The following is a 144,179-nucleotide window of genomic DNA, read 5'->3' on the forward strand; positions in this document are numbered from 1 at the left end:
TGTCCCACACAAGGGGAGCCTTCCTCCATCACACTCATTGCAATGTCCTGAGCATTTTCAATGCTGCCTGCTGGGGTTCTCTTTCAGTTGCCCATCTGAGCTCTGAAGAAGAGCCATACGGACTCGAAACATTAACTCTTTCTCTCCACAGATGCTGTCAGACCTGCTGAGCTTTTCCAGCATTTTTTGTTTTTGTTTCAGATTTCCAGCATCAGCTGTATTTTGCCATTGTCCACCTGAGCTGACCTGCACCTCTGCTCACCCACTGATCAAACTTCCCTGCAGCACCTGTGCCCACCCAACACGAGGCTCCTTTCACTTTCGACTTTAGAAGCATGGTGGTTGTTAATTATGGGCGTTGGCGTTGGGCGACATGCGGGCATAAGTAGACAATATGACAGGAGGGCCACAAATCAGTTTGACACCATCATGAGACCAGTTTGCGATTGTCCGCTCTGCCCGGCCATGGCAGGCTGTGTTTTTCACCGCTGCACGCCTGGAACGTCATGATAATACATCTGTAAATAATTATAAGCCCTGCTCGCCGGGTCATCAGCATGTAATCACACTGACGTGTTTCACAAATGTATATAAGGGATGTGTACCTCGTGAGCTGCACTTTGCTCAAGGCTTCGAGGTTTTTTGCCTACCTTGCTTTGGGCAGCACTCCAGGTCATTAGCACCAGGCTTTGTAGGCAGTACCACATCACTCTTAGGGGGGCTCATGGGCAGGTCTCTACCTACCAGACCAGCTGTAAGGCTACAGGACCTGACAACATTAAGGAATAGTACTGAAGACATGTGCTCCGAACTAACCGTGCCTTTAGCCAAGCTGTTCCAGTACAACTACAACACAGGCATCCACCCAACAATGTGGAAAATTGTTTTAGGTATGTCCTATCCACAAAATTACCATCCCATCAGTCTATTCTTGATCATCAGCAAAGTGATGGAAGGTGTCATCGACAGTGCTATCAAGTGGCACTTATTCAGCAATAACCTGCTCACTGTTGCTTAGTTTGAGTTCTGCCAGGGCCACTCAGCTCCTGACCTCATTATAGCCTTGGTCTAAACATGAATAAAAGATTTGATCTCAAGAGGTGAGGTGACAATGGCTGCTCTTGACATCAAGGCAACATTTGACCAAGTGTGGCAGCAAGGAACCTTAGCAAAACTGATGTCAGTGGGACTCAGAGGGAAAGCACTCCAATGGTTTGAGTCTTACCTAGCGCAAAGGAAGATGGTTGTGTTAGTTGATGGTCAATCATCTCAGTCCCGGGACATTGCTGCAAGAGTTCCTCATGGCAGTGTCCTGGGGCCAACCATCTTCAGCTGCTTTATCAATGAACCTTCCTCCATCATAAGGTCAGAAGTGGGGGTGTTCGCTGATGATTGTACAATGCTCATCACCATTCACAACTCCTCAGATACTGAAGCAGGCCTTGCCAATATGCAACAAGACCTGGGCAACATTCAAGCTTGGGATGATGAGTGGCAAGTAACATTTGTGCCACACAGTGCTAGGCAATAACCATCTCCAACGAAACAGAAACTAAACATCTCCCCTTGACATTTGAAGGCATAACCATCGCTGAATCCTCTACTATCAACAAACTGGGAGGTTGGGAGTGAGGGCTGTTTACTATTGATCTGAAACTGAACCGGATCATCCATATAAATACTGTGGCTACAAGAATAGATCAGAGGTTGGGAATTGTGCTTGAGTAACTCACCTTCTGACTCCCCAAAGCCTGCCCATCATCTACAAAGCACAAGTCAGGAGTGCGATGGAATACTCTCCACTTGCCTGGCTGAGTGCAGCTCCAACAACATTCAAGAAGCACAACACCCAGGACAAAGCAGCCCCCTTGATCGGCACCCTATCCACTACCTTAAACTTTCACCTCCACCACCAATGCACAGTGGCAGCAGAGTGTCCTATATAGATGATAAACTGCAGTAACTTTCCAATGCTCCTTCAGTAGCACCTTCCAAACTCGCAACTTCTACCATCTGGAAGGACAAGAGCAGCAGGCACATGGGAACACTACTGCCTGCAAGTTTTCCTCTAAGCAACACACCATCCTGGCTTGGAAATATATCACCATTCCTTCACTGTCATGGAACCAAAATCCTGGAACTTCCTTCCCTGCAGCACTGTAGGTGTACCCACACCAGATAGATGGAATGCACTGGTTCAAGAAGGCAGCTTACCACCACTTTCTCAAGGACAGTATTTTTTCATTCATTTATGGGATGTGGCCAGCATTTATTGCCCATCCCTAATTGCCCTGGAGAAGGTGGTGGCGAGCTGCCTTCTTGAACCACTCCAGGGCGGGCAACAAACACTGGCCTAGACACGACACTCAGCCCATGAAAAAGTGAAAAAGAGGCACATGGAGGAGGAGGTCCTGTTGTTGCACTTTAAAGTTCCCTGAATTGTGACAACTTTGGGACATTACATGTAGATGGAAAAGTTAAGATCCTACTCTCTGTTTTGTTTGGTTGAGCACCCATGCTTATACCTTTTCAACAATGTACTTTATTTTTTTTAATTGTATGGCTGAAAATATTTTGGTAAATGCCTCCTCTCTCTAACTTTTAATATTATCAAAGCTTGACGATATCATTTCACCTAGTTAATAGGTGACGATAGATATTTGCATATTTCACTAAAGATACTGGAGTGTAAATAGAGCTCAAGCCTTTGTGATTTTGTGACGAAAGTTATTGTGATACAGAGATAGTTATGAGAATGTAGAGGTTTGAAACAGACGAGCTTCAGGCTTGTGACTCTACATAAAGATAACCCTAATGCGTTTGACCCCATTTTAGCTAAGATTAAGTTTCAGTGGGTTTGTAATTGCACATTCTGTAGCTGCAGGACATTAACTGACTCCTGTCTGTTTTCACAGAGGCCAGGAAGCTGCACAGCTCCTGAAACAGCGAACGCCAGTTTGAAAATCAGTTTGAACAAAAGTAGCAAGAATAAATCATCTTGGGAAGAGAAGGAAAGCACAGTTTGCATTTTGACTGGTTCTCAATCACTGCGTGAGGATTGAAGAAAGAAAAAAGACCAAGGCATTCATAGCACACTGCCAGAAACTCTGCCTCTTAACTGCAAAGCTCTAGTCATTTGGTTGTGAAAAACTGCACTCCGAAATGTCTGTAACCAGATCTGATAGCATGTGACTTGTCCTGGAGCTATTATGATTTGTCAGCTGGAGGCACTGGGCTCCACCTACTTGAGATGATTGGCATTCACGACCGATGCTAATGCTGCACAGTGATTTGACAGCAGAGCTGGCACAGTGCCTGCTTTACATCTCTGGATTCGGCAGCTAACGCAACAAGGACATAAGCGGCTTATTGAGAAACAAGCACACTGCTGTGGAGGAAGTTGAATTTGAAAAAGAGCATTTAACTGCCTTGAGGAAACCAGTGTACGCTGTGGTTAGCTGGGGACTGATCGTGCTGCTAGGGTAACTACAGGGCAGAAGTGTTTTCCAGTCTGTAGTACTATTATGAGTAGGTGCAGACAAATGTGACTGCTGAGTCTCAACGCACCGTGTGAGAGAAGCTATTAACTGCAGCAAAGGGAGAAGCGTGAATGATCTTTTCAGACTTTTGGTGCTCATGTATGAATAACGATGGGAGGGAACCTAGGCTGCCACCGTTCAATCCCCAAAGATCCTTTGGAGATTGGCCAGAATCGCAAGTTCAGTGCGGCATGCAACTTCAGCAACATTCTGGTGAATCAGGAACGACTCAACATCAATACAGCCACCGAAGAGGAGCTGATGACCCTTCCAGGAGTCAACCGAATGGTGGCCCAGAACATTGTGGAGTACCGGGAGTGTATCGGTGGCTTTAAAAAAGTAGAGGACTTGGCACTGGTGAGTGGTATCGGTGCCGCTAGGCTGGAGCAGGTCAAACTAGAGATTTGTGTGACGAACAGTAAAAGCGTTGGCTCGGCCCAGCATTCACCCAGCTCCGTGCGGAAGGGTCCCTATTCTGAAACGCTCTCCCCCGCCAGTAGGATCAATGTTAACACCGCCACAGTGGCCCAGTTGATGAGCCTGCAGGGGATAAATGACAAGATTGCACGAGGTATTGTAAGTTACCGGCAAGAGTGTGGACCGTTCCAAACCATTGACGACCTGGTCAAAGTAACATCCATCAGCTCATCGCTCCTGGATAAGGTCCGGCCTCGCGTTGTCACAGAGTGCTCGCGGCCTACGTCCACCCACACCACCAATGGTGGAATCGATTTCACAGCCAAGCCTCGGCCCAGCCCCACTTCCCTCAGCTTGCAGAGTGAGGACCTGGACCTTCCTCCAGGCGGCCCGACTCAGATCATCTCAACGCGGCCGAATGTGGAGGTTTTCAGTGGGCTGAGGGATGGTGAGCGTGTCCTGAGGCTGGCCAGTTGGAACCTACAAGATTGCTCGATCGAAAAGGCCAGTAATCCTGGAGTGAGAGAAGTGGTCTGCATGAGCCTTCTGGAGAACAGGTGAGCCTTGTTTTCATGGTCTGTTTCTTTTGGTTTAAAAAGGCACTCAATGGATGGTTCTGTTGTCCAATATTTTGAATTGCTTGTGTTTTTTCTTGAACTCTAAAAGCTGTTTGGCTTGTCATATGCGTGTGCTTTTAATGAGCCCACTTTCCATTGGCAGTCTTCCAGTATCTGTCTTTCAGTATATTCCACTCATTGTGTTTCTTTAACGATGCAGTTTAACATTGAATTGCTGACTGAACCATTTGTCTATGAAGTGCAGTTAGGCTGGGCTATAGGTCACACTTCCTTGGCCATTGGCTTTCGAACAAAAAGAAAACTGAAAACTGGCATTGCACACTTGTATGTATTTGCTTTTAGTTGAATATGAATATATAAACATGGTTCAGCATTAGGGACAATGTGTTAGAAGGCTGGGTTCACCATGCTTGTGCTTGATCAGCATTTCATCACTGAGATTTAATTTTTGATAACTTTAATTTGCAGTCATAAAGCCTGCCTCACTTGTCCCCAGCCAAATAAAAGGGGTGATGATCCATATTTTAGAATGCCATTTTGCATTTCTTTTGGGGGAAATATTCCTTCAAAGCAAATGCTACTACTTTTTTGGGAAGGGAGTGTTGTGCGATGTTCTATTCCAGAACTCGATTGGCTTCTCAGTCCTGCAGATTTCAGATTTGTTGCAACTACAGGCTTTTTCCAGGTGCATTGTGTAGTCAGAAATAGACATCGTTCGTATATGTCCCCGATCTGGACCAGAAGTTCAAAACAGTGGAACGGGAGTAAGCCATTTATGTGAGCCTATTCGGCCTTTCATTAGATCGCACTCACCTGTATCTTAATTTCATCTACCCAGTTTAGTTCTGTATCCCTTAATATCCTTCCCTAATCCTCCCCTTATCAATTTTAGTTTTGAAATTGTCGATTGAGCCAGCTTCAACAGCGGGATAGTTTTGGAGTTCCAGGTTTCCATTACCCTTTGCGTGAACATATGCTTCCAAACATCACCTTGGGGCAGCATAACTCTCATCTTTTTAATACTTTCATGGGATATTAGTGCTGCTGGCTAGACCAACGTTTAGTGCCCATCCTTAATTACCCTAGAGAAGGTGATGGTGAGCAGCCTTCTTGAACTGCTGCAGTCCATGTGGGCTAGGTATGTACTAACATTGCTGCTAGGAAGGGAGTTCCAGGATTTTGACCCAGTAACAGTGAAGGAACGGTGATATAGGTCCAAGCCAGATGGTGTGTGGCTTAGAGTGGAACTTGCAGGCGGTGGTGTTCCTATGCATCTGTTGCCCTTTTTTTTAAATGGCAAAGGTCATTGAATTGGAAGGTGCTGTCAAAGGAAACATAATGAATTGTGCAGTGCATCTTGTATGTGGTGCAGACTACTGCCACTGTGTGTCGATGATGGAGGGAAGTCATGTTAAAGATGGTAGATGGGTGCCAATCAAGCAGGCTGCTTTGTCCTGGATGGTGTTGAGCTTCTTGAGTGTTGTTGGAGCTGCACTTATTCAGGCAAGTGGAGAGCATTCCATCACACTCCTGACTTGTGCCTTGTAGTTGGTGGACAGCCTTTGGGGAGTCAGGAGGTGAGTTACTCGCTGCAGTATTCCTAGCCTCTGACCTGATCTGGTAGACACAGTATTTACCTGCCTGGTCCAGTTTCTGGTCAATGGTAATCCCCAGAATGTTGATAGTGGGGGATTCAGTGATGTTAATGCCATTGAATGGCAATGGGAGATGGTTAGGTTCTTGCTTTTTGAGGATGGTCATCGCCTGACACTAGTTATTTGTCACTTATCAATCCAAGCTTGAATGTTGTCCAGGTCTTGTGGCTTGTGGACATGGACAGCTTCAGTATCTGAGGATTCGTGAATGGTGCTGAGCATTTTGCAGTCACCAGCAAACATCCTTATTCCTGACCTTATGATGGGGAGAACGTCATTGATGAAGCAGCTGAAGATGGTTGGGCCTAGGAGACTACCCTGAGGAACCCCTGCAACAATGTCCTGGGACTGAGATGATTGACCTCCAACACCACAACCATCTTCCTTTGTGCTAGGTATGACTCCAACTAGTGGAGAGTTTTGCCCCCTGATTCCCATTGACTTGATGCCACATTTAGTCAAATGTTGCCTTGATGTCAAGGCCAGTCATTCTCACTTCACCTCTGGAATTCAGCTCTTTTGTCTATGTTTGGACCAAGGTAAAGAGCTCAGAGGCCTAGAAAACCCAAACAGCATCAGTGAGCATGTTATTGCCATGTAAATGCCACTTGATAGCACCGTTAATGATACCTTCCATTACTTTGAGGATGGAGAGTAGGCTGATAGGGCAGTAACTGGCCAGGTTGGATTTTTCCTGATTTTGTGGACAGAACATACCTGGGCAATTTTCCATATTGCTAGGTAGATGCCTGTGTTGTAGCTGTATTGGAACAACTTAGCTAGAGACATACTTAGTTCTGGAGCACAAGTCTTCAGTAAGGCTGCTGGAATGTTGTCAGGCCCCATAGCCTTTGCCGTATCCAATGCCTTCCGACATTTCCTGATCTCATGCGGACTGAACTGAATTGGCTGAAAACTGGTGCCTGTGATCGTGCAGACCTCAGAGGAAGTGGAGATGAATCATCCACTCAGTACTTTTGGCTGAAGATAGTTGCAAATGTTTTAGCCTTGTCTTTTGCACTGATGTGCTGGCTCCCCCATCGTTGAGAAGGGGGATATTTGTGGAGCCTCCTACCCTTCCTGTTAGTTGTTTAATTGCCCACCACCATGCATGACTGGATGTGACAAGACTGCAGAGCTTGGATCTGATCTGTTGGTTGTGGAATAGCTCTGCTTGTAGCATGCTGCTTTCCCTGTTTGGCATGCATGTATTCCTGCCTTGAAGCTTCACCAGGTTGGCACCTCATTTTTAGGTATGTCTGGTGCTGCTCTTGGAATGCTGTCCTACACTCTTCATTGAACCAGGATTGATCCCCAGGTTTGATGGTTGTGGTAGAGTGAGGGATATGCTGGCCCATTCGGTTATGGTTTGTTGTTGAACTCAATGTTCCCTTTAAGCTGCGCAGGTGCATGGCCGCGCTGCAATCTGGAACTTATCCTGCAGAGAATAAATGGGCCACACACAACCAATGTTCCATTTAAGATGTATGCATGTGCAACTGCGCAGCAATCATAAAGGGACCATGTAGTGCAACTAATATGCTGTGTACACCAAGGAAAAATTAAAGGGAACATTGGTCATCGATCCCCTGGGATTAACCTGGAGTGTTCAGGATTTGAACATTAAACTCCAGGGCAATGCTACAAGCAGCTCAGGTGGGAAATCATATGGACATTAAAAATACTGGAGTTTAAAAAGCTGTTTGACTGGTAATCCAGAATTATTCAATGGGAGAATGAAAGGGCTTTTCACTTTCCAAATGGCATGAGGAAATACTGCACCGTGTAAGATGTGGTGGACAATCAATGGCAGGAGTGAGAGTTAATGAAACTCTTTGGACAAGTGTTTTTGCTGTGAGAGTCAATAATTGGAATGATAACATCTGAGGAATGCTGCATTACATACTTGAAGGATGGTCTCCTCAAGGTACATAAGAACTAGGAGCTTGAGTAGGCAATTCAGCCCCTCGAGCCTGCCCCACCATTCATTACGATCATGGCTGATCTTCTTTCGGCCTCAACTCCAATGTCCCGCCCTCTCCCCATAACTTTTCAACCCATTACTAATTTAAAATCTGTCTATCTCCTCCTTAAATTTATTCAGCTTTCCGGCATCCACTGCACTCTGCGGTAGTGAATTCCACAGATTCACCACCCTTTGAGAAAAGTAATTTCTCCTCATCTCTGATTTAAATCTACCACCCCTTAGCCTAAAACTATGGCCTCTCATTCTAGAATGTCCCAGAAGGGGAAACATCCGCCCCACGTCTACTTTGTCTATCCCCTTTAGCATCTTATATACCTCAATTAGATCTCCTCTCATCCTTCTAAACTCTAGCGAGTATAGGCCTAAACTGCTCAATCTCTCCTCATAAGGCAAGCCCCGCATCTCTGGAATCAATCTAGTGAACCTCCTCTGAACCGCCTCCAGTGCAACTACATCTTGCCTCAAGTAAGAGGACCAAAACTGTGCACCGTACTCCAAGTGCGGTCTCACCAATGCCTTGTACAGTTGCAACAACACTTCCCTATTTTTATACTCTATTCCTTTAGCAATAAATGCCATAATTCCATTTGCCTTCCTTATTACCTACTATACCTGCATACTAGCTTTCAGCGATTCATGCACGAGGACACCCAGACCCCTCTGCACTGAAGCATTCTGAAGTTTCTCTTCATTTAAATAATAAGTCACCTTTTTATTCTTCTGACCAAAATGGATAACCTCACACTTATCCACGTTAAACTCCATCTGCCAAATTTTGATCCATTCACCTAAGCTGTCCATATCCATTTGTAAATTTCTTACTTCTTCATTGCAACTTACTTTCCCACCTGTTTTGGTGTCTTCTGCAAATTTAGTTATAGTATCTTCTATCCCTGAATCCAAGTCATTAATATAGATCGTAAATAGTTGGGGCCCAAGGACCGAACCCTGTGGCACCCCACTAGTTACAGCTTGCCATCCAGAAAAAGACCCATTTATCCCAACCCTCTGCTTTCTGTTGGTTAGCCAATCCTCTATCCGAGCTAATATATTACCCCTAACTCCATGTGAACTTATCTTGTGTATTAGTCTTTTGTGTGGCACCTTATCAAAGGCCTTCTGGAAGTCCAGAAATACTACATCTGCAGGATCCCCATTATCCACTTTGCTTGTCACATCATCAAAGAACTCTAGCAAATTAGTCAAACACGATTTACTCTTCATAAAACCATGCTGACTCTGATGGATTGCATTTTGACTTTCCAAATGCCCCATTACCACTTCCTTAATAATGGATTCCAACAATTTCCCAACAATAGATGTTAAACTAACTGGTCTATAGTTTCCTACTTTCTGCCTCCTTCCCTTTTTAAATAAGGGCATTATATTACTATTTTTCCAATCCACTGGAACCTTTCCAGAATCCAGGGAAGTGTGTGCATGCACTATGAAGCTGCTATGTTGGGGGATCACGTGGGAAGAGAGAAGAAGGGCTGCATTAACATGACAAATGTGGAGGTATAACTTGCGCTCAGCTCCTGTATGCTTTCATCAATGTGCAAGTCATTTCTAGGTTCAGAGGTTGTTAAAAAATCGTATGGAAGTGTAAACTATTTTATCATTCTCCGTACTTATATTGCATCCCCCACCCACCCCAGCAAAAGCAGTGCCACTTCAGCTACAAAAGTCAGTCTGCTTTTTAAGCAAGAAATGCCTATTAGGTATTCATTTTGAGTCACTTCACAAGGCTGAATGAACCCTGTGGATCTAAACCAGAATCTTGGTGATCCTTAGTGCAATGCCCAACCAATTTGAAAGAGATGTTCAACTAGACTCATGCTTGGGGTTTGATTCCTCAGAAACTAGCTTCCCACTGGAACTTATTCGAAGTGGACACATGGAGAATGGCCACTTTGATGGTACCAGGCTATTTGACTGTGGAGAAGTGGTATGGGAAGCACTGCTGCCAAGTCTGATGCTCGCACTTGCATGCTTTTAACATGGATCAGTGAATAGGAATTGTGCCTCCATCACACCCCTCTCTACCTGATTAGCTTGTCCAGTGCAAACTGTCCTCTTTCGTCTATTCAGCCCCTTCTACATTGCACAATACCTGTTCTCATGTCACTGTCTCCTGATCTGTTTTGTCTCGTGTAACTGGATGAATTACTGAAGTAAGCTTGCCAGCTTCTTTAAGCCGTTTTTAAAAAAAATAGCTTAATTGTTGTTTCTGCACGGCTGCTCCACAGTTGACAGATCTGGAGCTTGACAGCGCTTAACCCAAACAAAAAAGCAACTTAAGCCTTGATACATTGGGTTGGATGGTGCATTAAGCTAGAGGAAGCATGTTTTCCCAATTTGAAGTTAAGGTAGTAAAAGCCAGTAGACTGACACGAAAAGGAATCAAACAATGGCTTTGGCCATTATTTCAAGGGGGCTGGAATACATATGAAGGAACTTCAGCTGTACAGTGTCTTTGCCAGACTCTATCTTAAATATTGTCTTGAAAGAAATGGATAGTGAGATAGTTGATGCATTGGTTTTAATTTTCCAAAATTCACTAGGTTCGGGGAAGGTTTGTTGGATTAGAAAAAGGGAGGGAAACAGAAAGCAGGAAACTACAGGCCACTTAGCTTAACATCTGTCATAGGGAATATGTTAGAAGCTATTATTAAAGCTGTTATAGCAGGGCAGTTAGAAAAATTCAGGGTAATCAGGCAGCGTTAACATGATTTTGTGAAAGGGAAATCGTGTTTAACCAATTTATTGGAGTTCTTGGAAGAAGTGCTATGGATAAAGGGGACCCTATGGAGGTACTGTACTTAGATTTCCAGAAGGCATTTGATAAGGTGCCACACCAAAGGTTATTGTGGAAGACAAAAGCTCATGGTGTAAGGGGTAACATATTGGCGTTGATAGAAGATTGGCTAGCCAGCAGGAAGTAAAGAGTAGGCCTAAATGGGTCATTTTCTGGTTGGTAGGATGTAACGAGTGGTATGTCACAGGGATCAGTCCTGGGGTCTCAACTTTTTACAATTTATAAAAATGACTTGGATGAAGGGACCGAAGGTATGGTTGTCAAATTTGTTGATGACATAAAGATAGGTAGGAAAGTAAGTTGTGAAGATGACATAAGGAGGCTGCAAATGGATATTGGTAGGTTAAGTGAGTGGGCAAAGATCTGGCAAATGGAGTATAATGTTAGAAAATGTGAAATTGTCCATTTTAGCAGGAAGAATAGAAAAGAAGCATGTTATCTAAATGGTGAGAGATTGCAGAGCTCTGAGATGCAGGGGGATCTGGGTGTCCTCCGGCATGAATCGCAGAAGGTTAGTATTCAGGTTCATCAAGTAAATGGGAAAGTTCATAGCATGTTACAGTTTATTGCAAAGGGAATTGAATACAAAATTAGGGAGGGATTGCTTCAGTTGTATGGGCATTGGTGAGACTACATCTCGAGTACTGTGTACAGTATTGGTCTCCTTATTTAAGGAAGGACATAAATGTGTTGGAAACAGTTCAGCGAAAGTTTAATGGACTAATTCCGGGAATGGGCAGGTTGTCTTATGAGGAAAGGGTGGACAGGCTAGGCTTGTATCTGCTGGGATTTAGAAGAGCAAGAGGTGACAGGTCTTGACAGAGTAGATGTGGAAAGAATGTTTCTCTCTTGTAGGAGAATCTAGAACTTTAAGTCTCTGTTTAAAAATAAGGCATTGCCCATTTAAGACAGAGATGAGGAGAACATTTTTCTCTGAGGGTTGTCAGTCTTTGGAACCCTCTTCTTCAAAAGGCGGTGGAAGCAGAGTCTTTGAATATTTCTAAGGCAGAGGTAGATAGATTCTTCATAAGCAAAGGGATCAAAGGATATCAGGAATAGGCGGGGATGTGGTGTTGAGGTTACAATCAGATCAGCCATGATTTTACTGAATGGCAGAGCAGCTCAAGGAACTGAGTGGTCTACTCCTGCTCCTAATTCGTATGTTCAGTTTGGGGCATTACACCTATATTGGCTTTGGAGAGGGTCCTGCGCTGATTCATCAGAATGATAGCAGGGGTTAAATTTGTGGTTAAATTAAGTTGACAAGTTGCATAAACCTAACTTGTACTCCTTTGAGTTTAGAAAATGGGGGGTGATCTGATTAAGGTGTTTAAAATATTAAAAGGATTCAGAAGGGTAGACACTGAGAAACTATTTTCTCTGGTGTGGGAATCTAGGAAAAGTGAATATAACCTATAAAAAATTAGAGCAAGGCCACTCTGAAAAGAAATCAGGAAACACTTTTTTTCCTCACAAAAGTCAATAGAAATCTGGAACATTCTCCCTCGAAAAGCTGTTGAGGATAGGTCAATTGGAGCTTTTGAGCGAGAGCAATGGGATTTTGTTGGGTAAAGGATTCGAGCAATATAGAGGAACAACTCCATTTGGATTTGATGTGCAGATCAGCCACAATCTAATTGAATGCTAGAGCAGGCTCAAGGGCTGAATGGCCTACTCCTGTTCCCGTTTATCACAAAAGGCATTGAGGACACGGAGAAGACATCTCCAACCCCAACACTGCAACCCCCCCAACAACCCTTTCAAGTTTTGCATAAACTTGCAGAGTGATGAACTGCTGATTTAACCAGAAGTGGAAACTGTCTGGAGTTTAATTGTAAGTGTAATTTTGCTTTCAGTAACAGAAAGGTTCTCATTGTTCCAGTATAATGGTGTTGCCAGACGATGATGTTTTTCCCAGCCTGTTTCACAATGTTGGCACTAAATCCGTTTAAAGTGAAGTATTTGCTGAGAGATCTTTGACAACAGGGAATAGTTGGCAGAACCCTATGGTTCATGGCACAGCGCACACATCATATGCCTGGCACTAAATGCTGGACTGGTGTTTGGTGAAAATAGCAGTGTGTTGTGCAGAGTGAAATCTGGAGCTTGGTAAGTGCAACAAATGTGCATTGATCTTGACTCATTTCGCTGTTAACATCCATTTTTGTGAATGTAGAGAAAATTTGTAACGTAGAGATTTATAAACTTGATCCTTCCATTCAGATTATCTGGTCATTGCTGTTTTTGGGACTTTGCTGTGTTAAAATTGGCTGCCATATTTATCCTATCAGAATGCACTTCAAAAACACTTCATTGACTGTAAATCAATTTGGGACATCCTGAGGTTGTGAAAGGGACTATAGAATTGCAGGCTCCATCTTTATGACCTCTGTTCCATTAAAAAGCATCATTATGACAGAATGCAGTGCATTTGGGCAAATAGAAGTTATGTTACTCAGATCCTTTTGACAGATAACTTCAGAAAGAAACTGAATAGGCAAGATCTTAAGATTGATTGCTGAGTGGCAGAGGGTTGCATTAGAGTTTCCATGTTGCATGTTTCTTTTGTTGCATGTATGTTGAGGGGTTGCATTGCTTCAATTCAAATTCACTTTCAGATTGTTGCAGAACCCAATAGGCTTCGCAAAGTTATATGGCGCAGATGCCAATTGATCACTTCATTCATGCCCATGTACCCTAAATTTGCATGTAAATAGAATGAACAAATCAGAAGTGACCAGGTGGCAAGAGTGCAATATATGGCCCACTACATCAGTTGCACTACTGAATTAAAAATTCACCATTGAGTCGCTACTGATCTGTTGACTTGACTCCATTGATAGAATTCTCGCCTCTAAGGCTGGAAGGCTTTAGGGTTCGAGCCCCACTCCAGAACACAAGTACATAATCCACTTCGACACTTCAGTACACTACTGCACTTTTTCTCGTGAGCAATCAACTCATTACTCAGTTCTATTTTTACTCGACATTTCCAAAAAAAACCTCCCAATTTTACAGTGGTCTGTTGGACAGAATAGACCTGTGATGGCCAGTATTTAGGTTCTCAGATGGAATGTAGCTGGATGGGCATTTTACAAATCATTTCCATCAGACCGTTTTTTGTATATATGAGAAGCTTTATGTGGGAAGTATATCTTTTCATGTGGTTGGCCTCTTTATTCAGGAACATTTTTATCCAGAAACCATGTTGATCTAAATACCAGTTGGGGAACGAGTTTGCCTGTTGTATTTTATGCACTCAATGATCTGGGAACCTTATAGCCTGATGCTTCAAATGGGAAACCAAACTGGTTTTGTTATCTACTTTTCCCTTGTTAAACCAACAGTGCTTCAAAGTGGCTATCTTCTGCATCTAAAGCTGAAGCAAGTTGAGATCTGGGTGGGGGTGGGGGGGGGGGGCAGGAATCAAAATTGAAAATAAAATGAAATCTGCCAGTGGCTGATTTGGTATGTCATGGCAAGTGGTAGAAATTGTCACTGGGTATATGTAAATGAGATCTGCCACTGACATCTGTCCAGCCTGGCTCTTTCCAGTGTGTGGCTCAGAATCCCCGTGTGGAGCCACCATTAAATGTTTGAGGCCCAGAAGTTAAAATGTTAAATTTTACCTTGTGTTTTGCTCCTGATTAAGGAGGGCCTAGAAGAGAGAGTTACTTTTCTTCAGCAGCAATTAGCCTGATTTCACAATTTGAGAAGACGTTTCATTGTCAGTTCTTGTTTTCAAGACGAATTGAGAATGGAATAAAACTCCAGGGGCTGAATTTTATGTCCCACGGGCAGGCGCACGCCCTACCCGATCGGGCGTAAAATTGCATGAGAAGATGTCGGGCGATTGTCCCGATGTCATCGCGCACTCACGCAATATTTCGCTCGGTGGTCGCACACGAGTCGGAAGCGCGTTCGCTAGCAATTAGGAGGTCAATTAAGCTCATTAATGGTGCAATTATCTCTGATTTTTCGTGGCCCATCCAACCTTACGTTTGGCGGACGGGCGAATCAGCCAGATGGCCTTTGCGTTTTTCATCAAACCTCGCCTAAGGGCGGGATGAGATTTCTATTAGGAAATAAGATAAAAATAAATTATCTGTGGACAGCATTTTTATCAGCTGTATTTTCAGGTGATTGCGATGCACGGACATTTTTTATTTCAGCTTTTAAAACCTTTATTTGAACATTTTCAGATTGGCACCTACCCGAGGCAGCCGTCTGCCTTCAGGGAGCTTTCTCGCAGCGCTCACCTGCGCTCGTGGAAACATCATCGCCCGCCCTCTTCCCACCCCCACCCCGGCAGTGCTGAGCTTTTAAGCGCGCGTTTCATGCTGGCTGGCCGTCAATTGGCCAACCAGTGTGAAATCGCGGTTGGGGGCCAATTGTGGCTGGGGCCTGTTTCCTAACCGGTCCCGGGCCTGGCGATCGCACATGCCAGCCGAAGTTAAAATTCGGGCCCAGGAGTTAATTTATAATACTATGATGTCAATGGGTAAGCTGGCTTGGAGGAGTTAATGATTGTGTAAGGAAACTTAATATGTTATTGTTTTCCCCTGTTAAAATACACAGAAAATGTTATGCCTGTGTCTCCACTGTAACTAAGGGGACCAAATAAAGGTGGGATTATTCACTTAACTTGAGCTTTCATTGGGTGGGAGGGGAAACTGGCAGAGACACTTGATTAGAAAGAATGAGGGGGAAGACAGACCCTGTCACAAGTTGGAGGGATGGGACTTTCCTGCCTTTGCTGAGACCAGACATTACTGATACGTTTGGATCTTAATGACCATAATTTATAATAAAACAGCCAATATATTGTGAAACAAAAACAGAATTACCTGGAAAAACTCAGCAGCAATATATTGTGATGTGTGTGAGCTCAGTATTATCCAATTTAATTATATTTCCACTCAAATCTACATGTATTCTCTTGTCTAATATAATTTAACCAAAGGCACACCTTAAAATTGCTAATCTTGTGCCCCTACCCCTCTGTCTTGTAATTTTTTATATGTCAAAGTGAATAGGGGAGGCATTGCACGCTGGTGAACTCAGAAGTAAAAAACCTCAGCCAGCATGTCCATTGACTCGACGTATGCAATGATACAAGAGACTTGCTAGCAAATTAAATTGATCTGATGTTTATATAATTTGTGTAATGAAGTAGAAGAAGGTGTTTTTGCTTTTCCACCTTGTCCCGCTCAAACATTAATGCACTTTTTGTGGAGAAATTAATACCTTGAATGATCTCATGTTCAAGAGGTATTCGGCCTCACCCCCTCCCTACCTCTGTAACCTCCTCCTCCAGCCCTACAACCCTTCAAGAACTCTGAAATCTTCCACCTTACATATCACCCCTCCCCCGACTAACAAACCCCCCACCGGCAGCTCCTTCACCCCACCATCAACAGCTGTATCTGAGACTGCTTAGGTCTCATACCCATACTCTGGAATTCCCTCACGAAACCTCTCTACCTGTCACTCCTTTTAAGATTGTCCTTAAAACTTAGCTTTTTGGATAAGCTTTCAGTCACCTGTCCTAATAACTCCTCCTCTGGTTTGTGTCAAATTTTTGTCTGATTATGTTCCTGTGAAGTGCCATGGGCTGTTTTCCTATGTTAAAGGTGCTATATAAGTGCAAGTTGTCTGCTGCATATCAAAATGAAGATTGAAATTTGAAGGCATTCAAGAAGCAGTTAGGTCCTCGAACAATTGTGGAGTTTTGATTGAAGAATGGGTTAAGTGGTCTTCCTTATCTATAAGGAAAATGTTAATTTTGAAATACAGTGAGGTAAAGTTGGTTTTCCATGGGCCCGCTCACCAACATGTGAAATGATGCAGAATGACATCGGGCGGAACTCTCGATGTCACCCCATGTCACTTCAATTTTCAGGTCGGTGGGGGCGCAGCCGAATCAGCTGTGTGTCCGCCGACCTGTCAATGGCCAATAGAGGCCATTTAAAAGCTAATTGAAGTAGTTAAAGGACCTGCCTGTCCAACCTTAAGGTTAGCGGGCAGGCCGGGAGCCCTGGCGGGTTTCAGAAAAAGCATAAAACCTCATCCACGGCCGGGATGAGGTTTCATGTACGTTTTAAAAAATTTAATAAAAGTTGAATTAAAAGTGATGGACATGTCCCAATTCATGTGACAGTGTCACATGAGAAGACATGTCAGGGAAATTTTATTTGTCTATATTTCACATTTTTGAATCTGACGCCAATCTCCCTGAGGCAGCACACGCTCAGGGAGTCCTCCCCCGCCCGCCCAGGGAGCACATAGAGCTTCCTGGCAGACATCGTGCTGGGCGGGCCTTAATTGGCCCACCCACTTAAAATGGCGGTGTGCCCCTGATTGGGGGTGCCAATCGGAGGCGCGCCTGCCCAGGCCTGCTCCTGAACCCCCTCCCCAATGTGGGGAAAATCCTTCCCCATATGTTCTCAAACTCCGAAAGCACTAACCTGTTCTTTAGGCAGTGTCATTCAAGAACCAAGATCGGTGAAGTTGCCAGCTTTCTTTATAGCTTTACCAAGTGGCAGCAGGTCCCTGATACCTAGATCAGATCCCATTTGTTCATTTTCTCTCTTTGTTGTTAATGAAACCTTCAAGTTGATACCTTGTAATGCGGTGAGGTAGATTGCTAGAAAACATCAATACTGACAAAGGTAAGGTCATACAAAATATTTAATGAGATAATGATCCCTCTCTAACAAATAAAAACACTGGAGAAGATGAGTCTGCCCTCTAGAGTTCCTCAGTTGGGCCTGGACAAGGGAGGGAGAATAGGTGCAATGTGTAGTGTAGAAGAATATTATTTAAATCCTCTTGGCCTTGTATTAGATTTAATTGCAAAATATTTGACCAGCACACGTGCATAACATAAAACACATTGAATGAATGGTTGTGGATTGTTGGGCTGGAATTCACTCAAGGAACTCCATACTTATATGGTGCCTTTAGCATGGTAAAATGTCCCAAGCACAGGTACATTGTCAAACAAAATTTGACATTGGGCCTTGCATACAGATGTTGAAACCAGTGACCAAATGCTTGGTGGAAGAGGCAGTTTCAAGGAGCGACTTAAAGAACTGAAGCAAAGTGACTCATGATTTATTGGTCCTTTGAAGCTTGAGTTTGAACACCTTCCTTGGACTTTGTCACATGAATTAAAGTTTTGCTTTAATTTTAGTAGTGCCACTAGAACTCGTACTTTTATGCCATAGAATGTCCCCTCTTTCCCCAGACCCTGGTAAACACATAGGCAGGATTTTCCTGCCCCGATACCAGCAGGCATCATTGTGGGCAGGATGAGAAAATTTGGAGAGCCGTCAAAAGTCAGTGACTCTCCAAATTTTCCTGTCCTACATGCGACAATTCCCGCTGATGTCGGGGCTGGAAAATACTGGTCTTAGATTTACTTGGAGGATGCAAGTTTCCATGTGTCATATGTATCTGAAACTAAATCTTGTAGAGTTCGCACTGGGTTATTTTTTTTTACAATAAGCAGATACATACAATAACTGAATTATGTTGATCATATTCTTCAATCAATTGCGTAGAAGTGAATACAAAATTCAAGCACTTATTAAAAAAAATTTCTGCATCCTCTCTGGTGCTTACTTATAGTGGGGGTACCATTTTATGGCAACCAACCACCCTCTGGGGCTGTGATCAAGTGCCCATTCATTGTGGGAGCCTGGACAATATCTGTCAATGGACAATTTGCCCATGTAGGAAATCACAGCGTTGTAAGTATGTGTGTGTCCTCTCTCCACAATTGTGCCACAACTGTTTGTTCAGGTAGGAAGGAACAGATGATTTTAATATTAGTTGCTCTCTGTTGCTGGCTTTTGCATTTGACCTCTATTCTAGATGGCCTGCTGTTGGTGCAGAAGCAAATAGTTGCTGTTGCTGTTTTGTGAAGATGCCACAAATGCACATGGGAACAGATTATATAAAAGTGGCACTTGTTTATCACAACAGGTTAAAGCATGGTTTATAGAATGCAAATTAAAATGTAAATAAATGATGAATGAACAGTTCACGGGCTGCTGTTCCACCATGTAAGTATTGTAGCAGTTCAGAATTCATCAACAGCAGGTAGCACACACCACTTCCAAAGTCACAACCCCTACAAGATAAGAGACCAAAGGCAGCATTGCATGGAGAACCTCATCACTTCACTGCTTCTCTCCAAACTCACGTACAATTCCAACTTGGACATGTGTTTCTATTCCTTCAGGGTCACTGGTTAAAATTTCTACCCAATAGCACTCTGGGAGCACGTTCAATCCATAGACTGTAGCAGTTCAGAAACAACGCTGGCCTCAATCTTTTTGAGGACAACTAGGGGAATGCTGACCTCTACCTTTTCGAGGGCAACTAGGGGTGGGGCAATAAATATTGGTCTTGCCAATGATGCCCAGATCTTGAGAATGAATAAAGAATAAAATAAGTTATTGGAAAACACAAAGTCAAATGCCTTGTACGGATATGAGGCAAGGTGGAAACAGCTGATTAAAATTGTTTGAAGACCTGATTTTGTCTGAAATTAGCCAAGTCTTTTAAATGGGTAAGAATGAGTAAGTTCTGATGGAACTCCGCAGAATGATCAGCAAACTTAGTAAGTTATAAACATTGCTTTTGTATTTGATGCCTATGGTAACGGAAAATGGTTAGTGCCATTTGCTCAATAAAGGTAAATGCCTGTGCTGAACATGGATAGTGTAAGTGGTGGGGATTATTTGGGTGGTGTCAAATCATTGTCAATGGACTTATATTCGTTTCTGTCAAATTAGCATAGCAGCTGCTTCAGCTGGTGAAGGCATTTCCATAGAAACAGAGGGTGGTTAGTTGCCGTAAAATGGCACCCTACCATATGTCAGCACTAGTGAGGATGGAGGAATTAAAAAAAAAATGAATTTTGTATTCACTTCTGTGCAACTGTAATTCAGTTATTGTATGTATCTGCTCATTGTGTAAAAAAATACAACCCAGTGTAAACTCTACAAGATTTACTTTCAGAAACTTAATATATAAAGAATATGAGACATGGAAACTTACATCCTCCAAGTAAATCTAAGTGTTATTTCAGTGAACTGAACTTTCCTTCCCTTTCATGCAGGTATTTGAGGCCCGTTGCTTGGGCTTGTGCCCTTGGGATTCTGTCCACACCCTGCAGCTCCACTCTAGACATCAGGGATCGAGGTTCATGGCTGATGTATCAGATTTTGGAATTGGCTCCTTGTGTTATCTGATTTTGTTTTATTCTCTGTAGTTGATCAGTTCTTTATTTTAATGTTAGGTGGGTGGCTGTGCTTTTAATATTTTTAGATTTTTTGGGGGAGGAAAAGAGAGGAAAATACAAGAATAAAATACAGTAGGTAGCCACACGCTGGGACAGAGTGAACAAGTGAACCTGACATGACCTAGAAATAATAAAAAGGGAGAGTTGCATTTATATAGCACCTTTAACAATCACATATCATCCTAAAGTGCTTTATAAGCAATGAAGTACTTTTGTACTGCAGTTACTTCTAATGTAGGACACATTGCAGTCCATTTGCATACAGAAAGGTTCTACAAAATTGTAAAGGAATCAACAGAGTGAATGCAGAGAATCTTCCTCGATTTGCGGGTCTAGGAATGGAAATTGAGAAAAATTACAAGCTGAGGCCAAATATGAGGAAGAGCTGAATTACATATTGTGGCCTGAATTTTTAACTCGGCGAGCGGGCACAATCGGTGGACCCTGGATTGGCTGGGAAAGGGACTGACGACCGTGATTGGCCCCCGACTGTGATTTCACGCTGGCTGGCCAACTAATGTGCTGAAAAGCTCAGCGCTGCCGGGGCGAAGGCAGGAGGAGGGTGGGCGATGACATCAACGCGGGAGCGGGTGAGCGCTGAGAGAAAGCTCCCTGAAGGCAGAGAACTGCCTTGTGGAGCTTCAGACCTTAGAATGTTCCAATAAAGTTTTAAAAAGCAGAAAAAAAATGCCTGAGCATCACAACCAGGCACCTGAAAATAAAGATGATAAAAACGCTGCCCACAGATTTTTATTTTTATTTTATTTCACAACGGAAACCTCATCCCACCTTTGGATGCGGTTTCATGAAAAATGTAAAGGCCGCCTGCCCCGATTCACTCACCCGCTAACCGTAAGGTTGGACGGATGATGAAAAATAGCAGACAATTGTGCCGTTAATGAGCTTAATTGCCCTCTTAATTATCGGCGAGCGCCCTTCTGACTTTTGTGCGTGCCCAACGAGCAAAATATCGCGCAAGTGCACGATGATGTCGGGACACTCGCCTAATTGGGTTGGGCACTACGCCCGCCTGATCAATGTAAAATTCAGCCCTGCGTTTCCATTTAGCTTGCAGCAACCAACAACATTGTTGCACAATTCTTGAACATTATCTCAAAATTAATTCTGCAGCGATGAGAGATTTTTGAATTAATCATGTACTCTGTTAATAGTAGAACAAAGAACTCAGTATGGACAGTAACTGAGACCAGGAGCCTAATGCGTGCAGCATCGATTTTCTGAATGGATGACTCCGAGTTCAAATCTCAGGTCTAGCTGTTCCTCAGTTTTCGGGGAAAGTTTAAACACATACAGCACGTTCTGCAGATCTGCTCAGGGGCACAAGTTAGATTTGCTGATCTTGAACTGTGCCAGTGACTTCACTGGTTAGATTTCACATAATTGTCACCTCGCCCTTTTCTGTCAGTTTCGCATTTGGTTTTCCTCCCCACTCTCGCTTCACTTAATGCCTTATTTCAAATGTGGCGGGTAATTTTCTGGCCTGGCACAATTAAAATGATGGAGAGTTGCCACCAGATTGGCAGATGGAGCACTGCATGATGATTGAGATTTCAATCTTGCAGGGATCTTATGAAGACATCCTTGACTCAGAACAATCTGTCTGCCAAAACTGATTGTATAAAGCTGAGCGGCTTTAAGGAGGAATAAAGGAAGATGCAAATTATATTTTAGACCTTAAAAGGAATGGAGCCAATAAATAAATTTGTCAGCATTAGCCCATGATTTGGAGTGTAAGTGGGAGGGCAGAGCAGGTTGTGTCAGTGGTGGTAGCTAGGGTCTACCAGCAGTCAGACATGAGGTCTAAGGCCTGGGAGCGTTAGGGAGTGGTCTAATATCTCGGAAGGATGCCTCACTTTTTGAAGAAAGCTTATTTTTGCATTGAATAATGTGCAATTCCCCTGTGTGCAGGCAATTACAGAAATGCCTCAGGAGAGATGGCATGTGTGTGTCCCCACAAGCACAGCAGCTCATCTGACAGCTGTACATTGTACTGTGGTTATTTTGCATTGTGGAACTAATCCCATGAGAAAAATAAATCCGTGTAATAGCTCTAGAAAGCAGATCTATCACGTAATGCATTAGCTTTTCTAATGTGAAGTCTTAATAGAAACGGTTTTCAGTAATGGAAAATATTGCTGAAGAAAACTGGAGATATATTTACATTTAGCATGTCTCTAACATAGAAGCTACTAGCTGAAGTGATCACAGTCCATTTAGTTTGCCTTCTGCCATTTACCTGCTTGCATTTATAACAGTTAAGTTGTCGAATAATCATAGCAATTGGTCTTTATCAATTAGCCCCCAACAGATTGTGTCATCTGTGGCTCAGTTGATGGCACTCTTGGCTCTAAGTCAAAAGGTTGTGGGTTTAAGTTCCACTCCAGAATCATAGGCTAACATTTTCCCCCATAGGGGGGGTGAAGTGCAGGAGCAGGCCCGGGCAGGCGGCCCTCCAACCGGCGCCCCCAGTTGGGGGTGCGCTGCCATTTTATGTGGGCAGTCCAATTAAGGCCCCCCTAGCAGCACATCTGCCAGGAAGCACTATGCACTCCCTGTGCAGGCAGGAGGGGGAGAAAGAGCACACAGGTCTCCTTGAGGCAAAGTGCTGTCTCAGGGAGATCGGGTCCAATGTAAAAGTTGAATTTCAGTTAGTAAAAAAAATTCCCTGCCATGTCCCCTTATGTGACACTGTCACATGAGTTGGGACATGTCCTATACTTTTATTGAAACATTTTTAAAAATTTTAAAAACCTTCATGAAACCTCATCCCGCCCTTGGATGAGGTGTTGTGCTTTCTCCGAGGCCCGCCAGGGTTCCTGGCCTGCCTGCTGACCTTAAGGTTGGACGGGCAGGTCCATCAATCAAGTTAATTAGTTTTTCAATGGGCCTTAATAGGCCATTGACAGTTCGGCGGGCACACAGCTGATTCGGCTGCACACCCACCGAACTGAGAATCTGAATGACGCGGGGTGACATCAGGACACACGCCCGACATATCCCTGCATCATTTTACATGTCGGCAAGTGGGTCCCGCCTCCGCTCGCCGACTGGAAGATACTGTTCATGAGCACAAAAGGTCCAGACTGACATTCCAGTGCAGTATTGAGGGACTGAATGCTTCACTGGCGGAGGTTCCATCTTACAGAGGAGACATTAAACCAAGACCCTGTCTACCCTCAGGTGGATATAAAAGCTCCCATGTCACTAATTTGAAGAAGTACATTATCCCTGGTGTCTAGGCCAATATTTATCCCTCAATTAGTATCAAAATTTCAGATTATTTGGTCATCCTCACATGCCTGTTTGGGGGGGGAGTTTGCTGTGCTCACATTAACTGCTGTAGTTCCTATATTACAGCAGTGACTATGGAAGTATTTCATTGGCTTTGAGACCCTCTGAGGTCATGAGTGCACTATATAAATGCAAGTGCTTTTAAAGAGAGACAGACATGAGGGGAGAAAAGCCCAGTTGTTGAGAGCTTTGGGAACCTTAGATCCAAAGTCCGTTGTTCTTCCCGTCTCAAATTACTCATGCGGTATCCCAAAAAGAAATTTTCTGAAAACCTGTTCAGTTTGAATGAAACAGTATTAATTGCTTCTGCTGTCTCCCTTGGGAGTCTGCACTATGGATTGACCACTCGGTCAGTGAAATAATGTCTCCACAGATTTTGTTTTGAATGCAGCCCCCCTTCCCCAGCCCCACAACCCCATCTGCAGGCTGTGTGCTCTGGTCCAAAGTGAGACATCTTGTCACGGTCCGCATATCTAGTCACTTTTAAGAATTCTAAGAACAGCAATTGCATCGACCTCTCAATCTTCTCTTTTTCAGTGAGAATTTGCCAATGTTTATATAATTGTCCCTTATAATCCTATCCCACTTACCCCGCATCTCCTCAATCATTCTGCTTGCTGCAGATATTTCTTAATTCGCATGGAATTTATTGTTCAATTCTTGGTGAGTAAATAGCGCTGTCCTCAATTTTTTTTTACCATTATGTCAGTGAAATTCCATAAGGACTTCCAATTACCATAGATTGCAACATATAAGTCAATCTTTGAAGCTTCCAAAAATGGGGTTCGACTTTCTGCTGAATGTAAATGTGAACGGCCAGTGTAGGTGGCCGCCATTTTGAAATGTGAAAAAAATACACCAATAATTCTTATTAAATGAATGTGGCACGGGGTTTATTGAACGAATGAATTATACAAAAATACCTTTAACCACAATCAAAGTGTTTTAAAACTCGTCAAATTCAATGGCGCAGAATTTCCGATCTCCAGATGGTTCCGGAGACATCCCCCATCCCCCACCCCCTCAGGGGACTCCTTGGAAGCCTGAACACACCGACTACGTGGAAATTGCATGGGAAGTTCGGACTTTTGATAGGCAATTTTCCTGCATCTGGAACCCTTCGAAACACTGAGTTAAAGTCGGAGACTTCAGATAGTTCTAACTTACTCACCAAAATAATTAGCAGCAAAAGTTAGAAGGATTAAAACCAGTTCCAACTCCTGGAGCTGAATTTTCCCCCCGTCAGGGAGGTTGTGTGGGGACGGGCTTGAACGAGCGCGAACCCGATTGGCGCCCCCAGTCGGGCGCGCGCTGCCATTTTACGTGGGCGGGCCAATTAGGGCCCGCCTGGCGTGACGCTCGCCCAGAAGCACAGAGTGCTGCCTGTGCAGGCGGTGGGGGGGATTCCGTGAGTCGGGGCCTGCGCTCTTTTACGCATGCATGTGAAAGAGTGCCGAAATCTCCCTAAGGCACAGAGGTTCCTCAGGGAGATTTGTTTAAGTATTAAACGTCAAAATAAAGAAATTAAAAACTTTTAAAACATGTCCCCTCATGTGACAGTGTCACATGAGCTGGGACAGGTCAGTGAATTTTTTTGAAAATTTTTATTGAATTTTTAAACACTTCATGAAACCTCATCCCGCCCGTGGATGGCCACCTTGGGCTCGTTGCCTGCCCACCAACCTTAAGGTTGAACAGGCAGCTCATTTATCTATTTTAATTAGTTTTTAACAGGTCTTAATAGACCTTTGACAGTTCGGCGGGCGCACAGCTGACTGGCTGCATGCCCACTGAACTGAAAATCTAAATGACGCGTGGTGACGTCGGGACACCTGCCCGATGTCACCGTGTATCATTCTGCACGTCGGTGAGCGGGCCCCGCCCTGCTTACCGACAGGAAAATTCTCTCTCTGGGCAACTATGCTACTCACCCCACAACTCCTCACTGGACCTTCCGATTATAACCCCCCTGACCCAACTACTCCTACTGGACACCCTGATTACTCTCCCAACCACCCGACTACACCGCTGACCACCTGACTCCCACCAATCCCCCCCAACCCACCCGACCCCCTCACCCACCCACCTGGCATCCTACTCCCTTACCCAGTTACCTGCCAGCCCACCCCCTCACCCACCAACCTGCTACCAACTCCCCCTCACCCAATCACCAGGCACCCTTACCCCTCACTCACCCACCTACCACCCTACCTCCTCATCCACTTACCTTACATTCCTTCTCTCTGTAGCTTCTCAAGGTGGCTTTGGGACCTTTAAACTGTCTACTTAGTGGAATACGGCAGCTAGTGCCGTAAAAAGTTGGGGTGGCTTGGCTTCCCCTGCTGATCCTGCACCATGAAGAAGGACTCTGAGAACAGGCACATTGCACATTTCTGAAGAGGCCCAGTTTGGAAGCCTGGGCAAGGAATGCAGAACACCATCTTAGTGCAAAAAAAGTAGGAGCAGAGTGGCATCCAGAAGTGATTTCTATTCCTTGGGAGGTTTGGAGATCGTCTTCGGCATCCGGCGCAAAGATTTAATAAAATTCATTCTGAATCACTTTGGTTAAGGCATCATCGTAAGGATCCCACTCTGGAACAGATTTGATGCTCTTGGTTTCATAATCATCCCTCCACAACAAATCATCTTCACCTCCATCCGTTGAGTTGGATATTCTGCATTTTTTGAACGACCTGATGACACTTTGTGCACAAACAGCATGGCATGATTTGATAATGAAACCACACAAAACTTCAAGCCTCTTTGTGAAGAATTTTTCTCCGTCAACCGCTATCTATTCCATTTGGTGAGAAAATGTTCCTTGAATGGCTTGTTGAGATACACGTCCAAAGGTTGAACTACAGACATTATGTCCCCTGGTTTAACTGGAATTCAGATGTTATTTCTGTGCAGGCACCTCTTTATCTCATTGGTTATTTGGGATCTGAACATGTATCACACTAATAAGCGTAGGCCACCAGACGCCTATTTCATGCATTATCATCTGCAACTTCACTCTATCCTCATCCATCCAACGGTTGTCATGAACATGCTCAAAAACTCCTGCAGGGAGTGTAATTTTTGGCATGGTTCATTTGAAAATTACCATAGGCTTTCATTTTGTCCCCCAGGCCATGCTATTACTACTGTGAATCATGTCTTCTTATGTCCTGGTGGTTTTCACTAGAACTGCTTTTAAGCCTTTCCACTCCGCAGTTCAGTTGCAGGCATATCGAAATTCATGGGCGTTTCATCTGCATTGCCAATTGGACATAATGGGCACTCGTGTTTTTGCCACTGCCTGATAATGAATCGCTGGAAACTGGTCATTTTGGCATCGAGGTCTTTTAGTAGTCTCCAAGCGATCTTGGTCTTTTGCTGCAACACTACACATTTTCATTCCACAAATCAGCTATACCAACTAGCTAAAAACAAAAAAACTGCGGATGCTGGAAATCCAAAACAAAAACAGAATTACCTGGAAAAACTCAGCAGGTCTGGCAGCATCGGCGGAGAAGAAAAGAGTTGACGTTTCGAGTCCTCATGACCCTTCTGTCGAAGGGTCATGAGGACTCGAAATACCAACTAGCTGTTGCTCTGAAATCGTTGCTGGACTCGGGATTTGATTTGGCCCACTGAAGAGTGTGTGTCCGCCTTACATTTCTGGTGACGATATAACAATTCTGATGATTTTCGAGGCCCATTCTGATACTTGCTTCTCAACATCAGGCCAGTGGCTGGTCCCTATTCTCATGGTGCATTTGGTCATGGGCATCTTCTCCAGGGCGGATTCCTCCTCCTTCCATTGTCGCACCAGTTTTTCACTAACACTGAATTCCCTTGCTGTAGAACGATTATCAAAGACTTAGCAAATGTTATGACTTTTAGCTTAGAACCAGCTTCGTGCATCATTTGTTTTGTTGAAAATATCATTTCACTTCGTTCGTTCGTCATGCGTGGTCTACTCTGTGCGGGCGTGCCTTAAACTCTCGCGCATCTTCGCAACACAGCCCATGTCGCCTGCTTAATCTCTTGTGCCCTATTATAAGGTACTAGTAAATATAATATGTATTTGTGGGGTGAAAAATTGAGCCTGACTACGAATTCGAGTATAGAATATTGTGGCTGAATATGGGGGATTGACATATGGCAAGTATATGCAGAATCATGATTTTTTGAGGCTGGAAAAATGGGGTTGTCTTATACGCCGTGATCCACAGTGCATGCATTTTAATCAAATGAAAGGCTATCCAACAAAATCAATTTACAGCAAGTAGATTCAACAAGTACACTGCCAACAAATTTGTTGAACTCTTTTATACCATACAACTGCAGGAACTGTTTTGTTTTAAGCAATCAGAGAGGATTTTTAAAAACGCCAGCACCAGTCTTTTTAGTGTGCAGAATGCTGGCTAATCCTGAAAAATGCATTTAATGAATGGGTCACTTCGATTTAATAAAAATAGAAAAAGCTGGGTAAGTATCAAGATAGTGGCTAAAAGTTGCAAGGATGATTGAACGTCAAGGATGGTTGGATGTCATATAGCTATAGTTGTGAGCTTCAAAGTATTGAAAAATTTGCCTGCAGTTGAATAGAGTGGATTTGATGAGTTTGAGTGCCCTTCTCAATTTTTCCATGCTTGTTTACTATCTGTGTCTTTGGAAGCTAATCTGCTTTAATTATATGCAGTCTTGATATTTTTCAACTAAATATTACCAAGTTTACAAGCAATATTGACTGACAAAAGTTGAGCAGTTTTGAAATGTATCTTGGTATTAGCTTTAATTATTTAGATGTTTAAAAGCCAACCTCATGCACAAATCATATCTCAGTTTAACTTAATACCTTGTCGTAACAATCAAATGATTTGTCTGAAAACCAGTCCGTGGCCAATCCATTCAATTGAAATTCAAACATTCATTGTGATATGGCTGAAAAGTGCTGCCACAGCAAATTAAATTCCACTTGGTCCAAGTCACAATTTCGAAGCTATTTAGAGCCCCCACCACGTACACTGCCCCTGCTTATCCCTGACAGCTGCCTACATAAGGCAAATACCGCTGGCCATTTGCCAACACCATAGGTGTCACTTGCAAAGGCACGGCTTAAACTGTATTAAGCACGGTGACAAGCTTGGACAGTTGAAGCAACTGTTTGCATCTTGTTAAAGTGGAATGACCTGTGATTAAGACCTCCCCCTGTCTTCAGTCAACTCCCTCTTCCCCACCACTAGACCTCCTGCAATGGCTGCTTAGAAACCAGTGACAAAGAGGAGAATGTGATCTTGGCCCGTTTAACTCTACCTCTTATGGACACTGTTGGATTGTCCCAATTATAGTCCATTGTGAGGATTAAATAAGCTTAACTACTGTAAAAATATGCATTCTGCTCCTGCTGTTCTTGTAGTTGAATTAATTTGTTGAGTAGTTAAAGCCCAAGTTCACATTGGTATGAAGGCAAAGAGCACAAGGTCCCATATGGAGGCTTGTATGGCCGGCAGATGGAATGGTCTCAGAAATGGGCCGTGTTCGCTACCTGCGCTTGCTATGAATTTTACCTAGATATCAGGGTAGTTGAAAACACTCGCTTGGAAGTTGTGGCTCACCTCCAAGAGTAATTTGAAACACTGAAAGCAAAAATATCTGGACTAAAGAGTGCAAAAGAATCCCGAAACGTAATGGCTGAATTTGCCTAAGTAACATCTTGCAGTGTTATCACTTTAGCTCAGTAATTTCACAGTTTTCTTGCTTAATATTTTAATAACACTGACTTCTATTAACTTGGGTATAGGCATGGTACTGTGTGAATTTTAGGAAATTAGGTATACATACTAAGAGTAAACCAATAACAGGAGCAAGCAAGTAAAGGTATCCACCACTGAATTTAATATATAAGAATATGAAATATTTCTTCATGTTGCTTTCTAACTTTATTATAAGCTATAAACTCAGTGGAGCTATGTGGGTTAAAGTGCTGTATTTGGAGTGATTCCCGTGGGATCCATGCATAAGACAATGCAAACTCTGCTTCATTTCAATGATCAATGTTGGGAGATGTGGTTAGGAATGTTGACTTTAGAACCACTGATAGCATTACAGCTTGTCTTTGATGCAGAATTATTTATTTGCGAATTCATAGAAGCATTTTTTCTGTGAACTTAAAAAACCAGTGTCATTAGGCAACACATATGAGTAAAGGACTCAACAGTTTCAGGCACAGCTAATGAAATTCAAAGTATTGCATTGTGTGTTGTTAGTCAGTGTAAGGATGATATTAAATTAAAACAAAAGTGGTGGAAATACTCAGCAGGTCTGGCAGCATGAGTGGAGAGAGAAATAGAGTTAACATTTCAGGTTGATGGCCATTCGTCAGAATATGTGAAAGATTCCTGCTGAATCTTTCTTGCATTGTATATTATAAAAGAAGTTATAGCCCATTGTGAGGACTAAATAAGCTCAACTAGTGTAAAAATATGCGTTCTGCTTCTGCTGTTCTTGTAGTTGAATTAATGTGTTGAGTAGTTAAAGCCCAAGTTCACATCTGGTATGAAGGCAAAGAGCACAAGGTCCCATAGAGGCTTGCACGACCGACAGATGGAATGGTCTCAGAACCATTTGCATTTCCGTAGTGCATTTCATGACCTCGGGACCCCCTAGAGCATTTTACAGCCAATGAAGCACTTTTTGAAGTGTAGTCACTGTGCAATATAGGAAAAGCAGAAACCAGTTTGTGCATGGCAAGGTCCCATAAGCAGCAATGAGATAATTGACAGATAATTGGTTTACTATATTCCATACATGCACACAAACAACACCTAACCAGCTGACAGCCTAACAAGACACAAAAAAACAGAAGTCTTTTCCATTTGTTAAGCTTTTGAGGACCATCGGCTGAGTCAATGGCATGTGACTGCCTGTGAGCTAATGGCATATTGCTGTTATTGCAGTGTTTTTTTTCTGTCAGCAGTTGTGCAGACTTTCACAGAACTGGAACTACAGCGGTTATCCCAAGCAAACTGAACCATGCATGTGGTTTATGATCTCAATATCAGCACAGATGTAGGAAACAGGAAGGAGCACTCAAACCTTCAGAAGTTTAGGGAATGTACTGGCACACATATCAATGTTCTAATGGTTTGCAAATCATCACTGAATATTTCTAAAAGTGTTTGCTCGATACCTAATACTGACCAAAAGATCTCCTGTGGCATTGCTGTTAACCAGATAAGGGGGTAGATAGGTAGGTTTTTATATGTGTATTCTATCATGGGATGTGTGCATCACTGACGAGGCCAGCCTTTGTTGCCCATATTGCCCTTGAACTGAGTGACTTGCAGGGCCATTTCAGAGGGCAGTTGAGAGTCAATCACATAGACGTGGGTCTGGAGTCACATATAGGCCAGACCAGATAAGGATGGCAGATTTCCTTCCCTAAAGGACACTAGTGAACTGGTTGGGGTTTTATGACAATCGATGATAGCTTCCTGGTCACCGTAACTGAGACTAGCTTTTAGTTCATGACTTTATGATATTAATAAATTATATTAATTGAATTTAAATCCCACCAGCTCTGTGGTGGGATTTGAACCTGTGGCCCCAGACAGTAAGCCTGGGCATCTGGATTACTATAAGATAAAAACAAAAAACTGCAGATGCTGGAAATCCAAAACAAAAACAGAATTACCTGGAAAAACTCAGCAGGTCTGGCAGCATCGGCAGAGAAGAAAAGAGTTGACGTTTCGAGTCCTCATGACCCTTCAACAGATCTGTTGAAGGGTCATGAAGACTCAAAACGTCAACTCTTTTCTTCTCTGCCGATGCTGCCAGACCTGCTGAGGTTTTCCAGGTAATTCTGTTTTTGATCTGGATTACTAGTCCAGTAACGTGAGCACTTTGCCACCATCTCCCCCAAGGTCTTACACAGGGAGCAAGCACTGTGACTCAGTGTTGAAGCAAATTGTTTGGCCTTTGTTGTTCTGTACATGGAATATATCTCTATGATACATAGTCCAAGTTTGTGCATCATACACACCTCTTTTTGACTTTTTATTCACATTTTTAAAATTTATTTTCAGTATGTGGGTATCACAGGCAAGGCCAACATTTATTGTTTATCCCTAATTGCCCTCGAGAAGGTGGTGGTGGATCATCTTCTTGAACTGCTGAAGTTCGTGAGGCGAGGGGACACTGACAATGCTTTTAAGCAGGGAATTTCAGGATTTTGGCCCAGCAATGATGAAGGAACATGGATACTTAGCCATGTCAGGATATATATCCAAGTTTGGAACTTGATGATGCTATTCCCAGGCATCTGCTGTCCTTGTCCTTTTAGGTGGTAATTGTTGTGGGTTTGCAAGAATGCTGCCAAAGAAGAGATTCTGCACCATATCCTGTAGATACTAGCCACGCCACAACCAAAGGTGGAGGGTAGTAGACATCCATCCTTGGGAACCTGAGGTGTATATCACTTCTAGATTGAACATCGTCTGTTGTGGCTGTAGAGGCTGAATCATGAGTGGTAGTCCCCTCCACACCTGGCACAGATAAATAGCGTTGGCCCAAGGTAGACAGATGCTTTTATCTTCCACCCTGTTCTTTTCTGCTTTTTTCACCCTCTTCCCTACTGCTTGTCTCCAGGCACTCCGGTCAGCAGCAAGGACTTCCCATGCATCGACTCTGATCCCGGTCAACTTGAGGGCTTGCATGCAGTTATCCTTGTATCACAGATGTGGGCGACCTGTTGGTGTTATGCCGATAGCAAGCTCACCATAGAGCATGTGTTTGGGAATGTGGCTGTCATCTATTCGGTTCACATGACCCAGCCAATGGAGCTGCCACTGACTCAATAGACAAACATGTTGGGGATCCCTGCACGCTGGTATACTTTTGTATTTGGCACTCTGTCCTGCCAGGAGATGCCCAATATTCATCTTAGACAGTGGAGATTGAAGCTGTCCAGCTGCTTTTCTTGGCTTGCATAAGTTGTTCATGCGTCACTACTGTAAAGGAGGGTACTGAGTACACCAGTCTGGTACATGCAGAGTTTTGTATTTTTGGTCAGTTTGCTGTTGGTCCACATTTACCTTCTCAACTTTGACAGGCTGCAGCCTTGGCAATCCTGGTACTGCTCTCTGCATCAAGGGACAGGTTGCTGGTGATTGTTACTTCAAGGTCCGTGGAGCTGTTGATGACCTCCAGAGCCAGGTTTGTTGATGTTGATGCAAGATGGAGTCAGTAGGTAGCGCATACTGGGCACATTGGTTGTAATGGTGGAGAGAGTGCATGGTTAAGCCACCAGAGAAATAGTGAGAGCATTACAGTCTTGAACCACTGCTTGAGTTCTTCATTGTGGTGTTCGGCACATCTGAAGCTGTGATAATTATGGTCTGAGCATTAATTTTGACCTGATACCACTTCACAACAGTAGGATATAACTCCCGCTGCTGAATCTTTCATTGATGCCTCTTTTTCAAAAGCGATATGAAGAACTTCATGAACACCCTTTTTCTCTTCTATGCCTTCTGCCTCTGTCTCCTACGACCACCCGCACCTCACCCTCCTACTCTTGGTGTCGTCAGCTTTTGGGAGCTTTTTGTTTCATTTAGTTTTGATGGTTGCCATAGCATTACTTTCAGTTGTGTCATCAAGCCTTAGTTTAATCGTCCAAACACTGGTACAGGTGGAAGTGAAAATAATTTTGCCTTTGGCTAAAGCAGTTTTTTTTTAAACTCAACATTATTGGCCAGCAGCCCTAATCCATGAGGTTTTTACCCCTAGATACAGATGTGGTTTGTTTCAGATAGACTGTGGGGGTAGGGTGGGGTGGCTCAGGGAAAGAGACAGAAGTGAAAAGTATAATATTGAGTGGGTTCCTGCAGGTACAAGGAAACTGCTTCCTTATTTAATCTGATTAATTGACTGTTGATGCCACTCTGTCAACAATCCAAGTTCTGGAACATTCTGGTGTTAGTAATTTAATTAGAACAGTTTTTTTTTAAAGGAATGGGATTCCTCTTCCAAAGGCGAGGAGAGCAATATTTTATCTGAGTATGAGCAAGGAACTACTGTTTTAAAAAAAAGAGGAAGCTCAGACTCACTTAGTGGGTAATCTAACCTTCTCAACTCAAGTGCTTCCTATAATTCTGGCTGAACTTCGCAATTTAGAAATTATTTCCCCCCCATTAGTGGACAATTTGTTCAATATCTTTTAAGTTCTTTGAAGCTCGCCTGATAAAAGACAACAGACAAAATTTATCATGTACTTTATCTAAAGGCATTTGTTTAAATAAATCACCTTCAGATTTACTAGTTTTTTCACAAGTCTATGTTGCTAAGGAGTTGTAGGCTTTTAAAAAATTTTATGTGGTTGTCAGTTCGTTGTCAGGCCAACCATATATCTCCAAAGTATTATCCCTTCGCTTGATAGCCTTAGTATCTTGTACGTGAAGCATACAAGCTGGGAACATTTTAATAGCCAAATCTGAGCATACATTAGTTTATACTTTCACCAAATTAGTGTAAATATTTAAGACTTCCTCAGATTGCTGGACTGAACTATCTGCAAAAAGAACCAGTAATGAGTTGAACTCTTGCCAACTGGCACTGTCAGGCAAACTAAATGTGATTATCTTCTGGGACAAAGGGAAATCTGTCATTGTGTTGATTTCTGGAGAGCTTCAGTCTTAAGGCCAGTAAATCATAAGCAGGACATAGTCTGCGTCCATTGAGGCAGAACTTTGGAACAAGGCTGTCGTGTTTGTTAGAGGCAATAGAAATAAAGCCAGCCTTGTCAAGTTCCTTGGTTCAGTACACAGTCTGTCCTGAGGTACTTGGGTTGCAAAATTCAGCTCCATGGCCCCAGTTCTTCAGCACTACGAATGCTGTTTTGTCTCCAAAATGGTGTCTAAGGTGGCAAGCACATTTCTGGTGCCAGCTGTGCCAGATGCTATTTTGTTGAGGGCACAGGGACCATCCACTGGGAGTAGGCAGATCATGATGTCAGTGTGTAATGTCAGTCCTGCCATTTTGGAACTCAATGCTCCAGCTCCCTTAATATTACATAGCTGAGCATATATTTAGCAGCTGGAAGGATTACTCATTGTTTTATTAAATGAGTCATCTACTATTTTCAAGTTAGTGGCTGTTGCTGTGATTGTGACAGTGTTCGGTGGTTTCCAAAGTTGTTTAAAGTTGTTAAAGCTACAGGAAGTCGTATAGCACATACTGTAGGACTTGGTTCAGACTTCAAGGATTCAAACCACTTGCTCCTAGACATGGGTGTAGTAGTATGCTAGTAGTAGTAGTAGTAGTATTGGACTGTAGTGTCTTGGAGAAAATGAGCAGAGATGACACAGAGCAAGACAAGAGACTGGAACAGGGAGGAAGAGGAGAAGAGCTCACAGCAGTAGGTCATTGTCTACTAGATGCATATCCATTTACTGAATCAGGCAGCAGAAGATATTCTGTGAATCACAACTGTTTTATCATTAAACTATAGTTCAGCACAAATACCAGTTTCCATTTTTCCCCTCTGGATCCTCTCCCTGTCCAGAAACAAACCTGCCCCCCCACTGGGGAAAAACCCAGCTCTTAAGTATAGACTTCAAAGAACATCACCTGCTCTCAATTCACTCTGAAGCTAGTCCTGGTTTACTCTTAAAGAGACCTACATTTCTAACATTGTCAGCCATATCCACCCAGGATGTTCAGAGCACAATTCACTGAACTCTGTTAGAAAATGTCAAACATCTTCACTTCACTAAGGATATCCGCAGCCAGAACTGCAGCCTCAGGGCAAAATGAGGATGGCATTGCTAGTGGTTGCGGCTATGGCCATCTGCTTCCAAGCTAGAGCAAACAATATTTGCAACATCTCCCCTTTCGCCATCCATTGTTGCATAAGGTAGAGGCCACTGCAGCTCTGCGTTCAAGAAAGCTGAACATATTTCATTCCATCTTGTCAGAGAGAGGAAGGCAGAGTGAGCTTGTGGCTTCTTGAGGATTGTAGGCTTCTCCATGGTGCGGAATGACATTGCACAGATGTTGTTTTGCAGGCACCAAATGTCAACTCTGAGATGCACTGCAAACAAAAGGGATTCCACTCCCTCAATATCCAGCTGGTGCGTGATTATATGCAATGTATCATGAAGGTCATCGTCTGCTACCCTGACAGCAGTCATAATGCATTCATTCTGCATCAGTTTGCTGTGCATTTGACACAACACAACAAACCACAAAGTGGCTATTGGGCAACAAGGATTGTCATTTGACAACATGTATCAAGACTCCAATGTGCAGCCCATGCTCACATGGGCAGCCTGCATATAGTGAATGTAATGCTGCCACATGCAATGAAATCAAGTAGACCATTGGAGTGTTTAAGTAATGCTTCCACTGCCTGGACCATTCTGAAGGAGCCCTTCAGTACTCAGCGGAGCGGGTATCAAGATTTGTAATGGTCTGCTGTATGCTGCACGACTCACCATTCACAGCCTTGCCACCAGTAATATAGCAACAAGCTGAGGAACAGGTTAAAGGGATAAGAAAGCCAACACAACCCCTCACTAGCTAGGCTGCCTGCGATTGACTTGTCTAACTGTGATACCTGCAATTGCAACCCCGATTCCCTATTCACCGACAGTCCCACAGCTTACCTTTCCTCTGGCACTGACCATTACCGTGTCTGCTTCGCCACAACGCAAAACAAAAGGCCAACTAAAAACACACCTTCCAAACCAAATTTATAAATCAAACCATGCCATCATGCAGAGAAAAGTTAACTAATTACCTTTTGCATTCCCTTAGTGCCTGTCGTTGTCTGAGATAGTACTCTTATGCAGTGTTGCACCCATTCCCTGCAGCATGGTCTGTGGAAAAGTGCTGACTTTGAGTGGAGGAGACCGCAGATGGCCTTTGAAGATGACCCCCAAGCAGCTCTGGGTCTAGAAGGGTCCAGCATTGGACTGCATCACCTCTGCATGAGTGGCAGCAGTCTGGCTGGCTGACTGATGGGCAACAGCAAGGGCACTGGTGGAGTGGCAATGGTGGGAGGACGAATGCTGCAATCCTGAGAGAGGACAGCAAGTTTGTGCTCCATGGAATCCCTGCTACTCCCTAAAGGAGATTGATGGACTTCAGTGACACGCTGCAAGCTCCTTTGAACACGAATATGACAGCCACGATGACAGCAGTCAGAGCTTGTCTGAACGCAGTCTGAACTTACACAGTAACTCCCAGACATTGAGTAGCTTCAGCTTGTGTTGCAATAAAAGTGGAGACATCAACCATGACACGCTACATCATGGTTGCATCTGCAAGTGTCCTAATGGAGTAGGCCACCAGCTACACGCTGGAAATGATGGACTCCAAGTTCTGTAAAAAAAAAAAAACCCTAGGTAAGTTGGTGCTGTATTCCACCATGCTCCTTGCCATTGACCCCAGGCTTTCAGGCAGGACTGCCGATGTACCAAGCATTTCATTGTATATATCCATTGACCTCCTTCTGTAGCTTACTTCACTGATGTCCTCACCTGTGTCCTCCACAGCAGAATTAATTTGTGGCCTCGCTGTCTGGTGTGCAGGCACCTCTGCAGCCTTTGTTGCCTATCCTATGCTAAGTTTGCCTGCCCAGTGTCTCACCACGTGTAGATCTGCCTCTAAGCTATCCTCTAAAGTATACACAGTCTCAGTATCAGAGCTGGTGGCTGTGAGTGTGAGAGCGAGTGACAATGTTTCTTTGTCATCACTGTCTTCCTGCTCTTTCACCTTTTGCTCTTCCACCACTGCCTGACCAGGCTATAAATGGATATCTGAAAGGCACAAAGGTAGGATTGTGGTGAAGGGAAAGGGGAGAGTAAGAGTTGAAGACTTATAAATCAGAAGATATTATGGAATGACAGGGCTGTGGGATGTGACGGGGAGAAATATGTAGGTGGATATTGTTATCTTCAATTATTTCAGCCCCTCCACAGACCATGGCCTCACTTCTATGAGGTGACTAATGTCTCCTGCACTGGGGCTAGAGCCTGCACTGTGCCAGTTAAGCACCACCTCATCCTCCAAGAGGGAAAAGGAATGTCATTGAGTGTCATGCAATATGTTCAGTGATGAGGCTGTCATGGTTGAATAGCTGGCTGTGTGCAAGCTCAGATATGGGTGCGTGGCTTGCAGCAGTGCTAAGTTTGCAAGCATGAGGTGGAGCAATGACTGTTAGCTAGGACTCCTGCCAATTGGTTGGTAGGTGAGTGGTGGGAGTGTGATGCAAAGGGAAGGGGTGGGGAGCTAGTGGATATGGCATTTGAAGATGCATTTACCTATCTTGACCACTTGTGAGGTTATTGAACTTCTTGCAACACTGCCTAGAGATCCTAGGGCCTAGACAAATGGCATGGACCTCCACGGCTGTCTGGTCTCACTGTCTTTGCAAAATTTGTCTCAAGGGTCTCCTGGCCTGCTGTTGATGGATGACATCTCTCCACTCTCTGCCATATTGTGCCATTCTTTGCCAGTTGTAGAATGATTTCCAGTACCTGCTGCAGCCATAATGCACATCCTCTTTAAGAGGTATGGACTGGCTTTAAGCAATTTAGGCTAGCTTTCATTCATGCTAGCCTCTCATGATTTTGCATCTCCTGCTCAGGCATGCAGCCATTCAGTAGTGTGCTTAGTGCTGGCTTGACTCTATAATCATTTAAATTAACATGCAACATAAAATTTGCACACTGTCCGTATTGGAAGCAACAAACAATCTTTGTGCTCGTTTTCAGGAGTTATCAAATTTTGCGGCCTTGGTCCCTATGGCAGTTTGTAGCCGAGACCCATGGACAAGATAAGCCTCTGGTTCAGTCTCTCGTCTGTACTTGTCTCGACTGGGGCAAGTGTGTGATCACTGGCCCCAACACCTTGAGTTAGGAGAAAATTAGCTAGGTTTCCCACGTCTGATTCGTTACCCATAAGTCCTTCCTGGAAGTGTGAATGTTAGTTCCTTTGCCATTTTAAATGCTTTTGCACCATGCTGGGATATATTGTGATGTGATCACGGGTTAACATGGGGGAGAATTTTTCCAATGGCAGGTGGGCTGGGCGGGAGCGGGTGGGGGCCGGTGCGGAGCTGATCACCGCATGTGATTGGCTGCACGCCACCATTTTACGCGGGCGGACCAATTAAGGCGTGGCCAGCATAACGGGCGGCCAGCAGCGCTCAGCGCTACCTGTGTGGGCGGGGGGAGGAGGGAGATTTGGGGCCTGTGCTGTTTCGTGCATGCTCATGAAAGAGCGCAGCAATCTCCCTGAGGCAACTCCGTGCCTCAGGGAGATTGAATGGGTGACAAAATGTTTTAATAAATAAAGTAAAAATTTATTTAAACATGTCCCATCATGTGACAGTGTCACATGAGCTGGGACATGTTTGTGAAATTAAGAAAATGTATTTATTTATTTTATTAAAGCTTCAGGAAACCTCATCCTGCCCGCGGATGAGGTTTCCTGAAAAACACAAAGGCTGCATGGGCTCTTCGCCTGCCCCCCACCAACCTTAAGATTGGACGGGCAGCGTTGTTAACAACTTTAATTACTTTTTTAATGGCCTTAATAGGCCATTGACAGATTGGCAGGCGCATTGACGCCTCCGGTGCATGCCCGCCGAATGAAATATTGAAATGATGCGCGATGACGCCAGGACACACGCCCGACGCCATCACACATCATTGTACGTGTCGGGCCCGCCCCCTGCACACCGATGGCAAAATCTGCCCATGACTTCACAATGGACGAACACTTGTGTCATTTTCCTCATTCCATCGAGAATGTAATCTTCAATTTTATAATTGTCTGGGTCTTCCATCATCTTTTGTTTAAAATACACTTTGGATGCAGCTTACAAAAGCAAAATACTCTGAGGATGCTGGGAATCTGAAATCAAAGCTCAAAATGCTGAAAATACCGAGCAGGTCAGGTAGCATCATTGGAGAGGAATAGTTACTGTTTCGGTTTGAAGATCTGTTGTCATACACTTACCACCTCTGACAATTTCATCAAGGGCAAAATAAAGTCGTACTTTAAATGGGGTAAATTTAGTAGCTTTTGGTCTGTTTTTGTTACAATTTTCCCTACAATGGGGTATGTTTGTAGCGTTATCTAAAAGAAATAGTAAGCAAGCAGCCTGGATGGTCCTCTGGGGAATATTTCCACTATCCTCCTCTCCAAGGATTTCATGTCAGGTGGCGTGATGAATCTTGGAATCCCCAAAGATGCCTAAGTAAATATTCAAGTGCTGTCCTGAATGAAAGAACTTAATTTACTGAAGTGTTGTCTTTCCTGTTTTCCAGCATCAAGTTATTGGCTGTGCAAGAAATTATTGACCGAGAAGCCCTAGAAAAGGTAAAGATTTATACAAAAAAAAGCTATTGCCTTCAATCATTGTACAATCTTAAGGAGTGGGTCAATAACTGTGTGTGACAGCTAGTGGATGACTAGACTTGTGTGGAGAACCATTAACTCTTGCCAGTTTAGGTAATGTTACAGATAATGAGTGTAAAGCTGAAGTGGTTTATGTCTACCAGCTGAACCCCTTGGGCATATAACATGGGTATATATTGTCTGAAAGTCCCTGCTAGTTCGTGGCCAGCAGTCAATCAAAGGAGGTTGGGAGGTTCTGCATGTGTTTTACTGATTTCCATTGTGTGATTCCAGTTTTTACAGCTGATAACCAAGTTTTCTTGGGAATAAGGTCCTGTAGCTCAACAAGTTCACCAAAGCCTTCTTGATCCTAGAGGACTGTTTTTGCCTACCTTGTGGGATGGGGGATGGGGGTGATCGTGGGTCTGCATGGGATGGGTTGTGGCAGCAGGAACGGGGCAGCTTGCTCCTATGAATTCAGGTTGGGGTAGATGCATGATGATTAACTCTACTCATTTTGGAGATGATGCAGTGGAAGCCACCGTGATAACTATAGCCTCTTCCTCTATGGTGCAGAGCACAAGTTACAGGAAGATAAAAAAAGGAAGACTTGCATTTAAAAACTGCCTTTCACAACCTCAGGACATCCCGAAGTGTTTACAATCAATGGAGTCTGTTCTGTGATTAAGTTGTTCTGTCTTGGACTCTAGACGTGGGACTTGGTTCTTAGGCAGACTGCAGACATACTCTGGTACCTGCTTAACACTTGTTTATAAGTGCTACATCCAAACAGGTTGCAGAGCAGGCATGTAACTCCTAGGCATGATTCCAACCTGTTTGTCTCGAGAGTCAAATACATGACTGACTAGTGTTCGTGGTACATCATCATTTACCCAATCTGTTAACCCTTTATATTACAGAGCCAACACTAAGTCAGCTTTGGCCATGAGAGCAGTAGTAACAGTTACAGAAAGCTTGATCAGGAAGGCCCCGGTTCCCCTAGCCTGTAATGGCTGTTATTGCATGTTCTGTTTAATAAAACTTTATTTTTATGCATTTCATGCTGACAATAATATGCTGATGACCATAAGACTGAAGACTTAAGTACATGATATCATGATATTGCTATATAGGTTCATTGACAATTTTGTAGCTCACTCCTATGGTCAATAAATGACATATATAACAGAGCCATTTTATCTAACTGAGTAGTACCTCAGTGTATTTGTACAACTTGGCACCTGTAAACCTTATGTAGCACAAATGAAATGAAACTTGGTTTTCATATTTAATTGTGAGTAAAATATTGTGGCATACAGAAATTGTGGTGTCCTAGGTGCAGTAGAGTGCTCTAATTTCCCATGGGCTATAGGTTCACTAACTAGAGAAACTGGATTCAGTGCACAAGGATTTAAAAGTTTGCATCTAATGTTCTCAACACATTTGGAGCTCAGATTCTTTATTTGGCCTGGAATTAGGTTTGTCAGTGTAATACATCTTTGCTCTGAATCATGTTTTTGTATGTTCCCAGGCAAGAGGAGGAACTTGTGACTGTTACTGTTTCCACCACCCAGGCTTGGATCCTTTTATTTCTGGGCTAGCTTTTATGTCTCGGAGCTTATGGGTTTTACCACAATGGCAGAAGTACACTTCATATTGCTTTCATTTTAAATTGTTCCTTTAAGTTGAAGTATTTGTTGATTTGAAACTAGTTTAGCTCCCCAGCTGTAGTATTACAGGGATCCTTATCAGCCTCTTTGTAATAAGTGGAGGCAATGGGGGGTGGAGGTGGAGGTGGCATGATGTGGGGTGATTTGTGGGGAGGAAGCCAATTGCCTGAACAAGTCAGCTTGAATGGGTGCTGCTTTGAAGCAGCTCGACATTGAAACAGACACTTGCCTTCAGATAACTGAAGCTGAAAGGATGAAAACTGCTTAAAATGCAAAGGAAACATGTCATTCCCAGCTGCTCTGCAAAAGCAACCCTGATTAAAATATTTGTCCTACACCCAGAAAAAATTCAGTGACCCTATTAAAGCTAATGGACTCCTACATTATTGGTGTTGCATTTTACACTGTTATCAAACATTTACAATTTGGTTCTCTTACAAAGTGTAAGGTTTTGGGCTGTAATGTGGATAAGACTCCATTGTAACCCAGGTACACCCAGGCTCCTCGCACTTTGATGTGACCTTATCCTACAGTATTGATGTGTGGCATCCCCTTCTTATCAGGTAATATTTCATTAACCCACTTGCATACATTTGTCATTCATTATAGGAGCAATTAATGTTCTTGAGCAAACATATTAGGGTCTTGCATCTTTTCTTTATGCAGGAATCCAATGAATGGAGAAGAAGAATCCTCTTTACAGTTAATAATTTAATCTTCTAAATTCACCATCTAACAGGATCAGATTAGCATTTTGATGCTGCTTTTATTGTGTGTATGCTAGGTAGTTGACTGTTTTTCAAGCAAAATATTGAAGGTGTAACTCATTCAATTATACTTATCAGCATACATTTATATACATTTTTTAACTATTCCAGTATTTAACACATTTCTCATTAGAAATAGACAAGTTATCCCGAGGGCCTGTTGGATCAATGCACCATATGGTGAAAACATTAAGTTATACAGTACCAGAAGACCCCTGACCTGATCTCTGCTCTGCACTGATTTAGCAAGTGTTAGCCAGGACCATAGCAGTTGTGGGAATGCTATAATTGGCCTCAACGTCCTTAGGCAAGGGAGGCAAAATCTTTGTCAATGTTCTGACTCCTCATCACTAATGAATTACTCCGTGTGTGTGTGTCTGTGTGTGTGTCTGTGTGTGTGTCTGTGTGTGTGTCTGTGTGTGTGTCTGTGTGTGTGTCTGTGTGTGTGTCTGTGTGTGTGTCTGTCTGTCTAGGGTAGGATCAGGCTTATCTATAACAAAAACAGAATTACCTGGAAAAACTCAGCAGGTCTGGCAGCATTGGCGGAGAAGAAAAGAGATGACGTTTCAAGTCCTCATGACCCTTCATGCTTCCCAACCAACATCCACACTTGAATAGCCTTTTTCAGCTTGCAGCCTAAGCTGGTATTTGAATAAAGTGACACTTGGTTAATGTAAAGGTGGGCTGCTGATCTTTCTGTAACCCCACCACAACCTGACTTGGAGCCCTCAGGAGAAAAAGTTCATAACAGGAGTTGGGGCAAGTGTAATTTTTCTTGATGGTGTCTTTTGGTGATTCAACAACTTGCATTTATGTAGCACTTTCAAAGTGGCAAAACAGACTAAGGTACATCACAGGAGCATAATCAGAAAAAATTCAGAAAGAGCCAAAGACATTGGGAGAGGTGGCTTACAAGATTGGTCAAGGAGATGTTTTAATGAGGGTCTTGAGAGGGGCAGAGAGATTTAAGGAGGGAATTCAGAGTTTAAGCCTAGATGGATGAAGGCACAGCCACCTGTGGGCCAAAGGGGTGCAGGTTGTGCAAAAGGCAGTTTTAAAAGGGTTGTAGGGTTTGAGGTTACAGAGAAAAGGAGAAGGGAGCGAGGCCATGGAAGGATTTGAACATGAGGATGAGAATTTTAAAACTTGAGTCATTATTGGATGAGGTTTCAGATATAGTTAAGAATTTACGCACAAGACAACAGGTTGTCTCTCTGTCAACCCCTTTCCTCCCAATCTTCTGATTTGAGAGACAGCATTTTAGAGACATGAGGAGCTGATAAAAGCAATAGCAATGTTTCATATAGTTCAAGTTAGTGTCAAATGTTTGCTGCAGAATACCAGTTGAAAATAAGGGAACATAGAATTGAAAGGATACTGTACGTGCTTCAACACAAAGTGAGAAGGTCTCTGAGCTCATTAATGCTTCTTGACTGTGTCTCAAAGTTTGCTGAAAAAATAACAGAGTTTAAGGCACACAACATCATTAATGTGTGAAAGATCCAGCAATTTGTGACAAGTAAAAAAAAGTTGCAAATCGCCACAAATTACTGGACAATTTGTGCAGGTCAGCCATCTCCCCACGAGGAGCAAGGAATTGCTGGATTAGTTGTGTCAACACATATTAAACTTGTTGCAGAAAGTTAGGGCTGCTATTTCACAGTGTAATGGATTGATTTATGGTCCTGATATAACTCAAACCTTGGAGGCCAAAAAGAGGACAATTGAAGCTGTGGAGTCTCACTCCTGCAAATAATATATTGTCCCTAGAGGATTTAAAAAAAATCTTCGTTTTCTGTTCTTTTTTCCTTTCTCTCTTAATCCAACCATTCGTTCCCTCTCATTATTTCTCTTTGTGTATCTAATTTGACAAATTCACCCTTTTTTCTCTGTCATTTGCTTTTTCTGTCCTTAAATTTAACTCGTTAAGGAGCTAGACTCAGTCACCGAGGCCCTAGCTGACTCACTGGTCTCATCGTACCATAATCAAATCGCGATTTCACAAATTTATAACACAATAATAGTGGTAGATGAAAATATCCAATTCATGGTACTCGTCGCTAGATGCCCTGCTCAAGCAAATTTTGGGCTATTGTGCCCAGGAACTCTCAAAAGACAGTGTATTTTGTTCTTGTGAGTGACCCAAGGAACTGAAACATCTGAACTGCTAAGTGATGGTGACCATGATGAGCTAATATAAATCTCGCCTAGGGAAACTGTGGACTTGGGTAACTAAACTCTAGTATATACCTTTTTAGATGCACAAACCTCCAAGCATCTTGGTAAACATAGACCAGAGATTACCTCCAGAGGATAGATCTGTTCTGAATAAATGGACATTCTTCATTTATTGGCTTGCAAATACAGAAGTTATTGTTCTTAATTGCAGTAGAGTCATGTAAATTAAAATAGCTGAACATGGAAAAGGGGGTGAAGGGGGAAGGCGATATTTGTAAAGTTCATAAGTATGAAGGAGGTAGCAGCGATTGGCTGAGTGCAAGAAAATCAGATGAGGAAATTCAGAATGTGGAGAGAGAGCTGAAATGGAATACAGTTGAAGATTCTGACACTTGAGATTACTGATGCTGGATGCCTGAAGGGAAAATGTTTTTCATTTTCCCTAGCATTACTGAGTACAGATTAACTTTGTGGTTTTAAGTTGTGACAGGAATTATTGCAAGTTTGGACAGTGAAATGTTTGTGCAGACTCATTTGCATATTGACTCCAAGATTACTCTAGTCATTTCTTTGAACTATCCTGTATTTAGTCATTTACAACTCATTGGCCTTAACTTCTGTCTCTCTCTTTCACTTGCACTAAAATCTAAATGTGTCTTAGAGCCAGGATACTGGGAAGAGAGTCTGTCATTATACCCAGATTGTACCAAGGAAAGGGTGGACTAAGTGCAATGAAGTATTTTTAGAATTAAAGAGCAAAGTCAGAAAGATAAAAGTGTACAGTACTTAAATTATGGGAATACACAAACTGACAAAAGACAAATTTAGGACTGATGTCATGAAGATCTTCACTTGAACGGGGATAACACTTGTATGCTGCGATAGAGAGGATTATAGAATTTTCTTTTCTTGAAACGGAAGAACTAAATGGATTTTAAAATAAGTGATTACATTTCATAAGTGCTTCATTGGCTATAAAGCACTTGGAACATCATTGGGTGTCTGGTATCCCCAACATAGCAAGGAATGCGTCATGAGCAGCGAACACTGTATATTAAATTGAAAGGAGTGCAAGTAAATGAAAGGCGCTCTATAAATATGCAATCAAAACAAAATGTTGGAAGTACTCAGCAAGTTAGGTGACATTTGTTGGCGAGAGAGAAATAGGACCGGATTTTGGCTACTGAGGCGGTAGCTCGAGTTAGGAAGTATCACAACTCATCGGATGCATCTCAAATCACCAGAATTTTGCTTTGGGGTGTGGGCGTGTGATGGTCAGGCCCACTGACCCTGGAAGCAGATGCTAGGAGGACACGAAGCAGGCGAGTGCTGAGTCGAGCTGGTTAGAAGGCTCACCTCAGTTCCCTGGGACTTGGTCCCAGTTGCTTTAGAAGATTTTAGGCCCTCTGGCCCTCATCTTCTCCTCCTCAACCAAATCCCATGGCCCTTCATACTCCCCCATGCCAACTTAATGCCAGCTCACCCAGTATCTACCATGGGCAGATCTCAGGAGCCAATTGCAGAGAGAGCAGGTGGCTCACAGATGGACAGCCAAAGCAAGCCGGGGCCCTCAAGGCCTCGGCTGTCCAGAGGATGCTTACCAATGTCATCAGATACAACAGGGCCAATCGCTGCACAGGCTGTCTCCTCTGCTGCTGTGGATGTCAGGCCAGCACCTGGAAGTGGTAGTGTTGAGAAATTCTGATCACAAGTGGTTGCATGGGTGAACACATTTTATCACTTTATAATCTGAAGGTAAATTCACTTTCACTAAATAATGTGTAATGTTGTCTTTCAGTTTCATTGACAGGCTTCTCCCACTGCATCCCCCACCCTTCCACCACTAGCAGTTCGGCTGCATGCAGCCAGCTCACCAGTGATTCTGGAGGGATAAGTGTTTTACGGCCGACATAGGTGATAAATTTGATATGGGGGATGATTCCACCAGGCTGGGTTTATAATGATATGCAGATGTATTAAAATAAAGTTCCTGATGTGCGGCGGCAGGGGGAAACGCAGCTCGTCATTGATGGGTGGAGTGGACGACTGCAAGCTGGTTTCACGATTGTGCGAAACTGATTTTTGGCCTTCCCGCCATATTATCGGCTCACGCCCACCTTGATGGCTGACGCCAAGGGGCACGGAAAATTCTGTCCAATGGCCAATGGTGTGTGCGACATAACGTCTTGGAAAGATTAAATAAGAGACGGGATGATGGTGCAAGGAGGTGATAATGAGTCAACTAAAGGAACAAAAGATGGGCCTAGAAGTGGTGTAAATGGAATCAGCAGAATTATTATCAACACTTGCTGTCCAAAAAAATGGGAGCAATGGTTATGATCTGAAGTTGTTGAACTCATTGTTGAGCCTCGAAGGCTTAGACGTGCATAATTGAAAGATTATGTTGAAATCATTGGAACAGTGTAGGAGGCCAAGGTCAGAGTGGGAAAGAGGCTTAGAATTAAAATGACAGGCAACTGGAAGCTCAGGGTCAGGGTCATACTTGTGGACTGAATGGAGGTGTTCGCAAAACGATCACCCAATCTGCAATCTACACCCCAACAGTGAACGCATTGTACTAAATTGAAAGATGTACAAGTCAATCATTGGTTTACCTGGAAGGAGTGTTTGAAGCCCTGCACAGTGGGAAGTTTGCATGTGGAGGTGTTGTCGGAACTGGGGTAGGTGCTGCGGATGATTCGGGAGTGGGCCATGGGGTTGCAGAGGGAAGGGTCCCTTAGTATGTTGAACTTAAAGAGCAGGGGAAGATGGGCTCAGTGGTAACATCAGGATGGATGTGGCAGAATTGGTGGAGGATGATCCACTGAATATATGGGCTGGTGTGGTGAAAGATGAGGGGATAAGGGGAACCCTATTATGCTGCTGGAAGGGCCAGGAAGGGGTGAGAACAAAAGCGTGAGAAAAGGAACAGACACAGTTGAGGGCACTGTCAACCACAGTGAGCAGGGTGTTGGGACAGTTTCAGATTTTCAGAGAGCAGGCAGGTTGGGTAGGAGGGAATGGGAAACCCAACTTGCTGCCGATTAATGGCCTATTAAACTCCTTTAGAAGTTTGTTAAGGAGCCTGTATGGTTGTGAATGGAATTTTTCACGTTTTTTCTGGCGGATCTGTGTACTTATTAATACACAGCTGTCATGCTTGCTGCAAGGCCAAAGAAAGTTTATTTGTTTTTGTGATAAAATGAAAATTGATGTGCAAATTAGCGTCAGGTAGAGCTCTGTGCCTCAACTTAGTGTCCATGGCCACTATCTGCTGTGCTTCACCTCCTGACCTAAGGAGCTGTCTAAACCCCTAGGCAGGGCAGCAGCAGGCCCCAACATGGCTGCAGCCTGCCTTTGCTGCAGGTACCAAGCAGGCATTTCCCACTTCCTGGAGGTGCTCAGAGCCACGGATTAGATGGAGGCTTGCCTCCTGCCCAATTAGGACATTTGATTTTAAAGAGTGACGCAACTGAGGCTTGGGGCTGCAGCCCGGAATTCATTCAGGTGTTGGGTTCCCATCCCTGCTTTGAAAATCTGGGCATCTCTCTTCGCAGATACTCTCTGGCTAGCTGAATATTTTCAGTATTTTCTGTTTTCATTTCAGATTTCTGGCAGGCACAGGATTTTACTTGCATCTCGAAATGAAAGTTTGTTTTTTATAGCTTTTCTTGTGTCCTTTTATTTATTCATTCATGCGATGTGGGCATTACTGGCTAGGCCAGCATTTATTGCCCATCCTTAATTGCCCTTGAGACGGTGGTGATGAGCCGCTTTCTTGAACTGCTGCAGTCCATGTTGTGTAGGTACATCCACAGTGATGTTAGGGAAGGAGCTCTGGGATTTTGACCCAGTGACAGGGAAGGAATGGCAATATAGTTCCAAGTTAGGATAGTGGCTTGGAAAGGAACATGCCAGTGGTGGTGCCCTTGTCCTTCTAGATGGTAGCGATTGTGGTTTTGGATGCTGGTATCGAAGGAGCCTTGATGAGTTGTTGCAGTAATCTTGTAGATGTTACACACTGCTGCCACAGTGCATCGGTGGTGGAGGGAGTGAATGTTTGTGTATGGGGCGCCAATCAAGCGGGTTGCTTTGTCCTGGATGGTGCCAAGCTTCTTGAGTGTTGTTGGAACTGCACTCATCCAGGTAAGTGGAGAATACTCCATCACAATCCTGACTTGTGCCTTGTAGATGGTGGACAGGCTTTGGGGAGTCAGGAGGTAAGTTACTCGCCACAGAATTCCCAGCCCCTGATCTGTTCTTGTATCCACAATATTCACATGGCTGATCCAATCAGTTTCTGGTCAATGGTAACCCCCAAATGCTGATAGTGGAGGATTCAGCGATGGTAATGCCATTGACTGTCAGTGGGAGATAGATTCTCTCTTGTTGGAGATGGTCATTGCCTGGCACTTGTGTGGCATGAAGGTTACTTGCCAGTTATCAGCCCAAGCTTGAATGTTGTCCAAGTCTTGCTGCATATGGAAACAGGCAATAATTACAACAGTGTCTGCTTTAGAAGTTCTGAGATCATTAAAGTTGTGACATAAATGCAAGTCTTTCTTTTTAAATGGCAAGATTATTTAGCTGCAAAATTTAGGGGTACCAGTGCATACATGTGAAAGATGGAAAGGCCAGAAGGATGTACTTTGGTTTTTATGCATTGGGTATTGAAAACAAGGCAAGTAAGTGACTTTGAATTTGTACATTGGTTAGGTTACAGCAGCAGTATTACGTGCATTTTTGAGAACCATTAGAGGAAGCATATTTGAGAAATGGAAAGAGTACAGAGCAAGTTCCTTAATGATGATCAGTGATAGTTAATAGTTCAAAAGAAAGGCACACGTATTTCACAGGAATGAAAAAATGCTGTGGGGTGGGAGCAACTTTCAAAATTATGTAAGGTTTTGAAAAGATAAGTGGAAGATTATTTCCATTAATAACAAGAAGCCATAAACTCCAAAATCATTGCTGAAGAATGAAATAGAAAATTCAAAAGATATTTCCTCACAGTTAGTGGAATATCAAATGCTTCAGCACAAGGGCCTGTTGAGGCAGATACCTTATATATTTTTTAAAATACTTATGTGTTTTGTTATAACCAGTAAAGGCATGTCATATTCATAGCTTTAAATATGAACTCTGTGTTTGGAAAGAAGTGTCTGGAATTGTCTTTTATTTAAATGGACACTGATGAACTGCCAAGATGGCTGTCAGGGTCAGGTGACCTTTCTAACTTCAACACAGACTATCCGAAGCTTCTGAAAAGTTCCTAATTGCATCGCCGTGTGTGGGGGCTTTCCCCTGGAATTTTGCATATCAAGATCAGTACTATCTGTGGAATTCACACTTGCTATTGCTTGGGAATTTACCCAAAATACAAGTCCAAGCTCCATGTCTCCAAGTTGGAACCCCAGCAGTTGAGGGCTGGGCAGAAACCAGTTCATCCTGAGTAAATGTGAAGAGCTCATCCATTATCTCCATCATATGGGAATGGCTTTCAGCTAAGCTATTCCAACTGGACAATACCAATGTTGGTCATGTGACAGAAACTGGCTGGAAATAACAGACTTTTATCTAAGGACCCAGAAAGACCTGGGCAATCTGCAGAAATCACCAAAAGAGACACCAGCTGCAGAAAAGTGCGGTGTCACCTTTGCCTTAAGAACCTGGAGCCATACATCTTAAAAGCCTGATTCCAAAACTTCAAGTCCACATGTAAAGAAATTGGACCTCCTGATACAAAAACCACAAGTGACTAGCTTTGTGACCTGCTGAAAATTCATCTCTTCGAGGGAATCTTGTAATAGTCCTGATATCCAACTCCAGCTATTTGAACCCAACTAAACTACAACTCGAGTGTAAAAATCTCCTTTCTTTACCAGGCTTGCAATAATGCCTCTCCTACATCGAGCCAGACATGTGAACTATGAACTATACCTTTGGTTACCGTTTGTAAAAGTACACTATTCTCTTTAAGGTTATCTTTCTTGAGTGTGTGAGAGTGATTGATGTAGCGATTAGACTTTCGGGGTGAATACATGAATAAATAATCATGTTTATTTAAACACACGAAAGTCTTGCTGCTGGTTCTTAAAATTGACCACATGCTAAAGGGGCCTTAGAAACACACAAATTTACTTTTCCAAAAAAACCACACTGGTTGTGGTTGTAAAGGAAGGGATTTGGTGGTTTCAGTTTATCCCTCCTACCCTAACCATTTTAAAAATAAAAAGGAAAAGGAAGTGCAAGAAAATGGGATTAAAGTAGATAGCTGAAGTTCAAGACCTGACATAGGCCTTGCTGTAGTTCTGTGACAGCACAAGTTGGAGCTGCACTGTGTCACCTTAGACATTGAAGCTATTTTAAAAATATTCTGTCAAATTTTTGCATTGTGCCAGAAAATATTGTGTGTCATTTTGGACATTTGAGAAAAATCACGGCCTGGATCATCCACACGAACCTTTTGTTGGCTCGACGTTGCTCTGCATTTCTTCTGGGGCCTTCTGAGCCCGGCTTTCCCAGAAATGCAGAGTGCAGCAGCCCCGGAGAGCTCTGTTACATTGGAGTTGAATTGGGGTAAGACTGGGCACATCCTCTTTTCACGGCACTAGCTGCTGAATGGTGAGTTTTGGATCCATTTTGAACGTTAGTGAATAGATGGATGAATGAGTGAGTGGATGAATGATTGAATGGGTAGGGTGGATAGGTGGTTGAGGTAACTGGGTAGGCTGGGTGAGGTGGCAGGTGGTAAGAGCACAGTAGGGTGCCAGATGGGTGTGGTGGTAGATGGGTGACAGGTGGATGAGATAGTGGGCAGATCAAGGGTGTAGTTGGGGTCAAGGGTGTAGATGAGTCAGGAGTATAGTTGGGTTGGGTGGGTAGTCAGGGGGTTGGGGGAGTAATCAGGGGTCAATGTAAGTGATTGGAGAATCAGTTTTGTAGCTACCCAGGATTAATCTAGGTTTTAATCTGCTGAACATTTCTTGGGTAGCAATCCAGGTAGGTACATCGGAACCCTTCATCTCTAACTCAGAGTTGGAGATATTTGCAGAGGGTCCCGGGGAATAGCCCATCGGAAGCTGAAACACCCCAACCGATTCCCATGTAGGTCAACATGTAAGGACTTCCACAGGGTCCTGACGTACATCTGTTTGTAGTCCAGTCTCCGCGATCTGGGTAAGATTTGGGTGATTTTCTTTTTAATCAACCCAAGAAGAATACTTATTTTTATTCTGTGTTCTTTTTCTTTATTCTTTCATGGGATGTGGGAGTGCAGGCAAAGCCAGCATTTGTTTCCGAACATCCCTCATTGCCCTTGAACTGAGTTACTTGCTGGACCATTTTAGAGTGCAGCTGAGAGCCAATCACATTACTAACAGTCTGGAGTCACATGTAGGCCAGACCGGATAAGGATGTCAAATTTCCTTTCCTAAAGGACATTAGTGAACCAGATGGGTTTTTATAACAATCAATGATAGTTTCATTATCACCATTGCTGAGACTAACTTTATATTCCAGAATTTTATTAACTGAACGCAAATTCCATCACCTGCCATCTTGCTCTGCATCTGATTTCCAGATCAGTCAAGCTTCAAAACAGCTAACATGTGAAAAGTCTGTGTGTTATTTTAAGGGATGTGCAAAGACACAGTTGTAGATGGGAACCCCATGAATATTGACATAGGCCTGGATTTTCACTGAGTCGGAATGACTCAAGGGCCCTTTAAGATGGCAGCTGAGATCCGATTCTGGGTTTAGCGACCACATTCCTGGGTTTTCCGATTTTCAGGAGTGCCTTTTAAGGATAAGGGCTGGTTCGGGTCAAAAGCCTGCCCCAGCGCTTTAGATCAGACCGATTCCATTGTGGGCTCAATTTTCGTGGAGTCAGGCCAGCTTTTCAATGAGTTGTGGTTCAGACTCACCTCAGTGATGTCATGAACCATGCTCTGTTTGAGGGGACCTTTTAAAAGGTAAGTTCAAAATGTCCTCCGCATGCCTCCATGCCAAGGTATGCCCCTCCACCCACTGTCCCATGGCCTCTCATCCCTCCTATGCCAAGTTGTGATGGGTCAATGCCCATTGACCCACTATACATTGTATAGAACTAATGAACTTCATATTGACAATAGGATGTATTAAAAAAAACTTTAAAATTACATTTCATAACTTTCCACTATGCTTTTAAGATAAAAGGTCCTTTTCCTACAGGGCAATAAAAGTGTCAATCATCCAGAGCCAGAGCTGTCAATCAAGCAATGTTTTCACTGGGGTTCAGGTATTTTTACAGTCTAATGGATGTCTGGGCTTTCACCCAGGAATACTATAATGAGTGTTGACAGCTATGGCTCTCTGATCTCTGCTGTCAATTGTACAATGTCTATTTATACAAGGTTAAGAGGTTTCAAGTGATTGCAATTTCAGCTATTGAAACTTTAAAGGGTCTGGATGATTGATACTTTAACTGGGGGTGGGTTGAAGCCCCACAGCGCTGAGGGAGGACCTTTTAAACAACTCGCCTCGGCACCAAGCAGCTCCTGTGGTCAAGCTGGGAACTTCCCCAACTCCTGTTACCCACCCTGAGGATAAAAAACAAGGCCATAGTCCCAAAGCTTCCTCTCCTGCACTGCATGCTTATTGCTGGAAGACTATGTCTGCTACTCAAATGCAGAAGTGTATTTTATTGGGAAACAGCAACCAAAAAAAGTCAGTCAAAAATTATGGAATGCAGGTCTCATGAAACTGTTCATATCTCAGTGCACAGTTTGCCTGGCCCAGAGAGAAATCTAGTGACCTTGGGGACTCCAGGGTCCCATCATGAAGCACAATTTAAAAGAATACTTGTTTATATGTTTTGAACGGGGTGAGACAGCAGTTCAGGAGCAATCTCTAACTAGTCCTTGAGTGATAATACTTTATCTTATTAAAAAGGTGCAGATTATTCATGGAGATCGCTTCCTAAATTATCCTGTAATAGCATAACAGACAACTGATTATTTTTACCGTATGTCCAAAACTTGCTTCCAGTAAGCTTTAACTGCAAATTTAATAACTCTGAGGGTATCACAGGTTGTTTAAAGACAAAGACAAATAAAGTTGATCATTCAATTCAATTCAAAATTGATCATTGTAATAATGGAAATTACCTGACTGAATTGGACTGCACCAATTTATACATTCAGCAATGCACAGTAGCTTAGTCATGATGTACAGCCTTTCATTTTAATCAGTGATTTTGCTTCAGCTAAAGGAATGCCTTTCCCTCCGATTTTTGGATAACTGATGTGATTCAGTTTATTTGCACAAACGTTCATGCAAATGGAAACCAGACAATGCAATTCAGGCCTTAGAACTCTTAATGGATCACATACATATTGAACTTAGGCACCTCTATCAGGCCATAAAATGAGCCAGGAATTCATAAGATCTCCAGTGAAATGACACTCTTAGCTTTCGCCCTAAGGCAATGTAGATGTAGATGTAGCGGTATCAATTTTTGTCTTTTAGCTCCTCCTGTAAATTACTCTTGGTGTGTGTTATGTTCAGGCTGCTAAATAAATGCAAGTTGTTGTTGAAAGTCCACAAATGACATACAGAATGTATCGTCAGCATGGACACCATCATAATCGCAAATCTTTATTTGTTTGCTGTCTATACTCATTGTTGGACCTCTTCTCAGAAATATTTATCCAGCTCTTTGACATAGGTAATTAATTGACACTGCATTAGCTGTTCTTGTTGGGAATCCTTTCTACATGTCAACTGTTGGAGATGTAACAAGTGGAGGGAAGTGGGGAAGGTGAGTGTTTCTCTCAAGCTTCACCATTGTTTGAGAGTCACCATTTTCAAATTGGGAGCTGTAGCTCTATTACCATTTTGTGCTTCACTTAACATCCCTGTTATCTGGCATTTGAAAGATGCAACTGCTTGCATTTCTCCAGCATTCCCTCAAAATACAAGGGTGACATCTCTTCAGCTACATTCGCGGCTTTTTGTGTGCGAGCTGCTTCATAGAAGTTCCCTAAGCAGTTGCACATGATCGAAAAAGCTATCTTTGCTCTGCCACTTTTGGATTGGTCATCAAGCAGATTTAAGGGCTGAATTTTACATCCCGTGGGCAGGGGCGCGCCCGACCCGATTGGGCGTAAAATCGTGCGAGAAGATGTCGAGCGAGCGTCCCGATGTCATCGCGCACCTGCGTGATATTTCCCTCAGCCGGTGCATGCAAAGGTTGGAAGCACACCTGCCGATAATTAAGAGGGCAATTAAATCCATTAACGGCGCAATTGTCCCTCATTTTTTTGTGGCCCATCAAATTTACGGTTGGCGGACTGGCGAATCGGCCAGGCGGACTTTGCATTTTTCATCAAACCTCAACCAGGGGCAGGATGAAATTCCGTTATGAAATAAAATAAAAGTAAATATCTGTGGGCAGCATTTTTATCAGCTATATTTTCAGGTGATTGATTGTGATACATGGACTTTTTTTCAGCTTTTATAACCTTTATTTGATGGTTTTCAGGTCTGCAGCTCCCTGGGGCAGCTGTCTGCCTTCAGGGAGCTTTCTCTCAGCGCTCACCTGCACCCACGGTGACGTCATTGCCCCCCCTCTTCCCGCCCCCGCCCAGACAGCACTGAGGATTTCAGCGCACATTTCACGCTGGCTGACCATTAATTGTCCAGCCAGCGTGAAATCGCGGTTGGGGGCCGATCGCAGTCGACAGTCCGCTTCTCGACTGCGCCTGGGCCTGCCGATTGGGCACGCCAGCCAAAGGTAAAATCAGGCCTGAGATAATTGGCAAACGAACAAGAACGGAGATGAGGCAAAATCTTTTTCTGCAGGGCTCTGCTATGACCTGAAATGCACTTCCTGGAAGAGTGGAGGAAGCAGATTCAATAGTAACTAACAAAGAGGAATTAGATATATATATTTGAAAAATTGTCGAGTCATGGTAGAAGTCCCAGCCCTCTGTTCTCAGCTCTTTCAAACAGCTGGCACAGGCACAATGAACCAAATGGCCCCCTCTTGTGCTGTATAATAAAATTGTAGTGTAACCAAGGTCAAGTAGCCTTACTCCTCAGGAAAATGGCTCGCTGGAGAATTTGTGCGCATGCACTCCAAGTTGCTGGTCGCTTTGGATGACCACTTTCTGCAGGCCAAATTGCTTTGGTTGCAAACAGCAAAACAGAGTGAAGCAGGGGCATTCACGTAAACGATATAATACATTAATTTTGCTCTACTTTCAAATTGTGTTGACTTGCCCATTGTTCTTCCAGCTTTCCTCAAGGAAAAAATATAATTGCCAGAATAAGTTGGGGCATAATACTACTTTTGAAAGAAAGATTACTGCACCAATATGTTACCACATTTGGTTGCCTGATTGGTGCACCAAATCAAGTTCTAAGTGTCGTATGTATATCTATTTTAAATAAAATATGATCACAACTTGACCATTGTGCTCCTGACGACTCATAAGGGTACCTGGTGGAAGAGATTTGGGAGGGTGAGAAAGAGGTCAGACAATTGCTTTGACTTAAGTAGTGAGATGTTTTTCTGAGTTTAGCTTTGCAGCAGAGAGGTGAGGCAGAGTGAAAGGGACCTTGCTCAACAGCTAGCTGATGTTGATGTTGTGTGACAAAACTAAAGCTAGGTGCAGTGTTCCATTGCTGCTGATTGTCACCATGAGCAAAATATTCACCTGGAAAGGGGGGGTGGGGGGAGGAAACTTGTTTGTTGCAAGTCACGAGAGCATAAGCTCATCTGGCACAATGTTGTGCAGCTTCTTGTTTAAGGATGCCCAAGTTATTTTCATCTTCCTTTGGCCTTTCGTGCTGAGCCTGTCCTAATGCATTTCTTCTTAGACATGACAACCAAAGTTTATTTTAAGTGGGCACTGATGCATAATTGTGCTAGCAATTCCTGATTGACAGATCTCCCAGAATCAGCCACAACCCCAACAAAACCCGAGAAGATTTCAGCCTCTAAGAAGACCTGATAACTTAGAAAATTAGGTTTTTAATCCACTGGCTATTATCTGTAGTTACTTGCACTGTATTGAGCTCTTCATCGTTGAGCATATCCTCCGGATTTTGTATGCTTATGAGGAAAAAGCCCTTCTCATTCACTGCAATGGTTCCTGTCATGAGTTTATAATTGAGATCCTGAAACTGCGCTTCTTAAACTGTATCCCAATGCTGAAAGTGCCTATGCTGCCGCCGTACTGTTAGAAGTTAGTTCAATGTGATCTGATGTGATTGGCACTGCTGTGGACGTGCTTTAGACATGCTGTAGTTAATAGTGTCCCTTGTCAAATACCACTGTCACTCACTCATCTGTATCATCACCGCCGACGGCGTTCGGCCCCTGACCACGATTTTACGCTGGCTGGCCAATTAACAGACAGCCAATGTGAAACACGCACTGAGAAGCTCAGCACTGCTGGAGTGGAGGCGGGAAGAGAGCGGGCGCTGATGTCAATGTGGGCAAGTGCTGTCAGAAAGCTCCGTGAATGCAGAAACTGCCTCAAGGAGCTGAAGACCTGAAAAGCATGAAATTGAAGTTTTTTTTAAATCAGGAAAAAAATGTCCAAGCATCAAAATCAGTCACCTGAACACATATAGGATAAAAATGCTGTCCATAGATTTTTCTTTTTCTTTCATTTAATAACGGAAACCTCATCCCGCCCTTGGATGAGGTTTCATAAAAAATGCAAAGCCCACCTGTCTGATTCACCCATTCGCCAACCATAAGGTTGGATGGACTACGAAAAATCAGTGACTGGTGCACCTTTGATAACCTTAATTGGCATCTTAATTGTCGGCAGGCACACTCGCGACTTTTGCGCGTGCCCGCCGACTGAAATATTGCACGAGAGCGGGATGACATCGGGACACTCGCCCAAGGTCATCTCATGCGATTTCACGTTTGATCGGGTCAGGCGTGGACTCACCTGATCAGCGCAAAATTCTGTCCCATGTCATTCCTTCAGTTTCACACCATTGGTAGAATTGCTCTGTGCACATCTGCTTGATCTGATTTATTAAATCCTGAACACTATTTTAGTATGGAACCTCTCTGTGCTCGTGATAATTGAGAGGTCAGTTGTACAGAGCATGGAAGACTGGATCAGCCCTGACTAATTATGTCTTTCCCCATCTCTTGAAAGAGTAGCCAGTTTATAGTTTGATTCTGGCCTGAGTGAGAAGCAGGTAGAATGAGAGAAGCGGAGGGTAAAAAGTGTGTGTAGGATTGAGGAGCATCAACATGATAGAGGGAGTGGTGTCACTAAGTGAAATGGAGGAGTCCCACTGGGCATATATTCCTTGCAGTTTTCTCCCCTTTAACGGCGTACCAGTAGTCCCAAGGTTTTGTTTAAAGCAAAGAAATCACATTTATATAGCACTTTCCACAATCTTAGGATGTCCCAAAGAGCTTTACAGCCAATTAACCACTTTTAAAATCTAGTCACTGCTGTAATGTGGGAAGTGTGGCAGCCTATTTGCACACAGGAAGCTCTCCTGGAATGCAATGAGTAAATGACCAGGTAATCTGTTTTAGTGATGTTGACTGATTGATAAATATTGATCAGGACATTGGGGGGAAGTTACCTACCTGCTGTTGTTCAAAATAATGCTACAGGATCACTTAGGTTAGAGAAGAAGGAGCAGTGGGAAGGAGCAAACAAAGGTGCTGCTGCAGAGAGACTAAATGGAAAAAGGCATGTCTGCCAGAAAGCTTACCCTCCCAGATTGGCCCAACACAATATACCTGTCATTCTTTGAGGAGTGGTTCATAAGAAGGCTATCACTGAGCTGCATCACCTTCTGCAACATGACCTGAATTCCACTGCTAGAGCTGGTGCAGTCAAGGTCACTGCAGTCTCAACTTCTTTCCCTGCAGCTCCTTACAGACTGACATGAGGAAGTCGATAACATCAGCCTGTGTGCAGTTCATGCTGAAAGCAAGCGAGCAATTGATGCTACTAATAGACTTTTTTTTTTGAGTTTATAATTATACAGTTAGATTTCACAAGTAGCTGCAGATAAGCTGTCACTGACATAACATTCTTAAAAAAAAACTAACATTCTAGTGATAGCCCAATCACTCAGTATCAAAAACAAAAAAAAACTTAAATTGTTTGAGTCAGCATAGGAAATAGAATTTAAATGTTGCTTTTTCTTAAATTAAGATATCTAACCTGCAAATTGTTTAATAAAGTTGACAGCATTAAGAAAAAAATATTTTTTATGCATTCAGGGTTGCGCACATTGCTGGCAAGGCCAGCATTTATAACTGATCCCATAAGAAAGTGGTGAGCTGCCTTGAACTGTTGCTGCCCTTTTGGTATCGATACACCCACAGTGCTGTTAGGTAGGAAGTTCCAGGATTTTGGTTAAGCAACAATGGCAATACATCTGGTGACCTTGCAGGTCATGACATTCCCTTTTGCCAGTTCCCTTGTTTTTCTAGGCAGTAGCAGTTGCAATTGGACGGCGCTCTCAAAAAAATCTTGGTGAGTTGCTGCAGTGCATCCTGTAGGTGATATGCATTGTAGCCAGGTGCACTGGTGGTTTAGGGGGTGAACATTTAAGGTACCATATAGGGTGCCAACCAAGCAGGCCGCTTTGTCCTGGATGGTATCAAGCTTCTTGAGTGATGTTGGAGCTGCGCTCATCCAGACAAGTGAGGGATATATTCCATCTTGCCACATAAGTACCAGGCAATGACCATCTCAGAAAAGAGCAAATTTAATTCTCTCCCCTTGTGATTCAACGACCTTCTTATCATACCTGAACCTGAATCTCCTACCATCAGCATCCTGGAGTCACCATTGATCAGAAACATAGCTGGAATAGGAGTGTAATATTCTATTTATCGAATGTAGTCACCAGTGAAAGGAACACGACACATAATATTTACAAAATAATAACAAGCTACATTTATACAACGCCTTTAACATAGAAAAAATGTCCTGAAATAGTCTCCTCTAATTCTGCCCTGTGAATTCTAAATTATAATCACTCTCTTATTGGTGACTGTGCCTTAGTTGCCTGGGCACCAAGGAGTTGCCTTCCTACACCTCTCCACCTTGCTACCTCAATTTCCCTCTTTAAGACACTTTTTATAGCCTAACTACTTACATCTGTCTTAATATCACATTATGTGGCTTTGTATTGTACACTGTTCTATAATGTTCCTTGAAGCACTTTGGGATGTTAAAGGTGCTATGTAAATATAAGTTGTTGTTGTTGAAGAACTTCAGAGACTTAAGGGTTGAAAATGGATGTTCAATCAAATAAGAAATTGCTAGACTGGGTTTTAAGGAGTGTCTTAGAGAGGCAGAAGGACTTAGGGGAAGGAGTAGCAGATTGTGGGGTCCAAGCAGTTGAAGGTGCAGCAATCAGTCACATAGGATATGGGAACATGCACAAGGTCACCTGAGAAAGAGAGAGATTGGAAATGAGGGCTGCAGAAGGTTAGAGATCAGGAGAGGCGACAGCATTTGGGTCTTTAAACACAAAGATGAGACTTTTAAATGAGATCTTGGAGAGCCTGGAGCCAATATAGATAAATGAGAACAAGGAGGATGGAACTTTGTGTACAATAAGTAAGGGGCAGCAGAGTTTTGGAGGAAAGGAAGCTCAAGAGCTCAGGATGGGAGCCTGTCATGACAGCACTGGAATAGTTGGATTTGAGCCTTGATGAGAGTTTCAGAAGGAGATGGGCTGAGGCGGTGGTAGACAATTTTATGGAGATGGGAGTAGATGCTCCTCATGATGGAATTCTAGGATTGAAAAATCAGCCTGTGGTCAAACAGGATGCCAAAGTTGTGAACAGCCTGCTTCAGCCTGAGACAATGGGCAAAGAGAGGGATGCAATTGGTGGCAAGGGTACAGACTTTGTTGATGGGGCAAAAACAATTGCCTTAACCATACCAATAATTAGCTAAAGAAAATTAAACCTATTTTAATTTGGATGCCAGATAAGCACAGAGGCAGTGGTGGGGTCAAGAGAGCTGGTGGAGAAAAAGAGCTGATGCAGTAGCCAATGCCATGGTTGGGATTTTCCGGTGCTGCCTTGGCGGGAATCGTCGTGGCCAGGATGGAAAATTTGATGGACCAGCCAAAGGTCTGTTGACTTCAGGTGGGAATTTCTAGTCTCGTGGCGGGTGGGACTGGAAAATCCTGGCCCATATCTCTGGAAGGTATCCACAATGGGCAACATGTAGATGAGGACAAGAAGTAAGTCCAAGATAGATTCTTGAGGGGACACAAGATTTCTGTGTGGAGAAAGGAAGCATTTTTTGAGATACTCTGAGTATGATTGGATAGTTCAAAGTGAACCAAGTAAAGGCATTTCCACTGTGTTGGACAAGGAAGGGTGAGAAGTTGGAGAAGAGCAATGAAGTCAATGAAGGGTGAGGAAGGGAAATGCATTTCATTTATGGTTTTTGGTAGGACAATTTTGGTGATATGGGAGAGAAGGAAACCGATTGAACAGATTCAGACATGGAATTGCAGGCAAAGTGGATATAGATCTGGGAGATAACTACATGTTCAAGGGTCTTGGATAGGACAGGGAGATTGGGGATGGGTCAGCAGTTTGCAAGGACATGGAGGCCCAAGATGACTATATTGCATGAAAAAAGATTGAGAGCGCCCTTCTCAAATTGAAACCATCTCCATCCAGAATCCATTCTGATAATTCCACCATAGATTTTCCTCTTGAACCCCAGCCCTACTTTAGAAAATAATAATTTTGTTCATCTACATCCCCGGAAAAAAAATCAGGCAGCATCTTGTGAAAATTGATGTGAAGAATCCATTCTGTATGCCTGTCATTATTCTGACCTTGCGTAAAAACTTGATCCAGCTTATCCTTTAATGGAGCTGCTATCCTACAATTCAGAATTAAATTTTGCCCAGGCACAGGATTGTATCTCCCTTTGGAGAATACTTACGCTTGTACAAATGAATGAGTACACCATCAGAATTGTTTTTTTCTCAATGTAGATATCAGCTTTTCAAAATTTTGTTTTTTATGAATCTATAGAGGAATTGCAATTTTGCTGCTTCTTTGCTGCTGTGATGTGACCCACTTGACATCCACATACCATTTCACTTATCCAGCAAACGAACATCCAAGAGATAAAAACAAAAAACTGCGGATGCTGGAAATCCAAAACAAAAACAGAATTACCTGGAAAAACTCAGCAGGTCTGGCAGCATCGGCAGAAAAGATAAGAGTTGACGTTTCAAGTCCTCATGACCCTTCAACAGAACAACAGAGTTCTGTTGAAGGGTCATGAGGACTCGAAACGTCAACTCTTTTCTTCAAAGGCACATCCAAGGTGGAAACATAAAAGTGAGACCCTCCAATCTGAAAAATTCAGGCCAGTGTGTTTTTTTTTTCAGCCTGTACCTGTCAGTCTGCCGAAAAAGCAGAACTTTGAAGTGCACCTTAGCCACCATCCTCAGGTACCTCACCCAAGCATCCTTTATTCATGGGTGAGGTTTGATGGCAAGGATCCATGATATTCCACCTTTGAGGTTGCCAGGCCAGATCTGATGTTCATGCAAGGCTGCTGAGATTGGCTAGATGCCGCAGATCAGATTTGGAAACTGGGACCTTCGTGGCCCCTGTGGTTTAGCTATCCACTGGATAAAACCCAATGAGGCACTGAAAAATCTTAAACTTTTTCCTTGTACGCGTGTGTTTGCTTTAAATTTTAAAAAAGAAAAGTGCTAAAAATTGTAAAATTGGAAAAATAAACTATGTATATTGGCAAAAGCAGTAATGAGAATGTTAACCAGAATGGAACCAGTGTTAAACTCTAAGTTGTCATTTATACAATCGCAAGGAAATGTGAATGACGAACAGGAGATATCTACTGCAGAGGATTTTGAAGACATAAAAAAGGATTTGATCGATGAACTTTGCCAGGAAGAAAGTACAAATGTGTCACATGTGGCTCGTCATCAAAAATGTTCAAGTTCAAAGGATCATATGTGTGTTCATCTTCGTATTAGACCTTTCACTGAAGCTGAAGTCGCACAAAATGAATCTCAGGAGTGTGTGACAATAGAAAACTCGACTAGTGTCAACCTGAAACCACCACGAAATTCCCTGGGTTCCTGATGTAGTGATCGAGGAATTGGCCAAAAAGCTCAATGCTTTTCATTTACTCATGTTTATGGGCCAGAAACCAAACAGAAGTATTTGGAGCAATAAAACCACTTATTAAGGAATGAGCATTATTTGCTCAGGTTGGTACAGTGATAACAAACCTGCTTTTAGAAAAGTAACAAAGTATTTTCACTATAAATTTAGCATCAGAAAGCAAAGTATTTGGTTTTGTTATAAGCATAAAAATCAAACTGACTCTTCAGACAAATGCATTGAGATTTCCTCTGCCTGGGAATCTTACTGCCCACCTCTCTGCTTCTGTTGTTTGGGCTCTGAATCTGGATCCAGTCTGCACTTACACTACAACAGCAGTGTTACCAAGAAAGAAAGCAGTTTTGTGAATATTACAATTGTAGTGTAAATGCATCATTAAATGTTCTTGTCACTCTTCATTAACTTTGCAAACAGTTTCTTACCCTTAATCTGCCCGTGAGTTTCATGAAATTGCTGCATTTGTACATTAATTGCTCATTAAACTTGCCAGAAGTTAAGTCTAGAAATTAACAGTGTAAGCATCCTTTTAACAATATGGTAAATCATTAATGATTATTAATCGACCTCTCTTGCCCAAATAATTAACAATTTGAAGCATGAAGTCTCAATCTTCGGATTGTGAATTATCATTGGCAATTTTTAAAATGTCAAATTTTAAATTTTACACTTTTTTTCTGACTTTTCCTTTGTCTTTTTTCTCTCATAATCCAACCTTTCTCTCTTTCTCTTTCTGTTCCTGATTTGACAGTGAATTCACCCACTCTAAACCACCCTCCTTCTCAGTGCTTTCTCTATTTATTTCTCAATCCTTAAATCTCATTGGTTAAGGAGATGAGCTGTTTGTCCTGTTGTTCAGAAAGATCCCAGATGCCCTTGCCATACCATTATCAGCGCACATGCCCATCAGTTTGCAAGGATAACATTTTTAAAACCTAAATATGCACTAACAAGTCTCACTGACAGGGCATATCATGGGATGCCCTGTTCCAGCAAAACCAGGGCCTATATCTTCTCATTCTGGAGTGGTTTTGAGGGCAGCGTTACTGTTCACAGCCTCTCTTGTGCTGGGGTATTGTAAGGAGACCTATCCAACACTGCTCAATACCTTGATTACCATTTGGTTTGAACACTGCAAGAATCTTGTCTCTTGGTTCCCAGCTACTCTTTTAAGTCCAGGGATTGCACTCATTTTGATATAATTTCAGTTTGGTTTGTTCCAAGGTTAGAAATTTATAGCCACAGTGAGAAGGCTGCCAAAGAGTGAAGTGAGTTGGATTCCAGGAATCTATAGAGGAATTGCAATTTTGCTGCTGCCTTTGCGCTCAGGCTTTCTTAGTAAAAACTCTTCTCCTTCAGGGGCTCTTTTTCTCTCTGTTGCAGCTTTGTTCCTGTTTCCAGCTACAGATTCATTGTTTAGCTTGTTTTCTTCAAGGCCACTGCTCTAGAATATCCTGTAATGTGATGCAGCTGTTTTTTTTATGGGATGCCTCCAAGAATCCAGAGTTTCTGTGATGTAATTCCTAAGCGTTTTTAGGTTCTCTGTCAACCAATCACGTAGAAAGGTTCTTGTCTTTTCAATTATCTGTTCTGCCTTGTTAAAGGAGTTTTTATTGTTCAGTGCTTCCCTGATAGTTTGACCTCAAAAGGGAAAAAACAATTAAGAAAGACTTCCCTACAGATTCCTTGAATCCAACTTGTGTCATCCTAGACTCACTGGTAATACTTCAGTCTCTAAGTCAGAGTTTATGGGTTTAAGCTCCATGCCAGAGACTTAAATGCAAAGTCAGGGCTCAGGCTTCACTACAGTACCGAGAGAATACTGCTATTTCAGGTTATGCATAAAAGATCCCATGGCACTGATCAAGGACAAGCAGGGGAGTTCCCCCCAGTGAACTAGCCAACATTCTTCAACCAGTATAACTAAAAACAGATTATCTGATAATTTTATGCTATTGCTGTTTGTGAGACCTTGCTGTATACAAATTGGTAGCTGTGCTTCCTACACCCCATTAGTGTCTTTATTTAAGTACTTCATTGGCTGTGAAGCACTTTTGGGACGTCCTGATTTCATTAAAGATGCTATATAAATGTGGATTATGTATTGCTAACTGTGGCAATATATGCCAAGTTACAACCATTTGGAAGTTTAAATAAAGAGAAATACTTCACCAGCACATATTTCTGCCTTGGAGATTTGAAAAGAAAAGAGGGTTTTGCACATATACAGCATCTTTCATGATCACAGAACATCCCAAAAATGCTTTACAGCCAATTAAGCACTTTTGGAATGCAGTCACCATTGTAATGTAGGAAACACAGCAGCAAATGTGATGCACAGTAATCTTCCTGTGAAACAGTTATGTGACAATGATCATTTATTTGTAATGCTGATTGAGGGATAAATATTGGTCAAGACACCAGAGATAGCTACTGCATTTCTTTGAAGTAGTGCCATGGGATCTTTTACATCCACTTGAGTGCACAGACAGAGTTTTGATTTAACACCTCACCTGAAAGATGGCACCTCTGACAGTGCACCACACCCTCAGTGTTGCACTGGAGTGCCAGCCTCAGATTTTGTGCTGAAGGCACAGAGTGGGTGGGACTTGAGCCCATAATCTTGGGCCGAGCCGCTCCCATCTGCATCATAACTGACGCAAGCAATTTAGAAAGGAGGGAATTTGCTTCATGTGAAATTGCTGTATGCTTGGTTAGAGAGAAATTACATTTTAAAAATTAAAATATGCAATTTAACCCTTTCTATATATCCAGTTGTTAAATTAATTAAAAATAAACATTCATTGCAAAATTGTTTTTTAATATCTTCCAACTATTTAATTCTATAGCATTATAAATTGTTGTATCAGTTAACAACAAGATCAAGTTTAACAGTGATGTCTTCCATATCTGAATAACAACAGACAGGAGAAGACATTCTGGTCTATCAAACCTGATCCACAAAACTGTCGTGCCTTGTACATCACAATATTTCCACAAAAGCCATTCAATGCCCTGGTTGAGGCAAGATGCCAGATTAGAAACCCCGATCGGTTGAGGTTGTGGTGGGGGTGGGGGGAGGGGGAAGAGCAAAAGAGCTGACAAATTCCTCTCTGACCCCCCCTTAAGTGATTTAAAAACTAGCCTAGGAGATCATTCCGGCCCTGACTCGGTAACTACTTATACAGTATATACAGTTCAGTTCTATGGTATGTACTTTTTGTGTGAGGTGATCTCTCTCCCATTCAGAAACAGTTCCAGCTCTTATTTGAGGGCATTCAGCACTTCATTATTCACTGCACGAGCCAATAGTCTGTTCCAGAGGTCTCAGCCGAGACTTAAATGTAGAAATTGGCTTTCTCAGTGAGATACCCTATACTGGATGGCAGCTGTAGGATAGCACCCTGCATGGGCCAGCAAATGAAAGGGTGTTGGGAAATTGACATTTTGGATTTCAGCAAATGCTTGAATAAATCATTTTTAAATAAATAATTAAGCCTCATTGGCTCTGGTGAAACTGAATGCAAAACTTTGGATTAAGCGACTTTGATTTCATTTTTTTAGTTCTAAATTCCTGCTTTGCTATGTTATTTCCACTGCTTAATTCAAATACATAATTGTATAATTCATATTTCTTAAAACAACAAAATGTCTTTGAATTATTGAGACCAGGCAATAATCGCATTTGAAAGAAGTCTATTCTGCGTTGAGTTTAAATGGAACTTCTATCACAGTCTGCTACATCCAATTAAGGCCCCCATAAACCCTGCCTACCAACTAGTATGATTTGGCAGGAATCCAGCAGGTATTCTTATACCAGATCATGTAATCCAACACTCTGTCTTCTTTCAAGATTAAACAAAAAGCTTTGATGTTAAATGGTCCATGGGGCTTTTTATCAGCATTTACACTAAGATAGATTTTGGATACATTTTGTAACAGGTGTTACTTCACTAAGTACTCTTTTAGCTACAGTCTAAATCAGTTAATGTTCAGCTTGCTGAAAAATTCCAAAAAAACCCATTTGAATCTACAGTACAGCCTTGGGAGCTCACTAGTGGTTAAATGTGAAATGCAGCATGTTGAATATGCAATAACTTTTGTGCAGCTAAGTTGATTTTAATTTGGAAGCACTTATTGCATTGAAGTGATGCCCTTGGGATTCAATTAAGGCTCACTTATACAATGTCAGCTTTGGATTATTCTCTATTATTTTGGTTTATGTGCATGAGACAGTGTTGCTGCTAAACTCAAGAGCATGTAATTACCTTTGATGGGTTTTCTTGGGGAGGTGTGCATGGGTCACAGATGTGCAGACTCTGCATTGACATATTTTATTATGCTTCTGCTACAGAAAGTTTATGTGGTCATTAATTCATCTCGGCGCTGCCTGACACAGGTTCTAAAGCCACTTGTGTTCAAATGGGAAGATAAAGCACGTTATAAATTTAAAACTGCAGAGGTCAAAATATCTGTAGACACATTCGATGGCCTGGATTTTACTGAGAATGGAGAAAGAACAATTTTGTCCTCACCTTGTAAATAGTTACCCAGAGGTTTGTCAGTGGAAATTTGAGATAATTGAGTGTCTGAACCAGTGTGGGACGCTCTATGGGAGGAGCTGTAATAAAAACAAACTGGAAAAACACATTACATCTGGCAACATCTGTGGAGAGAGAAACAGCGTTAACATTTTGAGTCCAATATGACTTCTTAGGAACTGGAGTGAGGTGCTATAACTTGACATACCAGACAGGTTTCTACTTGAAACAGATAACTTTATTACAGAGAGGTTTTCAGAAGCTACATGCTTGAACCATGTCCTTGACTAGAAAGCCAAGGCACCCCCCCACCCACCCACCCCACCAGATTACCTGCGCTTAGGGCTCATTGGTTGGAGTCTCCAAGAACAATCACCTGAACCCTGATAGGCAGTTGGAAAGAATATACCTTCAATTACTATAAGAAATGTGATGGGTTTTATGCTGTTGAATAAAGAGGAAGGGTCAGGTGGAACTAAAGGGACGGTCAGGGATAGGTTAGAGGGCCAGGGAGATTAAATACCAAAGATGTCATGGAGCAAAAGGCAAACAGAGTGGAAATAGTTATATTAAAGAAACAAAAGCATAGGTCCAGCGTAGGTGTTTGTAACAGAATAAAGGTCAGCTTAGTTTGAAAACAAAAACAAGATACAGACCAGATTTTGATAAGAAAATGTCAAAATAGAGGACAGAGTTCATGGTCTGAAATTGTTGAGGAAGTGGACCTGTGTTGTCTCTGAGCAGAGCAAGCAGCAGAGAAGCCCTTCAACCAATTAGATTTGAAGAATCCTTAACGAGACATTGGCCAGAATTTTACATCTCGCGGGCAGGCGGGCGCATGCCCAACCTGAATGGACGTGAAATGGTGCAAGATGACATTGGGTGAGTGTCCCAAAGTCATCCTGCATGCAAGCTATCTTCAGGTCAGCAGGCGTGTGTGGGTGTCGGAGCCACAGCTGCCAACAGTTAAAGGGCCACTTAAGGCCACTAAAAAGGCAATTGATCCCGATTTTACATTGCCCGTTCGATTTCACGCTTGTCGCACAGGCAAAACGGGCAGGCGGACAGTCCATTTTTAATGAAACCTCATCAAGGGCGGGATGAAAATGGTCAGCAGTATTGCCATTGTGAGTAGTGAGGAGTTTAGGAGATAGTTTGCTGCTGGTTACTTATTTGAACTTGACAGCTTCATCTCTGTTCTGAGCTTCAGTCTTAGCATTCCTAGGCTTCATTTCAGTACTCATTGTTGTTGCCAAGGCCCCCGGAGGATTTTGACCATGCAGACCCTTCCAGATATCAGACAGCCTTCTATTACCCTGATAATGGGGATTGTGGTTTCTGCTAGTGGCACCTCCTCTGAGGAGGAAGAGAGGGGCAGAATGCAGAGGAGGCCAGGTGTCCTAATGCAGCTTCCAGGGGAGGGACCTGTGGGAGGAGAGGCGCAAGCACAAGGGGCGCAGGGCCAGCAGCAAGTCCATGGCGGAAGGGGCCGCAGAAGATGCCACTATCATGCTGCCAGGGTTTACAGACAGCAATGCAGCTACCTCAATATGTCCAAGGTGCAATGCAGAAGGAGGCTCCACCTCTCCAGGGAGACAGTGACCTCCATTTGTCAGATGATTGGGCCTGAGATCAGCTCCGGCTGTGTGGGTGGACACCGCAGGCCAGTGGCTCTGAAGGTCACAATGACCCCCAACTTCCGGCTCATTCCAGAGGTTGGCGGGGGGCCTTTGTGGAGTGTCCCAATCAGCTGTCCACAATCGCGTCAAGCTGGTGACAGGTGCTCTCTTCAGACGGGTAATGACGTTTATTCATTTCTGTATGGACGAGGCCAGCCAGGCTGAGTGAGTCAGAAGGTTTGCAGCGATTGCTAGGCTCCTCTGCATCCAGGGTGCAATCGACTACACACATGTAGCCATCAAGGCACCAGCGGATCAGCAGGATGTCTTTGTCAACTGGAAGGAATTCCACTCGATGAACGTCCAGATGGTTTGTGACCACAAGGTGCAGATTCTGCAAGCCTATGCAAGGTACTCTGACAGCTCCCATGACGCTTACATCCTCAGACACTCTCAGGTGCCGAAGCTATTCAGTGTCCCAGCTCGACTGGATGGATGGTTGCTGGATGATAAGGGCTATCTATTGAAAAGGTGGCTTATGATGCCTCTCCGCCACCCAAGAACAGAGGCAGAGCAATGTTAAAATAGGAGTTATGCCTCCACAAGGGCGGTGATAGAGGGGACCATAGGTCTTTTGAAGATGCCCTCCCAGTGCCTGGACTGTTAGGGGGAGCACAATAATAGCCTCCAGAGCAGGTGCCACTGACGATAGTTGCATGCTGCACTCTCCACAATTTGGTTCTGGCAATGGGGGGGGGGGGAGAAAGAAACGGACCCACTGGAGGAAGAGGATCTTGAGGCAGCTCCACAGGCCACAGAGGATGAATCCAGTGGTCAGTCAGAAGAGGAGCAAGGTGAGGATGTGGAGGCAGACCTCTGGATCCTTCAGGGAGGCAGGGCCGCTTTAATCCAACGCTCCTTAATCCAAGGCTACCAAAGATCTGCTTCCACCTCATGCCTCCATCCCGAATGTTTGAAATGACCCTTTCCTTTGAACCCAAAATCCACTCAGTACTTATGCAATAATGTTTAGAGCCATTCAGGTCCAGCATGAGATATTGGTGTGCCCTGCACCTACAAAACAGTAAAGCATACTCAGGCCCTTAAGACAAAAGCAAACTTTATATCTTGTTAGCACTCACATCAAATGAACATATCAATATAAGGTGTTAATGGTCACACCAGTAAACATTAATAAATCATGGAAGAACAGAAAATCACCCATGAACAGCCCCTCTCGTGCTCACGGTGCCTTAAACTTACATTTTGCGAGTGCTGCATCTTGTGTCTCCCCCCTCGCTGGCACCGGAGACAGCCTGCTGTCCTGTTAGCCTTGATGACCTTGGTGGTTGTCCTCTGGCCGTGGAGCCTGTGCTGGCCCCGCCTGGGAGGGAGTGGCCAGTGCCAGGGCAGCCATCTCCCCAGTCATCGCAGCCTCATCAAATGCCATGGTCATTGGCAGAGGAGCGGAGGAGCTGCTGCCGTCATCCAGAGCACTCTGGGAAGAGCCTGCAGAGACAACAGGCAGCTCGTGCGCCAACCTGAGGTCGCTCTGGATCTCTGCTTCCCATTGATGGATGGGCACCTAGCTGGGATACTGGTTGCCTCATCCACCTCCCACACTTGCATTAACCTCCTGAGGCCATTGCCTGTGTGAGGGCTTGCAGGTCCAAGTGCAGCCCTAAGAACTCCTGATTCTGACCCTGGAACTGCCTCTCCGTGAGAGTCACCGCTCTCTCAATGGAGGAGGCAGTGCGCTCGGTAACGAGGGTTAGTGCAGTGCTCATGCTCCGCCAGATCCTCCTGCACGTCCCACTGGAGATCCAGCATCTGCCACTTAACGGATGACTCTAGAGGCTCATCATCTGTCTTCGGAATCAGCATCGTCCCGGTCTCCACCGGTTCTTCTACTGCCGGCGCCCTGAGCTCTCTCTGCCCCCATCTGCTCCTCGAGCAAGTGCAAAGTGCCCTCACTGCTGTGCACCAACATTCTAGCCACTGATCTAATGCCACTAATCTAGAGCCACTGCTCTACAGGGGACAGCCAGCCCTTAACACTTCTCCGCACTGATCCATGCCAACTCGGTACTCACCCTTGCCAAGCGTAGGTTGTTGAACCTTTTGCGGCACTGCACCCATGTGCACCGCATAACACCATGGCCGCTGACCTCGGCTGCCACCAAGGTGCTGCCATCTGCACTGGTGCTTGTTGCAGAGAGGGGGAGTGACCCAGGTGCATCTAAAGCCCAGTGGTCCTCTGGCGTCAAGGGTGGCTCTTCGGGGTCCTGCGTTTGTGGGTAAGCTGGCGATTCTAGCGGAGAACAACAACATGTCATTAGTTTAAATCATCACACTGTCACTGTGTGTGCCAGGTGGCCTGGTGAGACAGTGGAGATCTGTATCATGGTGCCATCATCTTTCAGTGATCAATGGGGACTCCAGGTTTGAGGCTCCCATTAATGATTAGACTACACAAGAATGTTTGCACAATCCAACACTCTCACCTCTGTGCTCTACGGGGGACAGCCAGCCCTTAACACTTCTCCGCACTGATCCATGCCAACTCGGTACTCACCCTTGCCAAGTGCAGGTTGTTGAACCTTTTGCGGCACTGCACCCATGTGCACCGCATAACACCATGGCCGCTGACCTCGGCTGCCACCTCCCCCCAGGCTTTTTTGGTCAGGTGCGGTGGCCTCCTCCTGCCAGCCCTGGGTGCTAGAGTGCCCCGCCTGACACCAATTTTCTCCACAAGGACCGCAAGGCACTCGTCTGAGAAACGGGCGGCTGAGTGCCACTGGCTTGCCCTCCCGCCTGACGTCTCTATCTGCTGGTGAGGCCATTGTCCGAATGAAATGGCTTCCTGAACAGACTGCACAGATTCTCGCCTGGCAGCCTTAAGGGAGCTGCCTCTGCCAGCTTTAAAGTGCCAGCCAAATCGCCATCGGACCCGGCCCCCGACAAGCTCCTGCCCGGCCCTTCCCAACCATTGAGAAGACGAGTTTCATGCTGGATGGATCTTAGTTAGCCGTCCAGCATGAACTTACATTTGCAACACGAGCGCAGCTGGCAGTGGATTCCACATCCACTTCTGCTCCCGCCGACTGGGCACACAGCCCAGCGTGAAGTTCAGGTGGGGATTGCAAGGCTGGAAGTTACAAATGAAAAACAGTAACTATAAATTACATTTTATTTTATTTAGCAAATGCAAATTTGCTGAGTTTAAGTTGATTAGTCCACCACTTAGTCTGTAGAGAGGGCACTCCTCGGTGATGTGCAGCATTGTTTGTGTTTTTCTGCAAGGGCATAAGGAGTTTGTACTGAGACCCCCACCCGTGGAGGCTGGCTGCACAGGGGCCCTGATCTGTCCTGAACCTGTTTAGCAAGGATCACTCTCGCTGTGGTAGTTCAAAGCCTACAATTCAACAGATGCAGTTTGTCACAAGGAACTTGTTAATGATTTCCCATGTTTCCCATTCCTTGATCCAAATGGTGTCTGCTGGTAGATCTTGCTCAGGGAGGTTGCTCCATATGGGGCACAAAGATGGAAGGCGGGCGATAGGTGGGTTGAACGGGTCATAAAGTGATAGGTGAGGTGCAGCACAGATGGTTTCAACCTGCTTGTGGGTTTTTGCCAGTTGGTGGATGTGTGGCGGAGTGATGTTTGCAAGGACAAGAAGCCATGGGAGGGGTATTGAGCAAAGAGTTCCAATGTGCATTGTTGCTTTCAGTTGAGTGTCAACAAGATGTGTGTGTGATGACCTTTGCCAGATAAGTGCACAGTGCACTGTTGTGGGTAATGATAGGGCAAGTGCTGAAGTCCGGCGTGTTGTGGCAGCTGTATTCCGCGTAGATGCAGCAAGTTTGGTTAATAGGTTGTTTCTGGTTTTGACCTTTGGTGCTGTTTTCTTCAAATGTTTCCAAAAGGACAGAGTCGTATCTAGAGTCACTCCCAAGTATGGAATTGAGTTGATATCATGATTTAGTCTCTGGCCTTCCATATAGATATACAACTCATTTTTTGGCACTGGCATTGTGGAGGTGGAATACACTGGATATGGTTTTATCGATACTCAATGTGAGACAGCATGTGTTTGCAATAGTCAACTTTGTTAGACCTTCATGAAGGATCTGGTCCAGAGTGCAGAGGATGGAGCTTGGATTCCATAACAGATGTCAACATCATAGACGAACTTGCGGGATGTGGTTGTTGGCAGGTCATTTGTATATATACTAAACAGGATAGGGGCTGGAACTGAGCCCTGTGATAGTCCGTTGGCCTGTCTACTCTGTGCACTTCTCCCTTGCCTTCGTGTGGTGCGAAGTGTTTCAACAACTGTCCTGACAGTGTGCCACACTGTATCTTAGGCATCTGTGATGTCCAGTAGCAATTTGCCTGTTCTTTTGGAAGCTATTTTGGATGTAGGTGGTGAGAGCCAGAACTTGATCATTTGTGCTATGCCCCTTACGGAAACCAGCTTGGTCAACATTAAGAATGGTTGCTGGATAAGATGCTCAAAGATCTTAAAGAAAGTAGTGAAATCAGTCTCTAACTGGCCATCAATGTGACATCTTTTCAATGTGAGATGAATGTGAGGTTCTGGATTGGAAATGATATCTGCCATACATCACACTTTCAGGAATGTGTTTGAACTGATGATTGTTATGTAGAACTGAATCTGCCAAGCACAAGCACAGGGGCCAAGCTGTTTCAGGAATTCTCCTGCGATGTTGTCATATCCTGCTGCTTTGCCACATTTCAGGCCCCTTAATGCTGTCTCAACTTCTGTGATCTTGCAGGGATCAGGATTATTGTGTTCTCCAGCTGCTGGCGTTGCCTTTTCAGTTTGTTATCAATGATGCATTTTATTTTCATAACTTACATTTAAATCATTGTACCAGAAGACTCAACAGAGGTGGGGACACAGTGGTATACATTCAGGAGGGAGTTGCCCTGGGCATCCTCAACATCGACTCCGGACTACATGTAGTCTCATGGCACCAAGTCAAACATGGGCAAGGAAACCTCCTGGTGGCTGCCACATATCGCCCCCCCCACATCATCTCCTCAGATGATGAATCAGTGCTCCTCCATGTTGAACATCACATAGAGGAAGCACTGAGAGTGGCAAAGGTGCAAAATGTACTCTGGACGGTGGGGGGCTTAAGTGTCCATCACCTAAAGTGGCTCAGTAGCACCACTACAAACCAAGCTGGCCGAGTCCTAAATGACATAGCTGCTAGACTGGGTCTGCAGCAGGTGGTGAGAGAACTAACAAGAGGGAAAAACATAATTGACCTCATCCTCACCAACCTGCCTGCCGCAGATGCATCTGTCCATGACACTATCAGTAGGAGTGACCACTGCTCAGTCCTTGTGGAGATGAAGTTCCATCTTCACATTGAGGATACCTTCCCTTGTGTAGTGTGGCACCACCACCGTGCTAAATAGGATAGATTTCGATTAGATCAAGCAACACAAGACTGGGCAACCAGGAGGCACTGTGGGCCATTAGCAGCAGCCATCAGTACTCAACCACAATCTATAACCTCATGGACTGGCATATCCCCGACTCTACCATTGCCATCAAACCAGGGGATCAACCCTGGTTCAATCAAGAGTGCAGGAGGGCATGCCAGGAGTAGCACCAGGCATACATAAAAATTAAGCATCAACCTGGTGAAATTACAACACAGGACTACTTGCGTACTAAGCAGCATAAACAGCACATGACAGACAGAGCTAAGCGATCCCACAACCAGCGGATCAAATCTAAGCTCTGCTCCTGCCACATCCAGTCGTGAATAGTGGTGGACAGTTAGACAACTCACTGGAGGAAAAGGCTCCGCAAATATCCCCATCCTCAATGGTGGGGGATCCAGCATATCAGTGCAAAAGACATGGCTGAAGCATTTGCAACAATCCTCCAGAGGCCCCCAGCATCACAGATGCCAGTCTGCAACCAATTCGATTCACTCCACATGATATCAAGAAACAGCCAAAGACACTGGATACTGCGAAGGCTATGAACCCTGGCAATATTCTGGCTATAGTACTGAAGACTTGTGCTCCAGAACTTTCCACGCCACTGGTCAAGCTGTTCCAGTACAGCTGCAACACTGGCATCTACATGACAATATGGAAGATTGCCCAGGTATGTCCTGTACACAAAAAGCATGGCAAATCCAACCTGGTCAATTGCCGTCCCATCAGTCTACTCTCAATCATCAGTAAAGTGATGGAAGAGGTCATCAACAGTGCTATCACACAGTACTTGCTTAGAAATAACCTGCTCACTGGTGCTCAGTTTGGGTTCTGCCAGGGCCACTCAGCTCCTGACTTCATTACAACATGGACAAAAGAGCTGAACTCCAGAGGTGAGGTGAGAGTGACTACCCTGGACATCAAGGCAGCTTTTGGCTGAATGTGGCATCAAGGAGCCCTAGCAAAACTGGAATCAATGGGAATCAGGGGAAAACTCTCTGCTGGTTGGAGTCATACCTAGCGCAAAGAAAAGTAATTGTATTTTTGATTGTTGGCGGTCAATCATTTGAGTTCCAGGACATCACTGCAGGAGCTTCTCAGAGTATGTCCTAGGCCCCACCATCTTCAGCTGCTTCATTAATGACCTTCCTTCCATCTGTCATGAAGCTATTAGTGTATATAATATTATTGGAAATTATTTTTTTAAATAGAGGTTTAGTCTGTGGGTGTGTCTGTGTATGTTTTAATTGGATTAAAGCCAGCTCGTCTGAGTGCTTTTATGTATAGTAGTTTTGGGTTGTAAACAGAAGTAGAGGTACATTTGCATTTTGTTGAATATAGCACTCAAGTATGAGTGAAATCTTGCACCTAGCTAGGAGACACCAAGCAAAATGTTTATATTACTAATAAAATTGGTACTATGAAAGGTGTTTTATTGTTAGAAGAGGTGGAGTTCAAAGGGCTTGGCGGTACAATGAGAATTTACATTCAAAGAGAAGTGCTGGATATAACAGAAAGCAGTTTTGTGTGTGCAGAGCAGAGACATGTAAGATCAAAGCCTGTAAGCCTACAACTGTTTGCAAAGGAACCAAATTGAGAGGAACCTCATTTTGAATTTGTACAGTGAAAATGCTTTGCCTGGTGTCTGCTTAAAGTCTATGGGTTGTTGTTGCCTTAGTGGAGATTAATTTGGAAATTTGTTAAAAAGTTATGATAGTAGTAATTTGTAGCCATGTGTATATGTTTAATTTGTTGTAAATTAATAAATGTCTCATGTAGTTTGATATAAAAATTTCTCGAGAACTGGTGGTCTTATTCCTGAATTTAGACTGCATCTCAAACACATCAGTTGAACATATAGGTTATGACAGTTGTTTCAAGTTTCCCTCTGGGATTTTAAATAACTCAGCCTTTACCAAACCACTGTGTCATGACACCATCATAAGGTCAAAAGTGGGGATGTTCACTGACGATTGCACAATGTTCAGCACTGTTCGTGATTCCTCAGATACTGAAGCAATCCATGTCGAAATGCAGCAAGACCTGGACAGTATCTAGACCTGGGCTGACAAATGGCAAATCACATTTGCACCACACAAGTGCCAGGCAATGGCCATCTCCAGCAAGAGAGAATCTAACCATCGTCCCTTGACATTCAACGGCATTACCATCGTTGAATCCCCACTATCAAGATCCTGAGGGTTACCATTGACCAGAAACTGAACTGGACTAGCCATATAAATACAGTGGCCACAAGAGCAGGTCAGAGGCTAGGAATCCTGTGGCGAGTAGCTCACCTCCTGACTCCCCAAAGCCAATCCATTGTCTACAAGGCTCAAGTCAGGAGTGTGACGGAATACTCTCCACATGCCTGGATGAGTGCAGTTCCAACAACACTCAAGAAACTTAGCCAGGACAAGGCAGCCTGCTTGATTGGCACCCAATCTACAAACATTCACTTCCTCCACCACCGATGCACAGTGGGTCAGTGTGTACCATCTACAAGATGCACTGCAAGAACTCACCAAGGCTCTTTAGACTGCACCTTCCAATCCCATGACCGCTGCCACCTTGAAAGACAGGCAGCAGACACATGGGCACGCCACCACCTGGAAGTTCCCCTCCAAGTCACTCACCATCCTGACTTGGAAATATATCACTGTTCCTTTACAGTCGCTGGATCAAAATCCTGGAACTTCCTTCCCCCCCCCCTTACAGCACTGTAGGTATACCTATACTACATGGACTGCAGCGGTTCAAGAAGGCAGTTCACCACCACCTTCTGAAGGACAGTTAGGGATGGGCAATACATGCTGGCCTAGCCAGTGAAGCCCACCTCCCATGAATGAATAAAAAAAACCCCTTGCAGTAAAGGCTAATATATCACTTGCCTTCCTAAAAGATTGGCAGTCTCTATATAACTTTTATAACTATCACTTTTATATCATAGATATATGCTGGTTTAAGACTGACCTGATCAAGATTCAATCTGATTGATAGTTTCAGCTGTTATGTCACAGCTACTTTTTTCAGTATGTGACCTGAAAACATATTTTATATAAATACAGGGAAGTAGCAGAGCTGGTGTCTCTAGTTAAGTCCAAGTGGAGTCCTGTGCTCTCCTTCAGGGAGAGCTAGCTGCTTCATATCCAAACCTCTGGTTCATAGTGATACCAACTGTATCTCAGTTGTTGTGTTCTTGCCTCTGAGTTAGAAGGTTACAGGTTCAACCCATGTACTCCAGTGACTTGAACACAACCTATAGACTGACACTCCAATGCAGTACTGAGAGAGTACTGCACTTGGTCTAAAAGATGTCGTCTTTCGGATGAGAGCTTAAAATCAACATCTTGTTGACCCTGTCAGGTGGACATGAAATATCCCATGCCACTATTTGCAAGGGACTTCGCCGTGATGTCCTGGACATTATTTATTCCTCAATCGCCATTACTAAAGCATTCTCTGGTAATTTTCTCATTGTTGTTTGTAGCAATTTGCTGTGTGCAATTTGACTGCCACATTTTCTACATTGCAACACTTAATGCTATAAAATGCGTTGACATGTCCTGAGATTGTGAAAGTCTTAATAAAAGTATAAGTCTTTTTCCCTTTACATATTCATCCATTTGATTTTGGATAAATAAAGCATTTCTCTGGCAAATCTGTTGAATTATTTGTAGAACAGCAGCTTGTGGCAAAATAAAAGAAACAGGTATTAATTTGATCTCTTTCAGGATAGTACTGCAATTATAGGTCAATACCAATGGCAAATGCAGTTGATTCAACAACAATCTGCACTGTTTTATGTAACATGGAGCAGTATTAACTGTTTTGTGGCATCTTAAATGAGCACACGGAGGACTTCAACATAAAATCACAAAAGCTCTAATATTTGTTGGGTTTTTCCAAAACTGTTAAATTTGCAGCCTCAACAACAAATGTGTCCAGAGACTTTTTAACCCACTCAAAATTTCTGTTTTGCAGTTCTGTGCAGAATTGAATCAGCCAATGCTGCCAAATGTTCGTAAATGGAAAGGTCCCAGAGGATGTTGGAAGTGTACTGTATCTGAGAAACCATCCGTACAGATGCATAAGGTATGTTCTCTGCAAGCAGTGGAAGTGTTGGCTTAACCATAAGCCATTGACTCTTCAAAATGTATAATATTTTACTAAATCATGAGACATCCGGTTTTAAATGGATTGACAAACAGGTGATCTCGTTTGAATATAACATTGTTTTCATTCAATAATGTAGCTATGCCAGCAAATCAGAACTTGGCTAAATCAAGTGTCATTTCTTGTGTGTTTGTGCCAGCTGTTGACTTAAGCTACCACTTTGGTCCTGATATATGTTATACAGTACTTACTTCTGATTGGCAATGTCTGTGCTGCTGTAACAAAGTCTTCCTACTGATGTTCATCTTATTGGCTCATGGTACCAATTTGTAACTGAAGTAAAACTTTGTTTCTAACATTATAGTATGTTTATTTCTGTATAAAAACCTCTCACAAGATGATGTGTGACCATGACCTACTGTGGTGTTTGTTTTTTTCCTCTTTCCCCCACCATCCCCTATTTTCTGTTTAAGGAACATTATTTCAGAACTATTAATGGAAAAATCATTAGTGTTTCCATCCTAGTATGATGAACTTGCCAAATAGTGGCACTTTATTATAAATAAGTTGCGTTTATGTAGCACCATTTATGTCTTCGAGAGATCCCAAAGTGCTTTATTGCCAATTAATCACTTTGAAGTGCAGTCACTGTTCTTTTGTAGGTAAAACTGACAGTTTGCACACACACAAATGGTTGAGGAATAAGTAGTACCATGGGACATTGTGCATTCACCTTAGAGGCAAGCATGGTGTCAGCCTAATATCTCATCTGATACATGGCATCTCCAACACTGCAGCACTCCCTCAGAGCTGTACTGATATAGCAGCCTATGTCATGTGTTCAAGACCTGCAATGGGGCTTGATCCCAGAATTGTTCAAGACTGGCACTTATGCTATAATACACGCTGAGCAGTGAGAGAAGACTTAGAGGTCTGCTGCCAGGCTTTGGGACCTGAGCCCATCATTCTAGTTCCACTTTTGTTCTTGCCTTTTAATTTCTATTCTCTTTACCCCTCTCTTCAACCATCATGCCTTCATTCATTTCTTCATTCTCAAGGACTCAGGCCTCTTTTTCCCTACCCCAACCTTCCAGTATTTCTCGACCTTCCGGCTCTCTTGCTGCTATCCCAGGCTTGACTCCCTCCTAGATATTCCTACAACTTCCCTCTGTGCCTCTCTTGGCATTCTCCAAAGGACTCATCAAAACACTCAGCACTGGCTCATTACAAGCAGCAAACCCCAACTTCCTCATACCACTTTCTCATTAACCTTCCCACCTAATCTGCCTGATGGGGCCTGATCTTGCTAAACTCCTTTCTATTCAACTCAACCCTCCCACCGTTGACCCTGTGGATTCTGCCAGTAGATCAGTTCTCACTGCAGCTCTACACATCTCCTTCCAGAATGTCACTCACTTTTGAACAAGATCCTTGCCACCCATGAACTTATTGTAGATGATTGTATCAACATCATGAACTAAACAGAAACCTGGCTGAGGGTGATGACACCTTGCCTGTTAATGAAGCCTCCCTGCCTGGCTATATCTTCCATCATCTAATCATGGTGACGGTGTGGTGCTTATCATCAGATCACATCTTGGGCTGACTCATTACTCCTCTGGTACTTTCTCCTCTTGAGCATCTCACCTTGTTCCACCTTTCTCACCTCTCATTCAAAATCATTGTTTTCTACAATGATACAATAAAATATTTTCAGATATATCTTTACTCAGCTACTGCGCCGATGACATCTCATCCTCAGTGATCTCAATCTCCATCGTAATTCGTAATGTTCTTTCACTCCTCCTGAATTCATTGCCCTCTTAGCCTAGTTAAACCTCTCCTTCAATGTAAACTCCACAACCAATATTCATGGCCAGCCCTTTGACCTTGCTATTTTCATATGTTTTTGCTAACCTCAGCATATCAATTTCAGGTAAGGCCATTTCTGATCACTTTCTCGAATCAATCACTAACCACATTCCCTTTCCATGCCCCAACCTTACCTCCTTCTATATCAGGTCCTGGATAGACCTATCCTTCAATTCACTTAGAAGTGCACTTTGAAAATTCTAACTGTCTAGCCTTTAGCCCTCTGTTCTCCAGCTTCTGATTTGATCAGCTACACCATCGCCTCCATCTTCAGTGTCCTAGACCCCAGTAAAACCATTACTCTCCTTCACCCTGGCCATTCTGCTGGTAAGTTCCAACTCTCTGATCTTCTAAGTCCAAGGGATGCAGACTATAAAGGATATGGTGGACAACATTTTAACCATTTCTTGCCAAATATTCCTTGTCCACATAAAGCACTATCGGGTCCTGCTCTCAGCTGATAAAATTGTTCATATGGATCATCCTGGAATGCAAAGATAACCTGTTGCTTCTCTCTGCTGCAGCAGGCTGACTCCTTAAGCCCCTCTCCGCTGTCTCCTCCACTTTCAACTCCAACAATAAGCTCATGGGCAACTTCGTCATTAAGTTCAAGGCAATCCAATCAGCTGCCTCCATCACGTCCCTCCCAAGCTTCCTCTAAAGTTTCCTGTTGCCTTAGCTTTTAATGCACCTTTCTCTAGTTTCTCTCCAACTCTACCCATGCCCTCTCCAAGCTCAGCTTGTCCATGAGGCTCACTTCCTGCTCCTTTGATCCTTTGCCCACTAAAATGCTGACCACCCAACTTCTCCTCCTGGTCCCCATGTCAGCTGATATTATTAACAGCTCTCTCTCTCTCTCTCTCTCCTTGTCCCTCTCTCCTTAAAAAATCAACCCTTTACCCCATCAGCTCTGCAAACTGAGAACCGATCTCCGACCTTCCTTTCCTCTCCAAGTTCTTGAATAAGTTGTCGTCTCTCAAATCCATGCCTATCTTTCCCCGAACTCCATATTTGAGTCCTCCCAATCAGGTTTCCACCCTGCCACTGTACTGAAATAGCTCTGATCAAAGTCACAATGACTGTGGACAATGATTTCCTATATGACTACGACAAGGGTAAACTTTCCCTCCTTGTGCTTTTGACCTGTCTGCGGCCTGAGACATGGTTGATCATACCATCCTCCAAAACTTCTCCACTATCGTCCAGCTGGGTAGAACTACTTACACCTGGTTCCATTCTTAACTATCTAATTGTAACCAGAGAATCACTTGCAATGGCTTCTGTTCCTGCTCATGCACTATCATCTGTCATGCCCCAAGGATCTGTCCTTGGCCTTGTCAAATTTCTAATCTACTAGCTTCCTCTCAGCAACATCATCATCGAAAGCAGAGATAGTTTTCACATGTACACTGACAACACTCAGCTCTACCTCGTCACCACATCTCTCAACTCCATCACTGTTGCTGAATTATCAGACTGTTCACAGAATCACACAGTGCAGAAGAGGCCCTTCGGCCCATCGAGTCTGCACTGACATGTGAGAAACACTGATCTACCTACCTAATCCCATTTACCAGCACTTGGTCCATAGCCTTGAATGTTATGACGTGCCAAGTGCTCATCCAGGTACTTTTTAAAGGATGTGAGGCAACCCGCCTCCACCACCCTCCCAGGCAGCGCATTTTAGACCCTCATCACCCTCTGGGTAAAAAGTTTTTCCTCACATCCCCCCTAAACCTCTTGCCCCTCACCTTGAACTTATGTCCCCTCATGACTGACCCTTCGACTAAGGGGAACAGCTGCTCCCTATCCACCCTGTCCGTGCCCTTGATAATCTTGTACACTGCTCAGACTCCGACATCTGGTAGTGGACGAGCAGAAATTTCCTGCAATTAAATATTGGGAAGACTGAAGGCATTGTTTTTGTTCCTCAAGCACTGTTCCCTAGCTACTGACTCCATCCCTCTCCCTGGCAATAATATGAGACAAAACCAGTCTGTTTGCAACCTTGGGATCACATCTGACCCTGAGACGAGGTTCAGACCTCATATTGGTGCCATCACTAAGACAACCTATTTCCACCTTTCTACTTCACCCCATCTCAGCTCATCTGCTGCTGAAACACTCATTCATACCTTTATTACTTTGACTTTGCCAACAAACTCATACGAACGTATGAATTAGGAGCAGGAGCAGGCCACTCGGCCCCTCAAGCCTGCTCCACCATTCAATAAGATCCTGGCTGATCTGATTGTAACATCAACCCCACGTTTCTGCCTATCCCTGATAACCTTTCACCCCCTTGTTAATCAAGAATCTATTTAGCTCTGCCTTAAAATATTCAAAAACTCTGCTTCCACTGCCTTTTGAGGAAGAGAGTTCCAAAGACCCACTACCCTCTGAGAGAAAACATTTCTCCTCATCTCTGTCTTAAGTGAACAACCCCTTATTTTTAAACAGTGACCCCTCGTTCTAGATTCTCCCACAAGTAGAAATATCCTCTCCGCGTTCACCCTGTCAAGACCCCTCAGGACCTTAAAGGTTTCAGTCAAGTCTCCTCTTATTCTTCTGAATTCCAGTGGGTACAAGACTAACCTGTCCAACCTTTCCTCATAAGACAACCTGCCCATTCCTTGTATTAGTATAGTAAACCTTCTCTGAACTGTTTCTAACACCTTTACGTATTTCCTTAAATAACGAGACCAGTACTGTACACAGAACTCCAGATGTGGTCTCACCAGTGCTGTGTACTTCAATGAGAGGGAATTATGCGTTTGGTAGTGATTTTTTTTTAACAGCTTGGCAGCTCCTTGTAAATTCCAGGAATCTCCAAAGTCAGGCAAAGCAAGCACAAAATGACTAATCTTTTTATCCCCCAAAAGAAAATATGCTCGATGCTGAAATTATGTTTGTTTAATGTTTTTTGCCAGACAGCAGTCCAGCTGGCCTCCATTATATTATGGACAACCTCTTTTTGTGTGTAATTAGCCTCTTGCTGCATCATTATTCTATCGTCACCAACCTTACTTTACTAAGTGAACATCCTTCCTTCATGTGAACCAGGAAAGTTGAGTATGGGCAGGCTTTTCACACCCAAGCCTGATGGTCAATTGTGTCTTCCCTATCATTGCTTGGTTTGAATCCAACTCAACTCCACCAACCTGAAATGGAAGCTTCTTTCAATCTGCTTGTAGGTGCTTGCTGGGCCGAGATCTGTTTTGTCTTGCTGTGCTTAGGGAAGCTACAGTGCTGTTGACCTGGAGTCCTGCAAGTAGGATGTTGTGTGAATATTTTGACTAGCTCCCTTGTCTTAGTGGTCACGGCAGGGAATGTGCAGTATTATATATTTCAGGGCTCGTTCTCTGTGGTGGTAGTTTCTTACATTTGGCAGTGACTATTGTAATTTAATGATGCTTGTAGTAGCTGTGGCTGGGATCATTTCTGTGCTTTCATTGCCAGTGAATCATAGCTCTTGGTAATTGGTTTCAGTTACCAGAATTTTGTCAAAATATGGAGAATAATGGGAGTGTACTGAGGTAGTAATTCCTAGCCTGGCATCACTTAACTATTAGTTGAAGCTTATCCTTAAGTGACGTTTTTATAAAAATTAATTCTTGGGACATGAGTGTTGCTAGTGAGATCAGCATATATTGCCCTTGAGAAATGTTAATGAGCTGCTTTTTTAGAACCACTGCAGCTTATGTGATGGTGTTCCCACAATGCTGTTAGCTAAGGAATTCCAGGACTTTGACCCACTGATGATGTAGGAATTGCGATATATGTCCAAGTCACAATGCTGTTTGACTTGGGGAACTTGGAGATAATGGTGCTCCCCTGTCCCATACCTGACTGCTTGGTGGTGTTGGTCGTGTTAGGAGGTTTTGCCAAAGAAACTTTCACAAATTGCTATAGTGAGCCCTGTAGATAGTACATGCTGTAACCATGAGACACCAGTGGTTGTATGTTCCAAATTCTAATGGGTAAATCGACTGCCTTGTTCAGTAATGCAGACAAGAAAGTTCTTGTTCAATCCATGCTGAGTTAGCTGACCTTGGACCTGGCCGCAGTAGGGTTAATGACATTTGTCTGAGGGGTAAAGAAGAAGAAATCCGCCTGGGTTTCTTATGATCTCTCCTGATTGCTTTTCTAGGAAGTGCTGCACATGTCGAGTTATTGAGTTAAGGGCAGAATCCTACTTAGCTGTGAAGCATCTTCCCTCCCCACCTTGCAGGCTGACACACAGCCCTATCTGCCCTCTCAGTTGGATGTAAAAGGCCCAATACTGCTATTTTGAAAAAAAGGCAGGGGAATTCCTTCGGTGTTCTGGCCAATGTTTATCCTTCAACCATCATCAGTGAAACAGATTAAGCAGTTATTGTTTAATTTTGCTTGTGAGAGCTTGCTGTTTGCAAATTGGCTGCTGCAATTCCTAAATTGCAACAGCACCTAACTACACTCGTGAAAGTACTTAATTGCTAGAGAGCACATTTGGATGTCCGGAGATAATGAAAGGTGCTATGTAAGTGCAACTCTTTTTTCTCTCTCTGGCTTTCACTCATTCTAGACTCACAATTGGAGAATAACCACTTGAGTGAGGCAATGGAAGCTGCCTGTGGAAATGCATCCCCACATAAGTCAGCAAGTTCAGAGAGCAGAGAGAGCAAACATTAGATTAAAGTGATCTCTATCTGTTGATATATACAAACGTCTCAGTTCTCACTTTTTTCCCACAGAGTACAGAGTATGCTGGTTATCTTTGGGACAGCAGTGCTGGAGTAGAACTAAAAACTGCCTTCCTTCTGGAGAACGCACAAACCAATGGGAATGGGAAACCCTGCGTCTCCAAGCCTTATCTTGCACATTTCAAGGTGAACACTTTTTCCCTATCTGTGGCGCTCTTAAAGGATTATATTGGCTTCTAAATAATTGCGAGCAGGGTAGAAAGCCTGCATGTGAGCATCAGTATGGGTTTCCCCAGTTACCTATTTCACCCTGCACATGAAGCAGACTGGTTGATAGATCATTTACAGAATAATTCGGGTGCTTTTTGAACATGGCAGTCCCTGAAGGGGAGAGGTCCATTCTAAACTGGGAGCATGTGTGCGCACCACGGTTTAATATTCCAACTATTTCAATTAAAGCCTCTAAAATTGCATGCAGCGCCCACCTAAAGTTCCATTGTGCACGACTAGTGGGTTTGGCCCTCTGTTGGTTGCGCCAAGTCCAAAAATTACATCCACTGGGAGAAGTAACAGCAATTGATACCCAATTCTATTTAGTGCCAATAATCCTCTTTTAAAAATCTTCTTTTAAAAAAAAAATCCCTAGGAGCGATTCAGGTTGCGTCGATGGAGAAGATTGTATATATGCACGAATGACAGGATTCAAGGCGTTTCCTGATTGTTGAAGAAGAACTTGGTGTGGGAGAAAGAGGATCTAGTTATCGTGGTCCATCTAGGAACCAATCACATAAGTAGGATATAGATGACTTTTTGCTGACAGAGTTTGAGTCTAAATTGAAAAGCCGACCCTCAAAGGTAACAATCACTAATGCCAACTGGTATAGGGATAGACAGATTAGAACGTTAAATGAGTAGCTGAAGGTGTGGTGTGGGAGCAGAGGTTTCACTTCATTGGCCACTGCATCAGTACAGGGGAAGAAGGAGCTGTTACGTTGGGGTGGGCTAAACTTAAACCAGGCTGGGACCAGTGTCTTGGTGAATCAGATAGCTAAGGCAGTAGGCAGGGCCTTATATAATAAAAGCAGGGGTGAGGGGTGGTGGTTAGGAGGATTCAGGAAACAGTAAATTCAAAAACAGCAAGGGGGCTGTCAAAGCTCTAGAGCAGAGCAGTGTTTTGGGTAATAAACAGAGTGAGCAAGAGGGGACAGAGAGAGTAGCAAAGGTAATAGGGCACATAAGTGAATAAGGTGAAGTCTGGAAGAATTAGAAAAAAGTCAAGACTAAAGGCATTATATCTGAATGCTCAAAGCATTCATAACAAATTAGATGAAATAAGAGCACAAATAGATGTTAATGGGTTTGATATAATAGCCGTTAAAAACATGGGGCAACATTTTCCCCCTGTTGGTCAGCGGCACACTGCCATTTTACATGGGTGGGCCAATTAAGGCCCGCCCAGCGTGACATCCGCCTGGAAGCGCTATGCGCTTCCTGTGCAGGCGGGGGCGATTCCCTGAGCTGGGAGTGTGTGTATGCACGCAAAAGAGCTCACAGATCTCCCTGAGGCAAAGTGGTGCCTCAGCGAGATCGGCTCAGAATTGAAACATTAGCTAAAGATGAGAAGAAAAATTATTAGCATACCCCCTCATGTGCCACTGTCACATGAGGTGGGACATAGAAACATGTCAATTTATTTTATTTAGAAATTTCATACAAATTTTAATAACCTCATGAAACCTCATCCCGCCTGTGGATGAGGTTTCATGTTTTTTCAGTAGCCCGCCTGGGCTCCCAGCTTTAATGGCCTTAATAGGCCTTTGACAGTTCGGCGGGCACGCAGCTGGCTGTCACTCCTTGTCATTTTATGCCTCGGCAAGTGGACCCCTCTGCTCGCCGACCAGAAGATGCAGCCCATGGTTGAAAAGTGACCAAATTTGCAAATTAACTATTCCAGGATTCTTAACTTTTATAAGAAATAAGCAAACTGAAAAGGAGGAAAGGTTACCCTGATGATAAAGGATGGGAAAAAGACAGCAGCGAGAAATGATCTTACTTCAGAAAACCAAGAAGAATCAATTTGCATGGAACTAAGAAACAGCACGGGGCAGAAAACATTGGTGGGGTTTGTTTGTAGGCCCCCTGACAGTGGTCGTAGGGCAGAGCATAAATCAGGAAATCAGAGGCAAAGTAAACTGCTAGGTATGAGGGGCAGTTGTCTGAGGTAGATTGGGAAATTACATTAAAAGATATGAGAGTTGATAAGCAATGGGCTAGCATTTAAAGAATTAATACATAATTTACAACAAATATATAAGGCACAAAATTCCCACAGAAGAAGTGTTCCAACGCTAGTTAATAAGAAGAGTAGAAAATAGTATTCAGTCAAAGAAAGAGGCTTCTCCTGTTGCCTAAAATGACTGGTAGCAGATACCTTAAACAAATACTTTGTATTTACCTTCACTGTCGAAGCCATAAGAAATATTCTGGAAATAATGGGTAACCAAGTCCAGGATTTTACAGCCCCTCCTGCCTGGCAGGACATTACGGTTCCGCCAAACTGAATGGAGATTTAAATAGCTCGTCGCAACTGCCGGAGTGGGGACACTGGGGGCCCAAGAGCCTAGCAAGCATGTGGAGCTTAAAGAAGTCATCCTAAGTTGTAATGATGCATGTGTTTTTTGGGGGGGGAAACAACCTAAATTTTAAGTTGGGGTGATGGTCCCATTACAAACTAGCATTCTCTGGGAGTTGATTTCTGGGAAAGCACCAGGCTCCCAGTGACTAAGTTGCCAGGGTGATAAACTGTAGAAAAAGGATCAACAAGAAATTAATTATAATGGTGAGTAGATTGCAGGCATGGTTTTGTTTCAAGCAGTTTTTATTCTTGGCGTTTAGAACTATCTGGATGCTGAACAAGGGACATCTCTTTCCACCAGAGTTCATGTGAAATTCCATGTGCTGGCTAAGAGAGTTTAAAACTTCTTAACTGAAGGACTCCTAGACGTTCAACATACTGCTAGCCAAGCTAAGGATAGAGAAAGAGAGAATTTCAGATGCAAGACTCCAGTCTTAAAGAATACTAGAACCAGAAGAGTCCTGACCCAAGGTGGCTACGCTTAAGACGTTAGTAATGCCTATGCTGTACTGGGAGTCTATAATCATGGGACAGTTGGAGGAGATTTGAAGGGAAAACCTTGCCAGAAGGAAGCAAAAGGCCCAAGAAATCTCAACCCTTATACAAATTTTTGAAGCAGTAGTCAGACCAAATGGTTAATCTTCCAGTTTCGTTTAAGAATCTGACTTGAGTTTATTGGGATGTAAGTCAAATGGATGTAGAAGAAACCTTGAGTTAGGAAGTTCAGTTTAAAGTATAAGTAACTGTGTTCATTGTACCTTAATATCTTTATCATAACAGAATATTTGAGATAAAAGTGTAGGCATTTTATTGATAGTGCAGGTACTTTCCTGCATAATTTTAAGACCTCTATTAGGTCACCACTCAGTGTTCTCATTCCTGGAGAAAATAGTCCGAATTGTTTAGTCTTTACTGATGGTTAAAATGAGCAGAATATGATGGGGCAATGGATGGCTTGCCCTGCCCATCCCCCCCACCCTGTCCAGAGCCACATTTGGGTTAACGCGTCAGCCATCTCATGCTGCAGGCTGGCTATATAGGGGCATTGTGGGACTCCGGCCTCTCACTGGGGAGGAAGACCCATCCTCAAGAGCTGCCGGTCAGTCCAGTTGGCTGGTAGCTCCATCAGTCCTGGCAGTGCCAAGAACGCATTAGTGGGCGCTGCCAGGATTGCAGTCAGGAAGAAGAGGCCCCAATGGATTCTGGACCCAGGCAAGTCTCCCATCATAAGATCAGAAGTGGGGATGTTCACTGATGATTGCGCTATGTTCACAATTTGCGAATCCTCAGACTCTGAAGAAGTCCATATCCAAATGCAGCTTAACATGGACAATATCTAGGCTTGGGCAGACAACTGGCAAATAACATTTGCACCACACAAGTGCCAGACAATGACCATCTCCAACAAGAGAGAATCTAACTATTGCCCCTTGATTTTCAATGGCATTACCATTGCTAGATCCCCCACTGTCAATATCCTGGGGGGTTACCAGTGGAACTAGCCATATGAATGCTGTGGCTACAAGAGCGGGTCAAAGACCAGGAATCCTGTGGCGAGTAACTCACCTCCTGACTCCCCAAAGCCTTTCCACCATCTACAAGGTACAAGTCAGGAGTGTGATGGAATACTCTCTACTTGCCTGGATGAGTGCAGCTCCCGCAACACTGAAGAAGCTGGACACCATCCAGGTCAAAGCAGTCCACTTGATTGGCACCCCATCCACAAAAATTCACTCCCTCCACCACTGATGCACAGTGGCAGCAGTATGTACCATCTACAAGATGCACTGCAGAAACTCACTAAGGCACCTTAGGCAGCATCTTCCAAACCCACGACCATTACTATCTAGAAGGACAAGAGCAGCAGATACTTGTGAACACTAGCTGGAAGTTCCCCTCCAAACCACTCGCCATCCTGACTTGGAAATATATCACCGTTCCTTCACTGTTGCTGGGTCAAAATCCTGGAACTCCCAACCTAACGGCACTGTGGGTGTATCTAGACCTTATGGACTGCTGCAGCCCAAGAAGGCAGCTCACCACCACCTTCTCAAGGGCAATCAGGGATGGGCATTAAACGCTGGCTCATCCAGTGACGTCCATATCCCGTAAATGAATTTAAAAAAATTCAGGGGTCTTGGGAAGTGAGGGTTTGGGCATGTTAGGAAGGGGGTGTGGGGTTGGGGATGATGCGTTTAATGCAGCAGGAGATAGGAAGAAAGGAGGAGGTTCTATCATATGGAGCAGCCCCCCCCACCCAAATCCGTAAAGGGCAGCCCATCAAAATATTCCGCCCCCTTCCTTCTCACCTATTGAAAAATTCTTTTAAAAAATCAGGCTGCTCACTCCCGCCTGACTGCCCATGCCAACTGATTTATAGTGTGGGCAGTGTATTATTGGGGTAAATTGAGCTAACAAGCCCAGTTGAGTCTTGATTATCTATTTAATTATGGTGGATGGGCCCCATCCCCCCTACCCCCCACCTCCCACCGCCTGTATTGTGGGGTTGAGCTGGAGGGGTGGATGGGAAGGTGACAGTGTGGGCACCCGCCTTATTTTAGGCACTTGGTGTCAAAAACACGCCCAGTGGGGGCATATAAAATGCAGCCCAATATCTCTGTTCTAGTATCATTCTTTTAAACCGGTTTTGCACCTTCTTCAGTGCCTCTATATCCTTTTTGTAATATGGAAAGAAATGTACACAGTACTAAATGTGGTCTAACCAAGATACTGGAAGAGTTGAGTTTTTAATGCTACAGAGAACTATATGACAATAATAAATATAGACCCAACACAGGGCTCCAACCAGGGCAGAAATTGGCAGGCAACTTTAAAAAATGAGCATTTTATCAAAGGTACTTTCACTGGCATGATTAGTAAATGCAGTACCTGCTTTGGGTCTGTGCCACACAGGAGGAGAAGGTTCCAAGACCCCAAAGTCTGCTGACACAGCCCATTCACTCAGAGTGGCCACTTGGACTTGTTTGACGGCATCAGGGGGCCTCTGGTGCTCTTGAAGCCACAGCTGCCCCCTTCAAGAGCCAGGGTGGGTGAGGTGGGGGGGCAGACACTGAGATGTGGGAGGAGAAAATAATTAACTTCCAATCTGTATTTTCCGTTTCCTGAAAAGCACAGTACGAAAGATAATAATTGTTTCAGGCTGTGACCATAAACTCACCATGGGCTGATTCCTTTGCTAACCTCAGCTGACTTACTGATTACTGAGTGGGTGAAGGTTCTCTCATAATAGCTTGTTGTGAGGGAACCATTTTGTTCCTAATTTAATAGCTTTGCAGTATTAGTTCAGAAAAAGTGCAAAGATTTAAACTTTATTTTAATCACTGTTTATACTCTAGCAGTAAATGGCTTGGTACAAAATGCGGAAATAATTTACATTTATATACCTCCTTTTACAACTCAGGACATTACAAGGAGCTTTTCAGTCAATTAAGCACTTTCTGAAATGTAATCACCTTTGTGATGTAGCAAAGGCAGCACCAGTTTGTGCACAGCAAGGTCCTGCAAACAGTGATAAGGAATCTGACTATCCTTTTTTTAAGTTGTGTTGGTTGAGGGATGAAGCTTAAGGAGGATGCTGGGAGAGCTTCCCTGTTCTTTTTTTGAAATGGTGTCATAGGATCTTTTACATCCACCCGAGAGGACAAATTGGGCTTTGGTTTAACATCTCATCCAAAAGACAGCGTCTCTGATCGTGCAGTGCTGCACTGAAGCATCGGTCTAGATTTTGTGTTCATGATCAGAATTTTCCTGTTGGCGTGCGGGAGGCGGGCCCCATGCATAAAATGGTGCGCGGTGATGTCAGGCTAGCGTCTCGACGCCATCGCGCGCCATCACGATATTTCATTGGGCGGGTGCGCGATGATGTTCGATGCACATCCACCATTAATTAACGGGCCACTTAAGGCCCTTCACTCACCAATCAATGGTGATTTTTCGGTGCCCGTACAATCTTCGGGTCGGCGCACGGGCGCAGCGGGCAGGTGGGTAGGACACATTTGCATAAACCTCATCCACAGGTGGGAAGAGAGGGCTCAGTGGGGTCACAAGTGTGCACAGTTAAGTATGTATTTTTCAAAGTTATTGAAACTTGCCTGTGTGAACTGCAATACTTCAAAACACATACCAGCTGATATGTCTGGACTCTTAACCTTCAGGTCAGCACACTGCAGTGAGGAATCTTTTCTGGGCCTGCAGGTTTCAGGAAGCCTTCCCTTAGCCTGGGAATGGGAGCTGAACTCTCCACTGGAGGCAGCTGCTCTGAGGAGGAAGGGAGGGCTAGAAGGGGGAGGAGGCCAGGAGTGCATATTCAGCCTCCAGGGGAGCCACCTTTGGGAGGACAGGCGCAGGCACAAGGGGTGCAGGGCCAAGAGGTAGTCCAAGGTAGAAGGGGCCGCAGAAGACACCACTATCCTGCTGCCATTATACAGGCAACGAAGCAGTTACCTCAATACGTCTGAGGTGCAGTGCCGAAGGAGGCTCCGTCTCACAAGGGAGACAGTCAACTATATCTGTCAGATGATTGGGCCTGAGATCTCCGCTAACTGTTTGGGTGGACACCCCATGCCAATGACTCTGAAGGTTACAGCTGCCCTCAAATTCTATGCCGCTGGCTCCTTCCAGGGCTCGGTGGGTGATATTTGTGGTGTTTCCCAATCAGGTGTCCACACTTGTGTCAAGCAGGTTTCAGATGCTCTGTTCAGACAGGCATTGACCTTCATCCATTTCTGCTGGGACCAGGCAAGTCAGACACAGCGAGCCAGAGGCTTCATGACCATTGCTGGCTTCCTCCGCGTCCAGGGTGCTATAGACTGCACACATGTGGCCATCAAAATGCCAACAGGTGAGCCCGGTGCCTTCGTCAACAGGAAGGGCTTCCACTCCATGAACGTGCAGATAGTGTGTGATCACAGGATGCTGATTCTACAAGTCTGTGCAAGGTACCCAGGCAGCTCCCACGACGCCTTCATCCTCAGACACTCCCAGGTGCCGGGGCTCTTCAGTGCTCCAGCCCGGCTTGATGGATGGCTGCTGGGTGACAAGGGCTATCCCCTCAGAAGGTGGCTCATGACGCCTCTCCACCATCCAAGAACAGAAGCTGAGCAGCAGTACAATTGGAGCCACAGCACCACAAGGGCTGTGGTGGAGAGAACCCATCGGTCTTCTCAAGATGTGCTTCCGATGCCTCGACCGCTCGGGGCCGCACTCCAGAACCCCCTAGGTTGATTGTCGGTGATAGTGGTTCCATGCTGCACTCTCCACAATCTTGCACTGGAAAGGGGGGATGCAGTGGATGATGAAGACATCGACACAGTGGCTGTGGCTGCACACGATGAGTCCAGTAGTGAGTCTGAGGATGAGCACGCTCAGGGAAATGCTGAAGGGGTAGGCGCTAACCTGGGCATACTCCAGGGAGGCAGGGACACCCGGGAGGCTTTAATCCAATGAACCTTCAGCTAGCCCATCACAGATGGACCTCCAGGACAAGCCTGGGCTGTAGGCTCCTTACTCGACACCTAAGTGCAAAATCTGCCTGGTGAGGAACAGTATCTAAGGGCCTTGTTAATAAGGCTGAATGTCCAACAAAGCACTCATTACATTTTTGCAAACCATCCACATGCAGAAGAAAAGAGGCACCCTCAACTATGGTGACATATCTGAATTTAATATGTAAACCAAACAAACTTATGCAAAAAAAAAGACAATAGTGTTACAAATCAGAACAAATCATAAGGACCTCATCTCAGGCCAACGCAAAAGCACCAGTGGTAAACCCGTGATGTGCCTAAGGTGCCTCATGTTTACGTTTTCAGTTGCTGTCCCTTGGTGCTGACCCCTCGCTGGGAGTGGCATCTGAGACAGCCTGCTGACTCTGCTGTCCTGTTGGCCTCGGTGATCTTGGTGGTCGTCCTCTGGCACGTGGAGCCTGTGCTGGCCCCGCCTGGGAGGGAGCTGCCAGTTCCACAGCTGCCATCTCCCCAGTCGTCGCAGCCTCACCGGATGCTACGGTCACTGGCAGAGGGGTGGAGGAACTGCTGCCCCCATCTGGAGCGCCCTGAGAAGTGCTTGCAGAGATGACAGGCAGCTGCTGCGCCGACGTGAGGTTGCTTCGGACCTCCCCACTCACCGTGGATGGATGGGCACTGAGCTGGGAAACTTGGTGCCCAGACCATCTCCCACACTGGCACTGACCAGCTGAGGTCAATGCCGATGTGAGGGCTTGCTGGTCAGAGTGCATCCCCATGAAGCCCTGACAGTTCTCCTGGAGAAGCCCCTCCACAAGAGTCGCCACTCTCTCCATGGAGGACGCATGGCACTTGGACATGTGGCTCATTGCTTCGGCGATTGTCCGCATAGACTCCTCCACCATGGACACCAAGCCAAGCATGGCCTCATTTATCTCCCCCAGATGCTCCTGCACACCCAGCCACATTTCCTGCCCCTGCTGTGTCACAGACGACTCCAGAGGCACATCATCAGGCACTGATTGAGCATGTGCCTGGTCCCCTGCAGTCTTCCAACTGCTGGCGCCATGGGCACTCTCTGTCTCTGCCCGCTCCTCCAGCGACTGTGAAGTGTCCTCACCACTGTGCCCCGGGACACTAGCCAATGTTCTAATTCCCAGCGAGGTGCTAGTATCTGCGCTGATGCCTGCCTGGCAGAGATGGTGTGACGCTGGTGAGACTTCAGGCCTCTCAGCTGTGCGAGGTAGCCCCTGCTGCTCCTCCTCCTGGCCCTGCTCCACTGATGCTGAAAGGAAGAACAAGGACAGTGGATCAGTTAATGTGGAGACAATGTCAGTGTGAATCCCTGTCCCCCCCGGATCATTATGCGCTCATCCTTCCATAAGCAATGGTCAAGCCATGTTGCAAAACCAAATCAAATGACATTCAGCACTGCTATGGCTGTTGGGAGAACAATGCCGACCTCACTGTCGGGCATAAATACCTGGCCATGGCACCCAGCCTCACCGACACCAGTGAACCTGGGTGCATGGTGCCTCTCCAAATCCAGGGCCTCCTGCTCGAACCGGCTGAGAATGGCTAACTGTGCCTGGCCACCGCCAGCCCTCACGCGCTCTGCAGCATTATGAGCATTCTTCTCCTGAAAATAAGAGATGAGCATTGATTTGTGCAAATTGTACATGGACTCGCTTGGCGTACGGCCCACCCCAACCAGAGCAGGACATAGCAGGGCTCCAGTGCCTCCTCACCCCGCTGCTGCCAAACACTCACACAAAGATGGTAGGCCTGCTCCCCACCGCCGCCCCACCCCCCCCCCCCTCCCCTCTTGGCCACATGCTGTCTACATCACATTAGGCACCACATGATATATCCTTCCATAGCAAGGAGGCACAAGCATGTGGAGCGCAGCAGATGGTTCGTTGCCACACTACCTTGAAGCTCCCCTCCCAGCATGTCATCACCCTGACATGGACATGTCCTGCAGTTCATGCACAGTGCCTAGGTGCGACTCCTCCAGGTCGCCCCCAAACCAGTCATGTGGGACTCAGTGTACCACATGCTGCAGGGGCAAAACACATCTTTTCACCACCCTCTCAGGCTGACCTCAGCATGGGCACTATCTGCTTGCCCACCCAGCAAAGGACACATGCCGTCAATGATCCAATGCAGTCACTGCATTCAGATTTTGGTGGGGGAGGAGGTGCAGCGGGGAGTAAGCAGACCTGCTGGGTTAAATGCCTAATGCCAACATGGTTCTCACCCTTCCAGAGCGCAACAAGTCGTTGAAGCACTTACAGCGCTGGATCTAGGTGCACCGCACCATGTCACGGAGCTTACCACCTCCGCCATCTCCTCCCATGCACGTTTGGTCATGTGGGGGGGGCCTCCTCCTTCCGCCCTGGGGATTCAGCACCTCTTGCCTCCTTCCGCCCTGGGGATTCAGCACCTCTTGCCGTGCTGCCACCTCCTCGAGTAGGGTAGCAAGGCAGTCATCTGAAAAACGAGGGGCACACTGGCTCCCCGCACCAACCTCTGGCCTGGCCTGGTCTGCCCCGAAGGGCCACCCTCCAGCCTGGCCTGCCCCGATGGACCACCCTCCAGCCTGGCCTGCCCCGATGGACCACCCTCCAGCCTGGCCTGCCCCGATGGACCCCCCTCCAGCCTGGCCTGCCCCGATGGACCCCCCTCCAGCCTGGCCTGCCCCGATGGACCCCCCTCCAGCCTGGCCTGCCCCGATGGACCCCCCTCCAGCCTGGCCTGCCCCGATGGACCCCCCCTCCAGCCTGGCCTGCCCCGATGGACCACCCTCCAGCCTGGCCTGCCCCGATGGACCACCCTCCAGCCTGGCCTGCCCCGATGGACCCCCCTCCAGCCTGGCCTGCCCCAAAGGGCTACCCTCCGGTCTGGCCTGCCCTGATGGCCTACCCTCCGGTCTGGCCTGCCCTGATGGCCTACCCCCTGGCCTGGTCTGCCCTGATGGACCACCCTCCAGCCTGGCCTGCCTTGATGGCCTACCCTCCAGCCTGGCCTGCCCCGATGGCTCACCCTCCAGCCTGGCCTGCCCTGCCCTGATGGCCTACCCTCTGACCTGGCCTGCCCCAATGGCCTACCCTCCAGCCTGGCCTGCCCCGATGGCCTACCCTCCGGACTTGCATGAACTTCATTACCCCTCTGTACAGCCCTTCGCCCAGCCATTGTGAGCAGCCTTTCTAAGGCTGCCAGGCCTTCCTTTGTACAGGCTGCTGGGTTGACATTGGACCCGGTGGCCTGAGTGTGCCCGCCGCTGCCCACCCACTCCCGCTATGCACGGGAGTCATGAAGCACGCTGGGCACGCCTTAATTGGCCCACCCACATGAAATGGTGGCGTGGACCCTATTGCAAGTGGTAATCGGGTCCACGCCCGCTCCATCGCCAACCAGAAAATTCAGCCCCATGTTTCTGGAGTAGGATGTGAACTCGCATCATTCTGCCTCAGGCGAGAGAATTACCAGCTGAGCTTTTTAATTGAAAATTATGAGAGTAGAGATAATGCAAGTCTCCATAAAGTTATTTTTATGTACTTGTGTATCAATTTATTATGTGAATTGCAGTGAATTCTTTTGGTATTACACACTGGATTTGTCTTACTATAATCTCCTTATACAGAAATGTTTATAGAGGTGACCTATTTTCAATGTTCACTTTCTCCCAGCCATTCATAGGGTTGCCAACCCTGTTTGGATGTATTCCTGGATGTTTTATCACATGATCTCTCAACTTTCTCATCCAGTCACACAGCCTTTAACCAAAACTTGTACAACTAAATTATTCAAAGAAAACAAAAAACGCATCACTTTTGTCAATTGATTGTTTCCCTGCAGTACGGCCAGAGCTGTGTCCTAGAGATTAATCTTTAATTCTTGGGGGAGGATTTTCCCCTTGTCGGGCGGGCATGGCAGGCGAGTCCGGGAGCGGTTGTGCAATGGTCAGCTGCCCACGATCGGGCCCCGGCCGCGATCTCATGCTGGCTGGACAGTTAAAGGCCAGCCAGTGTGAAACTCACACTGATAATTTCAGCGCTTTCGGGGTGGGAGCAGGAGGAACGCGAGCGCTGTAGTGTGTGCATGCACGAGGGTGGTGCTCAGTGAAAGCTCTCTGAAGTCACAGAGCTGCCTCAGGGAGCTGAAGATTTTTAACCTGAAAAATAAAGAATTCAAAAATAAGGAAATACGTGTCCTCACATGGGACTCTGTGTGGGAAATGAGTTTTAAAAATTTTTATTGTTTTTTTAAGTACTATCCGAAACCTCATCTCGCCTGTGGCTGAGATTTCGTTAAAAATGCAAAGGCCACCTGGGCTATTCAACCTCCTCCAACCAAACGTTTGGATGGGCAGTGAAAAATTCAATTTAATTCATCGATTAAGGGCCTTAATAGGGCTCTTTAATTGTCGGCGGGTACGCTACTGCCTCTTGCACACCCCAGCTGAGCAAAATGTTGCGAATGTGCGATGACTTCGGGATGTTTGTCCGCACTATTTCACAGCCGTTCGGGTCGGCCATGCGCCCACCCACAGGATGAAAGATTCTGCCCTTGGAGACCCGAGCATAAGTCCGAAGGTTGGCCTTAGCCTTCCAATGCTTCTGTGGCTTGCATTCTGTTACTTGTGTGTTTTTTTTCCTCTGCAGGTTGGAATAATCAATGTTATTCTGGTAAATATCCATCTGAAAGGAGCAGACCCTGCAGAAGAGAAAACTCATACTGATTGCCATAACATCTCAGTGTTTACAGACACTCTTCAAGAAACCCTGAAAGGTAGCATTGCTTTCTTTGCGAAGAATAATACCTCCCTCGTTAATATCTCTAGGTGTAATTTCTCATGAGGAATCTGGATTGCATCCCAGCAGCAAGTTGAGACTGTACAACTGGTATTTGTCTTTCAGACCCCTCCCCTTCTATCCTGAGGATGTTTAGTCATGATGTTAGAGTTAGGTCTTATCGATTCTTTTCCACCTTCCTGTACTTCACTGCCATCCTTTATGCTCATGATGGGAAGGAGCAAGATGCAAATCCTGCTACAAGAACATACAGCAAATTTTTCTGTCTCTACAGGGGAATTTTTTTTTATTCTTTCATGGGATGCAGGTATCGCTGGTTAGGCCAGCATTTCCTACCTGTCCCTAATTGCCCTTGAGAAGGTGGTGATGAGATGCTTTCTTGAACCGCTGCAGTCCCTGTGGTGTAGGTAACACAGTGCTGTTGTGTAAGTGGTTCCAGGATTTTGACCCAGCGACAGTGAAGGAACGGTGATATATTTCCAAGGATAGTGAGTGGCTTGGAGGGGAACTTCCAGGTGGTGGCGCTCCCATCTATCTGCTGCCCTTGTCCTTCTAGATGGTGTTGGTTATGGGTTTGGAAAGTGCTGTTGAAGGAACCTTGGTGAGATTTTGCAGTGCATCTTGTAGATGGTATGCACTGCTACTGCTATGCGTAGGTGATGGAGGGAGTGAATGTTTGTGCAGGGGGGTTCCAATCAGGTGGGCTGCTTTGCCCTAGATGGTGTCAAGTTTCTTGAGTGTTGCTGGAGCTGTATTTATCCAGGCAAGCGGAAAGTATTCCATCACACTCCTAACTTGTGCCTTGTAGATGGACTGGATTTGGGAGTCAGGAGGTGAATTACTCACCGCAGGATTCCTAGCCTCTGACCTGCTCTTGTAGCCACATATTTATATGGCTAGTCCAGTTCAGTTTCTGGTCAATGGTAACCCCTGGATGTTGTTAGTTGAATATTTTTGTGATTTTTGGTTAATTTTAACTGGTGGTTCATATTGCTAATATTTATCCCTCAACCTATATTTCTAAAACAGTTAAGCTGGTTATTATGGCATTGCTTTTGTGGTGCTCATCTTGGCAGCAGCATTTGCTACATTACAACAGTGACTACACTATTAAAACATGCAATTAGCAATAAAGTGCTTCAGTGGAGGTCCTGAGAGGCATGATAGAAATGCTAGTTTTTTTACAGGCTTATGATAACTTCAACAGCCACAAAACCCAAGATTGAATTATTTACATAGTAAACAAAGTGTACGAGTCCTCTAGTGGAGGACTTGGGTCGGACGTGTACAATTATTTTTCTTGTGGGGATGTCGGATAGCCTACTGGCCCAGAAAATTGAAATTTAATAGCTCATGTGTTGTGTTTTCTAGTATCTTGGGCTAACTGTAGTTTAGCCAAAAATCATTTCACTTGGAAGGTTTCAAGATACTTTAAAGATGAAAAGAAAATATTTGTCAGACTTCACTCATTACATGAACTCCAGTTCCTGCCACTGGAATTTAACCCCAAAGACACAATATTGTTTTTTGTTCATTATTTTTCTCAATTTAAATAATATGATCATTGAGGATACAGCATAGAATGAGGCTTTTTCAGCCCATCATACAGTACTGGGTCTATGTAGAGATATCCAATTAGTCCCACTCCATTTCCCCTTTCCCATAACATTGCAACTTTTTCCAGTTCAAATATTTATTCACTTCCCTTGATGTGTCTACTGAATTTGTTTCCGCTATTTTTTAGGCAGATCACAGCTCACTATGTTTTTTTAAAAAAATGTTTCCTTGTATCGCCTCTGGTTCTTCTGCAATACTTTAAACCTGTGTCCTCTGGCTACCTACCTACGCTTTTATTGCTGGATATGGTTGCTCCTTAGTTACTCTATCAAAATTGTTCGTGATTTTGAACACCTCTATCAAATCTCACCTTAACCATCTCTGCTTTATGTGAACAACCCCAGCTTCTCCAGTCTCTCCAGATAATTGAAGTCCCTTATTCCTGGTGCCTATCGAGTAATCCCCTTCTGCTCTATCTCCAAGATTATCCCTAAAGGGTAGTGCCCAGAACTGAATATACAACTGAATATACTATTCCAGTTGAGCCCAACCGGTATGAAGGTTTAACATAATTTCTTTGCTTTTATATTTTATTCCTCTATAAATAAAGCCACAGATCCTATTTTTTAATAGTATTCTCAGCTTGTCTTGTCACCTTTAAGGATTTTTGTACATAAATCCCCAGATCTCTCTGTTCCTGCATCCTGTTTAAGATTGTATCATTTATTTTATATTGCCTCTCCTTCCAAAATGCATCACTTTGCACTTTTCTGCATTAAATCCCATTTGCTATGTGTCTCTCCATTTCACCTTCAGCCTAGGCCTTCCTCATTGTTTGCTTTGTTTCTGAGTTTCTTGTTATCTTTACCCTTTGAAATTATGCCCTGTTTTCCCTAGTCCAAGTCATTAGTATAAATCAAAAATCCCATTACTAACCTCTGGGGAACACCACTGAATGCTTCCCTCCAGTCTGAAAACCAACCACTACTCTATTTTTTGTCCCTTGGTAAATGTTGCATTCATAGTTCCACTGTCCCTTCAATCCCAGGGACTTTAATTTTGCTAACACATCTTGTTATGTGATACTTTGTCAAATGTTTTGAAAGTCCATATGTACAGCATGAACCATGGTACCTGTTATTTCATCAAAGAACTCAACGAAATTAGTCAAGCATGGTTTATCTTTAACAAGTCCATGCTGACTTTCATTATTGGTGATACTTTTCCAAGTGCCAATTAATTTTGGACTGTTGGCTCTAAAAGCTTCCCCACCACCAACTTTAGGCTGATTGCCCTATATTTACCTGGTTTATCCCTTTCCCCTTTTTTGAGCAGCAGTACAACATATGCAATCCCCATTACAAAGGAGGACTGGAAGATGGCAGCCAGAGCTTTCATAACTTATTCCCTCAGTAACCTAGGATGCATTCCATCGAGATTTGCTGACATTCTTTGAAGGCCGGCAATATCTTAAGTTTTTTATTCACTTATGGGATGTAGGCATCGCTGTCTATGCCAGCATTTATTGACCATTCCTAAGTGCCCTTGTTCAACTATATTGCCATGGGTCTGGAGTCACATAGAAGAACATAAAGGACATTAGTGAACTAGATGGGTTTTTATGACAATTGGCAATGGTTTCATGATAATCATCAGACTTTTAGTTCCAGATATTTATTGAATTCAAATTCCAATATCTGCCATAGTGGGATTTGAACCCTGGGTCTCTGGATTAGTAGTCCAGTAACAATACTACTATGCCACCGCTTCCCCTAAAGTACCTCCTCTTCATCTATTTTCACCCTATCTAATATCACTACCAACTCTTCCTTTACTGCTACAATGGCAGCATTCTCTTCATTTCTCAAATATTGCTTTGCCAACCAATTTTTCACCTAGGCTAGATCATCCTCCAATTCAGTATTTTTATGCTTGCTTGTTTCATGCCCTGATACATAACTATTCTAAACCAAATTTTATTGGGATCACTGTTCCCCAAATGCTCCCCCACTGAAACATATTGCATTTGCCCAACTTCATTTCCCAAAACTGGATCCAGCACTACTTTCATCCTTGATGCACACAGATCAAGAAAATACTCTTGTACACTTTTAAGAAATTCCTCACCCTTGTCGCCCATTTAGTTGTTGCCTTCCCAGTCTTTATTAGGACAATTAAAGATCCTGTTATTCTTGTATCTTTCTATAATTTGCCTGTCCTCTAATGTTCTTTATTTCTAACCAAATAGATTCTGTTTCTAACCCCTCAACTACATCATTCCTCTCTCATGCTTTAATAATTTATTTGATCAATACTTACACCTCCAATACCTTGTAGCTAGGAGTACTAAGTTCCCAATCCTCCCCTTCTTTGAGCCAGATTTCTGTTATTGTCACTATATCATAGTGACATATATCATATGATGATATATATTATTGACAGGATGGATGTGGAGAAGGTGTTTCCTCTTGTGGGAGAATCTGGAACCAGGGGTCACTCTTTAAAAATAAGGGGCTGCCAATTTAAAGCAGAGATGAGGAGAATTTTTTTCTCTCAGAAGGTCGTGAGTTTTTGGAACTCTCTTCCACAAAAGGCGGTAGAAGCAGAGTATTTGAATATTTTTAAAGGCAGAGATAGATAGACAGATTCTTGATAAGCCAGCGGGTGAAAGGTCATCAGGAGTAGATGGAAATGTGGAGTTGAGGTTACAATTAGATCAGTCATGATGTTATTGAATGGCAGAGCAGGCTTGAGGGGCTGACTGGCATGACTTTATCATACACATATCATAGGTGACGTGCTTGTAACTCACCAATAGTATTTACTGTATTATATGCATTTCCTCACAAGCACTTCAAACCCGCCTTAAACTGCCCCACATATGACCCCACTGTCTGATCCTATTCCCGAACTATTCTTCACTCTTATACTATGTGTTTCATCCAATTTCTCCTCTGATGCCATCTCTCTGCCAAATTAGTTTAAACCCTTTCTTGTGGCACTAGTTAACCTCCCTGTAACTACATCAGCCCCAATAATGTCAGGGGGCAGCCTGTCCATCTTAGACAGGTCCTTCCTGCCTGAGAACTGTACCTAATGCCCCAGGGATCTAGAATCTTCCTGCCCTGTTTCTCTAGCCACACTTATCCTGCTTATCCTACTATTCCTATACTCAGTAGAACTTGGTAGCTTTGAGGACCTGTTGTTTAATTTCCTCCTGAGCTCTTGAAATTTAGACTGACGGACCTCAACCCTTTTCCTTTCTATCTCATTGGTTCCCATGTGGACCAAGATGCCTTTTGTCTGCTCTGCTTCCACATCTTTCCATCCTCTCTAACTGTTTTGCATCCTCTCAATGGTGTTCTTTACCCAAACTTCAGGAAGGCAACACATCATGAAGGACTCATGGTGGTGTTACAGAAATTTCTGTTTATTCCCTGACTATCAAACTCCCTCTGACCACTGCATTGCTAGAAGTTGGTGTGCCCCCGTCCCATGCAGCTGTTTGCCCTGGAGCGCCTTGGATGTGCTCCAGACTGCGCTTCTCCAAGATGTTGTCACTCTCACCAGTAATAGCACCGAAAATCAGTTTGAGTGTGGCAGGGGATTCCTGCATGGCTAGCCTCTTCCTACCATGCAGTATTAATATCTTCCTGTAGCTGTGGAGTGACCCTAAAAGGTGCTCTCCAGAAAATTCTCACTCCCTTATATGCTCTGACATGATTCCATCCTCTCTTCCAGCCCAGAGATCCTGAGCTTGAGTTTGAGCAACTGTAGACACTTGCTGCACAAATGGTTAACCAGGACACATGAAGTAACATGGCATTCCTACTGGGCACAGGAATTGCAGGCAGCAGGTCTCAGCTGTCCCATCATTTTACTTAAAAGTCTATATCAAATAGATAAAATAGTAGATAAACTTTAAATAATATATATATATATATATACACACACACACGTATCTTTTTAATTTAGTATTCCCTTTATTTATGTATATCAGAATTTAATTTAAAGTAATCCCTTTAATGTTGGTATCCTCTACTTGGTATCCCTTTAGATCTAATGAATGACTTGATTATTTATATATTTACTTACTTGCTATTACCTCTTGGTTTAAAGTATCTTGCTCCGCCTTCCCCCTTCTGCAGCAAATTCCTGCTCAGCAAATTTCCATTACCATCCTGTATCACAGATTCACCCAGCTCTCTGCATAGTTCTGTGCAACAGCAGATATCTCTTTAATATAAAGGCAAATACTACAGAGGTTGAAAATCTGAAATAGCAACAGAAAATGCTTGATTTTATAATGCACAGCCTTGTTTTCAAATCCTTCCATTGCCTCACCCCTCCCTACCCTTGTAATCTCCTCCAGCTCTACAATCCTCTAAGATCTCTGCAGTCCCCTGATCCTGGCCTGTTGTGCATCCCTGATTTTAATCATTCCACCATTAGCAGCTGCATCTTTAGCTGCCTTGGCCCTAAACTCTGAAATTCTCTCCCTTGTTGGCTTGGCCTCTTTCCTCCTTTAAGATGCTCCTTTGAACCTACCTCTTTGATCAAGCTTCAGGCCATCTGCTCCAATATATCTTTATGTGACTCGCTGTCAAATATGGTTTAATAACAATCCTCTGAAGCACCTTGGGACATTTTACAATGTTAAGATGCTGTATAAATGCAAGTTGTTGTTGAAATACTCAACACAACAGGCAGCATCTGTGAACAGAGTGAGAGTTAACATTTCAGGTGAATGACATTTCATCAGAACTGGAAAATGTTAGAAATGTTAAACTCTGTGTTGAGTTCAAACAGCTGTAAAATATCTAATCGAAGGATGAGCTACAGGTCCTCAAGTTTCTATGGACCTTCACTGGAAGATTGTAGGAGGCCAAGGTCAGAGTGAAATTGGTGTTGGGAAGTAAAATGGCAGGCGATCGGAACCTCGGGGTCACAGTTACATACTGAAGGGATGAGTTCAGCAAAGAGATCACCCAATCTGCATATGGTCTTCCCTATTATAGAGGAGGCTGCTTCATGAGCATTGAACAGTATACTAAACTAAAAGGAGTACAAATAAATCACAGTGAAAGGGCAGGTGTTACGTCTCCATTTTCATGAGATGGTTCTATTGGAAAGGAAGTGTGCATTGCTAGAGAAGACCAGGGTGTCATGGAGGGAATGGTTCCTTTGGAGTGCAGAAAGGGAAAGGGTGAGGAAGTTGTGTTTGCTGGTGGCATCCTGGTGGAGTTGCAGAATGGTTAAGGATGATCCGCTGAATGTGGAGGTTAGTAGGGTGGGTGTTGAGATCCAGGGGAACCCGATTGTGGTTCTAGAAGGGAGAGGAAGGGGTGAGAGCAGGTGTGGGAAATGGGACGGACACTGTCGAAGGCCCTGTCAAGCACAATGGGGGGAAGCCTTCGGTTGTGGAGAAAGGAAGACTTATCAGAAGGACTGATGTGGAAGGTAGTATCATCAGATAGGTGTGACAGAGACAGAGAAGTAGGGTGGAATTGCAGTCAAGATAGTTGTGGGAGTCAGTGGGACTATAGTGGACATTGGTTGACAGCTTATCCCCAGAAACGGCAATAGAGAGGTTGAGAAAGGAAAAAAAAGGAGTCGTGAATAGACCATGTGAATGTGAGGAAAAGGTAGAAATTTGAAGCAACGTTAATGAAATTTCCTAGTTTGGCATGAGAACAGTAAGTGGTCCTGATACAGTTATCACTGTACTAGTAAAAGAGATGAAGGAGGGGACCACAGTAGGGCTAGAACACAGAATGTTCCACATATCACACAGAAGGCAGGCATAACCAGCAGTCACTTGGATTCTCAGAGTGAAACCCTTTATTTGGAAGAAGTGAGGGGAGTCAACAGAGATGTTACCCAATGTAAGACCAATTTCAGCCAGGTAGAGGAGGATGGTGGCAGGTGGGAATTGGTTGGACCTCCATTCAAGGAAGAAGTAGAATGCTCAAGCCAGTCTAGTTGCAGATGGAGATACAGAGGGATTGGGCATCCATGGTGAAAAGGAGATGGCTAGGGCCGTGGAACTGTTTTAAGTGCAGGTGGTGTCGGAAGAGTCATGGAATTCAGTTGGAAGAGACTGGATAGGGAAGAAAACGTAGTCAAGATAGGAAGAAATAAGTTCCATAGGGAAAGAATGGGCTGGAATTGTGTTTGTGAATCTTGGAAATGATGTTGAAGTGGACATTGCAGGGTTGGGAGACTGACGTTGGAGGCAGTGGTGGAGGGGGATGTCTGGGAAGATCTCCAGAGGAGAAGAGGTCAGTGATGGTCAGGGTTCCTCTAATATATACTAGTTCAAAAGTCCTCTGCGTGTGTCCTGTGTTGCAGTATGTCTTAGTTAGCATCTTTGGAAATATATTTTTGGTGGAGTGGGAGAAGATGAGAGGACAATGACATAGAATGACATTCCATCAAGTCAAGACAACTTAAGAACTCATTTGTTTCTTCAGAGCAGTAGCAGGGAAAAGTTTGCATCTCTTAAAGCTTCTATTGTGAAGAAAAAATAATAGAGTCAAAGCCAGATTCACTGGTAGCTCTGGGCTGCTGAAGAGACTGAATTCACTTATGCTGACTTCACCCTGGATCAAAACTGTTCCCTTGGGACTGACTATTGAACTATTAATGAGCTGGATATATCTGTTAATGGCAGTACCTCTGAAATTGTTAAAGTGATTTGTTTCCTTTTCAGGTGAAAAAGACATTGTTATTTTGGGGGACTTCAGCCTGTCACCGGACATGAATGATTTTGACCTCCTACGAAAAGAGAGGTTCCTTCACTGTGTTCCAGCCAATACCTTCACAAACATTAGCACTAAGAACCCTCAGGGTTCAAAGTCAACAGACAACATCTGGATCAGTCGCTCACTCAAGAAAACATATTCAGGTATGGATCAGATATGATGAGGGCAAGTTGGCAGACATAGACACTGTACAATCCCTTTTTTAAAGTAAAACATGTGCAAATTACATGATAGACTTGGGATTAAATAAAATTGTATGAATGCCCCTTTCCAGCTAGTTTGTTGTGACTGACATGATGCTATGTGGTCATTTGGTAACTTGGGGCTAGATTTTACAGCCCCACCCCCCTCTCAGGCATCTTTTTGGCGGGGAGGGACGGAATAAAAAATACGAGGGGTGTGCGGCCCTCCATTTTCTCGCCCACCCCTGAGCTGCCGTCCCATAATATGCTAGATGGGTGGGTGCCAAAGCCAGAAGCTTTTCCACCATATTATAATAAATAATTAAAGGTCAATTGAGCTTGTTGTCAAGCCAATTGACCAGGATATTACACTGCCATGTCATGATAGAGCAGTAGGTTTTTTGAGGCCAGGTTAAAAAGGGCAGGAAGGTGGGGGCACATCATTTGGGGGATGCCCTGTGCTTCCAAAATGTCACCCTCTCCCTTCATTATTGCCACCTGCCCTCCAAAAGCCAACACCCTCTCCCTTCTTCCTGGATTCTCTGATTCCTACCAGCCATTGGAGTCTGGGACTTACCTGAACCTAGCAGCCATCACTGTTCTTCTTGTTTCTTCCTGCAGATCCTGCAGCACCCACTACTGAACTCTGGCACTGCTTGGATTGCTATAGCTGCAGGCCAATCAGATTGGCGGGCAACTCTTGAGGACAGGACTTCCTCCCACTGAGGGGTGGAAGCCCCACTCCCACCTAGTTTAGCCCACTGTTATGGCTGCAAGATGGGCTTCTTTCTGGCCTATTGGTTGCTGGCTGAATTTCCATCCAAGTTGGGGGAGGGGCAGTTGAAGGAGGACTGAATACAGTCCACAAGAATCCAGATGACCATTTATTCACCTTCTCCTCTTGCTAGAAGGATTGGCTGCATCCTCCTTTGTCTCACCACTTCCTGCAAAGGCTATTTTCATGATAGATTTCAGACACACCCACTGTAATGAAAGGATGGAGAAGTGATGGCTCATGATAGGTTTTAACTATGCTCTGTAGACTGGAATGAAGAGATCTCATATTTTGTCTTTACTTGGGAAGGCGGTGGTGCAGTGGTATTGTCACTGGATTACTAATCCCAAGACACAGGGTAATGCTCTATAAGGAACCAAAGTCTATAAGGAATGGAACCAGATAGACCACCCAGCATTGACCTAGGCATGGAAACGACAATGGCAAACTCAGCCCTGTCGACCCTGAAAAGCTAAACATCTGGGGGCTTGTGTCAAAGTTGGGAGAGCTGTTCATAAGACCATAAGACGTAGGAGCAGAAGTAGGCCATTCAGCCCATTGAGTCTGCTCTGCCATTCAATGAGATCATGTCTGATCTGATAATCCTCAACTCCATTTTCCTGCCTTTTCCCCATAACCCTTGATTCCTTTACTGATTAAAAATCTGTCTATCTCAGCCTTGAATATACTTAATGTCCCAGTGTCTACAGGCCTCTGCAGTAAAGAATTCCACAGATTCGCTACACTCTGAGAGAAGAAATTCCTCCTCATCTCTGTTTTAAATGGGTGCCCCCTTACTCAGTTTATGCCCTCTGGTCCTAGACTCTCCCACAGGGGGAAACAACCTCTCAGCATGTACCCTGTCAAGCCCCCTAAGAATCTTATATGTTACAATAAGGTCGCCTCTCATTCTTCTAAATTCCATTGAGTACAGGCCCAACCTACTCAACCTCTCATAAGAAAATCCCTCCATACCCAGGATCAACCTAGCAAACCTTCTCTGGGCTGCCTCCAATGCCAGTATATCTTTCCTTAGATAAGGGGACTGTTCACAGTATTCTAGCTGTGGTTTAATTAGTGCATTGTATATTTTTTAGCAAGACTTCCCTATTTTTATACTCCATTCCCTTTGAAATAAAGGCCAACGTTCCATTTGCCTTCCCTATTGCCTGCTGAACTTGTATGTTAGATTCATGCACAAGGACTCCCAAGTCCCTCTGTGCTGCAGTTTTCTTCAGTCTTTCTCCATTTAAATAATATTCAGCTTCTCTATTCTTCCTGCCAAAGTGCATAACCTCACGTTTTCTCGCATTATATTCCATCTGGCAAGTTTTTGCCCACTCACTTAACCTGTCTCTCTGTAGACTTCATGTGTCATCCTCACCACTTGCCTTCCCACCTATTTTTGTGTCATCTGAAAACTTGGCGATAGTACATTCACTTCCCTCATCTAAGCCATTGATGTATATTGTAAATAATTGAAGCCCCAGCACTGATCCCTGTTGCACTCCACTAGTTACAGGTTGCCATCCGGAAAATGCCCCCCTTATCCCAACTCTGTCGTCTTTTAGTTAGCCAATCCTCCATCCATGCTAATATACTACCCCCAACGCAATGGGCTCTTAGCTTATTAAGTAGCCTTATGTGCGGTACCTCATCGAACGCCTTTTAGAAATCCAAATATATTACATCTACTGGTTCCCCTTTATCCTGCTTGTTACCTCTCAAAGAATTCTAATAAATTTGTTAGGCATGATCTCCCCTTCATGAAGCCATGCTGAGTCTGCTTGATTAGATTATGTATTTCTAAATGCTCTGCTATTACATCCTTTATAACAGACTCCAACATTTTCCCAATGACAGACGTTAAACTAACTGGCCTATAGTTACCTGTTTTTGACTCCCTCCCTTTTTGAATAAGGCTGTTACATTGGCAGGTTTCCGGTCCTCTGGGACTTTTCCAGAATCTAAGGATCCTTGGAAGATTGCTACTAGTCCATCCATTATCTCTGTAGCTACTTCCTTTAATATCCTAGGATGCAACCCATCAGGTCCAGGGGACTTATTGGCCTTCAGCCCCATTATTTTCCCTAGTACTTTTTCTCTACTGATAGTTATTGTATTTATTTCCTTCCCCCTCCCCACCTTTTTGCCCCTTGATTATTTAGTATTTTTGGAATGCTATTAGTATCTTCCACCGTGAAGACTGAAGCAAAGCATTTATTCAACTCCCCTGCCATTTCCTAGTTCCCCATTATTATTTCCCCAGTCTCATTCTCTAAGGGGCCAATGTTCACTTTGGCCTCTCTCTTCCTCTTTATATATTTAAAGAAGCTCTTACTGTCCGTTTTTATAAAACTTGCTAGTTTACCCTCAAAGTTTATTTTCTGCCTCTTTATTTTTTTTTTTGGTCACCTTTTGTTGGTTTTTAAAACTTTCCCAATCTTCTGGCTTGCCACTAATCTTTACCACATTGTCTGTTTTTTATTTCAATTTGACACTGTCCTTAACTTCCTTGGTTAATTATGGTTGGTTTATCCCCTTCCTACAATCCTTCTTCATCACTGGGATATATCTTTGTTGAGAGTCATGAACTATTTTCTTAAACGTCTTCCATTAAAAAGCAACAGCCTGACATAGTCATTCTCATGGAATCATACCTTACACATAACGTCCCACACATCCCCATCACCATCCCTGGGCATGTCCTATCCCACTGGCATCAGGTCAAACGTGGGCAAGGTAACCTCCTACTGATTATACGAACGTACGAAATAGTGGAAGTAGGCCATTCGGCCCCTGGAGCCTGTTCCGCCATTCAATAAGATCATGGCTGGTCTGATTGTGTTTTGAGTTCTACATTCCCATCTACCCCGATAACCTTTGATACCCTTGCCTAACAAGAACCTATCTACCTTTGCCTTAAAAGTATTCAGTGACCCTGCCGCCACTGCCTTCTGAAGCAGAGAGCTCCAAAGTTGCACAACGATCTAAGAGAAAAAATTTCTCCTCATTTCTGTTCTATAAGGGCGATTCCTAATTTTAAAACAGTGCTCCCTGGTTCTGGCTCCCCCTCAAGAAGAAACATCCTTTCCACGTCCACCTTGTCAAGACCATTCAGGATCTTATATACTTCAATCAAATCACCCCTCACTCTTCTGAACTCCAGTGGAAACAAGCCCAGCCTGTCAAACCTATACTCATAAGACAATCCTCTCATTCCAGCTATCAATCTAGTAAACCTCCTTTGAACTGCCTCCAATGCATTTACATCCTTCTTTAAATAAGGAGACCAAAACTGGACACAGTATTTGAGATGTGGACCCATAATTTCCGTGCTCCCCAGCATTGGATTTGGGGGGTACCCCAAAGATATGCTGGAAAATCCCTCTGGGAAGTTCCCAGGTAAGGGTTTGCACGGCAGTTGCCCAGAAGTGCACACTTCCTGTTGCTGCATTGGGAACCATTCAAAAAATGCAGTTTAAATCACAAACTTTGGATAGTTCCACCAATAGTTACCCAGAAAAGTTTAGAAGAATTAGAAACTCTTCTAATTTCTGAGTAACTATTGTAAAGACCCAGATTCAACCCCAAGGGACTCATCACACCCCTGACCACCCCACCTTGGGACCCACCCACACCCCAATCCCCGACACCCCCCATGCCCTGACCTCCCACATACCCCAACCACCGACCTCCCACACCCCCAACCCCCCCACCCGACCTCCAACACCCCCAGAACTCTGACCCACCCAACCCCTCCAGACCTCAGAACCCTGTCACAACCCTCCCGGACCTCCGACCAACCTCTAACCTTGGACCCCTCGACCTGTGACCCCCCCAACCTTGGATGCCCCAACCCCGGAACCACCCACCCTGCCGACTGGATCCCCCAAGCAGCCCTAGTGAACAGAAGACCAGGTAAATAGGTATTTATTTCTTCTAATTCCTGTGGGCCAGCACTTTCTGACACTATTCGGAGGTTACAACCTGTGGTTTCATCAATGCTCTATATAACTGACGCATAACATCCTTACTTTTATTTTCAATTCCTCTCACAATAAAGGATAGCATTCCATTAGCCTTCTCAATTACTTGCTGTACATACATATTAACTTTTGTGACTCATGAATGAGAACACCTGGAACCCTCTGCACCTCTGAATTCTGCAGTTGTTCTCTGTTTAATTAATACTCTGCTTTTTTAATTCTTCCTCCAAAGTGAGCAACATCACATTTTCCCACAATATACTCCATCTATGTCCATCTGCAAACACCTTATGTCTTTGTCACAATATTATCATGTATTGCACCCCCGGCTATCAAATCGGTGCTCCTCCATATTGAACACACTTGGAGGAAACACTGAGGGTGGCAAGGTAACAGAATGTACTCTGGATGGTGCAGTTCGATGTCCTTCACCAAGAATGGCTCAGTAGCATCATTACTGACCGAGCTGACCAAGTCCTAAAGGTCATAGCTACTGGACTGGGTCTGCAGCAGGAGCTGAGAGAACCAACGAGGGAAAAACATAGACCTCATCCCCACCAACCTGCATCTGTCCATGACAATATAGGTAGGAATGAGCACCGGACAGTCCTTGTGAAGACAAAGTCCCATCTTCACATTGATGATATTCTCCATCGTGTTGTGTGGCACTACCACCGTGCTAAAAGGAATTGATTTCAAACAGATCTAGCAACTCAAGACTGGGCATCCATGAGGCGCAATGGGCCACCAGCAGCAGCACAGTTCTATACATCTGCACTCTGTAACCTCATGGCCCGGCATATCCCCCCATTCTACTATTACCAATAGCCATGGGGATCAACCCTGGTTCAATGAAGAGTGCAGGAGGGCATGCCAGGAGTAGCACCAGGCATACCTCAAAATGAGGACGACATTCATGCCAACAGCGTATGCAGCATGCTATAGACAGAACTAAGCGATCCCACAATCAACGGATCAGATCTAAGCTCTGCAGCCCTGCCACATCCAGTTGTGAATGGTGGTGGACAATTAAACAACTCGGTGGAGGAGGAGGCTCCACAAATATCCCCATCCTCAATGATGGGGGAGCCCAGGACATCAGTGCAAAAGACAAGGCTGAAACATTTGCAACAATCTTCAGCCAGAAGTGCCGCGTGGATGATCCATCTCGGCCTCTTCTGGAGGTCCCAGTGTTCAGCCAATTCAATTCACTCCATGTGATATTAAGAAACGGATGAAGGAACTGGACACTGCAAAGGCTATGGGTCCTGACAATATTCCAGAAATAGTACTTGTGCTCCAGAACTTGCCATGCCCTAGCCAAGCCATTCCAGTACATCTACAACACTGGCATCTACCTAACATTGTGGAAAATTGCCCGGGTTTGTCTTGTACACAAAAAGCTGGACAAATCCAACCCAGCCAATTACCGCTCCATCAGTCCATTCTCGATCACCAGTAAAGTGACAGAAGGAGTTATCAACAGTGGAGATGTTCACTGATGGTTGCACAATGCTCAGCACCATTCGGACTCCACAGGCATTGAAGCAGTCCATGTCCAAATGCAGCAAGACCTGGACAATATCTGGGCTTGGACTGACAAGTGGCAAGTAAAATTCATGCCAAATAATGGTCATCTCCAAAAAGACAGAATCTAACCAGTGCCCCTTGACATTCAATGGCATTACCATCACTGAATCGCCCACTAACAGTGTCCTGGGGGTTACCACTGATCAGAAACTGAACTGGACTAGCCATATAAATACTGTGGCTACAAGAGCAGGTCATAGGCTAGGAATCCTGCAGTGAGTTACTCAACTCCTGATTTCCCCCCCTCCCCCCACTGCAAAAATTGTCCACCATAATCAAGGCTCAAGTCAGGAGTGTGATGGAATACTCTCCACTTGCCTGGATGAGTGCAGCTTCAACAGCACTCAAGAAGCTTGACACCATCCAGGACAAAGCAGCCCACTCAATTGGTACCCTCTCCACAAACATTCACTCCCTTCACCACTGACACACAGTGGCAGCAGTGTGTACCATCTACAAGATGCACTGCAGGAACTCATCAAGATTCCTCAGACAGCACCTTCCAAACTCATGACTGCTACCATCTAGAAGGACAAGGGCAACAGATACATGGGAACACCACCACCTGCAAGTTCCCCTCCAAGTCACACACCATCCTGAATTGGAAATATATCACCATTCCTTCACTGTTGCTGGGTCAAAATCCTGGAACTCCCTCCCTAACAGCACTGTGGGTGTACCCACACCACATGGACTGCAGCGGTTCAAAAAGGCAGTTCATCACTACCTTCTCAAGGGCAATTAGGGATGGGTAATAAATGCCAGCTTAGTCAGCGACACCCACATCCCATGAACGAATATTTTTAAAATTGACAAGACTTTACTTACATTGACAGTATGCCATCAATATAAAGTATGTCATAATCCAAAAACAATACCGTTTTGTATTTATATAGCACCTTTTAATGGAGTGAAACATCCCAAGGAGCTTCACAGGACCATTATCAGATAAAAATTGACATTGAGCCACATGAGATATTAGGACAAGGGACTAAATGCTTGGCCAAAGAGATAGGTTTTAAAGAATGTTTTAAAGGGGGAGAGTTGAGGTGACGCACAGGTTCAGACACTTCGTGTCTCTCCATATTATCTGCAGCAGTAAGTTGCCTTGAGACAAAACGGTGCAAAAATAACTTCATTCAGTTGAGCTCGCTTTTATTTTTGATTTGAATTTGCCTTTGATGAGGAGTCCAATTTCTATTGAGAATTATTTTATTCTTTTTTCAATGTTAAGGTATTGCCATACACAAGTGCTACTGTGCCATGTCAAGATGAAAAAGAGTTTTTTTTTTCCCTCTCTGCAGCTCCTTTGTTTTTGTGTGTAGTTTGCCTCCCTAAATATGTTTGTAATTTTTTTTCCCTCTTATGCAGGTCATTGGGCTGTTATTAGGGAAGGCCTCACCAACCCCTGGATTCCTGATAGTTGGTCATGGGGTGGAGTTGCATCCGACCACTGCCCATTATGGGCAGAGTTCTACATAGATAAAGACTTCGATAGGAAAGTGCCATTTGGAAATGGCAGCGCAGTGACTGTTGAGCAAGCAGATGGGAGCACAAAGGATGAGCGGTGACACATAACAACTGTATGCCACATTTTTATCGGACGTTTATTACAGAACAGTTATTTGTCAATGAAGCCCATGGGTGACTGAATGTGAAAGGATCTAATCTGCCTTTTAACAATTAACTTTTGGTTGTGATGTGATTTGTTTCTGCTGCAAATAAGTATGTTTAAAAAAAAAACATAATCAATTGTTTATTTTTGAGGGGGAGCTGGAAAGAGGAGACACTTTTAAATGGAAGAAAGGATAATTTATACCAAATGAAGTGGCAATTTAACAGAATGTTAATAATATACTTTATTTTGAAAAGAGAATTACATTTAGTTTCTTCCTTCCCTCCTTCCAGTTCAAAAATCTTCAAAGTACTGCACTATTTTCATTCAATACCACTGACGTAGCTTGAATTCAGAAGCTAAACATGGAAGATACAGCTGCTGCTGGCATTTTGTGCTTTGGGTAACACAAGTGAAAAGGTTGGATTTGTACATAAACCTTCCTGAAATAGTAAAAATAAATTTATTTTGTGATTATTTTTTTCCCTTTTGCACAGAACTTTAGGATATATTTGTTCTTATTCCAGTATTAGCAATATAAAAATAAAATAAATAGATTCTATTTGTACTGAGCTTGCAATGGTACAGTTTTTAAGAAAGTGAAAATGTTTGGTACGCTAAGATTGTACCTGTTGCACATAAGTAGCATACTGCTGGGGTGGCAAAGCCACATTTTGCCTGAACCCAGAGAGTTAAAGGGAAGAATCTATGTTCTGCAGTAAAATGGTGCTAGCACAGTGCAGCTACTTTAACAGTCTGACGCTCGAGTGTTGATTGTCTCCTGTGAGCCTGTGACTAGAATACCAAAACGGTACCATTTATGACTGTTACTATAATTACAACTTGTAATATGAGACTGTATGTTCCTCTGAAATTGCACCTTTGATTAAAGAGCTAATAAATTTAACAAATGTGAACAAATTGTTGATGCACCTGTTATTGTTGAAGGTATGAAGATGATTAAAATATTTGCCATATGTTGGTTACAAAACATTAACATTCAGATATTGCAGTTAGAGCTTATTTCCTCTGGAGGAAAGGAAGTCCATTCCTTATCTTGCATAACCTGGCATCAACAGTTTAATTTAGTAATGTGCTGTGGCCTGTTCAGGTTATTGTTACAGCCGGAAAAAAGGCGAGCGTCATGATTATTTTATACCTGAAATATAACAGAATTGAGCTTTAGTTGAATTACAAGTGCCAGAAGCAATTCCTGACATCGAAAAGAGAAATTTTTTTTGGTTAATATTGGGCAAAAGAGTGGAATATTGTATCATTTCCATGATGTGAAAATAAAGGAGGGGAAAGAAGAGGGCAGGATTTTTCGTTTGGCAGGCATTCACGATTGGCGGGCCTGGGAGCGGCCAGGGAACGGACCCCCGACTGCAATTGGCCCCCGACTGTGATTTCACACTGGCCAGCCAGTGTGAAACGCGTGCTGAAAGGCTCAGCGCTGCCAGGGTGGGGGTGAGTGCTGAAGTCGGCGCAGGGGAGCGTGGAATGAAAGTTCCCTGAAGGCAGAGAGCTGCCTCAGGGAGCTGAAGAATTTAAATGCAACAGAAACAGAATTTAAAATCCCGGAAGAAGTGCCCACGCATCAGAATCGGCCACCTGATCATGTACAAGATGAAAATTCTGTCCATAAATTTTTATGCATTTTTTAATTAATTTCGGAAACCTCACCCTGCCTGTGGATGAGGTTTCCTGAAAAGCGCAAAGGCCACTTGGCTGATTCGCCTGCCCGGCAACCGTAATGTTGGACGGGAAGTGAGAAATCTGAGTCAATTACAGGTTTAATGGCCATAATAGGCCTCTTAATTGTCGGCGGGTCTGCTTCCAACTCTTGCGCGTGCCCACCGACTGAAATATTACACTTGAGCGGGTAGGGCGTGCAATGCACACCAAGCAAAAAATTCTGTCCAGGGCGTGGGAAGAAAAGGCAGAAAACAATGGGAAAATAAACATAGAAAGAGGGAGAACATTCTCTCCCCCCTGTCTGTGTTCTCTCTCTCCCCACCCCCTTGTCACCAGCGCTCCCCCCACTGCTCTTGGTCTCTCTACCCCCACTTTGCCCATAGTCTCTGCCCCACTCTGTCCTTGTTCTGTTCCCCCCCTGCCTTTGGTCTCTCTCCCCCTCCCCCCACCGTGCTGGTCCCTCTTCATTCACTCCTGTGGTCTCTATCTCCACTCCCACCCTTTCCCCCATAGCCCACAGGCAGGATTTTCCCCTCGTTGGGTGGGCGCGGCAGGCAGGTTCGGGAACAGCCTTGACACCAATCGCTGCAGCGATTTCATGCGAGTTAACGGCTAAAAGCCTCAGTGCCGCCGGGAGGAGCACGAGCACTGAAGTGTGTGCACGTGCGGGAGAATGCGCACTGACAGCTCCCTGAAGGTGCAGAGCTGCCTTAGGGAGCTGAAGAGTTTTAACCTGAAAAATAAAGATTTTACATATGAGATAAACATGTGCCCACATGTGACTCAGTCACATGAAAAGGGACATGTAAAAAAGGATGTTGAAAACTTTTAATTTTTTTTTTGCTAAGCGTTGGAAACCTCATCAGGCCCATGAATGACGTTTCTTTAAAAATGCAAAGGCCGCCTGGCCTATTCACCCGCCCGCCAACCGAACAGTTGAGCGGACAACAAAAAATCCAACTTTATTAATTACTTAAGGGCCTTAATAGGCCTCTTAATTGTTTGTGGGCGTGCTACCACCTATCGCGTGTGCCCGCCAACCAAAGGATCGCGAGAGTGCGCGATGAGACCGGGATGCTCCCCCAACGTCATCGCGCACTATTTCACTCCCGTTCGGGTCGGGCGCGTGCCCACCCGCGGGACGAAAAATTCTGCCTCATGTCTTTTCCCCCCCCCCCACCCACGGCCCCACCCATGTTCTCTATTCTTTACCCTTTCTCTCCGCCAGCGGAAGTGTATGTCTTCTCTCTCTTTTTCCTGCAATAATATTTTTCCAGATGTGGTTTCCCCGCACACAACTCCTGAGGTGTTGGCAATATTTCTACTATCCAAACATTTCCAGTCCTTTATTTTTCTTGATCAAAGTTTGAAACTCTGCCCAGATCAAGACAGCACTGGTGGAAGAAGCTTTGTGTGTCTTTTATTGTACAATTTGAAGGTTATCCAGTGTGAGGTGTTTGTATGAAAGCTACAGCTATCTATGTAATTGAAGAAGATAAAATGTTCTGAATCAGGTGGCTGGACTCCTGATTTGGGAGGGGCAGAAGTAAAACTTCACAAGAAGGAACATTTTTCCCTTTTGACCTGCATTAGTCCTCCTTCTAAAACACCATTTGCCAGCTTGGGAGAAGAATTTGAGCAGCCTAACCCCCATTTAAAATGGTAGACATTGAAACTTGGTGCCTCTTTGCCCTGTTTCATTTCCTTGGACCTTCGCTATCAGCTTTAGCTGTGGTACGAAGGAATGCAGGGAGCCAAGCCGAGATCAAGTCTGTTCTGTCAGTGTTGTACCTCTGTACATGCAATAGTCTTGAACATCCCAATCTGGAGTACTGCCAGCTTCAGTTTAATCACTTTTTATAGGTAGAATTTGCAAAAGTAATGTTATTTATTTTCTCCCACATCTTGAGGATAACACAGTTGGTACAGCCTTGTTCTTCAGTACAAGTGTATCCTGTCAGTGCTTTGATGGCCTATGCCAAACTAAACTAGCGTCTAATTTTGGGTTCAATATCTGACATAATTTCTGAGAATGGGGAAGTATCTGATATCTAGAAGCATCTGCCTTTTAGCAATCCAGCAAATTGGTATAATGTTGAATGAAAACTCTCAAAATTAGCTGTAAGCTTTCATTAGCACGAAATGAGTAAAGATTTCCTGTCAAGTTAGCACCCATATTCTTAAAACTAGCATTTGATGCTTCACCCCCATTTTACAAATACTAGCTCAGCAGAGAAAAAGTCTAGATTAATCGTGGCCTCGGAGACAATCAGTGTCGGAAATTAAAACCGAGCATTATGGGGCCTCCTTGTGCACCTGACAGTTATAATGGGTGGTGGAAAACACCCTCATTCCGAATAAATTCAATATGTCATCTTTTGCCTTCCCAATCAATCCATCACAACTGTTCCAAGCAATGTTCCCTCTTAGTAACCTGAAAGTTGCCCCCTTTAGGTTACTGCACATACACGGCGGCGTGAAAATTTTTAAAGGAGCCATGCACTTAAAGCAAAAACAAAAAAAATAGAGCCTACAAATGATCCCAACCTTCGTGGAGAGGGAAACGGAGTTAAGGCTCGGGGTGTGTGGGGCTTAAAGCCCCCCAAAAATGACAACATGTGGGAACCCTATATGTTCCCCACGCCCTTCCACATTGAACAGAGACACGTTCAGATGCGAGCTGGAAACCCCCTCGAAGGTGTCAGGTCAAATATTTAAAGATGTTAAGTAGCAATTGACTGAAAATTTAAACCTTCCATTCTGGCTTTAGCATCCAGTGCACAGATTTCCTGAGCTGTGTGGACCTCACTAGGGTACACAAGGTGCACAGGGGGTAGTCATTGATCAATCAAACTGACATGCCAGAAAACATTGAAATAGGAAACACAAAGCTGCAGCTGTGCCTATGGGAAATGCTTGAATTCTCAACACTTGTCTTGAGAGCATGATTTCCCTGGTTTACAGACAGGAGTGACTTTTTACAAGTCATCTGACATACCTTGGATCTTACTTAACTTGCTTTAAACTTCTCAGCTCTCAGCCTTTGCTATAGAAATGCGGCAGCTTATGCAGCCATTATATCGGCCTCTGAAGAGTGATAGGAGGACCAGAAACACCAACATCAGTAGTAGCAGGAGCAGCAGCTCCCTTCTCTGCAGCCACATGCCACTCCGTAAGGCACACAGATCTGCAGTTCGTAGGAAGTGATATACCCCAAACAGTATGCAGACAGAAGATCAGCGTCCTTGCTATGACTGAGTAGCAGTGCCTCAGAGCCAGCTTTTCACAGCAGGTTGTTGCTGACATTTACAGCCTCATGGATCAAGATCTCCTTCTAAGAGGGCCAGGTAGGCCAGTGGCCGACAAGGTCACCACAGCCCTGAATTTCTTTGCCTCCAGCTCCTTCCAGGCATCTGCTTTAGTCAAATGCAGGATCGCACAATCTGCAGCCCACAACTCCAATTTGCAGAAACCATCCTTGTTAAGGCCATCTAATATGTGCGCTTTGACACTGATGAGGCCAGTTAGTCATGGAGCATTCTGACCTATGCTGCAGTGGCTGAATCTCTGCAGGCTCAGGGAGTTATAGACTGCACATGAGGCAAACAAAACACTGTCAGATGTCCTGGAATATTCATCAGTCAAAAGGGATTCCATTCCTTCAATCTACAGATCTTTTGTGACCGTCATAAGATTATCTGTCTCTTTTCCAGAGTTCTAGCAAGCTGCCATGACTCCTACAACCTGTACAAGAACATAGAAACATAGGCCAGGATTTTTGCCCTCATCTGGTGGGCTTGGCAGGGGCGAGCGGGAGCAGTTGGGAAGCCGACTGCTGCCCACGATTGGGCCGCGACCACAATTTCACACTGGCAGGTCAATTGAGGCCCGCCCAGTGTGAAACATGCGCCACAGTGCTCAACACTGCCTGTGTGGGGATGGTGAGGAGGACAAGTGGGGAGATGAAGATTTAAAAAATTAAAAATAAAGAATTTAAAAATGTTTAAAAACATATCCCCTCCTGTGACTCTGTCACGTGAGCAGAGACATGTTATTAATAAAATGTTAGCATTTTTATTTGCTATTGGAAACCTCATCCTGCCCATGGATGAAGTTTCCTAAAAAATCCAAAGGCCGCTTGGCCTTTTCACCTGCCCACTAACTATAAGGTTGGACAGGCAGTGAAAAACTTAATTCAATGATAACTTTAATGGCCTTAATAGGCCTTTTAATTGTCGGTGGGCATGCTGTGACCCCCACACACAGTCGCCGACTGAAATATCGCACAAGCGAGTGATGAAGTCAGGACACTTGCCCAACATCATTGTGCGTCATTTTACGCTTGTTCGGGCTGGGCATACACCCACCCGATGTGCGAAAATTTCTGGCCATAAGAACATAAGAAATAGTAGCATGAAGAGACCATATGACCCCACTAGCCTGCTCCACCATTCAATACGACCATAGCTGATCATCAGCCTTTAACTCCACTTTCCTGTCCCCTGCTCATAGCCCTTGATTCTTGAGAAACCAAAAATCTATCAGCTTTAAATATATTCAATGATGGAGCACCCCACAACTCTCGGAGTAGAGAAGTCCAAAGATTCACAACCCTTTTGAGTGAAGAAATTTCTCCTCATCTCGGTCTTAAATGATTGGCCTCATCCTGAAATGGTGCCCCCACGTTCTAGATTCCCCACCCTATCAAATGCTTTTAGAATCTTGTATGTTTTAATGAGATCACCTCTCATTCTTCGAAACTCTAGAGAATATAAGCCCAATTTACTCAGGCTGTATCATAGGACAACCATCTTGCCCCTGGAACTAATCCAGTGGACCTCCACCCCCAATTTTAGTGTATATATATATATATATATATATATATATATATATATACTTCCTTAAATACGGAGACCAGAACTGCACATAGTCCTCCAGGTGCAGCCTCAACAAAGCCCTGTACAATTGTGGCAAGACTTCCTTATTTTTGTACTCCAATCCCCTTGTTATTAATGCCAACATGCCATTTGCCTTCCTTTTTGCTTGTTCTACATGCCTGCTATCTTTGTGTTCCTTGTTTGACTGCATCCAAGTCCTTCTGAACATCAATTTTAGAAGGTTCACATCTTTAAAAAACACTCTGCTTTTCTATTCTTACTACCAAAGTGAATAACCTTACAGTCCCCTGAATCATATTCCACCTGGCACCTTGTTGCCAGCCAGTCAAGTCTACCACTGGTGTTTACATTTCCAAACAGAATGAGCAGGTGGCTCCTTGGGGATAAGGGCTATCCACTGAGGACCTGCTGATGACACGCGTCAGGAGTTCTGTCAGTGATGCTGAGGAGAGGAGCGCAAGAAACACAAAGATAGCAGGCAGGTACACCTTAAGGTGGAGATGGTGGCATAGTGGTATTGTCGCTGAACTGGTATTTCTGAGACCTAGCGTAATGCTCTGGAGACCTGGGTTCAAATTCCACCATGGCAGATGGTGGAATTTGAATTCAATAAAAATCTGGAATTAAAAATCTAATGATGACCATGATAGCCATTGTTATAAAAACCTATCTTTAGGGAAGGAAATCTGCCATCCTTGATTGTCTAGCCACCATGAATGAATAATTTTTTTTAAAAAGTGTGTGTGCCTTGAGAAGCGTCCACACTTCCATGTGCCCTTTCACCATCCTCAATCTCATGGCCTACCTGAACTTCCCTGCTAACAGAGTTGGAGAGCACTTTGCTGTGTTTAAGTGAGGTATTGAGCAATGACAGTGAGGCTGTTTCATATAGCAGACTGAATGTACAGACCGTACGTCAGGGCCGACATGTGCTCAGTAGCCAGCAGCGTCTGATGCTTCATGTAGGTGGCTGCTCTCTCCGTGGCGGTGGATTACAGGATGAATGCTTGAGATGTCAAGGCACTCTTGGTAGAAATGGATTCCTCCAATCTCCTTCCAATGGTGCGCATAGCCTCAGGAAATTCTGACAGAACCACAGACATTTCCTATTGCTGCTCCAGAATTTCCATCCTTGTGGATGACCCCTGAATCTCAACATCTGTGTCCAGCTTGGTTGAGCTTGGAGTGCCCTGCACCCTCTGATGGGGACTGTCCACTACATTGCCTGTTTTCAGAACCTTTTTGTGCTCATATGTGATGCGCACCTCACCATGTAGCAACCTAGTTATCTCTATCCAGTACCCACCAATGTGTGAATGTATTGTGCTGGTGGAGGATGCACTTGAGTCATGTGATGATGCATCCTCAGGGCGCTTGTCCTCTTCGGCCTGGTATCTCAGCAGCTCTTCCAACATCAGTGAAGGGAGATCAAAGACATGAGTTTGTGCTGACATTGCAGAAAGGTACAAACTTAACGTAGTGCCGATTATGACAGCTCTGTTATAGGGGACAACAATTCAAAAGGAGTGACAGTTAAGTGTCACATGGCAGAGCATACACTAATGCTAACACCCCCATCGCTCCATCATCGACACCCAGCATTTGTGCCACCTGCCAATCTCCAGGGCGTTCTCTCCTATCATGGTTAAGGTGGGCCTGGCTGTGGGCCCACCCTTGATTCTCTGCCTCTCCCTGGAGTTGGGGGCTCTCTTCTCCTGCAATGAGAGAATGTAGGGAATTCTAAGTGTCGGAAGTGAAATGAGTGTTGAGGATGCAATGAAAGCATTTGAGGAGGGCGATTATGAAGAATGGGTAAGAAAGTGCGATAGCGTGGCTGAAGAATGGGTAAGAGAGTGGGATAGGGTGACTGTGAAGAACGGGTGAGAGAGTGCAATAGGGTGACTGTGAATGTGAATTATATGTCCTGAGACAAAGCTTTGAAGTGGTGTCTATCAACAAAAGGACGTAGTGTGTGACTGCAAGGTGTCGGTCAGAGAAATGCTGTGCAGGAGAATGCAAGGGAGGTGAGAGAATGATGGCTGCCACTTGAAAGTGGTATAGCAGCTTCCCAGTCATAATGAGGTCATTGAACTTTTGACACTGGATCCAGGTTATGCTTCATGCTTCGACTGCTGACCGCCTCTGCAAACTCCAGCCACGCCAAATTGGTCAGGCCAACTGGCCTTCTGCTGGATCAAGCAAAAGGATTTCTCTCCTGGACCTGATGCTTCCACCATTATCTCCAGCGATGAATCTGAGAACTGGGGGCAGCCTTGCCATTCCTGGCTGCAATCCTGAGACAGTTTCCTCCATTGCAATGTTAGATTCATTACTGCCATTGTCCAAGGCCCCTTTAATTAGAAATCCTTCAATGACAGATCCAGTGCCTGTGGGAGATTGTGGCATAGTGGTAATGTCACCGGACTAGTAATCCAGAGGCTCAGGCTAATGCTGTGGGGACAGAGCAGCTGGTGGAATTTATATTCAATAAAAATCTGGAATTAAAAGCTAGTCTAATGATGACCACAAAACCATTGTCAATTGTTGTAAAAACCCAACTGGTTCACTAATGCCCTTTAGGGAAGGAAATTAGTTATCCTTACCTGGTCTAGCCCAAATGTGATGCTGGACCCGCAGTCCAGACGCACAGCAATATAGACTCTTAAGTGCTCTCTGAAATGGCCTAGCAAGCCATTCAGTTGTAGCAAACTGCTACGAAGTCTAAATGGAATGAAATCAGATGGACTACTTGCATGCAGCAAGACCTGGAGAATATTTAGGCTTGGGCTGATAAGTGGCAAGTAACATTTGTGCCACACAAGTGCCAGGCAATGACCATCTCCAACAAGAGATAGTCTAACCTTCTAACCTTGACATTCGATGGCGTTATCATCGCTGAATCAACAACCTGTGGGTTATCATTGGCCAGAAAATGAAGTGGAGCAGCATGTAAATACTATGGCTACAAGAGCATGTCAGAGGCTGGAAATCCTGCAGCAAATAACTCATCTTTTAAGCCTGTTCACCATATCCAAGGCACAAGTCAGGAGTGTGATAGAATACTCTCCACCTGGCAGGATGAGTGCAGCCCCAACAACACTCAAAAATCTTGACACCACCCAGGACAAAGCAGCCCTCTTGATTGGCACCCTATCCACAAACATTCACTCCCTCCGCCACCAACACACAGTGGCAGCAGTGCGTACCATCTACAAGATGCACTGCAGGAACTCACCAAGGCTCCTTCGACAACACCTTCCAAGCCCATGACCCACTACTATCTAGAAGGACAAGGGCAGCAGACACATGGGAACACCATGACCTGCAAGTTCTCCTCCAAGCCACTCAAGATCCTGACTTGGAAATATATCACTGTTCCTTCACTGTCACTGGGTCAAAATCCTGGAACTCCTTTCCTAACAGCACTGTGGTTGTTCTTACAACACATGGACAGCAGCGATTCAAGAGGGCAGCTTACCACCACCTTCTCAGGTGCAATTAGGCATAAGCAATAAATTCTGGCCTAGCCAGCGACGCCTACTCCCGTGAATGAATATTTTAAAAATACCGCCCACCCTCCCTCATTAGTCGAGGAACCCAAAAACTCTTCTGGGCTTTATGCCATGTTCTTGCCATTTTGCCAGAGACTAAGTTGAGAAAATCCTGCTCAATGTTTCAGGTCACCGAGTTCTGAACTTTTGAAATTTGACGAAAGATCCAAAAGGAAAGATTGGGCTGGAATTTCTTGTTCAATTCACAAGCCCGATGTTGGGCTGATTTCTGGGTCACGAACCTAGATGTGTCTGTGGCAGGAAATTGAGCAGATTCTTCCAGGAGGAGGCCAATTAAGAAGCTGCCTCCGGGAGTGCTGTCTAATTAGGGACAGTGGGCAGAGAGCATAGAGGTCTAATCAGAACTCTTGTAGTGAAGGCTGGCTGGCAGATCCACAGTGAATGATATGTACTGCTGAGGTGAATGGAGGAAGAGAGAGCAGCATGAGGTGGAGATGCCATTCTGCTGTTGGGACTGGCAGCTAATTCCTCACACCCAGCACTATCTAGTAGATCCATCTGCGGGTGACAAGCAAGGATTTGCCTGAAGATGAGGAGCCGAGGATTGCCAATTTAGTCCTTTAATGTGACCGCTGCACATGAAAATCATGGCACTCTGACCTCCCCCTCTGTTCTCACCTCCTGTGAGTAGGCGAGCGTAGACACAGTGGAGTCCGGAACACCACCAGCAAAATTCCCTAGCCTTCCCTAAGTGCCCACTAATTGCCTCCATAATTATCTGAATTGGCTTCCTGTTACTGACGGACATGTTGCTGCTCTGAACCTGCTCACTGTAAAAGTGCAAGGAGGTGGGAACACATCAGTGAGCCTGCTGAACGGGGATTTTTTTGGCATTTTCCTGGCCCTCCTGCTTCCAAATCCACCTCCGAGGTCCTGGGGAACTCCCCTATTAACTCTGTTCCTCTCTCCATAAATGCTACCTGGCCAGCATTTCAGCATTTTTTGTTTTTATTTCAGATTTCCAGCATCCACAATATTTTGCTTTCGTCCTAACTTAAAGATTGTGTTACAAGAGGTTTCATTTGTGACCCTTATAAAAGGACCTATTGAACTTGATCTTAATGTTTCCCTCTTCAAAGTAAAGAAAATTATTCTAAGTATAAATTTTGCTATGTAGCTCTCCACAGTTAATGGCCCAGCGGCTTCTAATTGAGGATAGTATGTGGTTTGAGGTGGATAGTTCAATCAAAATGCAGACTATTATTAAAACCTACTGTAGAATGGCCAGAAGTTAATTATAGCTATCAACCAAATGTTCTTTATTTCAAGAATAATTTACATTTTATATTAAATTCCTTCAGCTTGCTGGGGTTAGAGGAGCAGTGTAAAGTATTTCCTTCAGTAAGTGCTGCAGTGTTGCTAACAACATTAGTCCCTCTTTTACATTGTTATGACTGGTCACATTGATGTCCTCAACTTTGCTCAGGGTGAGGTCTTCTGAATTGCAAACAAAGGACAGTTTCATATACAGCTGGATAGCAGGAAATGTGATTCGTTTTCATTGACACCAAATCATTTTTGTGGAAATCAACCAACAAATCTAGTTTCAGCCTTTTCATTTTCTCAAGGATTTTCTGATTCCCCTCTGTGAATGAGTTACTAGTTGTGGACTGAAATTCTCTGCTGGTGATGCATCTAACAAACATGGGGCAGAATTTTTCGCTCAGCTTGCAGGCAAAACGGGCAGGCGGCCAGCCAACAATTTCAAAAGCCTCATCCCCGGATGGGATAAAAAGGCTCAGCAGCATTGCCAGTATTGGTAGTGAGGAGTTTGATAGATAGTTTGCTGCTGGTGACTTCTTGCAGCTTCATCTCTGTTCAGGACTTTATTGTTAGCATTTTCAGGCTTCATTTCAGGACTCCTTGGTGTCTCAAAGGACCCAGGATAATTCAGACCATGTGGACCTTTCCAGGTATCAGATAGCCTTCCTTTACTCTGGTAATGGGGATTATGGTCTCCGCTGGTGGCACCTCCACTGAGGAGGAAGAGAGGGGTAGAAGGGAGAGGAGGCCAGGTGTCCCACTGCAGCTTCCAGGGGAGGGACCTGTGGGAGGAGAGGTGCAGGCACAAGGGGCGCAGGGCCAGCTGGCAATCCAAGGTGTTAGGGGCTGCAGAAAAAGCCACTACCCTGCTGCCAGGGTTTACAAATGGTGATGCAATATACCCATGGTGCAATGCCGTAGGAGGCTCCTCCTCTCAAGGGAGACAGTGACCCCCATTTGTCAGATGATTGGGCCAGATCAGTTCTTACTGGGTGGACACCCCATGATGTTAGCTCTGAAGGTCCAATGGCCCTCAACTTCTATGCCTCTGGGGTCATTGGGAGATCTGTGTGAAGTCTCCCTATCAGCTGTCCACAGCTGCGTCAAGCTGGTGACTTTCATTCATTCCCATACAGATGAGGCCAGCCTGGCTGAGTGAGCCAGAGACTTCGCAGCAATTGCTAGGTTCCCCCACGCCCAGGGTGCAATCAACTGCACACATGTGGCCATCAGGGCACTAGCGGGTCAGCCGGGTGCCTTTGTCAACAGGAAGGGCTTCCGCTCCATGAACGTGCAGATAGTGTGTGATTACAGGATGCAGATTCTGCAAATCTGTGCAAGGTACCCAGGCAGCTTGATGACATGTACATCCTGAGACACTCCCAGGTGCCAAGGCTATTCAGTGCTCCAACCCGACTGGATGGATGGCTGCTGGGTGACAAGGGTTATCCATTGAAGAGGTGGCTTATGATGCCCCTCTGCCACCCAAGAACAGAGGCAGAGCAGCATTATAATAGGGGTCATGCCACCATAAGGGAGGTGATAGAGAGAACCCTAGGTCTTCTGAAGATTCGCTTCTGATGCTGGGAACATTCAGAGGGAGAACTACAGTACCCCCCAGAGCGGGTGTCACTGATCATGGTCACATGCTGCGCTCTACACAAACTGGCACTGGCAAGGGGGGACTCACTGGAGGAAGAGGATCTTGATGCAGTTCCACAGACCACAGAGGATGAATCCAGTAGTGAGTCCGAAGAGGAGCACGGTGAGGAGAATGCTGAGGGTGTGGAGGCAGACTTATGTAGCCTCCAGGGAGGCAGGGACACCAGGGATGCCTTGATCTAACGCTCCTTCAGGTAGGCTGTCAAATAAGCGCTTCCACCTCATGCCAGGGGTGCTATCTCCATCCCAGATGCCTGAAATGACCCGTTCCTTTGACCTCAAAGTCCATTCAGTGCCTGTGCAATAAAGTTTCAAGCCACCCATGTCCACCATTACATACGGGCGTACCCTGAAGCATACAAAATAAGAAAGGTGAAGCATACACAGGCCATTACAACAAAAGGAAATTTATCTCATGTTGACAGTCATGGTGCCTTAAACTTATGATTGCGAGTGCTACGTCTTGGTGCTCCCCGCTCACTGGCACCAGCATTGGAGACAGCCTGCTGACTCTGCTGGCCTGTTGGCCTTGATGACCTTGGCGGTCATCCTCTGACCAGTGGAGCCTGTGCTGGCCCGATCTGAGAGGGAGCGGCCAGTTCCACAGCTGGCACCTTCCCAGTCGCCGCAGTCTCATCAGATGTGATAGTCACTGGCAGAGGGGCGGAGAAGCTGCTGCCATCATCCAGAGCACCCTGAGAGGAACTCAGAGAGATGACAGGTAGCTCGTGTGCCAACATGTAGTCGCTCTGGACCTCCCCGCTCACCACTAATGGACCAGCACCTAGCTAGGATACTGGGTGCCTCATCCATCTCCCGGATGGACCACTTGAGGTCAGTGCCTGTGTGAGAGTTTGCAGGTCCAAGAGCAACTGCAGGAATCCCTGATTCTGTCCCTGGAGCTGCTTCTCCATGAGTCGCCACTCTCTCAATGGAGGAGGCAGTGTGTTCGGCCATGAGGGTCGACGCAGTGCTGATGCTCCACATGGACTCCAACATAATGGAGACCATGGCATGTATACCCTCATGGATCTCTGCCAGATCCTCCTGCACATCCTGCTGGACATCCAGCATCTGCCACCCAATGGATAACTCCAGAGGCTCATCATCTGTCTTTGACTGAGCATCGTTCTGAAGTCCTCCAACTGCCGGCGCCCTGGGCACTCTCTGCCTCCACCTGCACCTCAAGTGAGTATGAAGTGCCCTCACTGCTGTGCACCGACATTCGAGCCACTGATCTAATGCCCACTGAGATGCTGGTATCTGCGCTGGTGCCTAGTTCAGAGAGGGGGTGTGACACAGCTGCATGTGGAACCTGGCGGTCCTCTGGTGTCAGGGGGGGCGCCTTTGGGGTCCTGTGATTGGGTGTGTGGTGGCAAATCTAAGAGAGAACTTCAACATGTCATTAGTTTAAGTCATTACATTGTCAACATTCATGCCAGGCATATTGGTGAGACCATGGAGATCTGCATCATGGTGCCATTGTCTTTCAATGATCAACGGGGAATCCAGTTCTGAGGCTCTCATCAATGATGTTTGCACCATCCGAAACTCTCACCTCTGTGCACTGTACTCTTACCTTCGCCTGACACCCCAGCCTCTCTGCGGCTGGTTGACCGAGGTGCATGGCCTCTCCAGCTCCAAGGCATCCTGCTCATATCTGGTTAGGATTAGGAGGTTTGGGGGGCCTCTGCTGGACCTTTCAATGTTGTTATGGGTCATCTTCTCCTGAAAGGACAGAGGAGCATTGATTATTCCACTTTCTACTTGCAGCGCCATTGTAGCCTGGCCAACCCCACCTGAGGAACACCTTGCCGGGCACATCTGAGTCGTGGCCCTTGAGCCAAAAGGCACTCAGTCCAAGTAGCTAGGGCTCACCCCCTTGGCCAGCTCCGGTGTCATTGACAGTTGGCACTCAGACCGTAACACCTCTGAGCGCCATGGGGGTTGGCCCTTCCTGAGCACAGCAGGTCGTTAAATCTCTTGCGACACTGGACCCAGGTGCGCTGGACAACGTCGTGGCTGCTGACCAGCGCTGCCACATCCTCCGAAGCTCTTTTTGTAAGCTGCCCTGGCCCCCTCCTTCCATCCCTGGGGACAGGGTTTCCCTCCTGGAAGCCACCTCCTCCAGGAGGACCACAAGGCACTCATCAGAAAACCAGGGGGCCAAGTGCCCACCCGACCTGCCCTCCCATCTGGCGTCTGCAGCCACATTTGAATCCATAATTTTTAATCTCCTGCTGATAACACTGAAGATATCTTCATCGCCGGCAGCCTTCCAGGGCCTGACTGTGCCGGTTTTAAACTGACTGCTGGGTCACCATTGAACCCGGCAGCCAACAGGCCTCAGTCCCCACCCGCCCCTTCCCGACCATTGGGGAATTGCCATTCACGCAAGGCGGGCCTTAATTGGCCCGCCAGCATGAAATCGCGGTCGGGGGCTGATCGCAGGGAGCGGCCCGTTTCCTGTCCGCTCCCTGGCCCACCAACCATACACACACGCCGAACTCAAAATCCTGCCCATGGTGTTGTTGCAAATTAATTCCACACGCTTTTAGGGAGAATATTTTGTTAAATCGTCATTTTAAACGCTTTTGGTTTTGTTCTTAAGACAGAATACTGAGCTTCATAATTTGTGAACAATAATACTTGAATTGAACAGGAACTATCAATAGAAGAATTGAATGTTATCTTTACAAAAAGATGATGTTTTAAAGTCACGGTTGTTAAGATGTAAACGGAGCCTTTTGCAACATGCATTCCATGTAAAATTGGCCAGATTAAAACTTGCACCGCTCTTAGTACTCTAAATATTTCTTTGCTGTTAAATTGCAGGATTTTTAGCTCCGGATGGAGGAAGTGGGCATCATGAGGATTCTTGTATGCATTGCTCAATTAACTTTGACAATCTCTTGATGAGTGATGTGAAAGTAACAGCTATTTTAAAGGGAAATTACATCTATTTTGAAAGGAATGTAAGAAGAAACAATGCAACAACAGCTTTCTTTATATGGCACCTTTAATGTATTGAAACATCCCAAAATGCTTTACAGGAGCATTATAAAACAAAGTATGATTCAACAGAAGGAGAAGCTTGGTCAAAGAGGTAGGTTCCAAGAAGTATCTTGAAGGAGGAAGTGGTAGAGAGGTTTAGGGAGGATTGACCAGAGCTTGGGGCCTAGGCAACAGAAGGAGCAGCCACCAACGGTGGAGCAATCAAAATTGGGTTTTCATGAGAGACCAGAATTAGAGGAGTGCAAATACATTAAACGGTTGTGGAGCTGTAAGAGATTACGGAGATAGGGAAGTGCAAGGCCATGGAGGGATTTTAAAAAGGAATGAGAATTTAAAAATCAAGAGGTTGCTTGACCGGGTGCAAATGTAGGTCAGCGAGCACTGGGATGAAAGGGGAATAGCAGTTGATATGAGCTAAAACGTGGGCAGCACGGTTTTGGATGACCTCATGTTTACAAATGTGGGAGATGAGCCAGAAGTGCATTAGAATAGTCAAGTCTAGAGGTAACAAAGGCATGAATGAGAGTTTCAGCAGCAGATGAGCTGAGGTGGGTGAACCCACAGAAATGCATGAAGAAAACTGGCTAGCAAAGCAGGTTGCACATATTGTCCTTAGGCTGTAAGGGTTTTATGTGAAATGAGTTTGTAGTCTCATCCCCAATCTTATACTGGCATGAGCCTACAGTACCCAACTGCCCTACTTGACACCTACCCATCATCACAAGCATGACTTTTGCAGAAATAGTTTCATTGCATTTCAAGCTTTTACCATAATGATGATGTCCAACAAAAAGGTGTTTCAAGACATATAAAAATAAAAAGCAGTAATTCAGCACAATAATGTCAATATTCAGTTCCGTTGTCCATATAGCAGTGTTCAGTTCAGTATGAGTCCAAAAGCAGCATTTCTGGTTATAATGATGTAAATCTATATTTAAATAACAACTCTCTAAACAATGGGAGGCATTTTAAATTGACAGAAAGTTTAATTGCCACTTGTACCTGTGGGGGAAAAATACGCTTTTTTTTATTCTCTTAGAAGTGCAAAAACACTTCAAAGGTCAGGCCTCCTACTAATATCACTGCTGCCATCTATTGTTTTTTACTGAAGCACTTCAAAAATCATTCTATTTCCTGTGTATGTTGTTGCGGTTTGGAAACTCCTTTTTGTTCCTTTTTAAATGCTATTCATCTGATAAAAGAGTCCACACATGAAACATTATGTTCTCTCCATAGATGATGCCGGGTCAGCTGATAGGGTAAATAACATACTTTAAGGGCTCAATCCAGGTGTCTGCAACCTTAGTAACAAGAAGAGCCATTTTTTAAAATTTAGTCAAAACACAGAAGGTCTGCAATGCTGTTACTCAAGTGCCAAAAAATAAAATAACAAGACAGAGACATATTTATGGATTCTATGCAACACCATTTTATTGATGCTCATAAACGTATATGTGTTAACATCAATGAAAGAAAACATTGGATTGCCCACAACATTTTAAAGATTTTGATTTGAAGTTGCTAATTGAATGATGCTTTCTCACAAGTACAACGTTAATAAAAGTTTGAAACAACAAAACAAACCATTTAATTAATAATAGCTCCTTTCTTAAATGAAAAATCTCTAATATGATCTCTGCTGCTTGACTTCTTTGGAAAGTCATTCAGCATCTGGACAATATGCTGTGGTTTTCATTTTCAAGCAGGACTATAAACGTTCATTGCTCCATTTGCTTCTCCACTTGCTTTTAATGAAATTCATACTTGAAACTACTTTTTCATACTGGAGCTGAATTTATATTGATATTTATGGGGAGGTAGTAGTGTGGTGGTAATGTCACTGAATGAGTAATCCAAAGGCCCAGGTTGATGCCATGGGGACATGGGTTCAAATGCACTGTGTCAGCTGGTGGAATTTAAATTCAATTAATAAATCTGGAATATAAAGCTAGTCTTAGTAATGGTGACCATGAAACTATCATCAATTGTTGTAAAAACCTGTCTGGTTCATCAATGCTGTTTAGGGAGGGAGATCTGCTGTCCTTATTGGTCTGGCTTATACATGACTCCAGACCCACAGCAATGTGGTTGATTCTTAGCTGCCCTCTGAAGTGGCCTAGCAAGCCGCTCAGTTCAAGGGGAATTAGAGATGGGAAACAAATGCTGGCTCTGCCAGTGATACCCACATCCCATGAAAGAGTGAAAAAAATACATAACCTTGGTCTGTTGGCTGGTGATATCTGTGGCCATTTCTACTAATCTGTCCTTCAAGGTCTTTGAAGATGAAGGCAAGTCTTTAATTTTTTGAATAATTTATTTTCTGTTTTAAGATCACTGTACAGCTGCTTTGAGACTTTGATAATGTACACATACATATTCACCATGTGTGAATAGCTTTCCTAGTTTCACAGTCTCAAGCTACCATAAAACTAGCAGTAGTTTAGCTACCTGATGATTTCATACACTTAGTGAACACGTTCCTACATTTCTCTGCCTTGTTCTTCAGCTCGTAAACTGTCTTCTTTCAGGCTACACCAGCTGGATCACTTTTGGCCAAGGCACTGTGCTTTTTAGTGAAATGCCTCTCAGGATTTGATTTCTTCTCGTTGGCTAATTTCTCATTGCAAATGAGACACACAGGGAGGCTGCTGAATTTGAGATGAATACGAATGAATCAGTCCATTCATCTTGACATTTTCGATTTTCCTTTTCTGAGCATCCACAGCTCTCTGGGGTAGAAAATGCCACATCTTTGGCTGAAGGAACAACACTCAAAATCACAGTTTTAACTGCAAGAACAACATCATTTAATCTGCCATGATTGAATTTAAATTCCGCCAGCTGACATAGTGGGATTCGAACCCATGTCGTCAGAGCCAACTCCCTAACATATGCTATTTAAATGCTATTCATCTAATAAAAGAGTCCACACATGAAACATTATGTTCTCTCCACAGATAATGCCTGGTCAGCTGATAGGGTAAATAACACATTTTAAGGGCCCAATCCAGGTGTCTGCAACCTTAGTAACAAGAAGAGCCATTTTAAAAAATTTAGTCAAAAACACTGAAGGTCTGCAATGCTGTTACTCAAGTGACCTTCAATCCCCAGGTCAGGTGACCCCCTATGTCGTACAGAGCGTACCTTAAGGTACCTTATTCAAGTACATCATAGTACTCAAAGTCCACACACATAACTAGCTATCATCATGACATCTCTGCATTAGACTAAAAATGACCATGATTTTTCTGCTTGGTGTATGTAGCTTAGACTCCATCCCTTAGTAAACATACTGCAATAAATTTTGCAAACAAACTTAACAATTCATTATTTCCCTAACTCATGAGCATATTAATTTCTTCAGTTATGAATGTCTGTTAAGTTCCATGCACCACAATCCAAATATAGTTTCAGTCTTCTGTTTAGTATTCCACTTTCTGGAACTGTTATTTCTCTTACTATTTAACTGTGACATCCCTTGTGACAATCATCAGTACATAATTTGATGCCCCTCAATCACCCACTCCAATTGCTTTTTCATGTACTTGCAAACATCATAAACAGGAACTTCAAAATCACAAGAGCAGCACATCCTTGTTGTTTTGAACATATTCACTACACATAAAACTTCACATCTTGGCACATGCTGTGTGTCAAGATTTGCTACTTTTCAACTTAAAAATCACAAATCATTGCTCCAAACTGATTTCCAATTTCACATTCTGTTGCTAAATCACACAAAATCTTCATATCGCTTTAGTAGTCTCCTCTCGCGCTGTGGTCTGCCTGCTGTGTTAGGGACCCTGGTCATTGTGTCAGGGTTAGGAAGTGTTGTCATCTCCCTGGAACCGATGTTTTTCACTCTGGATAGTAAGCTCTTTGCCTGCCATCAGCATCACTGGCTTGGACTTCTGGATTGTTGGATGTCAGCTTTGCCGCAGCCCCTACATCTGGTTCACCTGCTGCTGTGTCTTGGTCACCGTGATATTTTTTGACACATGAAAAATACTCCTTCTGGCAATTGCACAGTCACACTGTTTTCCTTCTTGGTGATGACAGTATACAGCTCAAAGTGAAATGGTGTATCCATCTTACTCGACTCTCCTGTCTCAGCAGTACTTCATCGCCTGGCATCACATCATACTGCGTAGCTCCCCTTATGTGGTCTATATAAAACCTTGCAGCACTCTTTTTCTCAGCATCATGATCTTGAACCTCCTGATCAACACTGAAGTCCCTCAGCTCTGGCACCTTGATGCATATTTTGTGCCCAAATAGCAGCTCAGCTGGGCTCCTTTTCATCGTAGTGTGGGGTGTTGCTCTATACATGGCCACATATGACAGCAATGCCTCCTTCCAATCTTTGCCCTCAGTCTGAGTAATCCCCATCCATTTCTCTAAGTGTTGGTTTTGTCATTCTACATGGTGAATGCCTGTGACTTGCATATAATCTGCAAAGGTCTATGAAATGAACTGTGGCCCATTATCTGAACGCAGAGTGACTGGTGATCATGCCTTGCAAATATTTCAATCACTGCAGACACCATTTTCTCTGTTATTGTAGACTTCATCACAACATACGCAGAATAATAACAACAAAAAAACTGCGGATGCTGGAAATCCAAAACAAAAACAAAAACAGAATTACCTGGAAAAACTCAGCAGGTCTGGCAGCATCGGCGGAGAAGAAAAGAGTTGACGTTTCAAGTCCTCATGACCCTTCGACAGAACTTGAGTTCGAGTCCAAGAAAGAGTTGAAATATAAGCTGGTTTAAGGTGTGTGTGTGGGGGGCGGAGAGAGAGAGAGAGTGGGAGATGGAGTGGGGGTGTGGTTGTAGGGACAAACAAGCAGTGATAGAAGCAGATCATCAAAAGATGTCAACAACAATAATACAAAAGAACACATAGGTGTTAAAGTTAAAGTTGGTGATATTATCTAAACGAATGTGCTAATTAAGAATGGATGGTAGGGCACTCAAGGTATAGCTCTAGTGGGGGTGGGGAGAGCATAAAAGATGTAAAAAATAAATAAATAAATAAATATATATATATTTTTTTTCTTTTTATAATGGAAATAGGTGGGAAAAGGAAAATCTATATAATTTATTGGAAAAAAAAGAGAAAAGGAAGGGAGAAACAGAAAGGGGGTGGGGATGGGGGAGGGAGCTCACGACCTAAAGTTGTTGAATTCAATATTCAGTCCGGATGGCTGTAAAGTGCCTAGTCGGAAGATGAGGTGTTGTTCCTCCAGTTTGCGTTGGGCTTCACTGGAACAATGCAGCAAGCCAAGGACAGACATGTGGGCAAGAGAGCAGGGTGGAGTGTTAAAATGGCAAGCGACAGGGAGGTTTGGGTCATTCTTGCGGACAGACCGCAGGTGTTCTGCAAAGTGGTCGCCCAGTTTACGTTTGGTCTCTCCAATGTAGAGGAGACCACATTGGGAGCAACGAATGCAGTAGACTAAGTTGGGGGAAATGCTAGTGAAATGCTGCTTCACTTGAAAGGAGTGTTTGGGTCCTTGGACGGTGAGGAGAGAGGAAGTGAAGGGGCAGGTATTGCATCTTTTGCATGGGCATGGGGTGGTGCCATAGGAGGGGGTTGAGGAGTAGGGGGTGATGGAGGAGTGGACCAGGGTATCCCGGAGGGAGCGATCCCTACGGAATGCCGATGGGGGGGCGAAGGGAAGATGTGTTTGGTGGTGGCATCATGCTGGAGTTGGCGGAAATGGCGGAGGATGATCCTTTGAATGCGGAGGCTGGTGGGGTGATAATTGAGGACAAGGGGGACCCTATCATGTTTCTGGGAGGGAGGAGAAGGCGTGAGGGCGGATGCGCAGGAGATGGGCTGGACACGGTTGAGGGCCCTGTCAACGACCGTGGGTGGAAAACCTCGGTTAAGGAAGAAGGAGGACATGTCAGAGGAACTGTTTTTGAAGGTAGCATCATCGGAACAGATCTCCCTCCCACAGCTTCCAACCTGATAGTCGCCCAACCTCGGACGGCCCGCTTCTATCTGCTACCCAAAATCCACAAACAGAACTGCCCTGGTAGACCGATCGTCTCAGCTTGCTCCTGCCCCACAGAACTCATTTCTCGTTATCTTGACTCCCTTCTCTCTCCCCTTGTCCAGTCCCTTCCCACCTACATCCGTGATTCCTCTGACACCTTACGTCACATCAACAATTTCCAGTTCCCTGGCCCCAACCACTTCCTCTTCACCATGGACGTCCAATCCCTCTACACCTCCATCCCCCACCAGGATGGTCTGAGGGCCCTTAGCTTCTTCCTCGAACAGAGGCCCGAACAATCCCCATCCACCACTACTCTCCTCCGTCTGGCTGAATTTGTTCTCACGCTGAACAATTTCTCCTTCAACTCCTCTCACTTCCTCCAAATAAAAGGTGTGGCTATGGGTACCCGCATGGGCCCCAGCTATGCCTGTCTCTTTATGGGGTATGTGGAACATTCCTTGTTCCAGTCCTACTCTGGCACCCTTCCACAACTCTTTCTCCGGTACATCGATGATTACTTCGGTGCCGCTTCATGCTCTCGTCGGGACTTGGAAAAATTTATTAATTTTGCTTCCAATCTCCACCCCTCCATCATTTTCACGTGGTCCATCTCTGACACTTCCCTTCCCTTCCTTGACCTCTCTGTCTCAATCTCTGGTGATTGACTGTCCACCAATATCCATTACAAACCCACCGACTCCCACAGCTATCTCGACTACAGCTCCTCACACCCCGCTTCCTGTAAGGACTCCATCCCATTCTCTCAGTTCCTTCGCCTCCGTTGCATCTGTTCCGATGATGCTACCTTCAAAAACAGTTCCTCTGACATGTCCTCCTTCTTCCTTAACCGAGGTTTTCCACCCACTGTCGTTGGCAGGGCCCTCAACCGTGTCCAGCCCATCTCCCGCGCATCCACCCTCACGCCTTCTCCTCCCTCCCAGAAACATGATAGGGTCCCCCTTGTCCTCACTTATCACCCCACCAGCCTCCGCATTCAAAGGATCATCTTCCGCCATTTCCGCCAACTCCAGCATGATGCCACCACCAAACACATCTTCCCTTCACCCCCCCCTATCGGCATTCCGTAGGGATCGCTCCCTCCGGGACACCCTGGTCCACTCCTCCATCACCCCCTACTCCTCAACCCCCTCCTATGGCACCACCCCATGCCCACGCAAAAGATGCAATACCTGCCCCTTCACTTCCTCTCTCCTCACCGTCCAAGGACCCAAACACTCCTTTCAAGTGAAGCAGCATTTCACTAGCATTTCCCCCAACTTAGTCTACTGCATTCGTTGCTCCCAATGTGGTCTCCTCTACATTGGAGAGACCAAACGTAAACTGGGCGACCGCTTTACAGAACACCTGCAGTCTGTCCGCAAGAATGACCCAAACCTCCCTGTCGCTTGCCATTTTAACACTCCACCCTGATCTCTTGACCACATGTCTGTCTTTGGCTTGCTGCATTGTTCCAGTGAAGCCCAACGCAAACTGGAGGAACAACACCTCATCTTCCGACTAGGCACTTTACAGCCATCCGGACTGAATATTGAATTCAACAACTTTAGGTCGTGAGCTCCCTCCCCCATCCCCACCCCCTTTCTGTTTCCCCCTTCCTTTTCTCTTTTTTTTCCAATAAATTATATAGATTTTCCTTTTCCCACCTATTTCCATTATAAAAAGAAAAAGAAAAAAAATATTTATTTATTTATTTAGTTAGTTTTTTACATCTTTTATGCTCTCCCCACCCCCACTAGAGCTATACCTTGAGTGCCCTACCATCCATTCTTAATTAGCACATTCGTTTAGATAATATCACCAACCTTTAACTTTAACACCTATGTGTTCTTTTGTATTATTGTTGTTGACATCTTTTGATGATCTGCTTCTATCACTGCTTGTTTGTCCCTACAACCACACCCCCGCTCCACCTCCCACTCTCTCTCTCTATCCGCCCCCCACACACACATCTTAAACCAGCTTATATTTCAACTCTTTCTTGGACTCGAACTCAAGTTCTGTCGAAGGGTCATGAGGACTTGAAACGTCAACTCTTTTCTTCTCCGCCGATGCTGCCAGACCTGCTGAGTTTTTCCAGGTAATTCTGTTTTTGTTTTTGTTGTGATATGCAGAATAATGATTGTTGTAGTCAATTACCACTAGTATGGTCTCTCCTGATGGAAGTGGGCCTAAGAAGTCAACTGCTACATCCTCCCATGGTCCAGCCGGTAACAGTGTGCTGTGAACTAGTTCTGATGGTTTGGCTCTGCTGACAAGTTGATATCCATGACATGTTTTGACAGACTGCTGCACACCTTTCTCCATCCCTGGCCATCATCCTTTGGTTCATAAGTTTTACTTAGTACCTACCGCTCCCAAGTAACCCTACTGAGCTAGTATCACCAGTGTAGGCCCAAGCTTTTGTGGCCCTACAAGTCTTCTGCCTCTGAGGACACATTTCCCAATTGTGCACAGTTCATCTCATATAGTGATGTATGCCTTGAATGGGCAATTCTCCCAGTTTCAAACTTGGATTCTCTGTCTGATGTCATCTAATTCTGGTTCCTTGTCTGACTCCCTTTCAATCTGTCTAGTTGTCATTGCTCTGGATGCAGCATGAACTGCCTCAAACCGCATGAACAATTCAGCTTCATTCTCTAGTGAGGATTTGTGTGTTTGATCCTACTTCAGTAGTCCCGACAGTGGGTCAACAATGTTCATCTTTCCAGCAATGTGAATCATCTTGTACTTCCAGAGTCTCAAAGCCCATCTTTTGGTTTTGGGCACATGGTTTGGATCTGGGAGATTAAATTATCTCTAATGATTTTGATTCATCATTAATTCAAATACAATGCCGGACAAGTACACATTGAGACTTTCAACCCTAGTGCCTCTTTCTTGATCTGAGAATATCTCTTCTCCAATTCTGTCAGAGATCTGCTTCCATAGGCAATGATTCTTGAGCTTTCAGCATGCACTTGCATCAGCACTGCTCCTAATCCTACTGTACTAACACCTGTTATTACTTTTGCTGGTACATTTGGATCAGAGTATCGCAGGTTTGAGCACGTAAAGCTGTCTTTCAAAGCTTTGAAAGCAGCTTTCTGTTCTTCATCATATCTGAGCTGTTCATTCTTTCTGGGCAACTTCCTCAATGGAACAGGGTAGTGAAGTTTGGGATATACCTCGCTCAATAGCTTATAAGTACCAGAAAACTTCTCACTTCGCTGGTATTTTGTGATTCATGTGCCTCTGCCATTGTTTATATCTTATCTTTGGCTGGATTTATTCTGCTACTCATGAATGTTAGCTTTGTCACACCGAGCAGATGCTTATCTGCATTTACAAAGCAACCTCAAAATAAGGGCCAAAGTAAGTTTGCTCATTCCATGTAAATTTGTCCCTTCAATGATTTTTCTGCCTGTACGTAGTACACTTAGCAACACAGCTTCAACACCAGCAGCAGAGTGAGTGTGCTCTAAGTCTGCCTGCCTGCACATGCTCACCAACATAGCATCAAGATAATCAAGAACACTTCCATTAAGATTGACTAATCAGCACCCTACCAGTTGTACATCCACCAATTGTGGAGTGCTAACTCATTAATACTGATCAATCAGGTTCCAAATACAGCAACCAATCAGAATGTGCCTTTTGGGCAAGCCTTTCTAACAGACCAACCAGGGCCAGAGTAACTGAGATGTTTTATTGATTAATATGCCTGCCAATGTGCAACCCATATAATTGGATGTCAGGTGATAGAGCAGGATACCATTTTTCAAGGTGAAACATTCCACAGACAAGAATTTTTTGATAGCTTATCTTTTTTATATATGTTTCTGGATTGGGAGCACATTAGGGACCAATTCTCTGAAAACTCATTCAGTCAATTTTGGAAAGGTGTGTTTGTTCAGGAGCCAGACCTCAGACCCCAGGAAGCTGCATGTGGCTTCAGAGCCACATGTTGCTAACCCCTAACACAAAGGAAGATGGTTGTGGTTGTTGGAGATCACTTATCTCAGTCCCTGGACTTCACTGCAGGAGTTCCTCATGGTAGTGTCCTAGGCCCAACCATCTTTAGCTGCTTCATCATTGACCTTCCCTCCATTATAAGGTCAGACGTGGGGATGTTTGCTGATGATTGCACAATGTTCAGCACCATTTGTGTCTCCTCTGAAATGAAGAGGTCCGTGTACATATGCAGCAAGACTGGAAAACCTGGCCTGGGCTGTTAAGTGGCAAGTTACATTCATGCTACACACATGCCAGGCAATGACCATCTCCAACAAGAGAGAATCCCAACCATATTCCTTTGACACTAAATGCCGTTACCATCACTGAATCCCCACTGTCAACGTCCTGATCAGCTCCCATTGACCAGAAACTGAATGGGACCAGTCACATAAAAGCTGTCATTACAAGGGCAGGTCAGAGGCTGGGAATTCTGCAGCAAGTAACTCACTTCCTGACTCCCTAAAGCCTGTCCACTATCTACACAGCACAAGTCAGGAGTGTGATGGAATACTCTACTTGCCTGGATGAATGCAGCTCCAACAGCACTCAAGAAGCTCAACACCATCCAGGGCAAAGCAGCCCACTTGATTGGCACCCCATCCATCACCTTAAGCATTCACTCCCTCCACCACTTATGTAGAGTGGCAGCATTGTGTAACATCCACACGATGCACTGCAGCAACTCACCATGACTCCTTCAGCAGAAGCTTCCAAACCCACAGCCTCTACCATCTAGAAGGACAAGGGAAGCAGGTAGATGGGAAAACCAACACCTGGAAGTTTCCCTCCAAGCCACTCACCATCCTGACTTGGAAATATATCACTGTTCCTTCACTGTTGCTGGGTCAAAATTCTGGAACTCCCTTCCTTACAGCACTGTGGGTGTTCCTACAATGCATGGACTGCAGTGGTTCAAGAAGGCAGCTCACTACCACCTTCTTAAGGGCAATTAGAAATGGGCAATAAATGCTGACCTAGTCAACGATGCCCACATCCTGTGAAAGAATATATTTTAAAAACCCTTGACCTAGGCATATTGTTTCCCAAATCCAGCACCACCCCGCAAGGTGACTTCTTAAGTAATATGGGATATAGAAAGTTTATTTATGTCCCATGGGGATGCTTTGCTGAGGTGGTGAGTAAACCATATCCTTAGGAAAAGTAGAGGAGCTTTCATTTTATTCCGCCCCATGTAATAAAAATTTGCTGCACTATTGGAGGTGCTATCTTTCAGATGGAGCATTAAACTGAGGCTGTGCCTAACATTTCAGATGGGCATAAAAGATCCCATGGCCCGATTAATATTACTTTAATTCTTCAAAAAAACACTACCAAAAACAGAATATCTGATCATCACCCTATTACTGTTTGTGGGACCTTGCTGTGTGCAAAATGGCTGGCCCATTTCCTATACTACAACAATGACTACACTCCAAAAGGCTGTAAAGGGTTTTGGAAGATCCTAAGGTTATGAAAAGCTCTATATAAATGCAGGTCCTCGCCTTTTCTTTCGAGAGTACCAGAAGCCGATTGATGCTGAACTGTTCTTTCAGTTTCACATGAATATTTTATATCCAGCAAAAGGGTGCTCAATTGTAGTTCCACTACTACTATTCCAACTGAAATCTGCTAACTCAGCACAGATCAGGGGTGAATCCTGGGGCCTTCATGGTCTGTAGAGCTCAACTAACACACAAGATAAATTTGTTTTGCCAGTGGGAAAACCAGAGGACTTTTAATTTGTTCCTTCTGCCTGGTGTTACCTGAAAGCTTTGGATTACAGATCCTATCGATGAATAAAAGTATTTATGTCCAAATTTATTTTAAGGAAGAACAATATCAGTAGACCTTGCTTCTATTAATGGCTTATGTTGTTAGCGTGTCCATGTCTCTCTTGTGTTGATGGAACACAGAACACTTTGAGGCTATGGAGCCCTATTTTACTCTTAAATTGTGTGTTTATAAATGTAGGAATTTCAAGTTACAAATGGCAGTTTAAGCCATTTTTAAACATCGTAGTACTTGTTGTTATTATAATGTGAACATTTTATTGTGAACATGCTAGAAATGGAATGTAGGAACTTATTGAAAACAAGGTCCAAGACAGTATCAAAAGTAAGGGACATTGGAGATGTGTTCATTGCAGTTTTCTCTTTTGACTTTGTATTGTGAGAATGCTTCATACATTTTGATTATTATTCAATTCATTGAATTAACATCAAATGACTGCTCACAGACCAGCAGCCGGCAGTGCTGATCATTATAAACAATCTCTAAATTAACCAGCCCAAATTTTAATTTAATAACTCATACCAAATGAGCTAGTAACTCTTTTGAGTACAAACCCATTTCCATCTGTTTCAGATGAAGTTACATTGTTTCATAGTTTGCCATTGTGAGATTTGAACTCTTGATCTTGGGGTTACAAACCCAGTACCATAACCACTTGGCTATTTAGGCCAAGCCCCAAATGAGCTAGTAGTTGTATTTAATTAGAGCTGCTAAGTATAATTACTTAATTGTATTTTGTATTTGGTGCACTGCGTTTCAAGTTTAAGGACAGCAGTGCCTTTCTCAGTCAGTCTTTATTGAACTGCCAGTTATGATGTTGGCCTCCAGGAAGACAGCCTCATAGCAGTCACATGACTATGGAAAGCCAGATGTGACATCAGACTGATTACATTTCAAAACCCAAACATCCCCCTTTTCATACCAAACAAAAGATACACACATTTCCCTTTATCTAATGAACAAAGGATACATTCGTATGCACGATCATGTGTAACTGTGATGCCGGGTTACGCACTATACATCCACTGTTCTCATGCATTAACAACTGTTTGTTGTACCAGTCAGTCTCGTAACCCGATTGTATATATAGTCTTTAAATTGTGCATGTTTCGTAATGGTACGTGTGTGTGTTGACACTGGCTCTTCATTTGGATGATGTTCCCTCTCCTGTGACACTTGTTGTTCCATTGTGGTTGTTGGGGACATGTGGGCCCCTGGGATTGATGGTAGTTCTGTGCTCAGTACAGCTGGTGAGAGATCCCTTCTTCCTGACTGGCCAATTGCTATGAAGGAACAGCTTGGTGCTGTGAAGGAGCATCTTTAGTAGTTGTGAATTTATGCCTGTGGTTGCGCTGGTATATTTGGTCATTCATATTCAATGTGGGCGATTGAGGTGATAATTTCTCTATGCATGTCCAAAGTTTCCATGTGGGCTGACTCTTGAGAGCTTTGAACGTTTGCACCCTGACTGGCTCTCTAATGCTCAGCTCTGGTAATCTTTTGGCAGTTTTGTCAAACTGAAATTTGGCTTTGTGCTGTTTCACCTGGGACCGTGATTTTGCGGGCCGGCCGGCATCGGACATTTTTGGTGGCATGAGCAGGTTTCACGACAGTGTGAAACCAGTTCACGATTGCCCGCTCAGTCTGCCTATGACGGGCTGCATTCTCCGCCATCGGATGTTGAGAACCTCATTGTAATACATCAGCATATCATTATTAAGCCTGCCCGC

The 144,179-nt window shown here is 44.3% G+C and overlaps 1 protein-coding gene across 2 annotated transcripts; it reads left to right on the forward strand.

Annotated features, from left to right (window-relative positions):
• Nucleotides 1-3,010: 3,010 nt before the first annotated feature.
• Nucleotides 3,011-115,440, forward strand: eepd1 (endonuclease/exonuclease/phosphatase family domain containing 1). 2 transcript variants are annotated; one of them, XM_041183175.1, is made up of 8 exons: nt 3,011-4,513; nt 39,945-39,996; nt 78,437-78,547; nt 85,174-85,308; nt 97,908-98,034; nt 106,327-106,521; nt 114,286-114,497; nt 114,823-115,440. In XM_041183175.1, exons 1-7 carry the CDS (start codon nt 3,651-3,653, stop codon nt 114,483-114,485), a joined length of 1,683 nt encoding a protein of 560 aa, XP_041039109.1. In that variant the 5' UTR covers nt 3,011-3,650; the 3' UTR covers nt 114,486-114,497; nt 114,823-115,440. The 2 variants fall into 2 exon arrangements, with proteins under 2 accessions (XP_041039109.1, XP_041039108.1); XM_041183174.1 differs by having other exon boundaries at nt 3,013-4,513; nt 114,286-115,440.
• The last annotated feature ends 28,739 nt before the right edge of the window (nt 115,441-144,179 follow it).

The sequence above is a fragment of the Carcharodon carcharias genome, chromosome 3 (assembly GCF_017639515.1).
Source record: "Carcharodon carcharias isolate sCarCar2 chromosome 3, sCarCar2.pri, whole genome shotgun sequence".
Classification (NCBI taxonomy): domain Eukaryota; kingdom Metazoa; phylum Chordata; class Chondrichthyes; order Lamniformes; family Lamnidae; genus Carcharodon; species Carcharodon carcharias.

Bases quoted from the DNA above. Each gene is read 5' to 3' on its own strand.
- eepd1 (XM_041183175.1), top strand. From the start codon at position 3,651: ATGGGAGGGAACCTAGGCTGCCACCGTTCAATCCCCAAAGATCCTTTG. The intron at 78,548-85,173 runs GTATGTTCTCTG...TTTTTCCCACAG, and splicing joins CATCCGTACAGATGCATAAG to AGTACAGAGTATGCTGGTTA. The intron at 85,309-97,907 runs GTGAACACTTTT...TTTCCTCTGCAG, and splicing joins CTTATCTTGCACATTTCAAG to GTTGGAATAATCAATGTTAT.